Source organism: Epargyreus clarus, unplaced genomic scaffold, assembly GCF_041222505.1.
Source record: "Epargyreus clarus isolate Ecla_fem2 unplaced genomic scaffold, WU_Ecla_fem_2.2 ptg000019l, whole genome shotgun sequence".
NCBI classification, from domain to species: Eukaryota; Metazoa; Arthropoda; class Insecta; order Lepidoptera; family Hesperiidae; genus Epargyreus; species Epargyreus clarus.
Genome location: NW_027332227.1, coordinates 9,239,187 through 9,383,365, shown reverse-complemented (window position 1 = coordinate 9,383,365; position 144,179 = coordinate 9,239,187). Strand labels below are relative to the sequence as shown.

At 34.2% G+C, this 144,179-nt stretch overlaps 4 protein-coding genes across 4 annotated transcripts; 2 read left to right on the top strand and 2 right to left on the bottom strand.

The window, feature by feature from the left end:
* Window positions 1-22,072: 22,072 nt before the first annotated feature.
* ndl (serine protease nudel) lies at window positions 22,073-36,003 on the bottom strand. Its single transcript, XM_073083990.1, has 25 exons — window positions 35,922-36,003; window positions 34,939-35,058; window positions 34,187-34,762; window positions 33,912-33,972; window positions 33,710-33,832; window positions 33,261-33,505; window positions 32,791-32,948; window positions 31,996-32,123; window positions 31,505-31,682; window positions 30,907-31,199; window positions 30,339-30,637; window positions 30,144-30,259; window positions 29,499-29,658; window positions 28,306-29,419; window positions 28,055-28,224; window positions 27,869-27,982; window positions 27,602-27,779; window positions 27,000-27,428; window positions 26,730-26,918; window positions 26,401-26,554; window positions 26,154-26,316; window positions 25,709-25,900; window positions 25,072-25,303; window positions 24,330-24,458; window positions 22,073-22,436 (listed from the first exon to the last, which is right to left on the bottom strand). The coding sequence occupies exons 1-25, from the start codon at window positions 35,947-35,949 to the stop codon at window positions 22,121-22,123; spliced, it is 5,865 nt and encodes a 1,954-aa protein (XP_072940091.1). The 5' UTR covers window positions 35,950-36,003; the 3' UTR covers window positions 22,073-22,120.
* An 11,070-nt stretch (window positions 36,004-47,073) lies between these two features.
* On the top strand, window positions 47,074-56,328 carry Osi23 (DUF1676 domain-containing protein Osi23). Its single transcript, XM_073083988.1, has 5 exons — window positions 47,074-47,281; window positions 51,542-51,735; window positions 53,297-53,421; window positions 54,712-54,887; window positions 55,730-56,328. Exons 1-5 carry the CDS (start codon window positions 47,087-47,089, stop codon window positions 56,174-56,176), a joined length of 1,137 nt encoding a protein of 378 aa, XP_072940089.1. The 5' UTR covers window positions 47,074-47,086; the 3' UTR covers window positions 56,177-56,328.
* Window positions 56,329-64,938: 8,610 nt separating this feature from the next.
* LOC140750173 (corticotropin-releasing factor-binding protein) lies at window positions 64,939-102,823 on the top strand. The gene is made up of 7 exons (XM_073083566.1): window positions 64,939-65,089; window positions 90,450-90,552; window positions 91,002-91,162; window positions 92,240-92,435; window positions 93,899-94,077; window positions 98,545-98,653; window positions 102,247-102,823. The coding sequence occupies exons 1-7, from the start codon at window positions 65,021-65,023 to the stop codon at window positions 102,396-102,398; spliced, it is 969 nt and encodes a 322-aa protein (XP_072939667.1). The 5' UTR covers window positions 64,939-65,020; the 3' UTR covers window positions 102,399-102,823.
* Window positions 102,824-110,414: 7,591 nt separating this feature from the next.
* ace2 (acetylcholinesterase type 2) lies at window positions 110,415-140,336 on the bottom strand. Its single transcript, XM_073084024.1, has 6 exons — window positions 139,059-140,336; window positions 134,970-135,112; window positions 133,802-133,954; window positions 116,113-116,276; window positions 114,341-114,498; window positions 110,415-113,519 (listed from the first exon to the last, which is right to left on the bottom strand). The coding sequence occupies exons 1-6, from the start codon at window positions 140,242-140,244 to the stop codon at window positions 113,407-113,409; spliced, it is 1,917 nt and encodes a 638-aa protein (XP_072940125.1). The 5' UTR covers window positions 140,245-140,336; the 3' UTR covers window positions 110,415-113,406.
* Window positions 140,337-144,179: the final 3,843 nt, after the last annotated feature.

Genomic DNA, 144,179 nt, shown 5'->3' with positions numbered 1-144,179 from the left:
AATGCTTTGTATTTGATACAACAGTGTCATTTACGTCAGTACCACGTTCCACATATGAAGACGTGTGGACATTAACGAGCTCACTAGTAGACGGCACTCAAATATTTCGTGTGTCAATATTTTCACAAATTTCCATATTAGTACTGTAACATCCTACTTAACGTTAACTTAGGATTTGCACAACAAACTAACATTCAAGTTGTACGCAGGGCGCTGTGTTCTTAATTATTTACTTTAACGATTCATCATCATCAATTTGATTGACGCCATAGTTGGAAATAATTATTTTAATACAAGTCATAGATAAGTATAGATATCTCACCGCCTTGTAATTGAAGGAAGCCATTTTAAATGGCTTAAACGGCTGACAAATGTGTCAGCCGTTTAATGGCTGTCATGGTGTAATTTACACGGAACAATGCCGACATGTGGTGCAAAAACACGAAATCGAAGAAAAAGTGCGGAGGAATATCGTTTTAGTCGTAAATGATCGAAAAACTATATTTTTAAATAATTTTCAAACACGAAAATAGATGAGAGTGACAATTTCAATCATCAAAACTAACCAGTTTAAACTAACATTTTCTTGTTAGGAGTGAGTAATCTTTACTAAGTATACATAAACTCTTATTTGGCCTCTCAATCAAGGGGAGCGAGGTTCCAATCCTAGACCTCTAATTTTTAAATTATGTGCGTATTACAAATTAATTATCACAAATTTAATCAACGATGGAAAATATTGTGAAGAAACCATTACGTCTTAGAGGTCTTTAAAAAATCACAAGGGAGTGTGAAGTCAATGAATCCGTGTTAGGCTAGCGCTTGGTCAATGGCCTAGAACCTCCCTCAGTTTGAGACTTGTACCTAGCAGTGAGATAATAGCGGGTTCCCCACGAAGTTTCTTCTTTTTGTTTGCAGTGTACCAATTAGAGGGAATGATATACCTGTTTTCAAAAATTGACTACCGTGAATGTACCTGATCATCTGTTGTATTCGTTACCAAAACAATCGAAAGTATGATGACACAATTACTGATTTATAGATCTAGATTTTATTTAGATTGCGACTAGTAACAAATCGCTGTCGTTTAACCACCGTTAGAGACTATCAAATGTTGCAATAAATTTTGAGATTTGCTTAATTTAGATTCATTCACCGTACACTGAGGCCAAAACCTGATCTTTTATATATCGAAATTTCGAAACCTATTTTTTAAACGTCGTTAAAATGTCCTTTAAATTGAAACACAGATTAAACTCATTGTGCCACGAACCGTTAGTTCGCTGTTTCATTACTTTAATGTAATAAAAACGCGAGTTATCATAGAAAGGAAGTAATCAAGGCAAAATGAAGAAAACATACTCAACATAAAATTAAGAGATGATGTTGAGCTTAAAACGATACAAGTGATAACTAAGACTATATACATATTATACCGATTCAAAAAAGGACACGATTTTATATAACCAAAATAGAAAAGGACGGAATATTCAAAAATAAGTAAAGCAAAAAAATTGACCAAAGAAGTAACGAAGTGCTGCTAGATATCTATATATGTAGCAGCACTTCGTTACTGTACTTGTGAATAGCAATTTTCTTCTCCTTAGCAGTTAGCACCTAGGTACGAAGAAGGTGCCGAAGATGACAAAGGAGACATAAAAAAATTAGTCGTAGGAACATCTTGGACGAGGAAAGCAAAAGACAAACAGATTTCTGTGGATAACGTAATATAATAAAGAAGCTTTCCAGCAAGATAATAAATGAAGCAATGTCTAAAATGAAAAGATTAGATGATTGTTGTGAAGAGTGTGATTGATAAGACATCAGACATATTGTCCTTTATGTAGGCATTCAAATTTAATACATAGGATTTCTTTCTGTCTTACTTGGACTCGCTGACAGAGGCTCATAAACTACTGTGACCACTAATAGTATTCATCAAATAACAATAAATTAAATTATGACTGTCACGTGTATCAAAAGGTGTTTGATTAAACTTGTTCATAGCGGGGCCCCAACGACTCTCACTGATATTATAAAAAAATTAAACAAACTGGAAATATCGGATATTTTTTCACTATATGAAATGAAAAAAATATATTAATATTTGCAAATGTTACGTTCGCTTTGGTCGAATTTAAAGCAGGTCTCATTTCACGAGTGTCGTTACCCAAATTATGAGTATATAATAAACAGTCTGTTGACCTCAGAGCGTTGCTAATTAATATTTCTCGATTAATCGTGAACGCGGCGTGAAATAAATCTCAGTAGTGATATTTTATACCATGCTCTCGGGTCATAACGATCAGGTGTCTCGTCTCGTCTTTTTATTCGCCATTGAATTTACGATTCAAGTTTAATATGTATTCGGTCACGTTGTCTTCATGAATGTTATGTAAATTTACTGTAGAGGCTGCAGACAGTGTGGCAGCGGCATTATAACGAACTTATGTTTCTTTATTTGAATGTTGATACGACGTTATATAGGCACAGATGAATTACTGAGCAGTGTTACTTAATTTGCGACTTATTGCAAAAATAATAGTCATATTCTAATATTACAAAAGGAGCAATGAGCATGCAGTCTAGCTGATACTAAGTGGTTACTACCATGCTCTTGGACATCTATAATAAATTCCAGATAGGGTTAGAGTACTACTTGAGGTTGGAAACAATTGCGTGGCTACCCCATGATACCTTTGAAAATTAAGTTTGCACACCTTGTATTAAGTACTTCTCTCATAGCATACCCTTTAAACCAGAAAACATTAGTGCTTAGCACTGTTGTTATAAACCAGAAATTGGTGTCATGGTGGTGGAAGGTACTATAACTTTTTAAAGATCAGATTTATGATTAGAACCATTGTAGTATAGAGATAAGTATGTTTGTACTTATGTGTAAATCCTATTAGTATTTAAGCAATACTGTGCATTATATTGGTTCATAATATATTGGGACGTGAATCAAATAACATCTTTCATTTTCGCCTCGATCTCCCATCCTTACATGGCGACCCTGCCAGTAAGCGATCGGGTTCGCGCTGCATTCCGATCGCCAAATAAGTAGCGTAATGTGAGCTTTGAGTGACGATGAATCTATACCTAATGATGTTCACATTAATTGAGTTGCCTGTTGCTAAGTGCAGTGGACGATTGACCTGTGATTCTTCTCGCGCGTGTAAAGACTATAATCCAAAATGGGAAAATCTCAATCGAAAGAAGAAATTGTGATTGCCCAAACAGCTAGTGGCGGCAATAACTCTTCGTCCTTAGAAGAGCTAAAGTACCATACGAGCTTCAGTACACATATTTTGGGCGGCATATGTCTTATTTTGCTGCTGGCTGCCCTGTACTTCACCTACCGGCGGTACAATAAATGTCATCGGAGATGGATACAGAGAGAGATCCAGGAAGACAATTTTCGACGATCCAGTAGCTGGTTTCGGCGCCGGGAGATACGTGACGGACGAGGAGCTATCGATGGGAATCAAGAAGACCAAGCAGGCGTGAGAATAGTGTGAAAAGAAAGTGTTTCTGAGTGCAATGTGCGCGGTGGAAGTGTTATGTAACGTATTTATTTAGAGGACTTTAGTTAGTACTATTTTACGATAGAACCAATTGTTACCGTAGAAAAAAATATGTCGCATACTTTATATACTCGTACGTAATTTCATGGCAACATCTTTAGAAAAATATTATGATGCTTTGTTAAATATAAGAACTTATCTAGTTAAAATAGGAACTAAAAACGTGGCAGCTGATGCATTATCTAGAGTAGAGATTACATCAACTGAACTAAAAGAAATGAGTGAACATATATTGAATGTGATGACTAGAAAACAGAGGGAAAAGATGAAGAATGCGGGGGAAATTCAAACGAAAGTGTCGGGTACTAACAATTCCACTAACAGCTGGTCTGATCAACCGAGAGTTGTGGAAATGCTTAGGAAACCGATAAATTCGGTTGAATTCTTGGTTATTTCTAGAAAGAAAATGCGTAGCATGAAAGATAGCAATTGTTTGGACATGTTTATACTAAATGAAAAAGAAAATATATTATATACGTGCCCAGAGTTACGATCATATACAGCGCGAGACGCCTATGTGAGTGAGCTGGAGCATTATTGTAATAAAATAAATATTAAAGAATTATATATTGTAAAACTTGCAAGTAATAAAGAATTTATCGATATGTTGTCGAAAGAGATAAGTAAAAGAGAATCGTGGTCCGGACCTCGAATAAATATTTTAAAAGGGAAAAGTAGAGTTATTAGTGACGATGACAAAAAAGTAGTTATGAATGACTACCATATTTTACCAACTAGTGGACATGCCGGCATTAGACGGATGTTAAATAACATTAAAAAGTCTTATTTCTGGCCTGGCATGGAACGGGATGTGACGAATTTTGTAAATAAATGTAAGAAATGCCAAATGCAAAAACATTTTTTACCTGTTAAAGAGCCTATGGTTGTAACTTCAACTGCTATGGGTGCATTTGACAAAGTATACTTAGATATAATGGGGCCCCTAGATAAGGATTACTATGGTAAGGTTTATATTTTAACAATTCAATGCGAACTTACTAAGTTCGTTGAAGCTTATTCACTAGAACGTAAGGACGCAGTTTCCGTGGCAAAATCGTTCGTTGAAAACTTTATACTGCGGTATGGAGTGCCACATGAAATCGCGACAGATAAAGGATCCGAATTCATAGCATCAACAATGAGGGAAGTCTGTAAATTACTGCATGTAACTCAATTATTTTCTACAGCATATCATCACGAATCGATAGGTGCTTTAGAAAATACACATAAAAATTTAAATTCTTATCTTCGAATACAAACTAATAATAATTCAAAAGAATGGAGTACTTGGATTCCATACTGGTGTTTTGCATACAATACTACTGTCCATACTTCTACAAAATTTACACCGTATGAACTGGTTTTTGGTAAAAACTGTACATTACCGAGTAACTTAACTCAATTAGTAGAACCCTTATATAACAGTGACGATTATCCTTTGACATTAAAGTATAGATTGCAGAAATCTCAGGAACAAGCTAGAAATAATTTATTATTGTCAAAGATTAATAGAAAATGTAGTTACGATAAATATATTAACCCTATTAAATACAAATGTAATGATATGATACTAATAAAAAATGAAAATTGTAATAAATTCCAGAATGTTTATAATGGTCCATTTAGAGTTATTGAAGATATTTCACCAAATGTGCGCATATTAAAAGATAATAAAATTGAAACCGTTCACAAAAATAGAACGAAGCTATATATAGAATAGTACTATATGTATTGTTTTGTAACCAATATGTTTTATTTAGACTATACTTTACTATGTAATATTATGCAGTTATTTTTAAGGTATCATTGCAAAAATAAAGCAACTTTGTAGCTTTATTTTTTTTCAGAAGGAAAGGAGGTGTAGTATAGAGATAAGTATGTTTGTACTTATGTGTAAATCCTATTAGTATTTAAGCAATACTGTGCATTATATTGGTTCATAATATATTGGGACGTGAATCAAATAACATCTTTCATTTTCGCCTCGATCTCCCATCCTTACACCATAAATACTGAGCCGATAAACCTAAATGTTTCCTTGGTTTACCCTTCAAAGTTATTTTACCTAAATCTGGAAACCTATAAATAAAAACTTTTGGTCGTTTTTAAATCTATAAACCTATAAACATACATTTTTGGTCGTTTTCATTTTAATTTAAATTACTAATGTGTATCAAAAATTAATTATGACGAATATAAAATATGTTTCCTTTTAAAAGTAACCCCAGCAGAGATTTCTTACCTCATAACTGTCAACCCGTCCGCTAGACTATATTATCAATGGACATCATTATTAAAATTGTGGCATATAGATGGCTCTAAAACTTGCTAATATTACAAAATAGTTTTGTTCTCGCAAAATCAAATTGGTCTTTAATTGACCATGCTAAAGTTGTCGTAAAAAACTTTTATTTGGTAAAAAAGGTTTGATGTGATCGTAAGTGCGCGTTCGAACTAGCGCGTAGTCAGCCGCTGACTGTCAGCGGGTAGACGGTCAGCTTCGATATGAATGTAAAATCATATGTTTAAGGAAAGTACGCGTAGTGGACTATCAGCGGGTAGACGGTCAGCTTCGATATGAATGTAAAATCATATGTTTAAGAAAAGTACGCGTAGTGGACTATCAGCGGGTAGACGGTCAGCTTCGATATGAATGTAAAATCATATGTTTAAGAAAAGTACGCGTAGTGGACTATCAGCGGGTAGACGGTCAGCTTCGATGTGAATGTAAAATCATATGTTTAAGAAAAGTACGCGTAGTGGACTATCAGCGGGTAGACGGTCAGCTTCGATATGAATGCTCTGTTAGTGTTCACCATAAGCTTTAATAGTAAGGGGTTGTTAATTCGGCGTGAACGAATATGAAACCCATAAAAAGTACTCGTGTGAAACCGCGTAATGCGCACTGACCAGTCAGCGGTTGACTGTCAGCTTTGGTGTGAACGCAGCATTCTATTTATGGTTGCCTTTTAGCCTTATTTTATGAAGGTATTTAATATATCCAAATCGACATCATAATACAATGTCATTGAAATATTAACTAACAGTGGAATTTTTAAATCTTTATTGATCGTGTTTAAAGATAATAAACATATTTTCTGATATATAAATAAGTTGAATGAAAAGAGACGCTTGAAGCGCTAAGTATATTTTTAATATTTTCAATGTTTTCATGTGTCTGAATTAAAGTATCTATAAAATATGAAACGCAGAAGATTAATATCATCTTATCGATATAAATCAGTACATATAAAATCGAGCTTGTATTAAAGTAGAGGTATTAGAACAGACTACTTACAAGCGTTTCAGCGGAAAATTGTAATTAATTTTAATTATAACTTTACTAACAACATAATTATACTGCTTAGTTATGTCTACGTTTTATTTATTACAGGCAACCCGCCCGCGCTTCGCACGGGAGGAACAGAATAAATGTCTATTTTTTTTCGTAGTGAACTATCCACTTTTTGAAGGTGGTAGAACCTTTTGTGGTTAGACTCCGCCGGCACCACCGCCACATCTATTCCTGCATAATTACAGCAGTGTTAAGCGCTGCTGTGTTATGGTTTGAAGGCGTTCGAAATAAATAAGGGTTAGCGGCGCTGTGGCCATCTGTGGCCACCTCAGGTAGGAATCTAATCCTATCTGGGGTTGATTAAAAATATCCTATATTATAAAAAAAAGTAAAATTATTTATAACTAGACCAATTTTGTTCATTGATCGTCAATTTTAATGGACGTTCGCGTTAACGTTAACTTTAGCATCTTGTTAACCTTCATGGTTGTGTCGTCCACGCGGTACCTACCGCAGTGGAGTGACGTCGGCTCTTAACTCTTGACAATTACCAATACAGCCCGTTTTAATTTTAAAGCCAATTATTACAATGTTTTCGACAACCAATTACTGTTCCTTTGCTAGGCACGGGTCTTCTCGGCCAATTGGTGGATTATGTGAAATCCACCAATCCTTTGAAAAAAAAATTAAATACTCTTAGGCGTTTAGGCTTTTCACGACCTTTCATCGTTATAACAAGTGCTATTTAATTTCTCATTTGCAAATAGGATATTAGACATTAAGTGTCTATTCTTGTTAAATCCTAGTGTTCCTGAAATTTGAACCTTGGCCCCCTCCCTACTAGGCGATCACTGCATTATATTATTACTATATGATGTACATAGTAGTAGGAGACGATAATGCTGTTCATCTAATGGTTAGTTACCATTGTCGTCCATGGATATCTATCCATCATCAACCTCAGATACAGATATCCCACTTTAAATAGACCACAGATGCTTTGCTATCCTTGCTATCTCTTACTTACCATCCCTTCAAACTTGAAACAAACAGAAATTGTCGCTAATTAACAATATTTTTAACATGATTATTTAAAACACTGGTAATTTTTATATTTAGAGGTACAAGTAACTCTAAAAAAATTCAGAATCTTGAGCAACCTCTAAAATTTTTTTGAGCTTATGTTTAAGGGGCTACTAAAACATGATAACGTAACAATTACATTTTAACAGATGACTAAAATGTCATTTCTTTTGGACCACCTCAGAATATGTACATTTTCGGATTATTATCAGTATATCGTATATATTTATAGATGTTTAACGTTTCAGAGTTATTTAAAAAGGGCTGGCCACGATGATTCAGAGTATAAAAAATTAACGGTTTTCAAAAACATATATTAAAGCTATGAGTCATGTACTATTTCCAGTCTTTTATCGCCGCCTAGTGCAGGTCAAGAGTTCAAGCGCAGTTATAATAATTCTTTTACTTTTTAACAGTTTCTGCTCGTATGCGTATATTTTAATAATTTAGTGAAACAGTAAATGATGTCACGGTCGATCTGACTCACATCCTATTTAAATAAATTATTAACCAGATTTTACAATAAAATCGCTTATCTATACGTTAAAATAGTCGTATGGATTCAAATGATATGACACTGTTTAGTTTATTATACAGACATAATACATATATAATAAAATGCGGGTGTGGCTTTGTTGTTAGTTAGTGAAGCGAATTTGACTCTTTTTGCCGTAAATCAAGAGTCTTAGGCTGGCCGTCAATTGGCTATTATCGTGTAGGCAATTGCGTAGGCTTCCATCTTGTCGCCTAATCTATTGAGAAATAGCTTAGGCTACTGCGGGCGTCCAAATTGTTTGAGCAATATCGGTGAGCGGAAAACGGGTACATACATATTTCATTTTATTACAAAAAATTATCTAGTCAATTGACTAGAAGTCAATATAGGTGGATTTTTTTTATAAAATAGGAGTAGCAGACGAGCATGCAGTCCACCTAAGTAAGTGGCTACTGCCGCCCATGGACATCTGTAATCAACCCCAGATGGGATTAGATATTCTAACCTGAGGTCGGCCCTAGATACGCCGCTACCCCTGAGGACTAAGCTGGAACGCCTCGGAAAAATATGTCTCCCTTACCACACCCTTCAAAACGGAACACAGCAGCGCTTACGACAAGATAAGTGGTTTGATAGTCGCTTTATCCGCTTTTTAATCGCAAGTCTAACGCCAATGGGCAGTCAGCCTTAGCTAGGGTTTCTGTCATAGTAATTCTTCTAATGACTCGTCCTTTCTATATATAGCTTTCATCAATGGTGGTGAAGTAATTTATAGGAAGGTAGAGACGCAGTTAAATAACCATTTTGGTAATTTATGGAAATTCGTACGATCTGTTTATTCAAGACATAGTTTTTTTTTAACATATTTTAATATATTATTGTTTGATACTTTTGCAGAATTATTCTCGTTCGCATCTTTGTTTTGTGTTTTGATTTTATAAGAAGCTTATATTGTCTAGTGTAATGCTGTCTTAGATATTTAAATCACTAAAAAGTAATATTTACGCCTACACACGTACCTGCCCCGTCGTGTCTGTATTTAATAATAAGACATAATATAATGGATTTGAGCTAAATCGTCTAGATAAATTACAATTTACTAACATTACAGTATTACTTGTTTTTAAATTTCCATTTGTAGTATAATACAGGTTCTACAAAAATTATCAAAATAATGCTTTTTTTTGACATATCCATGTTTAAAGAAAAATAATATTACTTAATAATCAATAAGTTATTTTTTCTAGTCACTTCATTACTGTTGCGTTGATTTCCAATTCTGTCATTTGCTTAAAATATGTATCTATTAAGTATAATGTGAGACAATGCAAATATTTTGGATTTTATGTCTATATTAATAGTCCGATGAAACTCGCAAACTGTTCATTTTGTATAATAACTTGAATATGTGATATATGGTGCTTAACCACTATCTATCAGGACCACCCACTGATAAAAGATAGTTCATAATATTTATTGGAATAGTATACTGTTTGGTATTGTATGTAGCCATAAAAACAGAGTATTTAGTAAACATTGAGAGATTTAAGGAAACGCAATATGAATAGATAACGAGATATTTATAAAAACAACATAAGTATTGATTGGCTGAGTAAGATAAATAGATGCCAGCTTTTTGCCAAATGCAAAAAATTCAATTTTTTGGCATAGTATTAACGAGTTGCTATTTGTATAGATGTCGGAAGTGTTCACGTAGGTTTATAAAAGATTGATGTAGTAAACGAAAATACAGTCCACCTGGTGGTAAGTGGTCACTGCCACGACATCTGTACCTTTAGTTAGTTAGTCGAATCAGTTCTGATACAGTATACTGGGGGCGCTGATTGGAAATGTATGGACAAATACGTAAACAAATACAAAAACAGTCATTTTTGTAAAACGTAAAACCTCATACTAAGGGTACTGTAATCAAATCCAAGTTTTTTTTATAGTTTAACCTAACGATTAAGCAGACGTGCTACCTGATGGAAAGTAGTCATCGCCGCCTATGTACATTTTCAATATCAGAGTACTCGCCAATGGCTGGCTTTGGATGAGAGCTGTTTTTGGACCTTTTTTGAAGAGCTCCATGTCATAGCTCTATGTAGAATAAGGCCGCTGATGCTAGTCGCGTTGCCACTACTGTGGACAAAGATAGGCCTCATGTGTAAGTCGGACGCATCCACACATATCACCAAAATGGAAGAATTGAATGTTAAAAAGTGGTAGAACCCTTTGTGGTTCGACTCCGGCGGCACCACCGCCACACCTATTTCTGCCTAATAACAGCAGTGTTAAACACTGCTGTGTTCCGTTTTGAAGGGTGTGGTAAAGGAGACAAACTTTTCCGAGGCATTCCAGCTTAGTCCTCAAGGGTAGCAGCGCATCTGTGAACGACCTCAGGTAGGAATATCTAATCCTATCTGGGGTTGATTACAGATGTTCATGGACGGCAGTAGCCACTTACCATCAGGTGGACTGCATGCTCGTCTGCTACTCCTTTTACATAAAAAAAAAATTGCTTCACGCTAGAAATAGAAGTCACGATAGTATCTCTGATCGCATACCCATTCTACCTCGCAATTTGTAAGTTCGAACAATTATATTATTAATTAGAAGCCTTATTGGCTCGTTACGGATAAAGATCTCCGATATATGTCGAGTGACAGATTTATTGCTCGCACAAGGTGATGTTCTGTCGAGTCTTCCTGCTAAAGGTAATATGCACTTCGTGATGAATCAAACAAACTTTATTCATTTTGTTATACTGTAAATCTAGACATGTGTCTTGTAAGCTCACGGAAAATTACTTTACACGTTCAGTTTTTATCATAACAAAGGGCATACGTCTAAGGTATGCTAAAGCTATTTATATAAGTTATAATTTGTATTTGCTAGGTAAATATTTATTCGTAACGAGTACTGAGAAGAAATATTTTGTTTCTATTTATTATAGTAAATAACACGATTAACAATCACGTTTAATCGAGCTTTTGAACGCTGATGTTTCCTGGTGTATGATACGTAATAGGTAAGGTATATAAATGATTTTTATAATGTTTGTATGAAGAGAACATGCGGTTCACGTGATGGTAAGTGGCAACTGCTGCATATTTGAGACCTACTTGAGATCGGCGACAGATGAGTTACTCTGAGGACTAAGTTAGTACGTCTTGTATAGATATGTATTCTCTCTTACCACACTCTTACACCAGAATACAGCACTTAGCCCTAATATTATAAATTTAACCGGAATAGTTGGGGTACTGCGTTGGTGTCTCCGAAGTCGAAGGGTTATACCACGTTCAAAGTACAAATAGTACAATATAAATAGACAAGCTAGCTGAAAATTATATAAATATCAATATTATAGAACTTTTGGTATCTAAATACGGTTAAAACGGGAAATAAAGGCAACAACTCACCACGCATAAGTCCGTCAAAAGTAAAAGTTATTTACGATTGCATTTAAAAGAAAATAAATAACTGTACAGTTAAAGTGCAGTACAAAGTCCCGGATTCAAAGGCGGCCGCCTCACAATTGATCTTGTATTTCGTTTTATAATCGATGTGTCGCATAATTCATGTTCGGGAGAATTGAAGATACACGACTCTACCAGATTTCACATTTTTAAATATTTCTATAGATAGTGCTTGTAATATATATTTGCAATGTATTTTCCGTACACAAATGAATGTCAAAAAGATGTAGAAAATTAGAAATTATTAAATATCCTGACAAGATGATTTTTGGAAAAAGTCCTTTTTTAGATTAAATGCAAAGTTTACTTTTGTTTTTATATCCTTGTGATAAACAAACATAAAATATGATGAATTATCATTACTATGTCATTTTTATACCTTTTTTTTTTTTTTTTTTTTTTTTTTTTTTTTTTTTTTTTTTTTTTTGTTGACGAGGGGGAAACCTTCAAAAGGTACCCGACGCCATGGGAGTGACGCCGGGTTATGTGGGATTTTTACCACACTAAAACCCCCCCGGTGGCCGTCCTCAGCGTTTGGTGGAGAACTCCGGGATCTCCAACGGAACACAACCGGAGTCCTCCTAACGCGATGCCCTTTTATCGGGCTCTGCCCTGGGGGGAGCAATTTACGCTCCTCTCACATCCCCTGGTGATTACAGCGATATGCGACCACACAAACCGCTGTCCTTCCCGGGGTCGCTTGCTGGACGGGTTGAGCTCCCACTCTTGCCGCCCGCAACCCCGGAAGCCCCTTTTAGTCGCCTCTTACGACAGGCAAGGGTTACCGTAGCCCTATTCTGGTCCCGGTACTACAGGGACAATGTCATTTTTATACCTAGTATGAGCTAAAATATATACTAATACTTGATTTGTTTCTAACAAATCTGTACAATTATTACTCTACACAAGAAGGTGAGGTAGCCTCTCTTTGTAAGTGTCTGTGAAAGGTCAGGGCAGCCCAAACTATACAGTAATTAAAGGTTATTTTTGTCGATAACCATCAGTAAAACAGTTACCTACGTGCGCGAAATAAAAAGCCGATGGTCCCACTTCGCCGGACCTTGGTATGAAGGACCCTTGTGAGCAAAAGTCACATACGTAAGATATTTTAGCACACAAACCTCAAAGAAAATTACTTACCTGAAATTGTTTTCTTTATGGAATAATAATAAGATTATACTCATTACAATATTCGAAACAATAAAACTACTTATTAAACTAGAAAAAATAATCAAATTATACACTTATACTCGTAGAAACTTATTTACAAAAAGTACATACGAGTATATACAAAAAAGAAATATAAAAACATAAAAACTACCATAAATAATTTCACCATCGGTCTCCTTGGTCAAGGTCTCTTGGACCCCATGCACCTAAAGCTTCAACACCAAACGTCAGAAATATGTATTATACAAACTAAAATATTATTGACGCATGGTGTTCTCAGCAGCAGTAACCGCCGCCCCCGCGCCAGATGTCGCCTGGAAGTGAGAAGGAGCCAGTGTGTCGACACAAGTGGCGTCCCACACTAGCATCCTACCCCCATCCAGGGTATTAACGTAATAACCTTAAGTTTTAATGAAAACTTACTGAAGGTGGTAGAACCTTTTATGGTTCGACTCCGGCGGCACCACCGCCACACCTATTTCTACCTAATAACAGCAGTGTTAGGCGCTGCTGTGTTCCGGTTTGAAGGGTGTGGTAAGGGAGACATACTTTTCCGAGGCGTTCCAGCTTAGTCCTCAGGGGTAGCGGCGCATCTGTGGCCGACCTCAGGTAGGAATATCTAATCCTATCTGGGGTTGATTACAGATGTCCATGGGCGGCAGTAGCCACTTACCATCAGGTGGACTGCATGCTCGTCTGCTACCCTTATATTTAAAAAAAAAAAAACATAGGCACTTATGCAAATATTTTAAGTTGTATACTTTTTAACATTAGTCATTTTATGTATGACATCTTTTCTATGATGACTCAGTCTTAATTTATAAAACGCAAAATATTTTTGCATTATTAAGCTATAAATAAAATAAAATCAGCTAAGTGCGTGGTAAACCACGCATAGTGAAGGGTCTCGTAGGTGGGATTAATATTCGTTTTAGTGACTCAAACTCAAATAAGCATGGAGTCGAAAATACATATTTAAAAAACAAACCAATTCTTGTTTTAAAGTTCATATAGCTCAGTTCAAATTTCCAAAAAAAAATTGTAAGCAAAACCCTTATAATATATGCAAATGCATACGACTTTTATCTTTTTTCAATATTTTTTCACACCATTGCCTAGTGACTTCCAAAACGCATGTGCTTTTTGATATTGTCTATATAATACATAGGCTTTATTTAGTAACACTGTGACATACGGACAGACCAATTGACGGACAGACGAACAGATGGTTACGACAAATTGTAGGTTACGTTTTTACCATTCGGTTTTGGTTTGGTGTAATGGCTGCAAAAACGCTAATAAATTACTAGTGAGTCATAACACTTACTTACAAATATGTTGGGCATATGGTAAGGTATTAATCGGTTTTGATCATGATTACTATCAAATAAAATAATAAGGAATGTAAAATAACTATCACAATAAAATAAACTTTTAGAGGAAGATGATATATATATTCATAAATATTTTATAACAATGACGATTATGACAATTAGCTTCTCGCCAAAACTTAATTTCTCCCGCCACGCCGCACCGCGCCTCACCGCACCACAGATTAAAAATCACTCTGCCACAATACTTTATTCGATTATATCCATATTTTTCTATTGACAATCAAAAACTCGGTTGCCTGGAGACTTTATATCCAACAATTACAAATGAAAGATGTACGATGTTTGAACTCTAACTTCCATACTACGTTATTCTAAAACCTATAATGTTTTTATACAAACTCTAGTTTGTGGCTTCGTTTGTAAGAGCATACTGCGTAGTCTTCAGCTATAATGCGGTGTTTCTAAATAATTTAGAGATATTCAGTCTCTATATTATGCATATTTCATCAAAATAGATTGAATTGTTTAAAAGAGTAGCTACCAATAGTGACACAAAAGTATTATTGTATACTTTGGTGCAGAGGGGTTACTACCATCTCTTAAAACAATATTATTTTAATCATACATTGAAAATAATGTTTTAAGGAGATCGTGATAAGAAACAAAATAATGTTAATACAATATGAAAATAAAGCTTTCCTGAACTATGATTTAATTAGGTTTTTAAAAGACGGTGGTAGGCCCCCAGCTTTTGTCCCTGTAGTACCGGGACCAGAATAGGGCTACGGTATCGCTTGCCTGTCGTAAGAAGCGACTAAAAGGGGCTTCCGGGGTTGCGGGCGGCAAGAGTGGGAGCTCAAACCGTCAGCAAGCGACCCCGGGATGGACAGCGGTTTGTGTGGTCCCATATCGCTGTAATCACCAGGGGATGTGTGAGGAGCGTAAATTGCTCCCCCCAGGGCAGAGCCCGATAAAAGGGCATCGCGTTAGGAGGACTCCGGTTGTGTTCCGTTGGAGATCCCGGAGTTCTCCACCAAGCGCTGAAGACGGCCACCGGGGGGGTTTTAGTGCGGTAAAAATCCCACATAACCCGGCGTCACTCCCATGGCGTCGGGTACCTTTTGAAGGTTTCCCACTCGACACGAAAAAAAAAAAAAAAAAAAAAGAAGGCCCCCAGATTTATTTGCACACCTCTACTTAGTTTAGTAGAAAAATACAATTATTATTACTCCAATTAATTGATCGGTTATTGATTGAATGGAGTCGGAAGAACGCTGAGATGCATCGATCAATAAATTGTTTATCCAAAAGCCGACTTCTCGAGTCAAGGCAAGTGCGACTTGAACGAGTAACGAGAACGGCTGATCGATTCCGAAATAAATTCTCCAATGTAAACGACACCACAAACCACAACAAACGATTAATTTACGCGGTTTTTACTGAATCATCGCCCTTTCTTCCTGATTCCAGTTTAAACAGAAATCGATTTTGTATGAAAAAAACATCGATATACAGTTTTTGTATCGACTCGCAATAAACAGTAATTAACTAATTATGTCTTTCTTAATTCTTATTGTGACTTTCTTAAATTAAGAGCTGAATTTTATTGTTATCAAAATTTCTAGGTAATCCATTATTACTTGGGGATAAGTATAATTAACATTTCATAATTAATTAATGATTAATTATAATCACTTGATATGTGCGCTATTTATAAATAACTAGTGTAAAATGGTAGAACCAATACGATTCAACTGTACCCTTACCATGAGTATTCAAAACATCCCACAATTTTACGTTACGTTTACTCTTGTCAATTTAGACATTTAATGTTACGTTACTGACTAGGTTCGCTGATTGGAATTTGTATCGGCAAATACGTAAATAAATACCAAAACAGTCATATTTGTCAAAACGTAAAAAGAGAGGTAAACGTAAATAACTAAATACCATGAGGGTAAGGGTATAGAAGACGTGACATGTCACAGGAATTTTCAACGTAAACGGTTTTTGTGTTTCGATGGATGTCGTAGCTTCGGGGATGTTGCTGCGAAGTGACATAATATTGAGGGGATCACCATAGTCTTCAGCAATGACAATACATCTGTCATCGGCTTCAGGTAGAACCCCTGTACTAGTTTCGTTAGCGATGTTCACGACTTCTGTGACCACTCACCATTGGGTGGACTGCATTTGAGTAGCAGACGAGCATTCAGTCCACCTGATGGTAAGTGGCTACTGCCGCCCATGAACATCTGTAATCAACCCCAGATAGGATTAGATATTCCTACCTGAGGTCGGCCACAGATGCGCCGCTACCCCTGAGGACTAAACTGGAACGCCTCGGAAAAGTCTGTCTTCCTTACCACACCCGTCAAAACGAAACACAGCAGCGCCTAACACTGCTGTTATTAGGTAGAAATAGGTGTGGCGGTGGTGCCGCCGGATTCAAACCACAAAAGGTTCTACTACCTTCGAATGCATTCTTATTTGCTATTTTCTTGTCTACATCTAAACTGATTTTATTGGGATCATATATTTCGTTAAAGTGATATAGGGAAGTGAAATTTAATTTGTCGTTGTTAAATATAAAAGAGGCTACATTATTTTTTATTTCCCTTCCTTCCTTATTATCCACCATAAAACAAATACCCGTACATTAGTCACGTTAATTCGCGAAAATTATTAATACACATATATTTTACACCCTAATGAGATGTAATCAGTTATTGAAGATATGGATAAGGAAACAGGGGTCACAAACGAAATTATTTTCACATTATTAAAGTCAAATATAATAAAATTAACTAGACCCCTGTTTGGCTCCGTGTATTCATATAGACATTGAACTTGTCAGACAAAATATAAATTCTATACAATATTTTTTTACGTTATGGTAGATAACAATAATAAATTTGTACATTGACGGTAATTTTTTTTTTCTTTCACGGTACATTTGATAAAATATCAATTTTATGTGAGTTTTTAATCAAACCCGGTCAGTATGAGGAGTTCCGAAGATGTTATTCCACATTAATATCTATTGGTAGCTACTGTATTCTTTCAGCCAAACCCCAACCTCACAAGAATTGGTAGCGCTGATGCTGTAGAGGTCGAGCCAATGTAATTCAGTAGACATTATCAATACATATTTATAATTCGTAAATAATCTAGTTTGTTGAGGTAAAGACGTTGTAATTTTAAAACCGTATAGCCTCTATAAAATGGTTTAACAAAAGAGAACACATTTCATTCATTGCAAAACACGACAACTATAAGAAATGTCCCGTATACCTATAAATAGTTTGGTCGGCGCAAATTAAAGAACTGAATTAAATTCTGATTTATTGCCGATATTATAATACAATGGACTCTTCACGATTTATAACTCTTTATTCAATAATCCTGTAATGCGTATAACTTTACTTGTATCATAACGTCATGTTGCTTACAGCAGCAGTGTTCGAGTTTTGTAAAATACTTATGGATACAATCAAAAGCTACGCAAACTTCTGTTACTTCTGATGACTAAGTTAGGGGGGCTTTTAACTATTATAATGATGAATACTACCTATTTTAGGTCTCATTTTGTCACATCTGATGACTAAATTGGAACGTTCGCAACTTTGGAACTCTTCAAACTCACCTACGTTTGACTTTTAAAGTATTTCTCTAATGTTTTAAAAAGTGCTAGATTATCTGATGCTACATTGACTCGTGAAATTACCGTAAATTCCCTAAATGAAAGGAGTTTCAATATCGAATTACGGGAGACTTGAAGGCCGCTCTCCTGATTCAAATGCTTATTCTCAAGTAAATTGTATTCATACTTCATTGTAATTCTACAGGTGCAATATCTTTAGCGGCTTCAGTTATTCAGAATTTTAGATAAAAGCTGCATGCCCGTTTATTTCTCTAACTCATATTCTATTAATAATATCATTCATTTGTATTCCATGTCTACTCCATATTTATAGACGCAGATTGCCTTAAGGATATACATCTCGAATCCACTTAATTAAAAATAGATATGCTTTTTTTACATTTACATAATACATTTTCATTAAAATTCAAATCTAAATGTCTCAGGTTGAATGTGGAATCATTATCGCGACCAGACTCCGTGGCGTCGAATTGTAATTTTAGTTTTAATATTAGTATAATGTTATTTATGGTGTCATTTAGGATATGGATCCTTACTATTTGTATCGCGTTTCTTAGAAATGATCCTTTTAATGTCGCATGTGTAGGTAAATACCGAAGAATCCGACTCCGATTCGTAAAGCTACTTGGACTGACGACAATAATACGGTTTTAACAAAAATCTTTACTTTGTAATATTTTGAATTTTGGTCAAAATTGATTCTTTTCAGGTTTGTAAAACGTTAACTATATATCTGAAAATTTTCAGTTATAGAATTTAATAAAATATGAATGTATGGTGAATTTTTAAACATTACACAACATATAGCTCAATTGGACACAACTGTTGGAATAAAATACTCTGGTTTGGCTTATTGTGGAATTAATAAATATTTTCATATGATTAAACATGTGAAAATTATCAATTACCTTTTAAACTATATGTACCTACGTCTATTGAAGGAAAAAATGTGACCAAAACACACTTGATTCAATGAAGTATTAGAGATTCAAACTTTCTTGGAATTATTTTAATGTTCATCATTAATATCAAGGTTGTAGTGGGTTTTTACTACTTAATTATATTGCTCTGTTTTTCGCGCCTAATCGGTATCTATGACATCTCTTTTTTCCTCTATCTGACATTTGTCTTACGCAGGCTGGTGTTTATCTGTCTCATTATTAAAATCATTAACAAAAATATTGTTATTATAATTAAATGCATAAGACAAAATGTTACTAAACTTTTATAGCTAAAAAAACTAAAATTTATAGCTTTGCTTAGTAACTTTTTGTTTTGTTTTGCGTATCAAAATGAAATTTAAATCGCTTTAAAAGTGTATCAGTATCAGGTGTCTGTTTTACGACGGTTTTTGGGGTATTATCTATTTTCACTTTTTTGTTTTAATTTAACTCGGCAACGGTCACGCCGGAGACAATGACAACAGGCTGCTCATCTGCATTGAATTGACTACATTAAAAGTAATTTGATACTTGAGATAACATTTAGGCTTTTTTGTTTACTTTTATGCCAGGTTTAGATACTCGACGAATACAGACGAAAACGCATGAATACGAGTAAATAACCTACGCGATTCTCTCCAAAAGCGAAGGATATCGCTCTTGTAATCGTGCGCATACATACTTGTCATTGTTCGGCAAGTTACTCGGCGGATTGCTTGCGAGTATCTAAATGTGGCACTATTTTTTAATTTCTAGACATTTGTGTCAATTTATGAGGTTTCAAATTATTGTGTTCATAATAAGTATAATTAAAATTCATGTTTGTCGCGGTGTCCTACATAATTTATCTTATTTTGCTTAAATATACAATGCATGTATTATGAGCAATAAATTTTTATGTTTCAATGACAAAATTTATTTATCGCAACACGTGTTATTTTAATGTGAATTATTTTGGTCCTTTTTAGACTTCCTTTTGTAGTTATTTTTATTAAAATATAATTAATTGTTATTCATTTTTAAATGTAATTAATTGTTATTATTTTAACAATTCCATCCATTACTATAAATACTGTCGTTAGTATAATATTCTCTTTTTTATAATTTATACAAGGTTTTTAAATGACTTCGCTTTATTAAAAATCAAAATACATTTAATACTAAACGGTTAGTTAGTATACCTGACCAGAATACCAAAAGGAATAAAACGGAATAAATTCTGATTTTCGTATTTGACGTTTCTGTCATTACTTGCAAAAATTCATACAGTCACATCAAAGATTACGGTACAGACGGTCATATCCTAATTTATATATTACTTTGATGGTAGGTCATCGAATATCATCAGTCACTCATAATAAGCACGAGAACAGCCAAAGTACTAAACAAAATATACGCTCCTTTGTAGAGCATACTTATACTGGCAAATTAATTTTGTTGTCATATACATATTTGGACCTAATATAAAGAAAGAAACATTTATTCCGGTAAACATCCTGTAACATTAAGGGTACATATGTATTAATACATATAGTACTTAATACATAAAACAAACAGACAAATATAAGATGACAAAACATGTGAGCAACATAATTAAATGAGAGGATGGACATACATGCAAATAAAGTTTTATAACATTTTATGGTACTCGTAATATTATTTCATTAGATATTCGCACCGAATCAAGTTTTGGATAAAATGTTTTATCTAATATACGTTTTATTTTATAAATAAAATTCCTCATTCCATTTAAGATGTATCATTCTTTTCTAATGCTAAGTAAATGTGTGAATCACAATAGATTAAATGTTCAGTTAGTAAATTAATCGATACATTAGGTGCGTCTCGATAGAGTTATCTTGTTTGATTAATTACGTGTATGATATTTTTTATAATATAATATTTTTTTACTTGTTGCGAAAACATGCGAAATACATGCTTAATTTTATTCATACTTTTTTATAACACGGCGGTAGCAAATGACCATTTGTCTTTCCGATGGTAAGTGGCCACTGCCGTTCACGGACATCTGTAACCAAGTCAAATAAGATTGAAGGTGGTAGAACCCTTTGTGGTTCGACTCCAGCGGCACCAACGTCACACCTATTTCTACCTAATAGCAGCAGTGTTAGGCGCTGCTTCGTTCCGTTTTGAAGGGCCACACCCTTCAAGGGAGACAGACTTTTCCGAGGCGTTCCAGCTTAGTCCTCAGGGGTAGCGGCACATCTGTGGCCGACCTCAGGTAGGAATATCTAATCCTATCTGGGGTTGATTACAGATGTCCATGGGCGGCAGTAGCCACTTACCATCAGGTGGCCTGCATGCTCGTCTGCTACTCCTATATTATAAAAAAATCCTAAAGGACTAAATTGGGACGCCTTGGATAAGTAGGTCTCCCTACCACACAGTTCAAAGCGGAATACAACAGCACTTAACACTGATGTAACCGCAGAAATAAGTGTAGCGGTGGGGCTTCCGGAATTTATTACAAAGATTTTACCACCTTTATCATTTTCAGTTACACAGAATGTTAACGTGAATAACAATTATTACTGACTATAATAAACGACAGTATTTTTGTTTACTTATGACATAAAACTTAATATATTTGTAGAGCGCCATCTATGAAAAAAATAAGAATTAATTTAATAAGAAGCTACACCAAACTCCTCTCAATAAATTTCCTGGCTCAACGCTTGGTCTTATGTCGTGTAAGTTGGCGAATCTGTTCACAAGATGGCAGTAGTGGCTTTGCTGTTAACAATAATATAATATTATGTTATGCCGTTATTATTTAATTACTATTAATTCTTTTTCCGTTTTTTTGATAATACTAAAGAAATTTGACTGATACCTATACAAAACTGAAAAGGTATAAAACTATACAATCTTTGACTATTTGTTACTATATATATTATTTGACTATTTATACATAGATAAATTGGATATTAATTTCTTACATAATTCTATACTTTTGATGTTTAAAATTTATTAACAAAACATAAAATAAAAGCCGTACAAGCTTAAATAATAACTTTATTACTTCGAATAAAACAAAGAATAGAATGCTAAAGGCATTCTATATAAACTGGGTAACAATTCTCCAAATTCTCGAGAACAATTGCTTTCGCTATAGGAACGTGTGTGTTCCTAAGCTTGATAAGCGTGTTATTGTTCAGAAGCACGTCACTGAATGTGTCTACGAGGATGCTATTGTGAGGATGCGTTATCGATTTCGAAGCAGGAAGCTGCTTCGCATGGCCGCTTATGAAGCCAAGTTCTCTGCAGATCGCCTCGAGCTCGAATTTAGTGTGGTTCTGCGTCGCATAGCACTTTGTAGACCACACGCCGTGGGACCGAATTAGCACTTTGCCCGTTCCATACCTGAAAATGATTTATTGTTGTTTGGTTGACAATTAGCGAATTAGTCTCGCTATCCAACGAGGGAATTTGCCAGCATTCTGGGAACTCATCCCAGGGGCAGCAATTTAGATGTAGCTTTTTATATTTAATTTAAAATATAGTTATATTATTTGATTCTCTTTTTTATATTATTTTAGTTTAATGTTTTTGATGTCATTATTATTGTAAAAAGTCTGGAAAAAAGTGTGGTTGACAATTGCATATATTAATTGTTGCATAAATTGATCATTAAAATATTTTTATGTAAGTAAATGAAGCCGTATATTAAATAGAATGTTTCATTAATTATTTTCACTTCATTAAAATTATAGATTATATAAGATTACTAAAACAAAAAAATGTATTTCACGTAAAACTTCAGATATTATCAGTTTAGGATTTGTGGTATTTAAAAACTCATCGATATTACATTAAAACATCTTATAGAATATCTATAATCAATGTTAATAGATGTCATTATGTTTGCAGTTCTCTTAAAGTAAAATTCCCATTAATATTTCAAGTGCGATTCATGAATTCACTTTTAATAAAATAGCTATTAAAATATTAATCAAGGCTAAAGATTTGTTGTTGTTTTTCAACCCTCTTGCTTTATACATATTTCTATTTACTTAAGCCTTACTTTCCTTAAGTCCTTTTAAACTACACTGTAGAAAGTAAGAATTCATAATGATAGTGTCAAAGTTACCCTTTTCACTACGGGTTCAGAATTATTCATGCACGTAGGTTTAGGGATGTTACGGAGCTCCGTAACCGTAACCAAAACTATAGGATATCCGAAAAAATATTTCCTAAGCCATGAGCGAACCCGATATAAAATTTTCTATTATTCATGAACGTAACAAAAACTATAGGATATCCGAAAAAATATTTCCTAAGCCATGACCGAATCCGATATTAAAGTTTCTAATATTCAAGAACGTAGGTCTAGGGATGTAATGGAGCACCGTAACCGTAACCGAAGCTACGAGATATCCGAAAAAATATTTCATAAGCCATGACCGAATCCGATATTAAAGCTTCTAATAATTTTGGATAAGAGCGTTTACATGAGAGCAAGTTGACATTGTACAGTTAATTCACAAATAAATCAAATCATCATTCTATGTATGTAATTTACACCTTCCGCCATTTTCTCCATCAACCCAGGATTGACTGGCAGATAATGCCATCAGGCATTAAGTTTGCCTTTTTGTATCTTTCTTTTTGAGGTGCAATAAATAAATAAACTTGTTTGTACTTTATTTCCTATCACAATTCCTTCAAAATCTATCTATCGCAGCCGAAACTATCCCTGACTATCGACTTATCTGAAGTAATTCCATTTCCGTAACCATTTTTTTTACCAAATCCGTATCCACATCCAGATCCGTAATTTCAAATCCGTAACATTCCTAGCAGGTACTAGGTACGCAAAGGTGGCAAGAAAAGCGGAATTACGAGGACGGAAATGGAATTTACGGTGAGTTCCTTAACATCTTTCCAAGCATTAATGTTGTGGTGCTTTTGAGAATATTTCATAAAACAGGTAAGTAAAATACAAAATTAATTTGAGAATTAAGTGAAATTGTGAATGAGTCGGTAAAATGCTTACCAAGAAAGTTTTATTGTGATTATTTCTGCGCATAAATGCCATTTCTTGTTTGGGAAGTCTTATATCCGCAAAATTATAATTGAAATAAAATCAAAAGCAGCTTTGGTACATAGTACATACAAACAAGTAGACAAAAAAATGGATACGAACTAAGGTAAGTCGACAATATATATACATATATATATGCTTTGTTTAAATACAGCTATTAATATGTATAGACATTAGTAAGGAAATCATTCAATTTTGAAAAGTAGACTTACGGGGTCCCTTGAGGTGCACTTAATCCAATACAAGTCTGCTCATCTTCTCCATGAGGACAATCACGAACACCGTCACATACCATATCGTTGGCCACACAGTAATCGTTGATAGATGAACTCTTCCTGCATCTATATAAATTATTATTAATATATTAAATAATAATAATAATAATAATATTCTTTATTGTACCCAAAAAAAGAACACAAAACAAAAACATAACATATACAAAAGGCGGCCTTATCGCTAAAACAGCGATCTCTTCCAGACAACCTTAGGATGTTATTTAGCATAACATTAGAAAATTAACTCTTGCTATTTTAATTAACATTGTAAGAGCCATATTTGATATGTTATTATTCGTAAAATAACTTCCTCTCCATGAGGCAATTATAAATATACTTTGTTAAATTCTGTTTTGACAATTTATCATCGTCATTGTATTTTAGAACGAAAAATATTTTATATATTACTAGCTGACCCGGCAAACGTTGTGTTGCCATATAAATAAAAAAAATGGGTGAACAACCCTTATCACTTAAGGGTATGAAAAATAGATAGTAGCCGATTCTCAGACCTACTGAAAATGCATATAAAATTTAGTGAAAATCGGTAAAGCCGTTTCAGAGGAGTACGGTAACTAACATTGTGACACAAGAATTTTATATATAAGATAAATCTTAAAGGTTGAGATGTTAACTTTGACATTAAATTTGAAATACTGCTTATATTTATTACACTTACTTATAAGCTCTCTTGGCAAAACACTTGCAAAAGGACGGGTCTTCGTCACTTCTGTCATGACAGTGTAGAATACCGTCACAGATTCTGGAAGGCATTACCCTGCTAAGATATTCCGCGCAAACGATCTGACCAGGTTCATCAGTGCCATCCTCGCAGTCATCTCGGCCATCTTTAAATAGCTCTTTAGATATGCAGCGGCCATTGCGACACTTTAACTTGCCCACGGGACATTCTGAAGGATGCAAAGAAAATAATCTCACAAAAATAATCATTCTGTTCTAACTCTTTCTTTGAGGGTGGTAGAGCACTTTGTGGTTCTACTCCGGCGGCACCACCGCCTCATGACAACAGCGTTAAGCGCTGTTGTGTTTTGGTTTAAAGTGTGTGGTGAGGGAGACGTACTTTTTCACATTCCAGCTTCGTTCTAAAGTAGCGGCGCAGTTGTGGCTAACTTCAGGTAGGAATATCTAATCATATCTGGGGTTGATTACAGATGTCCACGAGCGGCAGTAGCCACTAACCATGAGGTGGACTGCATGGTCGTCTACTAATCCTATAAAATTTGCCTGTAAATTAAAAACACAGTAAAAATAATTAAAATACTTTAGTTTACCTAATATGTGTAAAAATATCTTACCACATCCATGATCATATGGATCTTCAGAGCAGACTAGATTCTTTTTATCACATGCTACTGTAGATTCGTCTACTCCATCTTCACAGTCTGTGATACCGTCACACAGTTGAGTCATCTTTACACATCTACCTCGACTACACCTAATACCTTCGCAATTATAAAATAAATAGTTTTCTGTATCGTTGGCTTGGCCTGCAAATAAAATTGAGATTATTTTCTATCATGATTTAGAAGAATTTGAAGATTATGGTCGTATGCTAATACTTATCATGCCTCACTTGAAGATTTGTGAAGATCTGCCTTCAATTTCCGTCTCTAATGGAGCCGAATAAGAGTTATAAATTTTATCTATACTTACACATTATATTCAGGATTTATAGAAAACTAGTATGTTCTTTAATAAGTAATAATCATCGAAAAAAGCGCACAATAATAATAATTCTACCTGTGTATTTCATTTCAGACTTGATATTTCCTATACCAGTACCATTTATGCGGTCACCAATACCGCATTCACCTCTGTCATCCATGAAAGAGGCAGCAGGATACCATCCATTAACTGAATGACAACTTATTATTCCAAACCATTCGCGTTTGACCGTTTCTCTCTAAAACAAAAATAATAAACATAACTCTCCTTAATAAGATGTTTCTTTCCTATAATATTATGACTCAAATGCACCTCATCTTACTTGACAAACACTTGAATTTGATTGACGAACGAAACATCGATGTCGTGAATCGCAATTTTCATTCGTTTCTTTTAAAAATACTCCTATTGATTGATTATTGTCGTTTTGTCCGATTGCAATGCATGTTGCATTTTCGTGATTTTGTTGATCGGTACTGTAAAATAAATAATATTTTAAAAAGCTGAATTCGTGTAATTCTAATTGAACTCCAAATGAATCAATATTTAATGGTGGCAGAGTCTTTACTTGACGTAGCTTGACTCCGGTAACACAACTGTCAATTCTATTTACCGACACAATAATAATAGTGTTGTTCTGTAGATACTTACATTGAAGTTAAAACCATTGGCTTTACCATTTTTGAATATTTAACGTTCCCTCTTAAATGCAGAAGAATGACGTGATTGTGATATAAATATTTTTTATAATCTACTTTAAAGATTTGTTCATAAGGACCTCTCGTAGAAATTAATGTTTTGTGAGATCCAAGTAATACAATGATGTGGTTTTGAGAAAATCTAAAACAAAAAGGAAATGTGATTTAAAAATGTTAAAGTTTTATAGATACTTAAAATGTTTGACTAATAAAACTTACTAACTTGACATCTCTGAGGCAGGAATTACTTATCAGAACCCAAGATACGTCTAATAAAACTCCAGTACATTTATAATCACCGTCAACAAATATCTTAGCGATCCAGGGCCACATTTTCATAGAATCAACAGCAGTTTTTGAACTGCGAATATTTTGTTGTTCAATATCGAAATCAGTAAAAAGTGCAGATTCACAGAACACGTATAAAGACATGCAAATTTTTGTTATATTAGGAACACACTGCTCTTTAAGGATTTCGGGTTCCTTGATTTCTACATTTCTTGGTGTTTCATTGTTACTAACACTTTTGTAAGCAAATTTTACTTGTGCTCTATTTTCAATACTTCTTTTTCTTTTGACGTTTTCTGATGGTCCTTCCAATAAATTGTTCTCTTTAATATTAACGTATTTTACAATGTACCGGTTGGCTGAACTGTAACAAGTTTTATGTAAGTGATGACAATATAACGAAATTTAATTCTATTAAATGCTTACACTACAAATATAAAAAAGCGTGTTAAAAATGTATTCACAGTTTAAAAAAAATCTAAGTTTTAAGACATGGGTGATAATGTAGCAAATTAAAAAATAGCCCGTTAAAATTACCTGAAACCTAAGTATCTGCATATGTGTGTAGCAGCTTCCTTTTGCTGACGAACAGTCAGATTATCTTCACAAATAATATGCCAGTTATCATCATTTTTCTTTGTAAGAAAACCTTCCAAATTAATTTTAGGTCTACCGTCAAAGTCATACTCTATCTCCATGCCATTCGTGAGAGCATCTAAAACATAAAGAATTGGCTATATTTCTCTATGCGAACAATATCGAATGTTCGTATTGTTAAATCATTATGAACGAATTTCTACTTACAGCAATCGAATTCATCTTCTCCTCTAGGACATTGTTGTATACCGTCACATACATGCTTGGAAGGTAAGCACACTTGACTTTGCTTGCATAGGAAATAATCTTCATCACACCCAACTGTAAATACATGTCAGTTAAAGTAATTCAAGGAAATTATACTCACCTCCATATTTATTTACATATACTTACAACAATCGTTTTCGTCTTCACCCTCAGAGCAATCAAAGTTTCCGTCACATATGAGTGTATTGTCAAATGTTGTCAAGTAATCAATGCATGTGCAATCAAATTCATCAGTACCATCCTCACAATCAGCCTTGCGATCACATCGATTTACATAAGGCACAGTTTGAAGAATACTGAAATGATATATTAGAAATATAACAGGACATTTAATTCCGTCATTAAATCCAATAGCAGGTTTAAAACATTTTTTTTACCGTTGACATTGAAATTCATCGGGGGTTTTATGTTTTTTCCTAATATTTGCTGACTGTAAATCAGACTTGACAATTTCTTTAATTAATTCACGGTTAGCATCAAAGTTTACTTCTTTTGTCACTTCTAATGTATTTTCTGTACTAGGAATTTGGGTCGTGCTTTCGATAATATTGTTACTTGGATTGTTATTTGTATCATCAATAGGTAGGAATGTAATAATTCGTTGATTCGATTCAGTATTCGGTTCCATGTCGATGTTAATATTTTGGTTTTCATCGACTTCTTTTTCAATTATTAAACTGTTTGCCGATTTAAGGTCGTTATGTCTATTTACGGTAGTTATTGTGCTTTCGAATAAATTTACTTCAGTAGTACCTTGGATACTTGATGAGTCAAGGGTTGGTGTGGTATCAGTAAATTCAAATTGTTTTTCCTGATCATTTTCTACATGTGTCGTTGTATCAGATATAAATGACATTGAACCTGGACCTTTTATTGATTTAACCGAATAAGACTCTTGTGTGTCTAACTCTTCACTTGTACTTATTTTTATCGGATTTGACGTTATAGTTTCCGAAGACTCTGTAACTCCTTCATCCGACTCATTTAAAATCGAAATTTCGATTGTAGATGCATGTTTAAAATCATCTTCGATCTTAGAATCTGTGACTTGCCAAGCCTTTGATGTTGTGAAATCTGTATTATACTTTTCATCTTCTAAAAGACCATGCTCTTTTGTATTTTCTTTGTTTTTATTTTCCGCAACTAACATTTTTTCGGTATCTAACTCAGTTTTTTCAGCATGCATAGCTACTGTAGGATTTGAGGTCGTAGTTACTTCATCTTTGTTTTTGTGTATCTCAGTAATCGTAGGATTGTCTACCTCTCTTAACAAGTCATTTATTGGTGGCAATAAAATTGTAGATGTTGGTCGTAAGTTTTCTGTTGTAACATGTGGACTTTGAAAATCACAGTTCAACTCATCTTCCCCGTCCAAGCAATCTATAACTTTATCACACATTCTTTTCTTGGGTAGACATCTAAATATTCCAGATTTACATCTAAATCCTGGACATTCTTGTTTGGGTTGAATAACTGGCAAGGATCTTGAATCTGCAATAATTATTTGAGATCAAATATTAGAATAGCTTTATTAAAAATATTTTTGTGCAAAACTTTTTAAAATACCTACTGATATGATACAGTATCCATTTTACGAAGATGCTGACTCGAGTATATACACCAGGCTCGTTTTTACGAGCGCAGCCATCGCCGTGACTTACTATCCCTGCTATATACCATTGTTGTGAGTTTTTAGGGTTTCTGCATAAGAGAGGCCCTCCGCTATCACCCTAAAATATTATTATTTGCTGTAGATTAAGTGCGACAGAAACTATAATCGTCGTAATTTTAATTTACATCTTTTAGTTAGTCCTAGTGCTGCTCTGTTCTGGTTAAGATATTTGGTGATTAGGAATAATAAGGAATATTTAAACTTTTCTATCACGGGGGCTACGTAGAAAAACGTGAAGTGGTACACAACAATAGAAGTAGGTATTTATCCGAATATTTATCCCAACATAATTGTGTGGATCTACAGAGCTAACCTTTGGTTCGATGAGATAAAAGATATAGAATATCAATACTCATGTTTGTATGTATTTACTTCATAATCATTAATGTTTGGCCAAGCAAGTGTTCAAGCAATATGAACAATTTTATAAATTTACAACAGGTCTTTTATGAAAGATAAATGTTCCTTAAAGGAATACTATGGAGATATAAATATTGTTCAAACAAATAAAACGGGAATAGAATTTATATTATGAGATGTTACCTGGCACGCATCCCGACCGCCTTCAACAAAGCCTGCACATATTTCTTTTCCAGCTAAATCTTCGCGATGTTTACAATGCTCCCAAATAGGCACATTCACTTCGCGCATATGATCAGCTGTAATAATAATAAAAACATAATGGCTTCTGTGTAACTGTGAAATGTTATTTTATAAATATTGCATTATATATCTTACGATCTGGGCCATGTTCAACAGTTGCTCCCCATCCCACAGCAGTGCACATGGTATCAGGGGCTGGTCCCCACATCCAATCAGGACCAGCAGTTGTGGATCCCGGTAAGCAGATTGGTCTAACCCATCTACTAAATTGTAAAGCTGGAAATACTTTTAACAGTGATAGATCGTTTTTCATGTCTTGACGATTATAGTTTTTGTTGACGATAATGTGGGTAACTCGATGGTTTTGTTCTTGTGGAGAAAACGAAAATCTTCGAAGCATTCCAACTTGCACTTCGTAGTAATGCTCCCAGAATCTGGACATACAGTATATTTATTTACGACAATATTATTCATAGACTTCGTTCATAACATCTACAGTGTTAATAATGATATTGTCCTTAATAAATAAAAGAGGAATTGGATCGTCAATCATGAATTTATTTATGTTAGAAAGCCAAAAATAATTTGATACAGTCTTGGTAACGGATGATTTAAAATATTTCCAAATGCCTTGTTACTGTGTTACCAAGTTTTAACAAAAACAATATATTGATAAGTTACAGTTGAATAATACCAAACTTACTTATGAACACAATGCGCCGCTGACATTATCCAATTATGTGAAATAACAACACCACCACAATGGAAGGATCCATCTCGATACAAAGCTATCATCCACGGCCAAGCTGCTGGTTGACTTGGTTTTCCACCAACCACTCTGCTTTCTGTTCTCTTCTTTCTGACGTCATTGACGTGAATATAGTTTTTCGTATTAGATCTTTTGGAACGATTTCTGAAGTAAAAGTTGTATGGATATGGTCTTTGTACGAAGAATCGTTTGTTTCGACCAAATAGTTGGCTTTCGATTTCAGCATTCTGTTGATAAAAAAGCGTGTGTGTATTTATGTAAAGTTATGACTTTTTAGTGTTTTTTTAAAAAGGTAATACTTATTTCAAAAAGAAACTAATACAAAACAAGGAAAATACGATAAAATAATGATTGGCTACGTATCATAAACATTTTGTATTGTATCTGGTTATGTTCATACATTACTAGCCAAATTTATGGTGTCGATTTTAGTTGCCGGTTTTATAAAAAAAATACTAAGTGTGATTATTTTTATCTAAATTTAAATGACTTTAACGAAAATTTAAATGATGTGTTCTTCTTTCTTATTTACCTCGTGTATGAGCTGGGCTTTTGTGAGGACTCTGGTTCCACAGGGAACGTCTGAGCAAATGACGTAGGCAGCCGAATTATTGCATGAATTTGTCATACGTATCAAACCTCCCGGTGATGTATTTAGGTAGTTGACTTTGACTAATGGATCTATTGGCACATACTGTATACGAGGTGGCCTGTAAATATTATTATATTGTTATGCCGTATCCGCACGTTTGCCAAACCGTTACAAATTCAAATGTGTGGATAGTGTTTTTGTTGGTTTGTGTAGGTTCGCTAGCATGAACTACGAGAATTAAGCCAACTGTTTGCAGAGATTTGAATTTTGCGGCAAACGCTAGGCGTGCGGGAGTGGCATTACATTTTAACATGACATGAGTGAATCCAGTAGAGTAAATTATAGTCATTAATTACCACTTTATATTAAAACTATTATAAATAATTTGGTTATGATATGATTAAGCTTAAGTATTTTTACAGATAACTTACCCTATTACGAGGCCTACTTCACGTCGACAAGCATCGTGTGCCCATAAGTAAGGGTTCTCACATACTGCGTACCAGGTCCCTTTAAAATTTCTGTGCAAATACCCTTCGGTGTTGGAAACAGCAAACAACTGCGATTGAACGAGACATAAATTGTATCTGTTATGATTGGATATGGCGCAAATAACTTTTTTCAATATAGATGACGGCTGACTTAAATAGTAAGTTGCACTGACCTCAGGATTGCCAACGCATTTATGATCTGCTTCAGTTAAAACCCCCTGTTTTATATAGAGTTTGTTACAAATGTCGAAGAATGGCGAATTCATTATATTTTCATATTTATTGAACTCCAAATGTAGTACATTTATACAGTTAAAATACAACAAAACGTATAAGGGGCTAGCTTAACCCACTATAATTTTATTAAAGGTGTAGAGTACATACAAGTTAAATGAAAAAGAAACAAAAGAAAAAAATAAATTGAATTGAAGAAGATAATATCTACAATATAATTATAATTATTGTATTAAAATAATATTCAGTATTCATCGTGTCGCGCCAAAAGATTTCTTTTAATGTCTTAAAACTTTCTCGTGAAAAAACTTTATTTTTACTGTTTGAGAAATACACGACTTGGCTTTTTACTCAACTTACTTCTTATTCTTACAAGTGGAACATTCACAATTTATTCAATTAGAATTTTCTAGAATGTTCAAGATTTTTTAATATTCCAAGAGTACCGTGATCTGAGCAATTGATAAAATATATGTCTCAGAATTTGATTTATGGACTTACAGGCTTTTTATGAAGACTTGGTGCTAGCATACTGCATTCGAGCTCATCTCTCTGGTTGGGGCAATCTACAACGTTATTGCATCTCTGGTCTTTACTGAAGCAAGTTCCACGTGAGTTCAGGTCTAGATCTCCACAGCTGAACATGTTTTTACCGCAACCTGTATAGGAAACATAATTTTTGGGTGCAATTAAAATTTAGGGGTAGAGACACATATACCTACAATCTGTTTAAGTTTTACTCCTATCCTATACATAATTACTTGCATAATATTATATCAGGTGACCACCTAACATAATGTTAATAAGCCGATTCGGTTTTGAGTAATAAATAATTATATTACAACTGTTTTGTCAGGTAGCATTTTAAGAAACACTATTTTTAAATTCTTCATCTTAAATCCTGAACTTATTATAAAGACAGCAATATATTTTTCTTTGTTGAGCAAAGTAATTAATGTTGCTAATATTACCATGACACTCCATTTCGTCTTCTCCAAAAGGGCAATCGTAGTACGAATCACAAATCCGTGCCTTGTCCACTCTAGACTTACAGCCACATGTCGCTTCGTCGCTTACGTCATCACAGTCCACGTTTCCGTCACACCATTGATTTTCTTTGATACAAGCGTCGCCATTGTCACAGGATATACTCCCTAATGGGCATTCTACTTCCCTTATTGTTACGTTTGAACTTTTGTTCTCAGAAACATTGGATCTGTAAGAAAAGTGATATGTTAACTGGGGTTGTTGTATTGAGGTTATTTACATTCACCTTTTTAAGTAGTTGACGAATTATATATATCTATTTTACGTTGCGTATTTATTTCACGTATGATCTATGTTCCAGTATATTCATTAAGTGATTTTGTAGTATTTTTTATTCTATGAGTAAAATATTAAATACTAAATTTAATTATACTTTTCCTGAAGAAGGCTCATAGCAATTTCTATATCTTGTGGATGTAGCTTTTGTTTGTTCGTTGCATCTGATACATCGTAAGGATTTTGAAGATAATCGGTATATGGATCAGGTACAAGTTGTCTGTAAATAAACAAAAAATAAAATTGTAAACCTTATTTGTACGATATCAAATTATTTCGACACCTCATCTTGTACTTACCGTGGGTATTGGTAGTGAGGTAAAGGATGATTGTATTCTATATTTGGAACTTCATAAACACCTAAAACAATTTCAATAAGTTATCACGATTTAATATGACAGAACAAAAAGTAAACGAGAAGAAAATTCAATTTATTGACATTCAAAAAGTGCTCTGTAAAGAACCAAATTTGAATTAAAAAAAATGATTTGAATTAGATAAAAAGTAAGCAATAATATTGAAACTAAAGTGATATTCAAGAAACATTGTTGTAAGTTTCTAAAATATAGTTTACCATGAGGACAACCGTCGTGAGTTTGAATTGAAGGCATCTCCTGGGAATATGAAACGGGATGCGAGGGCTTAAACTTCTTATTGCCAAAGAGAAATCTATATTGGCTTGGCTCTTGAAAACTATTCCTCTCATTTTGTTGCGAATATGTTTCTCTCTTATATAACCCAGAAGGAACGACATCGTCATGATTGTAGTCAAAAATATTATATTTCGTATCCTTATCCGATGGAATTTCTTCTTGTTGTTTAGAAGATGAGCTCTCTGTTAGAGATTTAAGTTTCATGATGAGATTTTTACAACCTTCATTATGACTGTTACATAATAGGTCATGCTCCAGTATTATTCTTTTAGTCTTTTCTATATCATTACTTTTTAATTTAACCATATTAACTTCATGTTTGTTCTCATTTACCGTTTCTGAAACTGAATTTCTTTTCGATCGTTTAACTTCGGATAAATTATGTACAGTTTGATTACTTAATCGAAAAAATATTTTTATCTTATCTTCTACAACACTTATATTTTCTGGTTCATTCGATCCTGTCACTAAAATAATTTCTGTATTTTTAATACCGTCTGAAATTTAAATTAATTATGAAATAAAATTAGTTATAAAATAAATGGTTGATTAGCTAAACCAGTGTAGTGTGATAAAGCGAATAAATTTCAAAATATTCGGAATATTAATATAAATTATTTCAAATTTTTCAAAATAAACATTATTTATTAAAATTAAATTAGTTTATACATACCATCACATTGTAACCAATTTAATATAAATATGTAAATCCCAAGTAAAGACATGAGTAATAAAAGCATTACCATTGTTTTATGTATCATGGGATTGAGACATTTAAAATTAATAGTACGATCTGAAACAAGAATAAGTTTTAGTTTGATTACACTATAAATGAACGAATGGCATTCTTATCCGAGGTATTCTAACTTATTCCTTAGGGGTAGCATCGCATCTTATCTTAATTTTTTTATTCACTTACCATCAGTTGGACTATATGTTTGATTGCAACTTCAATATTATAAAGAATCGACTTTACCACAATGATATACAACAACTTCACGTACAGTTAAGTCATAAAGTGATAAATCATTTATAATGTTTTTCATTTATAATTTAAGCACCAGAGCTATTCACATAATAGCTTCAAAAACATAACCTAAATTTAATATTTATCGACATTTTATTAGGCGTCTAGTGGCAATAAAAGTCGTATCCATAAATTATAAACTCTATAAAAGTATGATAAAGAGGGTAGCCAAACAGCCATTAGCTTTAAGAGTATTTAGATAAATACATGTTTATTTAAAAAGTACTTTGAACTAAATATTAGGTTCTGGAGAAATTGGAAAAGTTTAAAAATTATGAACATCACAACTTTTTGCCGGAACATGTAATGTAACTCTACAAGATTGTTCTACTAACTTACAAGTTATGATTTTGCTACTAAATTATATATTACTGGGGGAGCAACACATCCTTCCCCATATTACTTATGATTTTAATTTGTTATTTATTTTGAATACATTTTGTGTGTCATAGACATCACTTATTATCAAATAGTCAAATTACTCGGTTCAAATTCAATTTGTTAGAAATACGCCATTAGTTACTTTTATTATGATAAATGGAATCATGAATTTCTAATTTATCGGTTATATTAGGATAAAAGGATTATATTCTGAAGCAGATATATAATATTTAAATGTAATATATTACCATTCCTGTTTGTCTCTGCCAATTCCATTGGAGGAAGGCCGAGTTGACTGAGTTCAGTATTTTTCTGTGTTGGGTTGTCCGCCATTATCTGAAAGTATTTTACAAATGTTACTCGTAATAACGAAACGATTTTGGAAATATTAATTTCAGCGTGTAGCAAACGAGGTGGACTGCCACCTGTACCCTTACCAGGAGTTTTTACGTTTCGACAAATATGACTGTTTTAGTATTTGTTTACGTATTTGCCCATTCAAATTTCAATCAGCGTCCCTAGCGGATTGTGTCCGAACTAGAAAATCCTATGGGCCAATACGTAAACAAATACCAAAACTGTCATATTTGTCGAAACGTAAAAACTCTTGGTAAGGGTACTGATGGTAAGTGCCGTTCATGCACGCCGTTACCCCTGGTGTACTGGGCCATGAGCTCCTCTTAGATCGAATGATTAGGTCATGCATAGTTCACCCCACTGACTAAGCACGTCTTGGTAGACTTTACACACTTTATTATTTTTTAAAGATCTCCACGCATACTAATGAAAATCTTCATATAGAACAGGTTCTTAATGAAGCTGCCCACATGCGTTTCAATTCCCGATGGTCAAGTATGTCAGGTTACTATCATCTCTTAAAACAATATTGTTTTAATCATACTTTTCCTTTTTTTCAGGAAATTTAACTTTTTAACCAAAATATGATAATTTCAGTTGGTTTATACAATGGATAAGCAAAAAAATAAAAAGGGTTTAAGTTTGTTCAACTGTGTATGACTGAAGATTTTACTGTTTTAAGGAGGAAATAAAACTTTCCTGAACTATGATGGTTTTTAAAAGATGGTGGTAGGCCTCCAGGTCACATTAACCGAAATTAAAGTACTGCATCACGCTACTGCAAGTGGCGGTGGTACCTTTCTGGTCGAAGCGTACTGGCTCTTTCAGCTGTCTATGGTCCTTGCATAGACACATACGTTTCTAAAACCTTTTTTATGTATTTATAACGTATATTATAGAAAAATATGTAATACGCAAACATATTCCTAAGAAGCTATAACAAAGTGCTTATCCAACTGGACATCAATATTTAATAAAAAAACAATGTGACTGTTATTGCTAAGACGATAGAACAATAACGCTTATTACGTTCGTAATAATCAGACCATGCGACGTTCTCAGTAGGTAGCGTTGTTCAGGGTTGAATCTCTTTAACACGCTTTTATTAGCTTCACGTAACGAATAATGCAAATAAATCTTTTGATGGGGTTAAGATGATTTTACTCCGAAGGAACACTTTCACACCTATTTCTGTTAACAGCAGCGCTGCCTTCAACGGTATGGTAAAGGAGACATACTTACCCTGGCATTCCCACTTTGTCCTCCGGGATAGCAACGTATCTGTGGTCGACTTCAGGTTGAACTCTAGTTTTACTTGGGGTTGATTTTAGATGTGTATGGGCGGCAGTAGCACTATCAGATGGTCTGCATGTTCGCTTGCTACTGCTATCTTATAAAAAAATAATTTTGAAAGTCAATTTTAAGCTACTTCGTGACGTATACAAATAAATCTTTGTACTTATATACAGTTTGGATGACATTAATAATTTGGTACCTTGGAATCAATCTGATGGTGGAACCAGAGGTTTACAGTAGAACTTTACAGTAACTGCTTATAAACTTCTTAGGTTTTTACTTGGTGATTCTTTTTTAATTATTTTTACCTAAATATTTTATTTTATTATCGATATTATAACAGGTACCTACGTTTTTACATGAATCAAAATGAAAATTTCATTAAAAATAATTTCCTTTAAAATAATAATAAAAAACACAGAAACCGATTTGTAGTGGTAAAACTGTGGTCAATGAACAGTCAACACCATGTTTTAGTGTTAGTTACAGATTACGTAGTTTTGTTACATACCTGAAATCATATATCATTACTAGGCTGACCCGGCAAACGTTGTGTTGCCATATAAATAAAAAAAATGTTAAGTGAACAACCCTTATCACTTAGGTGTATGAAAAATAGATAGTACCCGATTCTCAGACCTACTGAATATGCATATAAAATTTGGTGAAAATCGGTAAAGCCGTTTCGGAGGAGTACGGTAACTAACATTGTGCACGAGAATTTTATATATAAGATATACAAAGTGGAAATGATTTTATGTTTTTATTTTCACCTGGCTGAGTCACTAAGAAAAATATTAATAGCATGTATAACACTGGATTCATCCAAATTAAAAAAATCTAAGCAGTGTCTTCAATCACTTAAAATATTGGAATCATTGAATGAAGTAGATGACAACCCTATATAACAGCTTACTCGTGTTTCATACTTTACTATCCCATTATCTCTGTTATCCACGTCCAATATGTTTTGGTATAGCATCACCTTTTTATACTAGAATTTACCATATTATTATTGTAAATATCCAAATGTAACATTAGCTTTGTAAATAATAGTATTTTTATTAAGGTTAGTTACTTCAGAGGTTTCTTTGAGATGTTTATGTGATGAGCAATAAAATATTTATAACAGCAATTACTTATGCGTCGTACCTACGTAGCAAATTGTCGAAGTACCCAAAATGTCTATTGAGCAATAAGTTAACTAGCAAATTGCCTTTGTAGCTAAACGTGTAACTATCGAAAGGTCTATGTAAAAATGTCTAATGAGCATCGTCTCTTTCTTATAATGCCTGTAAACTTAGGCATGAAAATAAAATGATGCCTTTTGAAGAAAGTGCGGCGTAATTTCTACACGTAGACCAAGATGGTTAATTTTCATCGGCCATTACTTAGAATTAATCCAATTATAATTTATGAATTAGATACGTAGTTTAATAACCCTTCTGAGTACTTAAACGCGGATTTCAAATAAAATATTTAGTTTTCATTTTCGTCTATAAACTTAGTGTATAAGTCGCTATCGCATAAATTACTTTCATTGTATACATATAAAACGATTTAAAATTGCACTAACAACTCAACGTACTAAAAATGAACTGAAAATGTTACTCACGTATGTTTGTATTGAAATACAGTCACGGAAATCAACGCAATTCACAATTTACATAAATAAAACCACATTATAACGATTTTAATTAATAAAATCGTTTAACAAACACACCGGTCACCGCACATGACAATGAGGTTACTGTTCATTTTGCTGACAAAAGTTCGGTACAAATTTTGTTTAGCAAGTGCAAAAATGCATAATACTGCACTTCGAAGCAGTTTGGTTAGAAGTAATGTACCTAACTACTTGGTTGTTAAAATGAAAAATAAATGTAATATTTATTTCTTACTATTGGTATACATTTTATTTTTTTATGGTAGAGATTTAGCGAGCCTGCAGCCACCTGATGGTAAGTGACTACTGCCATCTACGAACAAATGTAGTCAACCCCCGATAAGATTAGATTCTTATCTGAGTTAAAAAACCTAGGAAAATTATCTCCATTATCACATCATTGAAGGTGGTAGAACCCTTTGTGGTTCTACTCCGGCGGCACCACCACCACACCTATTTCTGTCTAATAACAGCAGTGTTAAGCGCTGCTGTGTTCCGTTTTGAAGGGTGTGGTAAGGGAGATATCCTTTTCCGAGGCGTTCCAGCTTAGTCCTCTGGGGTAGTGGCGAATCTGTGGCCGACCTCAGGTAGGAATATCTAATCTTATCTGGGGTTAATTACAGATGTCCATGGGTGGCAGAAGTCACTTACCATCAGGTGGACTGCATGCTAGTCTGCTACTCCTATATTATAAAAAAAATCCTTCAAATCAGAATACAGAAGCGCTTTACACTGCTATTATTACCCAGAAATAGATGCGGCGGTGTTGCTGCCGGATCACAGAGGGTTCGACATCTGTAACTACTTTCATACAGAACAGGAGTTCTTCCGGAAGCCTACCACATACACGTTGCAACTCTTAAGGACTAAAATGGTTGCCTTATATATCAGACAGCCGACATCCACACCCTTCCATCAAAACGCAGAATTGCTTCACATTAGGAGTTCTTCACATCACATTTAGGAGAAACAGGCGAGGGGGTGGCAAGGTGACTATACTGCTTTAACTTTCAATAATAATTTATAAACATTTTCCAGTAAAATATTGAAAAATCGCACAATTTTATTTTTAAAAGGTAGTGGCTGCTGAACAAATTAATTAGCGACATATGGTTCATTCGAATAGAGTGTCCATTAGTTAATTAATTACTTTTCAGTTTGAATAAGGCTCTTGGTGTACAAAACATCTGTTCCCTTTCCCACAACAACAATTTCCAATCCCACTGCTGAGCGCGGGTCTCAGAATAAGAGTTTAAGACATAATCCACCGTGGCCAATTATGGATTGCATACTTTACTCTCCCTTGAATTCTTTTAAAGAACTCTTAGACGTATAGAGTCAGAATTCTTTCCTTCACCCTTTAAACGTGAGAAGTAATTTTTTATACTCATTAAGCTGGACAATCAGAGGTGATCTGTGAATCAAACCTCGAACCCTCTTTTTCAGTGACCGAGTTTCACACCACTACGCTATCAATGCCTACATAATACAAATTTCATTTGTGACTTTCTCATTTATTTCTTACTCGATGTGTCTCCCTTGATAGAACATTTTTAATTTATACGCTCGAATTGGTACAAATTTTCTTGGTACATTTATTGCGTAAATTGATTCTGTGATTTAATTGCCTTTCCCATTTCACCCTGAAACAATGACAAAGACGAAGGTAACGCTAAGAATTCTTTTTTATTTTCAGTATCCAAAATTAAATGAAGTAAGTAACTTGTATTGCGCACTTTATTTTTATTAGAAAAGTGCAGGATCCTATAATATATTTTGAAATGAAAATTATTGTGTGTTACAGATTGAACTCTCTTACTTGATTTTTGATTCACTTATATGTGCGGTATATGGTAAATGTTCCCTCCGGAAATGCTTCGGAATGCACGTAGTTTAAATAAGCAAGGAAGGTAAGGTAAAGTAATATGGGTAGCCTATTTTTGAGAATTAACATAGGATATATCTTTGCACTTGGCCAGCGCGGTGGACTATGGCCTAATCCTTCTCATTATGAGAGGAGACCCGTGCCCAGCAGTGGGACAGTAATGGGTTGTTGATGATGATGATGATGGTATTGTACGAGGTCAAATACGTATATACAATATACACATAACATATTAGAATGTTCCAGTAACGTGTTCGCTACGGGCGCTAAACAATAAAGTTAATACTTCGAAATTTTGTATATGTTTTCTATAGAGAAAAAAATATATTGATAGGAAAGTAGATATCGTCAAATACTAAGTTTAGCAGAAGTATGATATCAAATAGTGTAGGTACGTATGTACTCACATAAATTATATCCGTTTTGATAAAAGGATCTAATGAAGGATATCCGCAATTGGAATTGAAATAAAAATAGACATCAATTTCAAATTTAAACATCTCTTTAAAACTTGAGTAATATTTTAAGATACTGGGTTCTAAAAAAACACATTTATATTGTTATAAAATTTTCGTATAATTACCACTTACTTTCGGAATAATATCTGTTATTAATACAGTTTCATACTTTTGATTTAATTGAATTTTCAAAATGTATACGTTGAGACGACAAAGTAATCGGTCGACGAGTACAGTAATACTAAACTTGAGGAAGGTATAGAAGTTTTAATGAGATTGCTACGGACCAACCCCAACAATGTACTCAATGTAATTAATTGTGAAATATTTTATACAATAAACCGGGCTATGTGTAATTTTAAAGTTTTAAAATTCATTAAAACACAAATGTTCAAAATTGTTACTACAAATAGAATTGTCGGGATACTAAATTGAACAAAAGTTCAAAATTCCGTCTATAATGAGATTGTGAATTGAATTTTCTATTTATGACTTCATAACAATTACGTGCGTTTGTATGCTGTCGTCTAATCGAAAAAAAGCTGATATAACTACATTTTTTCTATTAGTTCAAAATAGACTTTTCATCAAATTGCCGTGGAATAATCCTAATAGTCCTGGGATTAGGACTTTCGGTACAATTTATTTTATTTTCAAGTGAAAGGGTATTTGTACAAAAAGAGGAATTTAAAAAAGTATTAAATCGTTTCTTCATGCTTTGATTTGATAGGTAAAGCGTCCATGATAGTGCTGGCCAGCGCAACTTTTAGAGGAGACAGTCATCCACGACCGGATAAAAATATTTTTTATAAAAGACCTAGTCACCGTGGTTGTTGTGTGTTGACAAACTGTGTTGCTTATCTTGCCACGCATGTTAACGACACACATCATTAGCACGCTGAATGCTCCTCGCGACCTGTACGTGTGCGTATGAAGCGAGAGTATACAAAACAGCACGCGTGGGCTTGGTACACGCGTGGGGGAGCGACACGCGTGTCCCAACGTGGGATGCGCATGCTGATGGGACGCGTGTGTGGGTGTCAATACATACGCGTGACAAGAAAAATATTGTAATTGAATATCTTAATTTTGTAAGCCTGCTGTCAATCGAGTGGATTTAAAGTCTGTTTCGTCACAAAGGGAAGAAAGTTATAACTCTGAGCGGACACTGCATATTGAAGGTTATACGAATATGTAGTAAACATGCGTAAATATATCGCGCTCTGTTCTGAAAAGATCAAAGACTTCACTTTCACTCGTTTGAATCGGAATTATTAGAGGGACGGGATCAATTTGCATGAAAAAGGCCGCCTGCCCTTTGGCCACTGTATCACTGTTTTAAACTGTTATTAACTGAAGAAGATTTAAAAGTCAGCGACACTTTGGTCAAGGTCTATTTAAATGTAGAATAATATTTCATTAAAATGTTTTTGTGGAATTTTCATTGTTATTTTTAGGGTTCTGCTAGTACCCTTTGGGTACAGTACTGAGGTTATATTGCAAACAAATTCTATATCTATACAAGTATGTGTGTCTCTTGAACCGTAACAGACATGTGGGATTTTTACAGACCCCTATTACAACGGTTGCAATAACAACAAATAATAAAATCAAATTAGGCATATGTTATTAGAATTAGTCAACATAAGAAACAGGGATTCTGGTGTTTTAAGCTTTTTCGCTTAACGTTATAATAATAATGGTTCATAATTATATAAATACATAACCACGGTATAGACACATTTGTGTGTGCTTCCGACTCGCACTTGGCCGATTTTTAATATTTCACGTCAAATATTAGAAGTTAGAAACTCGTTTCATTTTAAACTAATCTTCGGTACCACTTTAACTTTGTGACTGTGGAGATTTTACAGGCTATCCTCAGAGACTGACTTATAATATTTCAAACTTTGTGTTTGTGTTCCCTGTAACTAAATGGCTTAGGAAAGTTAGGCGACTAGTGTGTTCGTTACTCTTTGTTCAGATTCAAGTCTAAGTTAAACTCAATCAGAAAATTTATTAACCATGAGTAGACCAATTTGAAGGTGGTAGAACCCTTTGTGGTTCGACTCCGTGCGGTACGACCGTCACATCTATTTTTACCTAATTACAGTTGTGTTAAACACTGTTGTGTTCTTGTTTGAAGGGTGTGGTTAGGGAGACATACTTCTCTGAGGTGTTCCAGCTTAATCCTCAGGGGTAGCGGCGCATCTGTGGCTGACCTATCTGGGGTTGATTACAGATGTCCATGGGCGATAGTAGCCTCTTACCATCAGCTGCATGCTCTTCTGCTATATTATATAAAAAATACCAGCTTAGTCTTCAGGAGAGGGCTTTTGTGATCGGCTTGAGGAAGTGTTCTATATGTTGGTTACAGATGGGCAGTGACCACTTACTATCATCTTACTTACTATCATATTAATGGAATGCATGTTCGTTTGCTACTCCCATCTCTTAAATAAAACCTTATAGACTTACTTTTGATAAGTATATATCTGTATAAATACTTGCATTAATATCAGTTTGAGGCGATTCAAGATGTAAGCAAAGAGATCGTGGTCTTTTGTAATAGAAGATAAAGGACTCCATCGCTGCATCTGACGTCAATACTTTGATTAAACATCCAACCCTTTTCTCTTTTTTCTTGGGATGGGTATAAAGTTTTTATCTTGGACTGGTCGATGGCTTTTTGATGCGGAAATGAACCGTTTTTTGTTGAGTGTTATATAAGAAGAAAGAAGTATAGGAAATTGTGTTTGTTAATGTCTCTACAGAAGAAATCACGCACGGCGTCGTGAAATCCGTGTAACCCTTAGCTTTATATATAAAAAATATTATGGAATGTATAACGTAGTTAAAATAGTTTTAAAATTTGTAATGTCTTATCACATATATTGCAATTAAGTATTAGGAAGCGCTACCCTGCTGTGAAAAGGTAAAAGTAGTAATAACGACGGAAACTTTGGACGGAAACGGCTGGAGTTTTAATAGATCTACCACCTTTATTCTTGTTAGAAATACTAATCTATGGTTAGAAACTTAAAAAATATTTTTATTATTTTTTAAAATAGGATTTGTTTTTAAACGGTTTTTTCTTTTATAAATGTGGGATTGCTAGTGTGTGCATTGGAACATAATAACTGAGTATATTACCGGTATGATGAACGAAAAAAAGATTGAGTTAAAGGAGGGAGACGAAGTGTACCCGTGTTCAGGTGTTCGCTGTATCTTGTATTGCAAAATAAAGTTTTGAAGATTAAGACGTTTAATTTAACCAACAATTCCACGAATTTTTGGGGCTCGTCCGCAATACCTCACAAATAAGAAACTATTTTCTTTACCAAAAGAAATTTCAATTACTTTTCTGTTTTCACAATATATAAAGATAATTTATACATGCATTAGTGACATGAACCGGATTTAAAACAGCAGTATACCTATAATTGGACCGTCATGGATCTGCACAAATAGTCATTCAACAGCCATGCATTAGCACGATTTGCTATGTGATCGCATGGAAAATCGTTCGACTTTATGGTTTACGGGATATATATTAGAAAGGGGTCAATTGGAAGGTTCATTTGTGTTCTCAACTTGACCATGCACAGTTGAATTTATTTAAACCCGTATAAGTGATTACTTTCTGATAAATATATCAAAGAAAACCAATAAGTTATCAAATTGGTCCTGGTAAGTATTTTTTCGTTTTTATTTAAGAAACGAGCTTTTGCCCGCGGCTTCGCTCGCGTTACGAAGTAATATTTTCATCCCCTATTTTATCCCCTTGGGAGTAGAATTGATCAAAATCCTTTCTTAGCGGATGCCTACGTCATAACATCTACCTGCATGCTAAATTTCAGCCCGATCCGTCCAGTGGTTTGGGCTGTGTGTTGATAGATCACTATGTCAATCAGTCACCTTTGAGTTATATATATTTAGATTGATATATTAGTTTGGTACATTAGTGCAGAGTTGGTGTAGAGTGCAATAGTGTAGATGTGTTTTAATGTGGTAGAACTCTTTGTACGTCGACTTCGGAGGCACCACTACACCTATTTCTACCGAATACTGGAGTGTTATAACTGTTTTAATGTATTTTAAGAACGACAGTTAAGATCACAGTCAGTTCTATCATTTTTACAAATGTATATATTTATTAATGTAATATTATAGAACTCTATTAAATTGACTCCACCCTTCCCGTAACTTAAAACCCTTATCGAGATTCAGATATTACTACAAACAAAAATAATAACAAAAATGGCCTGTTAAGAAATTTAACAATAACAAAATAATACGAGATAAGGAAAGATTAATTGCTTTTTCCATTTTATTTACAGTACGAGATTAAAATGAAATAATTCCTTGTGTTCAACAGTTTCCCTAATGAGACAGGCGGCCAAAATCAAATTCTTGTCGCTTTTCTTCGCTTTAGCAATTTAAAACTCCCACGATCTTTAGATTTTAATGATTTCAACTTGTTTCTTCAGGTTTTTGAGGTCAAGGTTCACTTATTTTAGAAAACGAATGAAAATGAAGTACATTTTGTTGAAATATAAAATTTATTTCGTTTCCGAATTTCTGCTTAAATTAGTTATGATAATTTGAAGTAAGTTTTGTTTTGGCTGGAATAGTTCAGACGGAGTCAGTCTGAGATCCAACACAGACATTTGCCCACAGGCAATACAAATTCAACAGCAACAACTACTAAGTTATGGTGCCTGAATTGTAGACGTATTTATTCAATTGTGGAAGTAATTGCTTAGCGATTAAAGTCGGCCTCTTGGGGGCGTAGGTTCAATTCCTTCCACTTATTTCTATTTTTTTAAGTGTGAGTATTAGTAATTATTATGCCTTGGTATAACAGTATAGGTAAACATTGTGAGCAAAACCAACGCCTGAGAGTTCTTATAAAATAGTCGTCACAGTTGTGTGAAGTTACCAATTTTAACATTTTAGAGCGGTGCTCTATGGTCTAACTGTGAAGTTATTTCTATCTTACAGCAACAATGTTCTCTTTAATCTTAACCGTGTGGGAAGGGAGATTTTAACGACATTCCAACTTAATCTTCAAAGTAACAACGACTATAGGTAGGACTTTAATTAAATCTGGGGTTAACAGTTCCTATTAGGTTATCTACATGCTGGTTTGCTATAGTATAATAATGGCCCAAATATAAGTCCAACTCGCTCTCGGACGGTTCCCTACCACAAAATTTTCGTTTGTTTTTTCTTATTTTTAGAATTTGAATAAATGCATTGTGAAAATTTGAACTATATATTACGGTTCAATAGATAAAGCAAAAGTTTTTGTAATTTTTCCTTTATCTGTGCTTTAAGACGTTACTTCGTAGCAAATTTCAAGATCCTTAGTTCACGGGACGTGCCCTGTAGGTGTTGATTCCCTTGTGAATTTCGAAAATTTCGGAAATTTGCGGCTTAAACGGATGTTTCTCTTGATTGCGTTGACTTAATAGAAGTTTTATTTTCTCACAGCTCCAAGGTACAGTAGACTTGAGTATTAGATATAAATTATTAAATATAAATGCGTTCCTTTTTCCTTTCCAGGTACGGAACCATAAAAAACATTTTTAAAAAGAAATGTCGTAAAATTAAAGAAAACATACCAAACGAAGTCTTATGAATACAAATCAAATACAAACATTTCAATATATTCCAATATCTGGTTTCACTTCCTTGTATTTCAAATTTCGTTTGTTTTCAGCAGAAAACGGCACAAGTGTGACTGAAATGAATTTCATGACAAAGCGATTTCGGATCGATATGAAAGTTCTACTTATATACGCCGTCTTTCTGGCACTGATGCCCAGTTGTCGTGGAGACGAGAAAGAGGATTTAGATGCTTACTTTAGCAAATTTATAGCTGACTTGTGGCTAGAGGGAGCAGATGTGGTCAAAATTATTTGGCGGGATTGTTCCAAGAAAGTATGTATCGGTAAATTAATTTTAGACAACATAATTAGTAATTTATTTATTTATTAAAATCACCAACGATTATTACATTTACATGCGCCACCATAACTTAAGAACTAGGAATACATTTAACAATAAATGCATAATCACTTATAGGTGAGTATCAAAGACTCCTTGTAAGCATACAAACAAAAAAAGTAAAACGTCATTATAACAATAAACAAAAGTACAGTTTGTCTAATACTTTTACTCTAATTCATTAATTAATCTATGAATTGACTAATATATATTTTTAATCTATGAAAGACTAATCTACAGTCTTAAGTATTTTTTTAAATTTAGCCAGAGACACATGGTTAATATCCATATTTGGAGACCCACTGCATTCATTGTATATACGGACCATTCTATATACAGTAATGAATAGTACTTTACAATTTAGAACGATTTAATAAAGAAGTTTCCTCCGCCACACATATCTCTAGAGTGAAGTAGTTCTTCCGTTTTGATGCAAGGTAATGTCGGCCTGATGAGACGATCATGTTAGTTCTCAGACGAAAAAATGATTTGGTGATTGGCTTCAGGTAGAAGTCGTAGAAATGTCCACTTACAAATCAAAAGACGGTAGTGACTACTTACTACTACTACCATGAAGAATACCTTTTATTTAATATTTTTACGAGGGGGAAACCCTCAAAAGGTACCCGGTGCCGTGGGAGCAATACAGGGTTCCCCCAAGCAACAAAACCTCCCCCGGTGGTCGTCCTCGGCGTTGCCAAGAGGACTCTGGGATCTCCTACGACAAGCAACCTCCTCCTAGGCTCCAAGGCTCCTCCTAGGTGAGCTTCAGGACTCACCACACCGTCTGGTGTTTACGACGGAATGCGACCACATATACCGCCGTCCTTCCCAGAGTTGCTTGCTGGACAGCTCGACCTCCCAATCTTGCCGCCCGCAACCCGGGAAGCCCCCTTTTAGTCGCCTCTTACGACAGGCTGGGGATACCGTAGCCCTATTCTAGTCCCGGGACTACAGGGACAACCATGAAGAATACCTACTCGTTTTCTAGTTTAATGTTATGTCAAAAAAATCATCAGTCGAACTATTTCATCCAATTGTAATACAAATAAGACTTGGAAGACCACAGATGCGACGCTGTGTAATACATTTTAACAACACGATATAAATGTGTTGTGCTTCGCACAGGTAACATGTTGTTATATTTCTCAACTTGTGTAAATACTACAGCATTATGACGTCAAATAAATCTGTTATTTAAACCTTGTGTACGAAGATGGAGAAAAATAGAAAAATTTATGAAAGGTAACCGATTGTGGAGAATTTTCTCATTTTCTTTACAAAATATTATTTATTCTTTGAAATACATTTGAAAGTTGCTTAACGTTAGAAGATTGCGAATTCTACGAAGCAAAGATAATTTATATTGTTTGATCTCAAATCGACTGTACCCTTACCATGAGTTTTAACGTTTTGGCAAATATGACTGTTTTGGTTATTGTTTATGTATTGGCCCATACGATTTCCTAGTTCTGACACAATCCGCTAGGGGCGCTGATTGGAAATTGTATGAGCAAATACGTAAACAAATACCAAAACAGTCATATTTGTCAAAACGTAAAAACTCATGGTAAACGTACTGTTCTCGAAATAACGCTATAAAAATAAATTTACCAGTTTTAAGGCACACTATGCTATTTTCAATTCGGTGTGCGTGATCTAAATAAACGAATGTAATGACTATATTTAAAAAAATATAATAAAATATAACATTTAATTTTATTCTTATTAAGGCTTTTTAAATTACACTTATATTTATGTTTCTCTTTATTAAATTTTTATATTTCTCATATCGGATATTGTAATTGTAATACCTACTTATAAGATTGTAGAGTCGTAACATCGCCGTTTTTGTGTGTAATATTGATTTATTTTGTATAACTTTGTTGACTATACCATTTAGTTTTAATCTCATAAAACATTTGATAAATATAAACGTAGTAAAGATATTAAATAGATAATATCTGATAAAAATAGCTCAATAAGGAAATAGTTTTGCGTTATTAGCAGAACTAATGACGCTGGCGTGCACTTAAGTCCAAGCGTCCACGATTATGAGAACATAGCGAGCAACATTCTATCCTTGGATTATACAAAGTCGATAGCTCCACGGGATCCGAGCGTAGGACACTGATATCTTGTGTAAGCCCGGTAATCCAGCTCAACATCGCAATAATCTGCTTGCCCAGCATCCACCGCTTCCACTAATGCAAAAGGAAATTACGTCGGCGCCTAATCTCTTTTCCAAAGCTTACTTATTCTAGTTGAGACTTCAAAAGCTTGTTCTATGACGACACGGATTACAAATTTATAGTAGTTTCAGACTAATTCACACATTTCTTTATAAACATATTGATGGTGATAAAACTGATATTCATTTATATATTATCTGTAATATGATGAATAAATATGTAAGTTATAGTGAATGTAAGTGTAAATTATACATAATTAATAAATACCATTTATTAAATAAAATAATATTATAATAATACATAATTTTACTCGATCTCAGATTTAATACTTATTCTAAGTGGGTAATTATGAAACGGGAACAGATAAAATAATTTTGATTATTCCAGTAACAGTTTCTTGGTGCTGGATATAATTGTTCTAAGAAACGATTAAATTACTTAATAGCAAATTTGTTTATAGCAAAACCGATAGATCTATTCATAACTCACACAAACATAATGACATAATTATCCAATGAAAATGTCTCCGCTCCGTAAATAAGTGATTTTTTTGTTATGTATGTCAGGATAACTTACAATCTTTATTGTAGTTATTTTTTAAATTAATTATTTATCTATCTTTAGAAAAATAATAGAGACCCCAGTAGAGTTTTAACATGCAATTCTGTCATAGAATTTTATTAAAAGTAATATAAAATATTTGTATGCGTAGTACCAATTTACAATAGCACGAAATCGGCTGATTTATGTACGCTCCCTAGGGCAATTAATCCTCTTGAAACGATGATACTTCCGATCATCCAGTGAATGATTAATTAATCCCTCCTATCTAACGAGTAACTAAAAAAAAATACCTCCCGATACAAACTAAGAATATATCTTTTATACACAAAAACGGGCTTTTAAACTTTTGCAAAAGATCTTTCTTTAACATTACCATGGTCATTTAATTACTACCCCATCAGTAGCTACGGATCTATTTTAAAAAATATGATAGGTTATGGTTCAACAGGTTGAACAATGTCTGTTTAGGGGAGTTCACATTTTTGGAACATTATGATCATATTCACAGTATCCACTATACAAGTGTGTAAGAGGCAGTATTGTTTGACGGGGGAGGTATTATACAACTATTCCTTGTGTAAAGCAGTTCCTGCATTTTGATGCAAGCGTGTGACTATGTATGCCAGTTGTTTTACATATTATTAGGTGGCCAACATTTCTTAGGAGTGGTAAAAGGCACTCTAAGGACTAGGTTGATCACAGACCTCTTCGTCTGTGAGTAGTTTCAGGCAGAACCACTTTACATCGAGTTGATCATATTAGTCCTTGGACAACAGAGACCACTTAATTCCAGGTGAATTCCTTGCTTCTTTACTACAAATTTAAACCTATATTAAAAGGGTACAAAGTATTTTAAGCTACTTTTATTCCAAGCAACTTTCTGTAAAGTTGCTCCAAATGTAAGCGAGGCTTTCGCGTAGGCTTGTCGCGCGCCAGGTATATTTTACACAGAATATCCCCGGCCCACGTCAACGTGCCGTTTTATTACTTAGTTAAAAAAACAATTTCGCTCCGTATCAACAACAACCTGACATAGCAATGTTGTATATTGCAAACCATGGAGGAGTAAAATGTAAAATGTAAGAGATTTTGTAATCTTGTAACGAAAGTAAAACATTTCTTTATTTATGTATGTTTGATATGTGAGTTTAAATTTATCTCTTAATCAGTCCGTAAAAACGCCCGTAAATATTTCAAAAACTCTTTTTTTTTATTTTTACAATTTTAAGTTTATCCACACAATGAAGTCTAAGGTGTTTTAATGAAACATCATTATCGATAATAAGACAATGTATCAAATAAATAGTTATAGATTTTTGATTGCTAGTAAAGTCTCGCGTAACTCTAACAAAACTATCCTAGTTAAAAACATACAGGTGTACAGAAAACTTCACAGAACTGTCGACAGTAAACTCGCTATATCATACAAATGTTTCAGTTAGTCGACGTAAAGGATGTGATCGATCACAAGGAATACTTCCCGAAGTTTCTGCGATGCATGAAGCGGAAAACGCTTCGAGCTCTCGATCGCTCGCTCACACCTGACGTGGTACCGATTGGGGATGGCGTCAGCTTGGTGAGATTCGAGCTCGTGGACCGTTCCGGTAATATTATGCCTGAAAATAATACAAGGTAAGTATCATCATCATTATCATGATCAAACTATCACTGTCCCGCTGCTGGGCACGCGTCTCCTCTCAAAATGGGAAGCATTAGGCCATAGTCCACCTCGCTGGCCAAAAAATTCAAGATTCCTTTGTCATGCAGGTTTCCTCACGTTGTTTTCCTTCACCGTTTTAGCAAGTAATAATTTATTTATAATACGCACATAACTTTAGAATTTAGAATTAAAATCAAAGGTGCGTGCCTAGGATTTGATCTTCGATCCCCTCGATCAAGAGGCTGAGTTTCTTAACCACTAGGCTATCACTACCTATCTTAGGTAACATAATGATTAGAAAATGTTGGAGATAAGGAAAAGTTCGCTTGCACCTGGCGTTAGGCGAGAGAAGTTTCAACTACTAGATCACTCTACGAAGGAATAGGAGAGGAATGTCAGTTGATAAAATGTTATTCTACAAGAAAATTGTTACAAACTTGGGACCCCCGATGCCCATACGTCATATACCTTATACATCGGGACTAAAATATACCTACCTGATGATATTATACTACACAACAATCCTACGTTTATCTTATAAGAAAATCCCTGAAATAAACCTAGGTAAAGTAAATTTATAATGTTAGGATTTAAACATGTTTTAGACAACTATTTAAACGATAACATCTGAATACAAACGCAAACATAGAGATTAGAGATTAAATTCTTAGTAAAGATAATAATAGCAAACACTCTTCTTAAAGAAGTCATATTATCTAATATCGCTGAATTAATAAGAAGTCGTACAAACAATGTTTTTGGAAATCATTTTCGATTTAATTCGAACGTTCGATCGGCGGGTGAACGACCGCGTGGCAATCTGTCAACGTCGCATCGGATTTCAGACGAAGTTGCAAAACGCTCCAATTTCGAAATTAATTATCATAAACAATTTATTGCTGTGGGCAAGTATTTCTGAATACTGGAATGCGCTTTGTAATAGGATATTCCGTTAATTGGTATATATTTTACAATTCCTTCTAATAGCAAAATCGTAGCATGGTAGATATTAATTAGTTCGTACTGAATATAAATTCAAACTATTCTTCCGTAGATTTGTATGATTGATTTTCCTCTTGGATTATTAGCAATTATGATTCTCAAATGTTTTCATTTCTGTTTATGCTATATATTATATATGCATCATTGAAATAATTCGATTTTGGTAAAGTATTGTACCAAATCCCTTATGACTTTCATTTGCATTATTGCATGTTAACTCACAAATGTTTAAAAAAGTTGATAGGATAGGGGTAGAAAACCTATGTTATTGTATTGCTGTAATAGCCATTAAAATTACAATTCCTCTTACTACCTTTCAGGCGTTCCGATTTGGTCATAAGAGATAGTTATCCAATTTGTACTCTGTTCTATTTGTAAAGTCCATGGGCGGTAATGATCACACAACATTAATTGCCAATTTCTTCTACAACTACATAAAACACTAATTGTGCTAAAAACGTGGGCAGGGCATTTACATACAAACTCCCGTATTGTTCAAGAATGCAGACTTATTAAATTTTTCATTTCCAGTACATGGTCAGATAAAGAGCTAGATGAGGGGGAGTGGCGAACACTCGCTCTCCAGCGTATGGCTAAAGTACTTCGAACGCATGTTATTAAATTTGATTTCGAAGATAATAAGGCTTTAGAAAAGGGTAAGTAGAAAACATATAACGCGACCTTTAAAAGAAAATCGAATTAAGTATGGGCCATTAGTATTTCTTTGTACTCTGAAAGCTGGTAAAACCCTTTGTGGTTAGTATTTAGAAGAACCACCGCTACAGAAATTTGCTTAATAATAATAGAAGCGCTTATACGAGAAATTCTCAGTCTGAAGAGGCAGTAAAATTATCCTATGTTAGTAGTAGGTTTTTTATCCAAAGAAGAGCTGTTTATGGACGTATGTGGGCGGCAGACGTATGTTGCCACTTATTATCTGGTGCACGGCATGCTCGTTTTCTATTTATCTATACTTATAATAAATCTGTAGAGAGGTCAATTCTGAACATGAAATATATTTCCAAAATAACTATCAGGGGGTGATTAGGGATCGATACTGATGCCAAAAATACAATCAGTAAAATTTTTGTCTGTCTGTCTGTCTGTCCGTCTGTCTGTCTGTCTGTCTGTGTGTCTGTATAACCATTATAGAAACAAAAACAACTCGACGGATTTTAACGAAACTTGGTACAATTATTTTTCATACTCCTGAGCTGGTTATAGTATACTTCAATCACGCTACAATCAGTAGGAGCAGAGCAGTGAAGGGATATGTTGGGAAAAGGAAGAAGTTACTCCATTTTTTAAGCTTCCGTCGCGTATGCAACCTTAATGGTTAAAGCTACACAGAAATCATGTATGACGGAAATGTTCTCCTTAAAATTATATAAAACTTATCCCACGACAGCATATGTCTATCTTTTATGGTTGACTCACAATAACACGTGTAACTCCTGATAGCTTAGCAGTTCAAAGCTTTTGATTTTATTTGTCTACTCCTTCGTTTATAACACTCTCAGTCATCCCTAATTAAAAAAGTTAACAGTATTAACTATTCCATAAAAAAGAATCTTAGAAATCATACACCTGAGTGATAAGGGTTGTTCACCCTTAACATTTTTTTATTTATATGGCAACACAACGTTTGCCGGGTCAGCTAGTATAATATAAAATTATTCTCAATATTATTGCGTATGTTATTTAATTCGACGTTAAGGTGGCTCACATACGAATGTAATAAATTTGGGAAAATGTGTCATTGAAATGTATGATGGTAGGAAAATGAGGAAAAAAGACACATCTCATCAGCTCATATAAGAAATTTTATTGCGTCCTCGAGTGGGTGTTCAATGTAATAACTGAAGAATATTCATTTTTAATACCCACAGAAAATAATTATTTTCTTTTTTATAGACATACACATGATAATTTCTTACCTTTTTCAGTGGAATATCGTGGGCGGCGTCGTCATCACATGCTGACAATGATGATGTTTGGTATCGTCTCTATCGGTATGGTTCTTGTACCAATGGGTTTCCAATTCCTGGCTGTTCTTGGAGGAAAGGCTCTGTTGCTAGCCAAAATGGCTCTTATACTAGCCTCTATACAAGGACTCAAGAAAGTAAGCTATGTTTAGTGTATTTTCTTTAATCGTAATATCGTCGTCAACTGTTGTGCATGGGGCTTCTGGTTTTAGAGAGAGGTTTAAGCTTTGTTAAGATATGTGCAAGTACAGTTAAGTATAGCTACATCGCTCTAATCAATTCCGAATTGATACACTTAACATATCTTTGAAAACTTTCTAAAAAAATCACTCGTATTTTCTGACAACATTTCCTTTACAATTATAACTTTAGAACTAAGTACATAAAAATATGTGCTTTAAACTTTACAAGCTTAAAAATCTCTTTTTGTAACATTGACATTTAACATTTGAAAATCACTGAAATCTGTAGTACTTAACATAATATAATAACGATATTTTCTTTTAGGTAGAAACTAATAATTATGAACCATACCATGAAAGAGGGAAGGTATGATTTTTATTAACAAATTATTATCTGCTTTTTTAATAATATAAATTCTAAACTCTAACTCACTAAACGTTAACTTATTAATTTATAAAATAACTGAACACTATTCATACTTAAACTAAAAAAAAAACATAACATAATACATAAAGCTTTTCATAAGATTGAAGTAACAAATAAGCATTCTGATGGGAAATGGTCATGTCTTATTAAAATCTATCTTATTAAAAAAAAATCCATATAGAATAAAAATTCTAGCTGAAGTCAAACACCTTTCTTCTTCTTTGAACTAAATTGGACGCCTCATATGCGAACACGCAGTAACAAGATTTAGATTATATCTAGGTTTCATGTTACATTAATCACATCGCCGCTGTACAGCACTTTACTAAAACCAAACCAAGATAACCCGTTAACAGGCATTCTGTTCCAGATTGCTACAAGTCCGGTGAGTTACGGTTTCTATCACTCTTACCCGCCTTATGACCATTACCAAAAACGGAGCCAAGATAACTGGCCATCTGAACTGATGCCTACCTCTGCACTATCAAAGCCACAAAGCCCATGGTCGATCGATACAGGAGACATTAAAATAGATCGAATACATATAGCTGACAGAAAAGATAAAGAATCTTTGAAAGTTGATATGAAAGACGTTAAGAAACCTGAAACTAAAACTATTAAGCAAGAAATGGAGCCCCGACTTTTTCCAGTTTATTTGAGTTCATCAGAACCACCTAACGAAATGTTTTCCTCAATCGATGCTCCTTCCTTAGTGGATTTGACGACAAGACCTGGTGAAGTCCAAGCTGACTATTCCCTGGACTTACCGTACAATGGATTTCATTTTCAAAGTCCCTCTACTGTCGTTTCAGCTTGATGTATTCATCCGACTCTTTCAAACATTGTATAATGTAGTCACTAGCATATTTTCATATGTTGCACAAGTTTTGTATCCGGAAAGACACGTATTTTATGATAATTATTGATGTAAGAGGCAAATATTAAAATTTATAGCACATTTCAGGATTCATTTACATCTACAGGCATCGAGCGTGTCAGACACGTGTCGTTACAAACATAAATTATTCTCATGGGTATGGGCTAATTTATATATATATAGTAACATAGAAGCTCAGATACAGTGTGCCTGTAAACATACTGAATATAATCTTGCCTGATACGGCACGCGACTGACACGTTTAATGTCTGTTTGATAAACGGGGTCATAACGGAGATATTTATGTACTGCTTATTTTATACTAATCATTGTCATGTAAGCGTAGGTTTGAGATTAAAGTACTAAAATGTTACATATACTTATATGAAATAAATGTTTGGACACTGGAGTTTAATTTGTTGAAATGACATTTACTTGGAGATGGAGAGGACTGAATTTCAATTCTATTTTACGACATTTGCGTGGGATTAAGATTAACGATGTACATCATAAAGGTTGTAAGCGTTTAGATATACAAAAATGGGGAAGGAAGGGTTCGTCTTTATAAAGACGACACGACATCGGCACGACACCGGCACCGACCGAGGAAGGAAAACCGGGTGGATCCGTGCATAAATATGATCCGTGCGTACATATGTTATTCCACATTATAAAGATTTATTAAGATACAACTCACCACAGTACTAAATTAAAGTAATGGTTAAAAAAAAAACACTACATACATACTTAACGATTTTTCGAAAAACAAAACTTTAAAAACTGTACATAAATGTATAAATTATCACTCCAAATAACTATTACCATTACACGAATATTCTCGACTCTAATTTCAATCTCCATAAATGTTTGTATACTAAATTATTTCACTCGATTTTACGCCTTCTGTCGATACCTGGAGGGTTACTACCATCTCTTAAAACAATATTATTTTAATCATACTTTTACTTTTTTGTAGGAAATTTAACTTTTTAAGCAAAATATGACAATTTCAGTAGGTTTTATACAATGGATTATTGAAAAATTAATAAGGTTTTAAGTTTGTACAACTGTGTATGAAGGAATATTTTACTGTTTTAAGGAGGAAATAAAACTTTCCTGAACTATGGTGGTTTTTAAAAGGTGGTGGTAGACCCCCCGTGTCGATATCGTGTCGTCCCAATAAAAGCACCCAAAGTACGTTAATACATTTGTAATCATTTTTGTTATACTATTTGTATTTTTAATATCTAGAATACAATTATTGTATAGAACATAGTATGATAATAGCGTGGGTGTTTAACGACCCCTTTTATGATTCTCGTAATAAAGTGTTTTCGCAGAATGATCGTTATATTCCTTGCTAATGGACAACTTATTTACACGTAAATCTATTAACATTAGGCCGATTTTATGACATTTTACGTAACTTAAATATATCTTTATGAGTTACAATATAATATGGCATTTAGAAAGAAGGTTAATATGAAAAAAAATATTTATATTATAATAATATCTTTATTAATATTTGCATAAAAATGAATATTTCAGTTTAGGAGTAGTTTTATCTCAATACGATATATTAGATGTATGACGTCGCCAAATCTAATAATTCAAGCCAACAACAACCAATCGGTTGGAGGTAACTAGTTTAGAAATCTGTTGCATAAATTGGATAAGGGAACTAACTGAAAAACTTCCGTTGTATTAGTGATTCCTTTTATTTCATAATTTACAAAACTTAGTTTGGAATATTATATTGTGGATCATTGTAAAAGAGGACTAACTTGAGATTACACTAAATTTAGTTTCAGCAGTGTGCAAGTGGATGGAGAATTGCTATTCTTGTTAGCACGTAGGGAACGGGTCACTGGTTTAAAAATCAATTTAAGAAATCAAAATCAAGTACATACTCGTTAATGAGATAAGTTACAGTAAAGGAATAATCAAATAAAATCGTACTATCCATGCTGTTGGAAGTTAAGAATAAGTTATCATATTGCAGTGGGCATAAAAGAAAACAAGCTAGTTCGAGCAGCTGAGACTTGTTCCACTATTGTACTAAGAAAAACGGAATAGTGTCAAAGAATATTGAGTTTACATGTAGTTGTGACGTAACTAAATATAAAAATAAAATCAGTCAAGTACGAATCAAACTCGCACACGAAGCGTTCTGTATCTCTATTAGACGCTTGTATGTTGATGTTGACATTATTAAGATCAACCAAAAACACCAAAAGTAATATATTTCATGAATGTAGACCTCTTTCATTATTTACTTCATTTTGCTTATATTATTGACTTCATTTGCTTGTTTAAAAATTAAATAATTAAGTAATTGTTGTTTTAAAATTAAAAAAGTATTTATTTATTATGGTTCTAAAGTTACAAGTCACCGGCGGGCGGATAGTAGAAATTTAATAACAGGGTTCTGTTAGTACTTTTTAGGTAGTGGTACCTTAACATCCAATTTTATTATTGCCGTTAAGTTTCACGGCAATTGGTGTACAATTAGTGGACTAAGTATTGGGTATTTTCTCATACCGGGTAATGTAAGATAAGTAGATCTGGAAACCTCATACGTATCCAAAGTAAAAAAAGTAGTTTATTAATTATCAGCCCAGCGAAATTATCAATGAGTATGTTTGTACCTGGAATTGATTATACTGAGTAGATCAGACCCTACCTAGAATAAGGATAAACATCCAATTGAAAGTCTCAAAGTTCATCCATAGGTTTAATCAACTAATGATACATAGAAGTTACAACCAACTGATTTCGATAAATTAGCTTACTTACCCTAACCGCTAGGAGGGTTTCTACAAATAGCAAAGGTTTTGATTATGTAGATATACACACACAAGCATACACACGCACATACACATAATTAGTTTTGTATCCAATGTACGATTTTGGAAGAGGGGCGTACCTAACACAAGCATTTCCTAATGCTTAACAACTTTTATATAATGTAAAACATTGTCAACAAACAAATATTTTTAATTTTAAGATGGTAGAACTCTTTGTGGTTTGACTCCGGCGGCACCACCGCCACACCTATTTCTGCCTAATAACAGCAGTATTAGGCGTTGCTGTGTTCCGTTTTGAAGGGTGTGGTAAGGGAGATATACTTTCCCGAGGCATTCCAGCTTAGTCCTCAGGGGTAGCGGGGCATCTGTGGCCGACCTCAGGTAGGAATATCTAATCCTATCTGGGGTTAATTACAGATGTTCATGGGCGGCAGTAGCCACTTACCATCAGGTGGACTGCATGCTCGTCTGCTACTCCTATATTATGAAAAAAACCGTTTGATTTTTAATTTTTTTGTTTTTAATTAAATATAACATAAATTACAGTTGATATTTTATTTGTTGATATAAACGGACCTCGGTTATGAGTAGTATGGCTCTTATTTTGTTGCAATGATATTTCCTGATTACAAAAGAATACGGATTTAAGTTTATTGAGAAAAATAAATATGCCGTTATTTATTTTTATTATAAAATTTTAGTTTTAATTGTATTACTTTAATTTTAACTTTTTTTTTAAATTTCTATTGTAATTATTATGCATAAAGATAAAAAATGCCGTTATCAAACACAGGTATACCTTATTTAGTACATCTATTTGAATGTATTTGAAGTGAAATTGATAATATCTTAATATTGACTTTATTATTTCAAACTTTCTTGTTTAAAAGTCAATTTTGACCAAGTTAGTAGAAGTATTGTTTTAGTAACAGTTGATTTTAAAGATAAACAGTTCTGAGTTCTACGAAAAATACTTATGCATTATTTAAGATTGTGATTTTTGAGTTTTTCAGATCCGTTATAAACCCATTATTATCCCACTGCTGGGCACGGGATTTCTCATAGGTAAGGATTTATGCCATAATCCAACAAGTTGGTTAAGTGCGTATTGGTTAAATTGACACACCTTTGAAAGCCGTTTTAGGAACTATCAGGCATAGTTTTTTAGTTTTTTAGGGTTTTCACGACGTTTTCTTGACTGTAAATGAACATAACAATAATTAATTTGTAATACATACAAAACTTGCAAAAATTAGAGATTCTTTTTAATTTGTCATTACAAAAGTAGTAAATAATAAATAGAATCTATTGAAAAGCCTTATTTTTTTTAAGTCGGTTAAAATAGAAATCGATAGGCTAATCGGCACTTTTTATATATAAACTTTTGTATCGTACATGTAAGTGCATTCGTAGGTGTACGAAGGTAATCGACCGTGTGCAGATGTCCTACAAATAATGTAGGCCAGTGGAAGAATTAGCAAGCCACGCTTACGTTGCGAACAAACAAACGTGCTACGTAATGTTTATTTACACAGTTCGATATAAAAGTCATTTATTCTCGTGAATGCGAAATTTTGCTAAGGAATCCTGAAGATTTTTGGGTTGCAGCTTATGATTGAATCCTTATATGAAGGGCCCGTTCAACTGATTGCAATGTTAGTTAATGAGATAAAAAAAAGTACGAAGCAATTATTTATATTCAATATAGCGGATATTACTAATATCTTTAATCTCCTGTAACTATTGAGCTGTAGTGATAAATTCCTATTTTTATTACCTTAAATCTTAGATGATTTTCTACAATTGACTTTTTCTTTAATTTTATGCATAACTTTTTTCAAGCCTGTATTACGCAGTATCCGCTGCGTTTAGTTAGTAAAAACTAATTGCAATATTGAATATAGAGTAAAACCAGCTTAAGTCGATTTACATTTTAATGAAGAAAATATAGTTTCAAGGATGATGCTCTGAAAGGTTGCTACAAGCGAACTATACACCACTTTGAAATCCAAACAAAGTGCATAGTATGCATGTTTATAAACTATATATTTAATATTTCAGAAACATACTTTATCCAGAATATCGAAATAGGTATAGTGTTTTCTTTTAATGCGATTTATTTGTATCATATAAAACATAGCGCTACACTACATAGTGTTGCGCTTCTGTGTGGTCTGAAGGATGTAGAAAGACGACATAAATACTTTATTTAATACGAGAATTTCGTACTCACTACCAGTGTATTATACATTATTACTCAGGAAGATCTCCTTAGCCTAGGTTAGTTGACCATGTCTGGAAAGCGGCCGTGTTTCGATAGTTTCAACTCGGAGCTTGTATATATGCAAAATGTACAGAAAACTTTGATAACGTGATTCAGAAACATGCGGCACCGTCTCTAAACCAGTTGTGGGAAGTCGCCACACTCATAATTGATTTTAAGAAAGACTTTTATTTTGTGATTCCAAACAATTACAGATATTTATGAGCGGCTGTGACCATTAAATATAACAAGTTACTACAAACACATAATTATCATACAAATGTTCATCTGGTCTAGTCCAGTGCCCAGGAAAGAACGATTAAGCACACCCTTGTAATAATTATGAAGTATTCACAAGTTTCTAATTTATCTTACAATGTTTTCATTTACGGTTATAGCACATAAAAATAAAGCGCACATCACTTAAAAAAATATTAAGTAACCTGTTTACACGTCTGTTTTAAAGGGAGGTGTAATTTCAGGGAAATTTAATTATATTTAATTAATTAAGACTACGAATAATAAACTATACTAAACGAATGTTCAGATTGGGTTTAAATAAATAAGTTATATACTGCGATTATCTGAGTAGACTAAATATAAATCAACCAGTACGATATAGATAATAAACTTTCTTAATTTCGAGCGGTTATCGATAAAATTAATTTCGCACACACGTAAAATTCTAACTATAAATACTCTAAAAGAATTCCATTTTGGACACGCTCAAAACAAATAGCCCAAAACCTATGAATTTATAGAAACTTTCTTAATATTTGTCATATGTAAATTATGTAGAAATTAAATCTAATATGTACGTTCAAATAAATAATGCTTTCTTTAAGTTTGTCATATTAATACTATTATTAAAAGGGTTTCAGTATGGACATTGTCAAGATTTTCATATCGTGTAGAGCTTCACACAGATTCGAGCATTGTTAGATGTATATTTTTTATTTAACATTCCCAATGGTTGTAAAGTACCACAGTTTTCCTCCGCATGTCTATTACTGTTTAATTAATTATAAAATTCTGACATCATTTTATAATTACCGAAGCAAAAATAGAAATATTTGTCATACCCAGAAACCAATTCAAAAGCTCTTGGGAATTTGATTTTGATCAATATATGTCATGTCATGTCTAAATTTGAATATAATATTATTCACCCTTTGATTCGTAGAGGCTGTCACATCCTCCATGAGAACAATAGTTTAAATTCCAAAACCAGTTATCTATTGTCCGAAACCTGAGGTGAGGTATTAATCATTAAATATTTCATTATGGAATAATAAGGATTAATTTCCAATTCATCTGTATAATGAAAACGGTTTTGTGGTTAATTAATGGAAACTATTTAACTCTTACCAACATATTTTTTTGTGGTTCGACTCCGGCGGCACCAACGCCACACCTATTTCCGCATAATAACAGTAGTGTTAAGCGTTGCTGTGTTCTGGCTTTAATGGTGTGATAAGGGAGACATACTTTTCCGAGACGTTTCAGCTTAGTCCTCAGGGTAGCGGTGCATGTGTGGCCGACATTAGCTGTGAATCTATTCTTATCTGGGGTTGATTACAGATGTCCTTGGGCGGCAGTAGCCACTCACCCTCAGGTGGACTACATGCTCGTGTGCTACTCCTATATTATAAAATAATAAAAATATAGTTATGAATCAGGTCTGTGGTAAGAACATACTTTAGCTGTTTATTAATCAACTAGCTGACCTGGCAAACGTTGTGTTGCCATATAAATAAAAAAAAGTTAAGGGTGAACAACCCTTATCACTTAGGGGTATGAAAAATAGATAATAGCCAATTCTCAGACCCACTGAATATGCATATAAAATTTGGTGAAAATCGGTAATGTCGTTTCGGAGGAGTTCGGTAACTAACATTGTGACACGTGAATTTTATATATAAGATTTAAGCAAGTATTTCGAATATTTGGTGCACTGATGGCATTTGTGAAATTTGACGTGCATTTTCTAAAAGCGCTTAAAACAATTAATTACGGGTAATTAATGAAACATTTTAACTCGCATTCTATTACATTTGTTCAAAAATAGTTTTCGCTATTGTTATAGAGATAAAAGTAGTCATTTGTGACCTTCCAAGTTAGTATGCTATGATAAACGAATATATAGTCTACCTGGGACTTTTCTGTTGCCGACATCAGGCAATCGTATGCAGGGTTGTAGGGTTCGTTAGAGATGTCATGTAATGGACATATGTAATCAGTGCTTGAAATTGGGCTTCTAAATCGAGGGTTCAGAGGTCCCAGGCATGCACATCTGATTTTTCAAAGTTATGTGCGTATTACAAATTAAATATCACGCAATTTAACGAAGGAAAACATTGTGAGGAAAACTCCCTGCGTAAAAGATTTAAATAAAAGTTTTCAAAGGTATGTGAAGTCCTCAATACTCACCTGGCCCGCACGGTGGACTAAGCCTCTCACTCTGAGAGGCCCGTACTCAGCTGTGGGACAGTAAAGGGTTGACGACGAGATTGCATGCTCATATGCTACTACTAAAAGTAAACAAAAATACAAAAGACTAGGTCTTCTCTTGCTGTATTTGCAAAGTTAACTTAGTTACGAATATGTATTTAACATTTGCCCTTTTCCAATATGTGATAAATGCTTGTACAACATTTTCAATCACCGCACGATATTTTGGTAACTCAATTTGATTGCGTGATTACCGTTTTGAATAGAATCTACAGGTAAATTTGTACGTAATTTGGTACGTTAAGTAGCTTATCCAAGAGATTCGATTTAAGATTTTCATTGAGGTATATGTAGACTTATATGAATTACAGAAATAATATTTGATATCTTTTTATTCTAATGTATATTAGTCCTTTTTATTTTTTTAAATAGTATCTTGTAGTTGACAGTGCAACAAAAAATAAGACTCTTAAACATATTAACGAACTAACGAACACAATAATTATATTTATAGTTGTCGAAAATTTTAAAACTTTCGCGTATTTTTTATACAGTATTACAGTATTAAAATTGATTGAATATGTAAATTCAATATTGTCAGTTATACATGTAGTATTGTGTTCATACTATATCATTACAAAAATCAGCCCGCGCTACAATTTACTAAAAATATTTTGACACGAAGAAATTTTAATATAGGAGTAACAGACCGAAATCAATATTTTCAACTTGGTAAATCTACTAATCACTTAAATCTTATCAATGTATCAGGAATACTGTGTTGCGTATTATTTTGTACCCGAGTTACCAAATTCCTAATGATCTCTTCTGTACAAACAAACTTACACTATTCATTAAAATTATCACTAGTGACGTTCATAATATTTACAGTACAAATAATAGATACTGATAAAATTTCGCTGGTTCTCCAAACACGTGATATATCATTATATCGTCGAAAATGTACGGAAATGGTTGGCTTATAGTAAACTTGCCAAAACGTGAAGAATAACGTTACGTATTAGAATGAATGAACGTATGTGTATGAATAGTGAAATATGAAATAGTTCAGAACAATTTGTACGTGGAAAAAGTGTGGGGATAGGCGCATCCGAGGGTGCGCAGTAACCAGTATAAAGGGAGGACGGCAAACCCGCCCCATTCACAAGTTTCTCGCCGGCTCCGACGCCCGGAGTACTCAACTTCCAGGAACTTTTAAATTGGTATTATCGGTGAAGTGATACAAACTTTTTAATTTACAATATGAGAGTGCTGCTATGCATTTTTGTCGCAACCTTCACGTTTAATGCTATCAACGGACTATTTTTTCCGGTAAGTTTTTTATATAAATAAACTAATAGAATATCGCTATTTAAATAAGACAATTTCAAATAGAAAATAGGTACTCAGTTAAGTTAAATATAGTATGTGATATATACAATATACGATTTAATTTTAATTATACTTAATACTTAAATAATTTCCTTTATGACTTTAACCGAAATTGTCAAAAGTGCTTACAAAATTATTTTTTGGAAATGAAATAAAACCCGGTCAAACTGTAACCCAAAAGTAACGATCAAACTAGCGTACCTAACTAAACAAAGTTCCAACAAACCGTTTTAACTACACTTGTAACAACACAATATTGAGTTTCAAACATTTTTTTTAATATTTGACAATGTAGCTTGTTGTATGAAATAGCTGAAAATTTTCAGGTGTACTTTGTAAATATACAACTGAAAATAATAAGCCGCTGAATGTTTTTTTCAGTTTCAGTTACGTTACGGGATTAACTTGTCTTTAAGTTTTAAAAGGAGTATAATTATAATAATCATATAAATAGGTGTAAATATCTCATAAAGATAGAAATAAATTAGAAATTAATTATCATTTGCTAAAAACGGTGAAGGAAAACATCGTGAGGAAACCTGCATACCTGGGAGATTTATATAAAAAAAAACTGAAAGGTATGTAAAGTCTACCAATAAGCATTGGCCAGCGCGGTTGACTATGGCCTAATCCTTCTCATTCTGAGAGGAGACCCGTGCCCAGCAGTGGGACAGTAATGGGTTGATGATGATGATCTCGTAAAGAAAGAACATTACTAGCACTTGTAATTATATTTATTACAATGTTATATATCTAACATTCGTTAATCGATTTGTCCTATGTGCTGATTATATCTGGCAGATAGTATTACAGTAACAAGTCATGCAGCCTAACCGATAGTAAGTGGTCGCTGTCGCGGGTACCCATAGAACTAACTCCATATACTCGTAGAATATAATTTCAGCCCGAAGATGGTCACGGATGCGTTGCTACTGAGGACTAAAACGGTCGTCTCATATGCAAGTTAACGACATTCACGCCCTTCCACCGATACCCTAAAAATAGACGTGGTCCTTGGTCAAACTGAATATATTACACCGGTCTACAGAATTTTTGAGCATGGGTTATACATACGTTATTTTTATTCCTTTTATACCTAGAAATAAGAAAAAGAACAAAAAACAGTTCTGAATTTACTTTTACGTGTACAAATTGGAAAATTCAAATTAATGAAAATATAGGATCTTCTCACAAGGACTTCCGAACTTTGAAAGTTGATAACGGTCATCTTACTGAAGCAACATCTGTCAAATTAGTTTTAATTTATTCAGTTTGTTTTGCCAAATTACCATGGATGATTATAGCATTCAACAACACGAACAAATAATAAAATTATTGTATCAAAAAGCTATTCTGTTCGGGCAACGCGTGCTACAATCGTCCGCTACCGCGTGGTCGCCATGATCGACCTACCGAGAGGACTATTCGCAATCTGGTGGATAAATTTAAGTCTACTGGGTCATTAAATGATTGACTAACATCCGTATATCAACGAAACGGAAGATTTGCCGAAAACATCGCCGCTGTCCGTGCGTGTGCACTAGAATCTGAGACAGTCGATTTCCCGTCGCCCATAAGAACCCTGCCTTTTGCAGACCATAACCATAAAAGTCGTACGGACATTTGAACGATGTTATATTCTACACATAATGGCAGCAATAGGTCCTTTAAACGATTAAAAATTTTCGATAATATATCACACACAATTTGTTTTATATAATTTTAAAGATAGGAAACGCTCAATGAAAGACCCTATACATGAAAAATGGACACAGTTAATTTATTAAAAGATACACAAACATTAATTAATGATACATTCTTATAGGTAATAGAAATTTCAAAATAGAATGCAAGTATTTATTAATGAACATTAAACAGTCGTTGGTAGATCCGGATAATATGTTTTCTTTGATTTTTTATCTTTGAGTGGATTCACAATACAAAAATAACAATCTATGCGATGATTACTGAGTACCTATCCTCCAAATTCTTGGCACTGCAAACTTCATTGCTCTTTTTTCACCTCGGTACCAACCTACAATAAAACGTACCGTATTATAACTATATAAAGTAATTATAAAATAGTTATAAAGATAAAAAAATGAATATAAACTCACCGTCCAGAATATTTCCGCAAGTGTTACCTGACACAATATGTGAGGCCCATTTTTTATCTTGATTTTTAACAGGTATACAGTATACAGATGGAAGTAAGTTGGTATGCCTTGGAAATCTTTAAATTTGTACATAAATCGTCCTATTTCTCTCTTACTTTCATAAATTCGCCGCAAATATAATAAAATGAGTCGGCGTCTCGTTTACAACTTCACGAAGTCATTTTGTACAGACTGATACAACGAAAAAAAAATTAACTACGTTATTCCACTGAAATAAGCAATCACTTACTTTCGTACACAAGGAGCGATGCAAGAAACATTACACTCCGCCCCCTTGCCACTCTTTTGTCAACGTTAGTGCGCCAAGACCGACTTTATTGGACTCAAAAATAAAAAAATGTTAAATTGCTCTAATTTCTATAAAAGCAAATATTATCGATTTGTAATTTCATTTTTTTATATATATTTGCTTATATAATCAGAATATATTAAGTAAAACTCATGCACAAAAAAAAATAAAAAAATTGTTGACCTATGTTATACATGCGCTGTTTTAGTTTATAGTTCAGTTACTCTCATGGGTAGCAACCCATCTGTGATGGAGTTTAGGACTCTATTTAAAGTTGGTTGCGGATTTTCCAAGGAAGAAATAATTACAAACCGTCAAATACACAACATTGTTCGCTTCGCCTCCTTTATAAAAAACATACAAAACATCCCTTACAACTTTATAAGGAAGATTTATATCCGCAGGCGGTAATCTTGTAGAACATTGACCTCATATGAGTCCAATATGAGCTTTACCGTCTTGTAATCTTGTAAGTAGCAGGCAATATGTTTTTGGGACAAAGAATTATAACTACGAGTGTATATACATCATTTTTTTTAGTATTATTGAAGTAGTAAAGTAGTAAGTATGTGGTAACTGTCACCCATGGACATTTGTAATCAGCTCCATGTAGAACAGGGGTTCTGCTTGAAGACAATCGTAGACGATGTCACTCTTGAGGGTAGTCGCTACACTATAATGGAAGAAATAGAAATAGGTGTGATAGTTTTTTTTTATAATATAAGAGTAGCAGACGAGCATGCAGTCCACCTGACGGTATGTGGCTACTGCTGCCCATGGACATCAGTAATCATCCCCGGAAAGGATTAGAATCCCTACCTGTAGACTAAGCTGGAACGCCTCGGTAAAGTATGTCTCACTAACCACATCTTTCAAAGCAGGACACAGCAGCGTTTAACACTGCCGTTTTGAGGCAGAAATAAGTGTGGCAGTGGTGCCACCGGAGTCGAACCACACGGGGTTCTACCACCTTCAGATGGTATGGAGTGATACCTTCCTGGTCAATAATATGTGATTCTGTCACCTTTTTAGCTATCGACCTTTTAAATTTATTTTGCACATATACATATTCATTATTCGCTGTACAATTAATCCCTAATTGATAAAACCTGCTCGACAATGTTTTCCTTTCATTATGCCATCGTCAGCCTTTTTCAGTAGTAGCACCATCATTCCTGAAATAAACATAGTGTCTTGTTTTTTATTACACGAGTATCTTTTTACTTATGTATATAATTACAGTATGTAATAGTAGTAGGTCTTACTATGCGGTAATCCATGATATAAAATTAGGATAAGATGTTCGGCTGCCAATGTATATTATATGATGCTGTACATTTTAGGCTGCGCAGTAGAAACTATTACTACCACCTATATAAGATAGGTGCCAACTGCCCATGTAAACTTGGTATGTGGTAAATATTCGACCCCCGTATATACGTATACTGCTGCTTGGTACGAGTCTCGTTTTATAGAGAGCGGGATTAGAAGAGTCCACTGCCAAGTAGGTGCTAATGGATGGACTTCACACACTATTACATGTAGCAACTGATCGTAAATTTGTAATACGCACAGACCCTCAATTGAGAAGCTAAGTTTTTATCACCGCTATGTTAATAAAACACCATCATACATTTATCTTTGTTGCGGACTGTACTGTTGTGTGTTGTACGAAGTAGTTTTTATCCACACTTTATAAATGACCTAAGACAATAAAGTAGCACACAAGCGTGTACTCAACTTGATTAATTGGTCACTGTCACCCATAAGATCTGTAACCGATCCTAAAATAGAATAGGATCACCTAACGTCGATCGCCTTAAATAAATGAGTCTACTTACTTTACCAGATCCTTAAATCCTGGAGATTTAAGGCGGAAATAGGGGCCGTCGCAGTCGAAAATAAATTATGTGATACAAAGTAAAACTATTGTTTGTTTTTTTATAATGTAGTACACATATTCATTTAGAAGTGAAAACTTCTTTAGCGGCGTTGTGCACTTTTTGTAATGGGTGAAAAATGTCAAACTCGCGTCAGGACTCGTGACCTGATCGATAAATCGTAAGATTGTCATGTTTGTGTACGATAGCGCAATAAATGATTTTTTTAGCACATAAATTATAGTACTTTTATATTTCATTTCATATATATATCAAGTTTTCACTTCTGCCAGCACTCTCGGAGTGCAACCCGTTTATTTTAAAATGATTTTTGAAATAAAATTATTATGTTTTATCAAATTATATATATTTATATCTATATCTATATTATTATGTTTTACTTCAACAGCTTAAGCCCATTGGACTTTTACTTTTGGGCACGGATCTCCTCTTAGATTAAAAGGGCTTAGAATGAAGACTTGAATGAAAACTAATTAATAAATAATTTGGTGCTCCTGCCGCGAAGATCAATTTTGCATATTATACTTTTGCATATTCATACCAAAATCTGTTCAGTTTGTATTTGTATATGTAAATAACAAGAAAATTCGCGCATGAAATCTTGTTTACGAAAAACGACACGCACCCTCTTTAACCTCACAAAAACGAAGCTTTATTGAATATCCACAGGAGAAAATATTATTAAACCCTTGTCCGCCTAAATGGACCTTTTTATTACACAAATGCCTTTAAGTGATTTTCTCGTGTAAGTTGAAAGCCATTTTTCAATGTTAGTCTTTCACTTGGATATGGAATTACTTATGTATGTAAATTGTGGAAACACTTTTACTTGCTATAAACTTATATGCGAGTTATTGTGTCACGTGTTCAATAATTTGCAAATGTTTTTATTGTAGGCGATTATATTTTCATATTGAAATTACGAGTATATTTGCCCCCGCGTTTAAAAGTAATATATTCTGAAGAATTAAGGGTTTTATTTTTTTGAGCTGGAACCCTATTTATTTCATATTTAAAAATATGAGAAGTTACTCTTTATAACAACAGCCAGTTAAGAACAAATAGACAAACAAACAGGCGGAGAAAATAATATAGCGTATAATAAAACGCTGTTATTTTGTATAGATTACCAACACGGAACAACAAATACTAACATGTTCTATGATTTACGACAAACAAATAATTATTGGCACTTATTCCAGTAATTACAACTAACAAAATAAAAATGTGACGGCGTTAATGAGTTCTTTAACACTAGACTTTTTAATTAAGTTCGCTTTCAATTTTGCTTTATAGCTTGCCAATAACATTTGATCAAAAGTAGTAAAAAAGATGGAAATTTCTATTTCACATGGGTGCCGCCAACTCCACTTTTAATTAATTGAATCAATAAAAGTTGCTACCGACGCAGTTCAATGTTGCTTTTTATTGTTTAATATTTATGTACTTTTTATTGGCTAAAATAGCGCGGTAAATACTAATTACTTAATGCACAATTTCTACCAGCTAGCTTTGAGGATGTGCAAAAAATACAGGCAGTACAAAAATGAAACAGGAAAAAGAAAAAAAAATATTGGCTAAGTGCACATCGAGTGCAGTCGATCTCGCACACAGTCTACCACTGAATTTTTATTTGCTTACATCATTAAATTTAAAACTGTCTATCTATGAAAGATAAACTAATACTAATAGGGTCCCGATTTTACGCTTTGTATATGGAATTCCAAAAAGAAAATACGCTTGGCTTAATATATTTCTGATGTCTGCAATCCCTTACTTATGAAAGATACATTAATATTTAAGATGGATTGTCCACGGTGGCCATAAAGTCATCTTAAGTCGAGTGGCCATAACACTGCCTTCAAATAGAACCGTATCCTGTAGACGGAAATGCGTTATCGCTCTAACTGCGGCTTTGTGTGGAATGCGTAATGTCGGAAATTAAACTCGCTCCTTATCCCTCAAGCCGGCTGGTGCGTTTGGAGATTAGAGGCAGAAATAGAACGTCGTTACGTAATATTTTTATATTCTGTTTCGACGACGTTGGGAGCTATTAACATTATTTTTATTTTTAAGGGAACTTACAAATGAGCATGCAGTACATTGATTGATAGGTGGCATTGCCTATGGACATTTAAATTAATTTCAGCTAGGATTAGAGTATCATCTAGGTCAACTACAAATGCATTGTATTGGTGTAAGTATGTCTTCCGTACTACACGATATAAGTCAGAACACAATACCATTTAGCGATGTTGTTATCTCACAGAAATAGGTATGGTGTTGATGCCTCCGGCGTCGAACTATGGGCGAGTCTACGACTCTCTTAAAATCTGATATTTACAAGAGATTTACATTTAAAAAAGATTGTTCATAGTAGTCATAAAGTCATCTTAATTCGAGTGGCCATAACACTGGCTTCGCATAGAACCGTATCCTGTAGACGGAAATGCGTTATAGCTCTAACTGCAGCTTTGTGTGGAATGCGTAATGTCGGAAATTAAACTCGCTGCTTATCCCTCAAACCGGCCGTTGTAGATTAGTGCCAGAAATAGAAGGTCGTTACTTAATATTCTTATTTTCTGTGTGACGACGTTGGAAGCACTTAAGTTTATTTTTATTACAATAGTATACTGTAGCCTAAAATGCGTTATCGCTGTAACTGCGGTTTTGTGTGGAATGCATAATGTCGGAAATTAACCTCACTGCTTATCCCTCAAGTCGGCCGGTGCGTTTGGAGATTAGGAGCAGAAATAGAACGTCGTTACGTTATATTCTTATATTCTGTTTCGACCACATTGGCAGATAGGAAGATTATTTTTATTAGAAGCGTATCCTGTAGATGGAAATGCGTTATCGCTCTAACTGCGGATTTGTGTGGAATGCGAAATGTCGGAAATTAAACTCACTGCTTATCCCTCAAACCGGCGTTGTAGATTAGTGGCAGAAATAGAACGTCGTTACTTAATATTCTTATTTTCTGTTTGACGACGTTGGAAGCTGTAAAGTTTATTTTTATTTGAATCGTATATTGTAACAGGAAATGCGTTATCGCTCTAACTGCGGATTTGTGTGGAATGCGAAATGTCGGAAATTAACCTCACTGCTTATCCCTCAAGTCGACCGGTGCGTTTGGAGATTAGGAGCAGAAATAAAACGTCGTTACGTTATATTCTTATATTCTGTTTCGACGACGTGGGAAGCTATTAAGATTATTTTTATTAGAATAGTATACTGTAGCCTGAAATGCGTTATCGCTGTAACTGCGGCTTTGTGTGGAATGCGTAATGTCGGAAATTAAACTCGCTGCTTATCCCTCCAGCCAAGCCAAGCAATAGAACGTCGGTACTCATATCGGTATTCATATTTTTATTTTGATAAATTACGGTGGGTAATGTTCAGAGAGAAAGATTAAAAAAATACTATAAATACAGTTATTACTTGATATTTTAACGAAAATTACAGAAATAATATTTCGTCTTCAGTTGGTTGCCAGCAGGGTGACCCCCTTGGGCCGTCCATTTTCAGTTTGGCTATTCATCCAATCATATCACAATTAAATTCTAAATTAAATGTCTGGTATTTGGATGATGACACTCTAGGTGGTGAAGTGAGTTCTGTTCTAGGTGATTTGGAATATTTAATACATAAATTTAAAGGAATTGGACTGGACATAAATTTTTCAAAATGTGAATTATACATAAATTCTGAAATATCTCAAGAAGAAAAGGAACAGATAATTAATAAGTTTAACTTTTTGGCCCCAAATATTAAAATTCTCGATAAGGACTCTCTTCACTTACTAGGTGCACCTGTTTTTGCAGATTCAATTCCTTCATTCGCCCAAAATCAAATTCAAAATTGACACAACGTTTCAGACAGATTATTTAAAATTAATTCTCATATGGCATTATTCCTTATTCGTAATTGTCTATTTGCCCCTAAATTTATATATTTTCTTAGATGTAGTCCCTTTTTCAAGTTTTCGAACATTTTAAATGACATTGATACCATCATCCTTAACACATTATCATCAGTATCTAATTGTCAAATTTCGGACCGCGCTTGGACCCAAGCCTCTTTACCTTTTAGATACGGAGGTTTGGGAGTACGCAAAATTTCTAGTGTTTCTCTCCCGGCATTTTTGTCTTCAACTCATAGTACACAAGACCTAGTTTCGAAAATTTTATTAAAATCTAATTACCTACGACGTTGCGTACATGAGTGAAGCCAAATCTGCTTGGGTATTGGCCTGCCCAAATCAAAATTATCCCAAATTATTACATGTCCAAAAATTATGGGACGGGCCCCTCTGTAAATTAACCCATGATTCACTTCTGAATTCGACAGATGGTATTACAGAGCGGGCTCGTCTTTTAGCAGTATCGGAGCGAGAGTCAGGTTTCTGGCTACAGGCTCTTCCATCGAGCAACATAGGGACTCTTTTGGATAATTCCACTTTGTCCCTATGTGTGTGTCTGCGTGTAAAAATAAATGAGCCACATTGTTGTGTCTGTGGAGAAGGCGTCGGTCAGTCTGGTCATCACGGTCTGTCGTGTCAACGCAGTGCCGGCCGTATGTCGCGCCACGCAGGCATCAACGATGTCATCCGTCGGGCCCTTGTCACCATCAACGTACCGGCCACTCTAGAGCCGAAAGGTATAGTGCGTGATGATGGCAAGCAGCCTGATGGATTGACACTCGTGCCCTGGAAACAGGGGGAGTCCTTGGTATGGGATGCCACATGTGTTGATACCATGGCTCCATCTCATATACAGGTGACCTCGATGCGTGCTGGAGCGGCGGCTGAATCTGCTGAGGCTGTGAAGCGGCGCAAATATGCTAACATCTCACAGAGTTACATGTTTGTGCCTTTCGCAGTCGAGACGATGGGACTGTGGGGTCCGGAAGCGAAGCATTTCTATAAAGAATTGTCTTCGCGCCTGATTGAGGCCTCCGGTGACCCAAGAGCTGGAGCTTACCTCGGCCAACAAATTAGTTTGTCAATTCAGCGAGGTAATGCTGCTAGTATCTTGGGTACACTTCCACGGGGCAGCGATTTGGCTCATTTATTTTATTTATAAATTTTAGTGTTAATTGTATTAGTTTTATTTTATTTTAAATAGTGTTAAATTGTTTATTGTTATTGTTTAAATTTATATTGTTGTTAAACTTAAATAAAATAAAGAGTCTTCTGTCAGAAATAATTGAATGTGAAATATATAGTCAGCACCATTACATTTACATTCAATGGGTGTAATAAAAGTTGTGCTGCATTATATCAGCTATTCTAGTTTTATGATTATGTCAAAGGAAATATATTATTGTAAGGCGTTACATCTTTGTTTTAGGGCCTATAACTGCTTACGTGTTAAACCTCGAGTCCGATAATACATTTTCTAATATAGATACCCTCTCTAGACAATACTCTCTTATAAAATAGCATGTTATTTTTTGCTTTTTTGATAATAAAAATATCACGTTAGATTATAAATGGAAATAAACAACACACTTCACAAGTTCACAGTCATATCTACAAAGATAGTCCATTTCCCTTATAAGCAGGAAACGAGTAAGGTACAACCCCTCGTCTATGAGAAAAGCGTATAAAAATACCACGTGCTGTTTGCGACTGGAAAGTTGTTAGGAAAATAAATAATATTTAAATTGTGTTTCTTTGTAAATGCTTCCGTTGATCTATAAAAGGTCTTTGAAAGCAGTATAACTCCTCGTTCCACTAACAACAGCAGTGTTAAGCGCTGCTGTGTTCTAGTTTGAAAGGTGTGGTAACGAAGACTATGATCTGGTCTTTGAAAGAGTTGGCCCAAGTGGGGATATATGCTACTCGTAATTTCAGGTAGCAAGTAGAGAGCTGTGATAGTCGAATCGTTTGAAATACAGTTTCAAAATCTGATGGTATGAAGTTCGAGTGCTCGGCACGTTTTAGTTTCTTTTCGAAGTAAATACATCGTTAAATTACCTTTTTCCGTTTTACCTTCTTGTCTGAGCAAACTTCATGACTTCAAATAAGTAGATTTAGGCAAATCAAACGTACCTCAAAAGGAAATTACTTTGGTAAGCCGCAGAATTTACTTTTCTTCAAACATACTTAGTAGGGAAGAAACAACAATTAAAGAAAAATCTATCAAAATTACCTTAGTCACTGTGTGTAGGTTATAAATAATTTCTATTTAATTGTATAAATATTTCATGACTTGTTTTTGCCTTTTCGGTTTTTTTAAGCAGTAGAGTTTTTTGTTTTAATAATAAATTATGTTAAATCTCACTTACCTATTTATTTTTATATAAATATGTATATACTTATTCGTTAATTTAAATCTTAAAACAAAAAGATTGCTCTTATCGGGATTTTAAAATGTTTAAAGGTCAACATGATGTAAGACAGGCATTTTTCTTCCTTGCTTTTAATACAGAGCTGATATAGAATATTTAATCTGGAGTTATCTGCTAACTTCAATTATCCAGTCAGTTATTACTTCTTTTTTTAATAAACCATGAGTCAGTTTACATTACATCGTATGTGCATGTTTAGTTTATTTAATAAATAAAAATATTGTTAATTTACTTAGGTGTTATAAAAACAATAAACACTTGAACCATGTCTTCGGTTTCATAGTATTCATTCGAATCAATTTAGTACATACAACATAGTATTCATTTGAATCAATTTAGTACCTAATATCAATAAATGAAACATGAAAAATATTCAAAATAATACCACAATACAACATGAAAGGCCATAAATTTATACTTAAATAAGTTTTACGTTTATTTTGTAGAAATATAAGCAATTTTAACATTTCAATACCTACGCAAATTGAAAAATAATTTAAAAAGCAATAAGCTCTGAAATATCCGACAGACATATCTTATTTGTATTGATGAAAATTTATTTCATTTCGGTAGTAGATTGAATATTGTGTCTGACAATACGTCCCCGTAGCCATCAGCCTTTTACGCCAGCATAATAAATTAATTTCATTTTAAGCACATCATTTTACACACAATATGTCATGTTCAGGTTAGACAGGGATTAACATATACACATATACAATTATACATGTGTGCCTTATACATATGTGAAAATATTGTCAGTTTTTTATCCGCCTACGGAGAGTAATTTTCAAGCGTATGTATGTATATTCGTATATACAGGGTGAATTTTTAAAACGGGCCTTCAGGGCCAAATCCGAAACTATAAGGATTAGCGAAAAATGCTGAAAGGAGTTACGAGGCCGATTTTGATAAAAACTAAAACTGCATCATTACTTTTTTAAAATAACTTTTTCCCTAGCCGGGAATCGAACGAGTTCATTTTGAAAAAAAATGCATGAAACTCCGCCCATAGCAAGTAAATCTATTATAATGGTCCTAAAAATAACCTTAGCTAAGTCGGACATAAAAATATAAATTATTCGGAAAATAACGTCCATTTCGAATGATTAGAAACATTGAGCTAAAAAAATGTTAATACACGAAATGTTTAAATTAATAAATGGCGGGAACTTAACTGCCAAATTAATATGAAAAAATATGTCTTTTCTTAAAATTGAGGCTTTTCCTTTAGTTTGTCATTTATCATTACTTCCCAGAATTTGATCCTTATAAGCAACACTATCAGATAGTGGAATAATATAGAGGTGTAATTTTTTTCAAAATGAACTCGTTCGATTCCCGGCTAAGGAAAAAAATATTTTAATAAACTAATGATGCAGTTTTAGTTTTTATCAAAATCGGCCTCGTAACTCCTTTCAGCATTTTTCGCTAATCCTTATAGTTTCGGATTTGGCCCTGAAGGCCCGTTTTAAAAATTCACCCTGTATATCTCATTCTTTAGCATGCTTTGTACCCTTAGTATGTATAATCTAAATATATATAACTCAAAGGTGACTGACTGACATAGTGATCTATCAACGCACAGCCCAAACTACTGGACGGATCGGGCTGAATTTGGCATGCAGGTAGATGTTATGACGTAGGCATCCCCTAAGAAAGGATTTTGATCAATTCTACCCCCAAGGGGATAAAATAGGGGATGAAAATATTACTTCGTAACGCGAGCGAAGCCGCGGGCAAAAGCTCGTATGTTATAAGCTGCGCTGCTGAGTTCTGGTTTGAAACTTAATTAAGGTAAGGAGATATGATTCCCATAGTGTTTTATTTATATAACATGATTATACTTAACATACCCGAGCGTTCCAATTTAGTCATCAGCTTAGTTCATGAGTGCCACTAGCTACTTAGCATCACGCATGCTTTACTTCGATATAATAAAAAAGGAAAAAATATCTACCGGTCTTTACGCCGAAATTGAACCACACCGAAGAAACCGTTTACCTTAAAAATAAACACTGGCTGAGCTTTTCTCAGATGTTATTAGTCGTAATTGTATTTGAAGGGCGGTGTAAGTGAAAATAAAGCGATAAAAGTATAAGACTTAGTGGATTAGAAGAATATTTTCTAAATTCGATTTCATATAATAGAGTACTTACGTACGACATAAAATAAAGTATTCGTCAATTTTCGTCCAAATTTCACTGACTAATTAAAAATAAATTCTAGCAATAATGTAAAGATCCTTAGAAATTTATTAAAGGTATGGAAAATATTAATGATTCTCTCATAAAAGTCAGATGTTAATCAAACTTAATTGGGCTGTTACCGTTGGAACGAATCTTTGGATGTTGAGTTAGAAAGTTTCAAATTTCTTCGAGAAGTTAGTTAACCGCATTAAAACTAACCTCAAAGTTACGCTGTTATTTGACCTAAAGAATTTGATCTAAGGCCAAAACGGTTTTATTTTTTTATAGCAATAATAATGTTATGTAAAAAAAATATTTATTAGTAAGAACCGTTTGGTCGTAACTTTCCGTATCATAAACTTCAATATTTGTATTAAATTGAACAAATTATATCATGTAAATGATATAATTAGCAATAAGAAGATACTAGTACAAATGACCTCATAATAATAACAAAAAATATTTATCAAAAATTTGTTAGGTATATCTATACTTTTGTCCCTGTAGTTCCGGGACCAAAATAGGGCTACGGTATCCCCTGCCTGTCGTAAGAGGCGTCTAAAAGGGGCTTCCGGGGTAGTGGGCGGCAAGATTGGGAGCTCGAACCGCCCGGCCAGCGACACTGGGAAGGACGGCGGTATGTGTGGCCGCATGCCGTTGTACACACCAGAGGATGTGGCGAGCTTATGCTCACCTGGGAGGAGCCCGATGGGGCAATCGCGCTTAGAGGACTCTGGTTGCGTTCCCTAAAAATCCCACATAACCCCGTGTCGCTCCCACGGCATAGGGTACCGTTTGAAGGTTTCCCCCTCGTAAACAAAAAAAGGTATATCTATAATTTGACTCCGGACGTATTTTCATACATAGATTACATCTATTATTTCATATTGTTACTTTTACTAATACATAGCACATAAATTACTGAATCTCAGGGACAGTTTAATGGGACATCAGGGCCAGGGAATTTTATGGGCTTACTAGCAAACCCAGCAAACGTTGTGTTGTCATATAAATAAAAAATGTTAAGGGTGAATATGCATATAAAATTTGGTGAAAATCGGTAAAGCCGTTTCGGAGGAGTACGGTAACTAACATTGTGACACGAGGATTTTATATATAAGATTATGTTTAAACAAACGATGTTACATAGATTTATACTTAAAACAAATTTAGAATTTTAAATTTCAGTCACACGTCACGTGCATAAAGCTTTTCACGAACAAGAAAGTTAGTTATGAAATTTTCCATAGGTTTTACTGTAAGCGGCTGAAACCTTGGAAACTAATTATACAAAAGCTGTTACCGGCAAAATGGAAGTTTAAAGTAAAACAACATGAATAAGTCTCGTACCTTCAATGTCCGTGCTTCATGAAAATTACACGAAGAAACATTTTAAAAATTCTATTAGGAAAACATTTTAAAGTTTCATTTCAGACATTCTTTCTGTAATCTGATTTTGTACATAATTATCATAACTTTGCATGGTTTAGTTTCTATGTGTTTATATGAATGCAGAATTATCCGACACAAAAATACTTTTATGTTGACATAGGCACATCTCATCCATTTTGGGCGTAGGTTTCAGACATTAGGTCAAATAACAGCGTAACTTTGAGATTAGTTTTAATGTGGTTAACTAATTTCTCGAAGAAATTTGAAACTCTGCAACTCAACATCCAAAGATTCGTTCCAACGGTAACAGCCCAATTAAGTTTGATTAACATCTAACTTTTATGAGAGAATCATTAATATTTTCTATACCTTTTAATAAATCTCAAAGGACCTTTACATTTTTGCTAGAATTTATTTTTAATTAATCAGAGAAAATGGGCTGAAAATTGCCGAATATTTTCAGTGATATGTTTTATGTTGTACGTAAGTACTTTATTGAATTACATCAACATTCAGAAAATATTCTTCTTATCCACTAAGTCTTATATTTATTTTATTATTATATTTTATCGCTTTATTTTCGCTTACACCGCCCTTCAAATACAATTACGATTAATAACATCTGAGAAAAGCTCAGCCAATGTTTATTTTTAAGGTAAACGGTTTCTTCGGCGTGGTTCAATTTCGGCCTAAAGACGGGTAGACGCATTTTTTCCTTTTTTATGATATAAAATAAAATATACATGATGCTCAGTTCACTCGTCAAATAAGGTGAGGACTAAGTTAGAATGCCTCAGGTATGTTAGGTATAATTATAATCTCATTTACCTTACCTCTTACATGAGAACACAGCAGTGTCTGATTCGGCAGAAATATCTCTGGTGGTAATCCCTCCGGACTGGAATGTAAAAGGCTTTTTTTTTAACCTTCAACATTACTACAGGTTGTACCATCTTACAACAGTAAGCACATTTGTATTCTAGTTGGAAGGGCAAGGTGTTGTAAGTACTCCAGGATATCAAATATCAATCCGTCCATAGATAGGACTTATATCTTTAAGATTAGTTGTTTCGTTGCAATGTTAGTTTTATAAAAAATAATATGATGAGTAGGTAAATAAAAAAATAATTTAGGTATCTGTACAAACAAGTTATTTAACAGTTAAAATTAACATAGGGTCGTCAACAACTCAATGGAAACTTCCGATGCACATACCTATTTAAAAATATTTGCAATGTAAAATTTCTACCTCGTCAATTAAAACTTATACCGCTTTCTCAAAGTCCCAAGATAAATTAAATTTAGAACGAAATTTGCGGTAAAGTAATAAAACTGCTTATAAATTTTAATGCACAGTAGTTTATTGTCAAACGGAGCAAGCCTGCTTCCGCATATATTAATTTACTAGTGAACTCGGGGACGTTGTTTTTAACAAAAATCGCCTTGCAATCAAACATCTTTTTTTTGTTGACAAAGGGGAATTCTCCGGTTTTGTGGGATTTTTGCCCACTAAACAAGGCCCTCAGCGCTACATGGGGGACTCCGGGATCTTTAACATAACACAATCAGAGTCCTCCAAGCGCTATGTCCTCATCGCGCTCTGATTCTCCCCGTTCGATTTCGATTCGTGCTTGACCAATTAATTATACGTGTTACTATTGTTAGTTATAGTAGTAGTAGCATGTAATAAGCCTGTAATAAATAAAGGTAAAATTATTGACCTAAGTGTGACGCGACTCCTTAAAGAAGTCTGTTAAAAATATAGGAGTTGTGTTCTATTCTAAAGTTTTAAGGCGAAGCCGCATGAAGAATTTCGTTTTAACACATAACAAAACTTTGTTGGAAATTGTTAATTTCGCGAGAAGTAATTAAGTACCTTAATGACGTCACCGTAATCAAATCTACCGCAAAGCGAACTGCGGACGTAAATACCGTTCCCTATCTGTTAAATGGCAAGATCTCTTTATAATCTATTATTTGCTGAATGGATACACTTATGTAGACACAAAAATTAAGGAAATTAGTTAGAAAAACAAGCAGAATTTTAAAATAAGTTAAGTTTGACTAGAAACTCTTTTGCATATTAACTGGTGTTGACACTACAGCCTTTTTTGTGTATTGCTTATTGAACCGGGTTCGGATATTCTTTAGTAAGCCATTTTAAATTGTTTTATGGCAAAGTTAGACATAATGTGAGTTTAGTTAGAATATTTTCGAAGTTGGAGCAGAACCGTTTGATGTAAAACGTCAACTAAATTGGCCATATTTTTTAATTGGCGGCAGTATACATAAATACACACCACCAAAAAGTATAGGCGCTATTAAAATAATAATTCATTTCAGAGTAAAAAGCGGTGGTGGCTGATTCCGTTACATATATACATACATACATACAACCCAAGCTAATAAAAGCGTGTTAAAAAAAATGACCAAAGGAGAATGCCCATTCTTGGTACTGATTTTTCTCATGCGTCAAAATGAAAGTAATATTAAAATTATTTTTTGATTTTTTTGCAGAATTAGTCGATCAGAATAGTTTCTTTGAGCAGGGGATTCCAATGAAGATAAAATAAGACGAAATGTTGATTGTTGTTCTTAAAAATTAAAATGGCGGTATTTTATACTTGGAATTCAATACGATCTATTAGTGTTTTGACTAATGATTTTTCTCATGTGTCAAAATGAAAGTAATATTAACACATTGCCTGCGTTAGTGCAAAAATGAAATTTACTTCCCATGCATTACGACTTCTATACTTGCCGTACCAGTAGAGCCAGCTGTGCGTTACGGCTTGTATTTTGCCGTACCAGCACTTGACTTCGAAGGTTCATAAAAACATGAAAACCCATAGATTCCAAAAAATTTCTATACGAATTGATAGATTATACACCTATATATACACAGCCGCCGCCGCCTACCTAATATTTCAGAAGTTATAAAAAAAAATCAAAATTGGTGGTTTTACGGCAAAATGCATGCCCTGCCGCATAGATCATTAATAACGCTAGTGATGGGAAATATTTGTAAAATAGAAAACAATTTGATTTTTAAAACAACATTTATTCTAGTCATGCAAAATCAACAACTTAAACATACGTAATAGTAGGAACATTGATTACAATTTGAGATCAAAAATAATTCAGCATGCGTAGTGATTATTTGGATCAGTTTTAATTAGTATTTACTTTATTATACCACTCCAAATAATAGGTTTCTTTCATTCTTGACAAACAGTGTGTACCTACTCTTTTCGCCTTCTTTTTTCGTTCTCGGCTGGTTAGTTCTTTTCTTATTTGTTTGTAGCAGTAATGACATTTCTTATTCTTCTGTCTTTGCCATTTTATTCATATCCAGCTTCTTACGAGACCGTTTAATTTTTATTTTCGAGCTTCGACAAAGCATTACCTACCCAGCCAACACGTACAATCACCGTGCAGCGTGCAACACTACGGCGCACTGAGCTGCGCGCGCGCCCCCCAACAGTGCGGTACGGCGTCAAGATTACGGCAACATACTCGCCGTACCGCACGAGTGATAAATATTTTTGGTTCTGTGCGTTACGGCAACATTATATGCCGTACTTTTTTTCTGCAAAATTAAAACCTACTTGAAGCAAGAATGTCGCAAATATGCCTATCTCTTTTGTGCGTGCACGGGAACCTATAAAATCCCCCTCCGCACCGCGCGCAAAACAAAGACAACTGATCGCCGCATAGTTCGATCACCAAATACGGCAAAATAGTGCTCGTAACGCGCGGAATGTGTTAAAATTATTTTTGATTTTTTTACATAGTTTGTTGACCAGAATAGTTTCTTTGAACAGGGGATTCCATTTAAGATAAAATAAGACGAAATGTTGATTGTTGTTCTTAAAAATTAAAATAGCGGTATTTTATACTCGGAATTCATTATTTTAGGTTTTTAGGATTATTTTAGGTTTTTTTACCTACTATCTTTAAAAGTAAATGGGATATGTTAATCGAACTACATTATAGGTACCTACTATCAGTTAAAACCGACCATCAATCTATCGTCGGATATTTTCGATTGTCAGGTTATGTAATATTTCGGTAAATAACTTCAGAACCCGGGTGCTGATCTAAAAAATAATTATTGGTAGTAGTATTTGGTTAATTATACATCGTCCACAACAAGTTTCAATTTGATGCAACTCTGGACGGCGGTCCATACTTTCGTGGGCATTGTCCTTTTCCATCCACTCAATATTGAGGTACATGTACAACCGACCGCCCGTGAGAGATCTTAACGTTTTTTCCTTACGTAACGATTTAGGTACCTTTACCATTCAGCGCCTATTGCAAGTTACGTGCAAAAATCTTTTCCTCGTGTTTACCATCAACTAAAACTTTTGACAATACAAGCGCAATAGAATTCAATTATGTAAGTCCCAGTTAACTTCAGTTTCACGTCACCCTAAAGTTAAGGAACATCCTATGGCAGACTATTAAAACTTTTCCTTCTACGGTAAGTTGCTAGCAAAATAGGATGTGTATGCTACCACAGAATACGAAATAGTTTAAAGCTATGTTTTTTTTTTATAATATAGGAGTAGCAGACGAGCATGCAGTCCACCTGATGGTAAGTGGCTACTGCCGCCCATGGACATCTGTAATGAACCCCAGACCTATCTGGGGAGATCCATCTGGGAGATCCCAGATCTATCTAATCCTAATTAGATATTCCTACCTGAGGTCGGCCACAGATGCGCCGCTACCCTTGAGGACTAAGCTGGAACGCCTCGGAATAGTCTGTTTCCCTTACCACACCCTTCAAACCAAAACACAGCAGCGCCTAACACTGCTGTTATTAGGTAGAAACAGGTGTGGTGGTGGTGCTGCCGAAGTCGAACCACATTTATGAAATATAAACTTTTAGTTTACTTATTTTAGAGAAAAAAAAGATGATTATATTTTTATTAACTAATGCAATAGTCACCAAAGCAAACGTGACTGGGTTACGGCTCTTTTCAGAAAAGAATCAAAAAATCAAATCTTCCATTTTCTATCTCTGTTTTTAGATCGAGTAAAAATATCTACAATCCTTTCATTGTAATTATTTTTTCTGCTAGTTTATATTTTGATCTATTTGATTCTTTGTCATAAAGACGTTATACATTAATAGTTAAAAAATGCAAAATAAATTAAGACTACTTTTATGCAATTACAATTTCGGTTGTTACATATTGTATTAAGTTTTAATCGGAAGTTACATTGCCATAGAAAATATCTTAATTCTGGATAACCCCAAAGCACTGTCTCGTTAACATTTCCAGTTCAGCACCTGCCAAAGTAAATTTAATATATTCAGGAATACTCATCAAAGTAAATCGCATGCATATTTTAACCATGTTTAAAGTTGTGCAAGAAAACAATAACAAGAAGCGTAATTAAACGTTGTGTAAACGAGACTCAAGCTCGAACACAGTACCTAATTCAAGGCCGTGCAAATAAACACGATCATTCAAATAACATGTTTAACGGCGTCAACTCTGTTATCTGGAGAGAAAGCATAATAACACAGTAGAAGTAGATTCTTATACTGCGATAATAATGCGTTGGTGGGCGAAAAGTCGACGGTAAAAGATGTAGTTATAGTTCAAAAAATCATAAAATGTGTATAATAACTATAGTCCGATTCATAATTAGGTGTCCAAAATGTAAACAAAGGTGTTGACCTATCAAGAAAATATGTGTCAAATGGCGGTTTCTTATTTTTGTCAATATTAAATTAATACATCAATAATAAAATAATAATCTAAATAAATTAAAATCAATTCACATTTTCCAATATTTATATTAACTCAATTTCATTTCATACAGTAATAATAATAAAAAACAAGATTTATGAGAGAAAATTAAATTGTGATAATGGTCACACAATCGGCATCCAAAACATTTTTTGTGCCGCCATTTTTAAGTTTGGTAATTGATATTATTCATTTTGTGATCGTGATCGAACTCGAATTTTTTCTAGTTTTCTAAGCGCGTTTTGTTTAATTGTGTGCAGTAATTACATTTTTATTTTATGTTGAATTTTGTGAATTTTTCGTTTCTTGTTAATTTGTTAAGGTTTGTAATACCTGTAATCGAATTTTGACAATGACATTTCTTTGTTTACATTTTGGACACCTAATTATGAATCAGACTATAAGTGTATTTTTATTTACTGTTTTTTTAATGTAGTTTACACACTAAAATTTTTACTTTCTGTTTTTTTTAGTGTAATTTACACACTAAAATACACTATGATTTTTATGATTTTGAGTTTGTAATTGCATACCATTTGTAAAACACAAATCTTTCAATCAGTGGTCCAAGGTTCAAATCTTAAGCACGCACCGCTGATTTTTCAAAATAACGTTACAACTTAATAATCACTTGTTGGAACAGTGAAGCAAAACATCGTGAAACTTATACCTACACGCAATGACAAGGTTAAACATCTATGCCTACACGTGAGAGTTTAAAAAAAGTTTTCAAAGGTAAAGTCCATTACTAAATGTTGAGAGTAGAACGGAGAGTTATCATGAAGGCATTAAAAAGCGTCATGTAGTTTGGTATCACGCCATACGAATCGATTATAAAACTAAGGCGCGGCAATAGATATTTCACATGAAAATATTTTCTTCTATTTTATATAACATTACACCATTGATTTTATTCACGTGAACATAAGAAAATATGTAAGACATAAAACTTTTATTCACCAGTTTACTAGGTAAATAGTTTAAACTTGTGGCTTTTAATTTTTACCCAGATTAAATATTTCCAAGGCTAATTACTAAGAACTTTTGCAAAGTTCTAGGTTTCAGTGTTTATAACTGTACGAACATGTTAAGTTCATTAAAATTGTGAAGTTAACTTTACAAGATAGGGTGGTACAAAGGGCTTAGCCTGGGGGTAAAAAGAGAGCGTTTATATTAAGACTGTAAGAGATAAATTTCAGTTTAATATATACCACAAATATATATAATATATCAATGCTTTCTTTACTTGTCTACACTATAATATATAATCTAGACTAATATTATAAAAAGGAAAACTTTGTTTGCTTGTTTGGTTGTAATGAATAGGCTCAAAAACTACTGGACCGATTTTAAAAACTCTTTAACCATTCGAAAGCTACATTATCTACGAGTAACATAGGCTATATTTTATATGAAATATATTTGATAAATAGATTTTGAGGCGGTATAAAGTTTGCCGGGTCATTCTAGTTTATAATGCCTAAATAGTCTAGAATGTTCCATAAGTTAATAAACGTCCTAATTTATCCCCATAACTATAAAAGTCCTACCCCTATATTATAATTTCCGTTCCTTGCTCGAGTATTAAAAACAATGGGACTGACTTTGATAATAATGATAATGTTTTTGTTTTAAAGGCTTATGATGAGACTTATAAATTTAACCATAGATCTTTTTATGATAACGGGAGCTGGATATGTGACAAAAAATAACTTTTTAATGTAATTGTGTATACGAATAATTTATGAGATATTTTGTTACTTTCAGACTCTATCTCTTAGTAATATAGGCTACTTAATATGCAGCTAAAAGTCATGTATGTGGCGAAATCGTAAACTTATTAGCGTTCATTTTTCATCTATAAACATAATGTCAGATGCGTATCGTGGCGGGCAAAGTACTCTCTCTCGAAAATATAATTCTTATATACAATGCATATTATCGTTTATATCTACCAGTCCATGTATTGTATGGAAAAATATGTCTGACACGTTCAATGTTTTTATCTGACACGTATCTGACATGCTCAATGTCTGTAGCGGGACCTTACTCTGTCAGTTTACAAAGTTTATCATTTAAACTTCACGGTACATGTCTTACTTTTACTGAATTTATAAGTAACCAGAAAATTAATTTGTAGTTAATTATGAAATCTACTTGAGAGATTTACCTGACACGATAAATTATACTTAATAGCGCTTAGTCTTTGACAAGACTTCATGAATTTAAATTAAGATGCATGAAAGTTTTAACGTAGATCTTAATTATTTACATATTAGAAGACAAACTATTTTTTTAATAAGAACGACAAATAAAACGTTAAGTAATTCACAATTGGAATTATGGATTTCTAATGAAAAAGAAATACCAGTAGTAGTTATAGAAACAAAAAGCCTGTACCCTTAGTGTGAGTTTTTACGTTTTTACAAATTGACTGATTTTGTATTTGTTTACGTATTTTGCCATACATTTCCAATCAGTGCCTCTAGCAGACTATATTAGAACTAATTGGAAATGTATGGGAATGCGTAAACAAATACAAAAAGTCAATGACACCTCATTTGTTAAAATCTGTGAAAAAGGCTGTAGGGCGTGCCACAGAATAAGACATACATCTATACACTCGAAAAACGTTACCTTCCGCAGTCATATAAAAACGGAAGACAAAAATAAAATGAAGAGACCAAGGATAAAAAAGACTAAATCCAAGTAACAAGAACCGTATTGAAAGATAATCAGGAAATCTCCTACCATCCACAATAATCGTGTTATTTTTCAATTTAACTCGTGAAGTTGATTACTTATCTTTTTATAGGAACCGATAAATATTTTTTACGGTCGTAATGCTTAGTGACATTAATGTTCCTCTAGGCACGCGTTACACTCGAACCTACTTAATGACAATTCACACGTACCACAAACGCTACACAGCGACAAAATGTCGGCAAGCTGCGCTTACGTTGAATGGATTCGCTGGTACGCCTCGCAGTAGCATTGTGGTTACCAGGGCCGAATTTAAGGGGGGGCAACCGAGGTGGCAGCCCCGGGGCTCCACAAAAGAGGGGCCTCCACATTAGAGACGTCGGTTTTTTTTTTAATTCTGACTAGTAAACACTAGTAAAAAAAGAAATATCTTTTCTTTTGATATTTTTTTTCGCTGTTTTACCTTTATGTACAGTACTTTGTACAAACATGAATACTAGAAGAATCTACCTGCGTTCACAATAAAATGTTTATTGAAAAACTTAACTGAAAAAAATCATTTTATTCGGAAAATAATTTGGGGCCAGGGGGCCTCCACTCCTTTGTTGTCCCAAGGCCTCTAGATTTCTAAATCCGGCCCTGGTGGTTACTATGTGTATTTGAGACAATGGCTGGCCTCTCGTATGCGGTGATGATAAACAATCATCACCGCATACGAGAGCATCATTTGAGCATGCTGAAGGTGATAGAATCCTCTGCAGTTCGACTCTTATTGTGGCGGTGTTACCTGTCTAATAACACTTTTGTTATATGTTGTGCTTTGTATAGTATATACCAGAAGCCGGTTATAGACGCGTTGCCACATCTGAGAAATAAGATAGATAAACATTCCATCTGAGATCTAAGATAGGTAAACAACCATTCACGATTTGGGATCTGGTCACTATTGTCCATACTATTCATTTATAACGCAAAATGTAGTCCATGTGATTAAAACTATGCATTTTCGTACTTTTCCCACGCAGGCTGATGTTGCGTTGTGCGGTGTGTGGACGTGTGAGCAGGCACTACACTTAAACTTACTTAGGATGTATTCGAATGACTTTCCAGGGATCTTCCAGTATCTAAATTGAATAAACATGACCTCTTTCTATTTCAATAGAACTGTTTTCATCTGGAACGTACATTTTGTTTTCAGAATAACTAGTTTTGCTTATGGCTCTGTCCGGGTATATCGATATTTGTGATATTATCCTTCCTTGGTTATGTTTTAATATTATCCTGTCGTCATCGCGTCACCAATCATTCAAAATATTGATCGCCTAGTGATGTTAACTTCGTATTGTCGCCCTGGGAGTCCAGGGTTCAAATCCGAGACATGCTCGTCTGATATTACGAAGTTATGTTAATATTAGAAATTAATTATCACACGATTTTATAGTCAAGGAAAAGAACGAGTGGAAATCTATGCGCCTGAAACTTATTTTAAAATATGTATGTAATTCTCATAGATGTATAAAATGTATCAATCCGCATTCGGCCAGTGTGGTGTGGTCTACATTATGAGGTATAGCTCACTCTGAGTAATCCGTTCCCAGTAGTAGGACAGTATAGGTAGTAGTTATAGGATAGGTAGAATGTAGAAGGGAATACCACGTGATGGAATATCAGATACACCGCTTTCATTGTGAGACGAAATTCGTGTCCAGATATTGAAATTTACCAAACTTCAGTCAGAGCCGTGATGAAATATAGCCATCATCTCAATCATACTTAGAAGAGATCCATGCCCAGCATTGGGACAATAATGGATAAATAACAGATAATTTAATTGTACCATCTATAAAACATAGATATAAATAATTGTTAATCGTAACTTAGGAATCTGTACAGTTTTCAAAGGTATGTTTATCTCTACGACATCAAACAGCCTTTCACGTAGATTAATTAGTTGAGCCGAGAAAGAGGAATAAATAAACAGATAAATGTAACGTTAGTAAGGATTAGTATAGAAGTAAGGGTAAGGATTTGTTGAATGTAAGTACTTGGTATTAAATATTTAAGGTTCTCACATAACGTAAGTGAAAAAGATGCAGGGAAATTTCAGTGTGTAATGTTTAATAGATATATGCTATAGATAAGGCCAAACAAATTAATTTGTTATACTTATAGGTACTTTTAAAAAATATTGGTTTTACGTATTTTTGTACTTGAGGACATTATAATAGATGCAATTTTACGCACAACCAGATATAATTGCAATTTAATTCTTTTCTGTTTTAACGCCACAACTAAATTCGGTTACTAATAAAATGTTAAATAATACGATACTTAAAGGAACATTGTAGACAACCCAGTCATTATATGGCACTTCACTAATGTTGCAAATATTTATATGTAGCGATAATTTCCCATAATTTGGTGGCCTACTTTGATTTTTAGGATAACATCTTAAAATAAGTTATACTGTTGTGCGACTACGGATACTTATAAGAGAAAGTTAGAAGGATTTTATATTTGTTCCCAGGAATTAGGCGGACGCCAGAAAAATACTGCATCAGCGTTATCATGGTTCCCCAGAGAGCGCCGATTGTCTCCTCCTGCTCATCGCATCATAGATCCTGTTGAAGGTTAGTTATGGTGGTAGAACTAATTTAGTTCGACCGGGGTACCATCGCAACAAATTTCTAGCGTGACGCAGATGCATTTCGGTTTGAAGATTTTGGATGCCAGCTGAATTAAATAAGAAGTCATCTTAGCCCTCAGAACTGGTGTAGTCCACCTTCTAAAAAAATGTAGAAACAAATTCTACATACACAAGATTTTGTATAAGTATCATGTCTCTAAACTTTTGCCAAACTTAACTGATATCTTTGTAATTATAAAAAACATATACTACTTATGTTTATGTCCATTAATTTGATTACAATTCAAAGTTTTACAGTGATATGTAGCTATACAATCTCTTTGTTATTAACTGATCCCTTTATACCAATTAAAATTGTACAACATTTTGTTTAAAAATATATTTTTAATTTTAAAAACCTATTTAACTTCTCAATCACCCGTTTCGTCGTAGATTGTTTTCTGGTCACGTCTGACGAGGGGGAGTTCTTCTTCAAGTCGCCCTCCGACGAGCCGGCTGTTTGCGGCATCTACATGATAGCGGAGCCCGATAAGCGAATCCAGGTCATCTTCAACTACCTAGACGTGCCCTGCGAGAACGGGGGCTTGGTCGCTGTAAGTTCAAGTTTTTACTAGTATTAGGCATTTTTATGGAAATTAATTATGGTAGCACTGTAACAAATGTACTAATATAGGATAGTTCATCCAACCATTCGTGTAGTGTGGAGCTAAGGCATTATAACATAAGATAGGTTAAGAGTAATATTAAGTTAGTTACAATAAAGATATCAACTCAAAATGTAGCAGCGGCAGTGTACTATATGGTCGTAGAACCGTTCGTAGATTTGAATCCTGTAGCAAATGAGTGCAACCGATCTATTGGTAGATATAAGTTTTTAGCGTTTGTTGGAAAGTCAGCCTCGAATCCCAGGGACGTACCTTTGATTTTTTGAACTTACTCGTATGTGCTTATTAAAAATTAATTATCTCGTGCTTTAATGCTGAACGAAAACATTGTGAGGAGACCTGGATACCTTACAAAAAGTAAAATCTTACAAAAAAATCTCCAATGTATATGAAACCGCACAGCCAGTGAGGATATATCCTAAACATCTCGTACATATACCATACACGTGTCCAGCATTAGGAGTAATGGTTTAACGATTTCTACTTAAATGCCCGATATCAAAGCAAAACGTATTAAAATCGCTTCAACTGTCGGAAAAGCTTACGTACGATCATACAAAGGCTCCCAGCTTTTAATGCCTGCACTTCTCGTTTTGCTAGGGGATTAAATATGCGTTCTATTCGCGAGCTCTTGGCAAGGACCTAATCGATATTTATTTTTATCATCGTATTGACGGAATAATTTTGACTGTATGTGGAGTGTATACAAAAAAGGTATTTTAGAGTGAGCCTCTTCGTTTCGGTTGTCAGTTATTATTACTTTCCAGGATACAATGAAGTGTGTAGGTATGTGTTTATTTTTCAAAATGAGCTTATTCTATTTACGGCTAGAAAAATAGTTTTTTTAAATGTAATCATACACTTTTAATTTTTATCAAAAACCAATCTCGTAAACTCTTTTGAGCATTTTCGTCATTCCTTATAGTTTCAGATTTGACCATCTATACATACTTGAAAAATAACCTTGTGTAGATAGAAGATAGTAATATATACGTTTTATTACAGTGGGTCGATGGATGGGAGCTCAGTGGCCAAGTATGGCCAGCAGACGCCTGGGATGACGACAGAGTGGTAGAGTCCTGTGATCAGAGGCCGCAACGTAAACTCGTGTCCAGACAGAACGCAGCCCTGATACAGTACAGAGTACCTGCCAGAGGGAAGGGCTTTTCAGTCACTGTTCGCCATTTGAGGAACGCAAGACGTAAGGACTGTTATTTCAAAAGGCAAAAGTGTTTTTTAATTATAAACGGTATTCAATAGACTGATGACCAGTTTTACAAATCCTCTCGGACCTCACACCTTAAAAGCCTTCCATAGTTGAAATATATGAACGACTTAAATATATCAGTAAATAAATCCAAAAATAAAATAAAATAAAAAAAATCCAAAAATTCAAAATATTCATTCGTTTTGCATTTCTGAAATAAAAACGAAAAAAGTGTATGTTGAAAAACAATTATAATACATATAATCGACAAAAACAAAATTTTAAAGTATAAAAATTAAATAATATACATAAATTCGATATTTTCATAAAGACAATAATACCATGCCTACAAGGTCAATTTTCTCAATAAATAAGTGATCTTCACATTGCCTATTTTACTAAAGGTCCTAGCATTGGTTTATTCTCGGACCTATTGTGTAGGTCCTAACGTTTATGAATGTATCTATAGTCATTTGATTATAATAATGAGATATAAATAGGACAAAGACCAATTTATAGATAAATTGTTTTTGAAATTTGTAAGGTGGTAAAATTATTTTTGATTCGACTTATTATAATAGAGCAGAAATTTATTGATGTAATTATTTTTGAACTGGTCTTAATTATATAAGTTGTTTTAGTTTCGTTTTTACGAGGATAAAACCATTTGTGATCGACTGCAAGTAACTACTGCTCTTTAAAAAGCGTTACAGATGTCCATTAACTGCAGTCACCACTTAACTCCACTCAAACTGCATGTCCGAGAGTTACTTGCTACGAGAATGTAGTTCACGTTATGATCAGTTGCTTCTAGTATCTATTGACATCTGCAACATCAAGTAAGATTGAAGTCTAAGGTTGTTTGTCCACTGCACCGTCACCGAGCCGATACCGAGAACGAATTTAAATTGGGGCCGATTTTAATATGTCGTGACGGCGATAGTTTGTCCACCGCGACCGATATCGGCTGTTTATTTTGTTCCTGCTGTCACGCGTGTGACGGCAGTGTAAGGACAAGTTCCAACGTGTTTTATATTGCCGGCACATCGGCCCGTCGAAATCTCGGTGCCGATTTAGCGGTAACGTCGATCTATTCGAAATATCGGCGGCCGGGGTGACGGTGCTCGGGTGACGGACGTGCGGTGGACAAGCGACTATAGTAAATGTATGTACTGTTACTTCGGCGCCGTCATTAATTATCGGTATCGGCTTGGTGACGGTGGCGGTGGACAAACAGCGTAACCTAAGGCTATAAATACCTTGCTACCTCTAAGGACTAAGTTGGAAGACCTCGTATGTTTTTTTACCACCTTGTAAACTCGAACACATGTGACAAATCTGTTTTAAAGTAAAAATAGATTTGGTGGTAGTGTCTCCCGAATTAAATCACGAAGTGTTTTCACCATCAAAGTAATACCGGTATGATTTATAGAAATAACCTAGATTTATATTTACAGCATGTAATCTACTGTTATTTGGCTCTGAAGGCGTGTACACGGTGCGTAACCACGGCGAGACCGGCAACTGCTCGGTAATGGCGGTGTCACCAGCGACGGTCCGCATCTTGGACCTCAACGTGGGACAATCCGTAAAAAGGGGCAACTTACTCGAAATTGAAACTGGGACTATATACCACGTAAGTACTAAAGTTTAATTTTGTGTCCGCGCCAAACTGCTAGTCCGTTTAGAAGTTGTTGCGAGCAGGTGTAGTCATAGAAATTGTTATGGCGACGCGATTCATTTCTATATTCGGAGCGGACTGCCAGTTTTACGCGGTCTATACTATGTAAGTAAATCTAAATAATGCATACAGCATGTGTATAAAAATTTATAATAGACTGCCTGATACTTTTAAAAATGTCCCGGAAAAATTGTTTAAGTTAAAACTTAAAAAAATCTTATTAGAACATAACTTTTATGACATTCGTGAATTTATGACATTTAATATAAATTAGTTAACGTTTAATATAGTAATTAATAATATATAATGTAATGTTAAATCTTTGTTGAATTAATTGTATTTAATTATATTGAAATTGAATTGTAATATTTGCATGCTATTAAATTAATATAGCTGAATATGATACAAATGTATATATTGTAAGACCTGTAATGACTAATATTCATGGCAAATAAATGATTAAATGATTAAGTACGTCAGACTTTTCAAACTGTATAACTGTAAGTGAATCAAATTTCCAGTTGTTGTTGCTAGTAATGGATTATCGCGCCGAAACGTGATCCTTTACTGTAGGTTTAGGCTCGAGCTCAGAGTCGCTCAGTGTGCGGAGAGAGTACTGTTCGGTGTTTCCCTATGAGACTTGATTCGCAACGTTGAAATCCGTAGATGATCTAAGCTTGATGTCCGTAAGCTTAGCTCTCAGAATTAGCAAGCTGAAGTGGAAATTGGTCAGCCACGTCGTTACGAGAACTAGTGAAAAAGAACGGTCCTCGAATAGCAAACGTTTCGGTTGACTAATTACCTGAAGAAGAGGATGGCAAACCGTTAAATTTAGAAGGCATAAGACTGAGTAGGATTCCGAAAATTATTAGAGGCCCTATATCAACAGTATACTACAAAAGGCCGATTGATGAAATTCATGGATGGAAATACCATATAACTATGGCAAATGAAAAAGCTAGGATAAAAAGAGTAAATCATACCAAATAATTTAGTAGAGATGTAAATATCTAAAGATCTTTACATATTTCCATCGCGTGTTAGGATCAGATAAGACCAAAGTCGACTGTATATAAAAATAGATAACAAACTGCTTGTTTCCACAATTTTAAGTAGGCACACGTTTTTTATTGAATTAGTACTTAGCTGTAAGACAACCGTAGATTTAGTTAATCTCAAACGTGTCAAAGATGTAACTAACTATTATAATAATTATAGTTATACATTATAATTCCGTTCCTATAAATTGAAAAAAAAATGTCTAGAAGTTGTGAAACATGATTCGAATGGGTATTATCGACTTCCTTATTACTCCTGTATTGACATTGATGGATGTTGTAAATAGATGTCAGCAAATAGTTTTAATGATTCCTTATTTTATTATAACAAATACTAAGTTTTACCCGTGGTTCAGCTCGCATTTTTATCTATTTCTCGCGAACGGTACTTTTTGGTATAAAAGGTACCGTATGGCCTTTTCTGAACCCCTGACAATTTGTGTACCTATATTTACGAAAGTGGCTTTCAAAGCTTCAACTTCATGTTAATAAAGTCATCGTAACTATTTTTAGGATTACGTACCCAGAGGCAATAACGAAACCCTATTACTAAGCCTCCGCTGTCTTTCCGTCTATCTGTTGTGCTTTGTGACTTGGACCGTAAAAGAAAGACACATTTTCTGCTTATACATATAGTTGCTATAACAACATAAGTTCAATAAAAAAACAAGTTCGACTCGCACTTAGCCGGTTTCAATAAGAATGTATTAAGTACCTACTATATTTTTAAGCTTGTCAATCTTCCTAATAAATTGTAATCAGGCTGTTAAGATAAAGACGATAACCTAGTACCCTACTTACATTCATACAATTATTGCAAAATCTGTAGTGCTAACAAGGAAATTGTTTGATTGAATATGTTTGATGAGGATCAAACACAACACAAGATGTGGTTGACATCACGTCGGTTAACCTCTGAAATTATTTCAAGCATAAATTACATACGAGTATAATTTAGATCTGAACCGTAAATATGTCAAGTTTCCGCAAGCAGTCAATTTGTGGGTGAATGATTGCTATTAATTATTATACCAAATTAAACGTACATTTTGAAGCTTCAAAGCAGTACAGTGCACCTGTACAACTCAATTTAAGTTATTGGGGTAGTTACAACTTATAAGGCGCAATAGTATTCCCACTAAAACACTTACGTAAAATAAGGACCGAATTCCTATTCAAAAATGTCGACCTCATTAATGTGTTGAAATTTAAAATTATATCAAACTAGTTTTGCCCGCGGCTTCGCCCGCGTTTAAAATAAAATAATATGACACACTAACATACATAAAACTGAAAATTCGTACCTTCATTGGAATGACAGTGGCGCCACCTGGCGAAAATTGGTCATACCAACTCTGAAACCTTCGTGGGCTCATGGACTTTGCTAAAGATCATCACTTAATCAAATGCATAGTTTACGATTCAATATCTTTACTAATATCGATTTTTTGGTACAAAAGAATCGGTTAAGTGGTTTAGGCGTGAAGAATAGACAGACAGACAGAGTTACTTTCGAATTTATAATATTAGTAAGGCTTCAGTATATAATTTTATTAGAAGTAATATCCAATAGGGTGTCTTATCTCCAGGATAAATAACCGAGTGCCTATTTATTATTTTCGTTGAATTAAAATTTCGATTAATTATTCACATTCTCTCTTTCCTTGACAATAACTTTGCTGTTCCACTACTTGTTCACTTGACAAATTGGTCACTGATCTATTTGAATCTGTCAATAATTTATTTAATAAAACCGAACATAATAAACCGACTATCTTTAATAAATATTCTAACTCGCCAATAAATAATAACATTGTGTGTACTGTATATTCGTGTGTCGAAAAAAGGTTTATTATCATTGTTGTTCTTTACAAATCAAATAAATAAATAAATCGTGTTTGTTCAGGTCAATGAAATACGCTGTTTACTTAGGACGTATTGACTGTTCTCGTACAATTATATCACATTGAAAGGAATATAAACAAACTCACGGTACGAAATAATTGGCCAAGTACTAGTTGAAGTTATGTGGACGGTTCCGTACCACTAATTGTTCATTATTTTTATAACATACTAACTGACCCGGCAAATATATAATATATATATATAAATATAAAAATATTTCATATAAAATATAGCCTATGTTACTCGTGGATAATCTAGCTTTCGAATGGTGAAACAATTTTTAAAATCGGTCCAGTAGTTTTTGAGCCTATTCATTACAATCAAACAAACAAACAAAGTTTTCCAATATTAGTATAGATAAAATTAATTTCGCATTGAGTTGTAATAATATATCTAATTAAAAATGGATTGATAAACTTATATTATTTTATTTTATTCTTTCTTACAATGTCAGTTGTATGAAATAGACACCGTGTCAATATAAAAGTAACAAGTAACGCCATCTATTGGAAGTTCTGTATACTACCGATACCGTGTGATACTGACAACTTATTATATGTGAATACAGATGGCGTTAGTGGCAACGTCTGGGCGTGGATTTCTTGTATTTGGACCCCCTTTTATATTCATTTTCAAGTATTTGATGTCATAGCGGCTAACGTTATATACATATACATGGTAAACATTTCAAGTCTATATTTTACGGTTCAATAGATAGAGACAGGCGGACAGACAGATAGACAGACGGACCCACGGTCAGACAACGGAGGCTTAGTTATAGGGTTCCGTTTTTACCCTTTGGGTACGGAACCCTAAAAAGTGATTTGGTAATTGTTTTACGAACGGTTCTGTTGATTGTTCTTGGAGGATAGGGTTAATTGAATGGTAATCCCATATTTGGTCCATTGTTTTAGTTTCGCAAGCTTTGTATCAAAACAATGACTGCATAAGCAAGTAACTTACTAACAAGAAACAAGGCCTTAAGGCCTTCGACTTCATATAATAATAATGATTATATATTGGCTGTTAGTTATAAGGGCTGATTTACACAAAAGCGTAGCGGCTGCAAATACAACGACGCCGATCGGTGCAACGCACGTCGTGCAATGTTCTGCGTATTTCGATATTTGTTTTAAAAAATGTCGCAGTAATGGCATGCGCTGCCGTAGCGCTCATCGGTGCATTTTTTGCGACATGCTTTTCTGTAGGCTCTTATTACACCCCATTTAATCAGAAGTCTAAATTTGATATAACCAAACGTAATGTTTATAATATAATAAATGGTGTGTACATGGTAAAATTCACAGCATGCCTCTATTACCATAGACAATGAAACAAACATGAAAAAGTTCGATTGTCTTTTAATATATAGATTCAATTATATCATTTTAAATTTGGAGTAGAAATATATTTTAGTACTTCAAAGATTTATTTATAAATCGTCTGTCTGTTTGTTCAGTGCACAAAGCGCGGGCTGGCCGATTACGTGGACATTGGGGGCGCTAACGGGCTCGATCACACCAAAATGGAGGTCCTGAACAACGTGTGTGGACTGGACTCTAATGAAGGTAATTACTCTTTACCCTTAGTAACGCTCGGCTAAGTTTGTGTTACTTAGCCTGTATCGGACAGGTATTGAAGCTTTGTAGCTTGGAGAAATAAATGGTAGAGGGAAATTAAGTACGGCTAAATTAAAAGGTGCAGTTAGGGTTGCAACCATTTTATTTTTTTGAGAAAAATATATTTATTTAAACTTGAAAAATATATTGCTTTCAGAAAATCCATGAAAAAATAGTACATTTATTTATGTTAAGGTTTTATTTTTCAGAGGATTCTTTTTTTCGCCTACGTCCAACTCATATTATATATTCTACCAAGACGACTTTTTTTTCTTTTTTTTGCAGACCTATTCTTGTAGAAAACAGTAACACTACGCCTTAGCTTGAAAGGGGGGTATATGAAGTCAGAATATGTTAATTAATTTAATAAGCCTATAATTTTCTATAATTGTCTATAATTTACTACGATTGACTAACATATTCTAGTACACTATACATTACTGTATTATACTATATATTAAAAAACAGGGATAGCCTAGTGATTAAGAAACTCGGCCTCTCGATCGAGAGGTCCGAGGTTCAAATCCCAGGCACGCACCTCTGATTTTTCAAAATTATGTGCGTATTACAAATTAATTATCACTTGCTTAAACGGTGAAGAAAGAAACCTGCATACCTGAGAAATTTATAAAAAAAAACTCAAATGTGAAGTCTACCAATACGCTCTTGGCTAGCGCGGTGGACTAGGCCTAACGCTTCTCATTCTGAGAGGAGACCCGTGTTCAGCAGTGGGACAGTAATGGGTTGATGAAGATACATTACTGAATAGAATAGCAACCTTAGGTGTAGTAAGGTAACATCGAAGAAATAACATCTCAAAAGTCGATTTATTATTAACACTACGTATATGAGACCAACGTGCAATTTAAAAAGTACATAAATCAGTGTTGCAGTATATGGGCGTTTTAGTGCATTTTCTTTTCCACACGATTAATTAAAATAAGTTTGAAGTGTTAATTGGTGATTGATCAGGGAGTATAGATGGGTATATGTGATGGAAAAGCTAGTATTTTGCTGAATGGTAGTATGTTTGTTATGTCTATATTTTTGTTGATAAAAATGTAAATTTCCCAATTATATGAAGTCTCAAGTATTGGTCACGAAAGATATTGTTTTAAAAATAAAATTGAGTGTTTTTATATTTGGTATTGAAAGATAAATAAATCTTTAATACCATCATGTAATTATATTAATTAAAAAATAATAAATGTTGCATATATCGATACCTTAATTCGCAAATCAGCCAACTCCCCTTTTTGTCCAAAACATTTTTTTTGACAAAAAGTGGAGTTGACTGATTTTCGAATTAAGGTATCGATATATACTATTTGTCGTTAGAAAAGTATAACATTTATGCTATATTTTAATGCATAATATACATTTATTCAATTGGTCCAAATACGTACGTAGTAGCTATGATATACGGGTTAACTTTATGTTTCACAAAGGGAAAGCATTAGCAGCGTAGATTTTATCTCGTCTTATCCAATGTATTAACCATCAGTTAGGGCTAGTTCACATTCGATCAGCCCGACAGATTTACCGTTCGATGACTTTAGTAAAACTTTTAAAAGTTTAGTAAAACTGTCGGGCCTACTGAATGTGAATAAACCCTTAGATAACATACTTGCAGTAATTTTCTTTATAACAAATGAACGTGATCAGCTAGCAATTCTATGGGACATATATTCGGGGTATAAATGAGGTAGTTTGTCATTCAGGCGTCCATCTAAAATATTATACGGACTATTATATTGGTTTCATTACTATTTTATATCAGTATACCTTTTGTCCAAATATTATACGGACATGTAATATTATATTCGTCTTTTCATTATTATTTCATGTCAATATAACTTGTATTTATAATTCGCTACCTACCTATGCTACCCTACGAAATATGCTATGTACCTACATAACATATTTCCGTTATAATTTACTAAACTTTTTTAATGGACAAATTATACATTAAATTAGTATACATTTAAAAAAATCTTTTACAACTAATTATATATTTCCATCCAAACGTGTATGCAAAATTTTAGCTTAATCGGGTAGGGTTCTGGTTTAAACTTTGCAACATTTTACCCTCACATACATACGAACTAGGCAAGTTAAATAAAAGGCTAGTGTGCAGTATTATTGACTAAGGAACAGCAAAATTCTTTACAAAAGAAAAGGTGCTACAATAAGTTAAAAATGAACACCAATAATTTATGACAAGTGGTGATATTTTTAGACTTCATTGACCTAAGTTATGATATTTTTAGACTTTATTGCGTCTATTACGACGTACACCCCTGTATAGGTCCCGACTCTTAAATACTTGAGTTACTTTGTAATTTGTATCAGCGTCTCGGCGATCGGACTGATATGCAAAGAGCCATTATCACGTAACAGTGGCGTAGTCAGTACCCTTACCATGAGTTTTTATGGTTTGACAAATATGACTGTTTTGGTATTTGTTTACGTATTTGCCCATATAATTTCCAATCAGCGCCCCTAGCGGATTGTATCAAAACTATAATGTCAGTAACGTGTGTTTTGTCTCTCTTTTTTGCGAACATGTGAGGTAGACAAAAAGACTTGAGCACTTACTTATTGTTACGTTTACTCAGTGTACTAAGCAAACGGAACAGAATAATGGATTGAGTAAATGTAACGTAAAATTGTGGGATGTTTTGAAAACTCATGATAAGGGATTGGAACCACCCGGGAGTCGGTATTGGTCCTCCTATTTTTCCACGCCTCTACCGAGGAGAAGAGGTCAGGTCAGGGTTCGGACATCATTAAGCCTTTACTGTCCCACAGTATAGGACTCCTCTAGGAAAGAGAAGGATCAGACCGTAGTCTACCGTGATGGCCAAGTGTGGATTAATAGTATTCACGTTCATTTTTGAGAACATTTTTAACGATCTGCCAGATATTATACATGTTCCCTCACGATGTACTTACTTCCCTTTAAAGCAAGTGATATGTAATTTTTAATACAATCATAATTTTCGAAAATCAGAGTTGTGTGCCTAAGTTTTGAGCAACGGTCCCTCGATTGAGAGGCCAAATTACAACTATCACTATCATTGTTAAGCCCAGTCCACGGTCTAAGCAGTGATCATAGATTAGTAAAGATACTTCGCCGCCTCGAATGAAGCCACAAACGACTTATTAGTAAGTTCTTTTTTTGAATTCTTGATAAATAAAAACATTTTTAGAGAAAATGTACGAATAAATAACTAATACTGCGTAATTTACACAATAAATAAATAATTATTTCAAATATTTTAGGGACATTTTAGCACGGAGACGTGGCAAAACTTTTTTACGCAACTATTTCAATTCTTAAAACTGGGTACATTTTCTTGTTAGGAGTGAGTAATCTTTACTAATCTATGGCAGTGATAGATAATTATATAATTACCATACTACACACGTAAGTTATTTATGTTGTTGTATATTACAACTACAACATCGGGACTTGTAAAAAGGTGGCAACAGGCAGAAGAAATATAATGCAACCCTGCTAATTATATTTTTGTTTCCAGGACGTCGTCCCATGTTCATCGGTTGCGAGAACACCGTAGTCCGACTGGTTTCCAGCGGTCGGTTCCAGAACTCCGTCACCGTGGCTTTCGCACCGCTCTCCGTAGACAATATAGAGCACGCTGATTTAATCTGTGGAATCAATGACGTATAATATATCTAATCTGTAACACATAGAACCGCGGCAAAAAATGTTGGAACTAAACTACTGTCTGTAACTCAATATTTTATCACAAACTTACTGTAATTTATTGTTTTATTTTTACATGTACCTTATAATATTGTAACAGGTTTTCAATAGTTATAAAGTTTTATTTAACGTTTATTAAGTAGGATATTAATTATGAAATAGTTAAGTCGAGAAATATAGTATTAGTAAAACATTATGTATGTCGAAATAGCAAATTTACTTAAGTGTGAACTCGTAAGTTTTTCAAGGTACCTTATCTTAGTGTTAAATGTATCAAAAATATTTCAATTAAATATAGGTACTTCCAAATATAATATTCAGGTGGTGAGTACCTTTAATGTCTAGTCAAACGATTGAATGTGGATATGTTTACCAATAAATTAGATATATCATTGGATTTATTTTATTTATTACTGCTTTATTACCATAGTTAATGAATCGGGACCTTTTGAACATTTCTTTTATTTTCTGTATATCTTTTTGGGTTATTATCCAAAAATCACTACATTAATGGACAGGATTTTTATTAAAATATAACCAAATTATATATAAGCAAACAAAGTTCGTGAATTTTTAATGAGCTCTATCTTTTAACGAAAATATTCACGACTTATACGTGAAAAATACTTAGTATCAATATGTTCCTGTTTTGTTTCCTTTTTTTTTATAAGAAACTGCTGCAAGATAAGTAATTAAGTATTGTGTCACTGCTAATTACGAAAAGATTTAATAAAATTGCGAATATGTTATGGGATCTCTATTTTTCTCATTTTCAATGAATATTAATTTCTTTGAAAATGAGAAAAATAGAGATCCCATACACAACACGCACACTGCAGCTATTTTAAAAGTAAACTCTGTTATTTTTACTGTATATATGAATACATTTTCTTTGCTGCGAGAAATGTGAAAAGAAATATAAACTTCCATACGTTGAACGTTTATTTTTGAACATATTCAATCAAACGACGAGATAACAAAAACCAGTCAGTTAAATAAATTGAGTTTGATCTTCTTATGTTTTTATTATCTTGACAGTGAATTGATGACTACTCAGACGTGTAATTGAAAGATCTTTGGAGCAGATCTTTTGTTTAATGGACTAAGGACTCCGATCAAACAAAAAAGGCCTCTCAAACAAAATATCAAAGCATACTATATGCTCATTATGTCAGATGAATAATAATGATAAAGCTTTATTGTTTTTTATTCTTTACTGTAGACCTACGGATTAGGAACGACGAACTAATGCCTATTAGAAATCTTGACCAGTCAAACCTTGGTCATTGCGAAAACACCCACATTTATTTAACTGGAAACTAACCTAAAGAACAAAAGTAGTCACAAGGAGGATTCCCTTCACATAAAATGAAGTACACAAACACTTAAATATTCATCATTTATTAATCTATTTGACAAATAATAGAACCTGAAACCTTCTACGGCAGTCTACTTAATGGTAAGTGTCACCTACCTCCAATGTACATTTATATTCAAAACCAGGTAGGAGTTGTGTCCTACCTGAAATTGACCATAAATGTTTCCTACCCTTGAAGGCTACATTAGAACGCCCTGTGGAAGAGTCACATTTTCCAACCAAACCTAAGTTTCATGTTGTTATTGGACAGAAATAAACGTGACGGTGCCTCTGGAATCAAACCACGAAGGTTTCTACTACCTTTAAGATGTTTTTACCATCATTTTTTTTATAATATAAGAGTAGCAAACGAGCATGCAGTCCATGTGATGGTAAGTGGCTACTGCCGCCCATGGACATGTGTAATCAACCCCAGATAGGATTAGATATTCCTACCTGAGGTCGGCCACAGACGCGCCGCTACCTCTGAAGACTAAGTTGGAACGCCTCGGAAAAGTCTGTCTCCCTTACCAACGTAATTGCGTAACTTACGTAATTTTATATTGTAACATTATAATTATGCCTAAAAGGGGAAGGAAAACCCGTGCCCAGCACTGAGACAGTTGATGATGATGACGACATTATAATAATATCATGGTTGCAAATAACTAAAAGTCATAATATATGAATACGTTCTATAAATGACATACATGTATGTTCAATCTACATAAAGTGTTGTTGAGAACGCAACAGCACGTTTCGTATATATTTGCATAAAAACGATGTATGCAATCACGCAGGCTTCATTAGGCTCATCATTCAGAGCGAATACTGAAAACTTACTATTTCTATAATTCAGGCCTTTGAGGTTTATTTCAGTACGAAGTATTTATATAATATATACATTTTTTTATAAAATTGAAATAGAAAACTGCAGCACGGTCAACCTGATGATACTGATGGTGGTCACTGCCGCTCGTGAACATCTATGGGTAATTAATGGCATGTAAGGCTTCACCTAATGCAGATCACAGAAATGTTGCCACTTCTGAGGCTTAAGATGGCCGCCCCACATGTAATCCAGGGTCCACATCAACCTGCTTTACGCTAGACATAGGTGTGGCGGCGGTACCTTTTTTTTCTTTTTTTGTTCACGAGGGGGAAACCTTCAAAAGGTACCCGATGCCGTGGAAGCGACACAGGGTTATGTGGCTCCCCCTCTTGCCACCCACGACCCCAGAAGCCCCCTTTTAGTCACTTCTTACGACAGGCAGGGGATACCGTAGCCCTATTCTTGTCCCGGAACTACAGGTATAGTGGCGGTGGTACCTATCCGGTAAAACTATACTGATTATGCCAGGTTTCAATGTATTGAGTGAAATATAAGTAACACTTACCCATAACATATTTGAACGTGGTAGTAAGCCCACCACCGCCAAGCCTATTTCTGCCTAGTAGCAGCAGTGTGAAGCACTGCTACGTTCTAGTTTGAAGAGTGTGGTCATGGAGACATACTTTTCCGAGCCGTTCCAGCTTGGTCCACAAGGTCAACAGCGCATCTGTGGCAGACCTCAGGTAGGAATATCTAAATATATCTGGGTTTGGTTACAGATATCCATGGGTGGCAGTAGCCACTTACCATCAGGTGAACTGGACACTCATCTGCTACACGTTTATTATAAAAAAATGTATAGAATCTCATAACGATGTAAATTCTTATTATAATGTCCATTAATCTCTTACATTCGAATGAGCTTTCATATGATATTTCATAGAAGCTGCAGATATGAGACGAGGCGCTATCTTTTGTTAATCGCTGTTGAACTCACGCTATCGGTCGATCACAAGAGATTTAACTTTGACATCGTTCCATTTAAGATGATCGTTATAAAAATGCTTGAAACGAGACATTGATAGTACATATACATTTTAGCTGTGGATATAAGAAACCATTATATACTTTGAATTAATATTCTGATTTTAACGTATTTTATTGAGGCGCACGGTTGTGCCCTCTCCAAATTCCGGGTTAGCTTCACTTGTAACTAACATACAATATAAACAAATCTTCATGGCCTGATTAACCCTTAGGCTATTTAGGCTGCAGTCTAGGGCGCGAGGTTCGGGGGGGGGGGGGGGGCGCGCCATAATTGTGTCTTCAGCACTATTAATTTCATGCTAGTAAACAGAGTCAAAACTAATATATTACTTTTGAGGTCTATCGTAACGGTGGGGGCGCGTCTTCATAATTAGCCTAGGGCGGTCAGAACTCTTGATCAGTCGCTGCAAATCTTGCACCCAATCCACTGTCGTATTGAAACATTGTATCCCTATGTAGTTTCTACGACAGAAGCTGATCTGATGATGGAGTCAGGAAGTGGATAGTGTGGGACTCTCCAGTGGCTATTATGAAACCTATCAATTTTCGGCACATCTTATGATTCATTATGACGAGACAAATATGTATATTTGGATTAGTGACGAGTATGGAGTCTTAATTTGGTTAGTTGAGGCACTTTTCAGCGTCTATTGGTAAAAATCTCTGGTGTTTTCGCTCTTAGGACTCGGTTTTTATATGTCCAATATAATTTACAACAATACACGACGGCAGATAGAGTTTGTGGTTTTCAGCTATCTGCTGGAATCAATAACATATCTGTTATAGGAACAGAATTGGAACTGACGTTTTCTAAAGTGATTGTTATGGGTGTGCAAATGGGATTTTCATAAAAAGCGTTAAAAGTTTAATCACATGTGTTATCAATACTAATGCCATCTGTGATGATGCCTTAACGTTAGATACAAGCTCTGTAGTTATAATGTTAATTTAAAAATTGACTAGTGCTGCAATATCGGATGGGTTGGCCTCCCATTCTAGTCGTTTTGCTTTAAATTGCGAGCATGTAACCCTTTATATATTTGAAGTAATAAACGATGCATTCCATATGATGGTAAGCGGTTCCTGCCGCCCTTTGAAATTTGTAACTAACTCTATATAAATGAATGAATAAATGAATAAATGAATGAATGAATAAATAAATAAATAGAACAGCGATTCTATCGGCATTCAATTACAGATGCATTGCCACTCATGAGAACTAAGACAGTCACCTTATATCGTTATACTCTTTAAATCGCTTTACTCTTGAAATGGGTGTGGCAAAGATATCTTTCCTAGTTGAACCATAGGTACTAGATCTTACTTGTAATTATTATATGTTACGACTAATAATACATACTCATACTTGTTTTCTAAAAATGAGATTAGGAAAGGAATATAAGACCGCATAAAAGCGAATAAAATACAATGTTTAATTAAAATTTATTGATTAATTTTCTGGATAGAGATAATACGTAATTGAATATTTGAAGCAAATTATTATAACTATTATAATATAACAGCTTTTAGACGGTAATATTTTACTATCGTGAAATAAATCTTCGTGCAACTGTACAAACGAATATAAATATTAACGAAATATTTTTAATTATCTATTCTCTTTGTTACAATAAATTTACTTAAAACTACAAAATTACTACTATAATGTGAAAATTAGAACAGCTATATTCTATTTCTAAGGGCATTTTTCTTGTCACGCAGGCTTGGATCCGCGCGCGTGTCTCACTTGCGAACGGAAATCAATCCCGCGCAGTCGTGTCACGTCACACACACATGTGGCATGACAGGAAAATAACATATGAAACGATACGCATGCGACAAACGTGCGTGATAGGAATGAGGCCCTAACTGAGACAGCTATACGCAGAGAATGGAAATTATCTAAGAAGCGTAATAACCCTTGGTTGGTTGTTATTCAAATTATATGAGATATTGTCAATGTCATTTGCATTTCAGTTTTAATAGGTATAAAAGGAATAAGTGCACACCGACATGTATACATTATTTAGCACCTAATTCGTAAGCAGTACCTACAACATTACATTTTTGCATAGATATGCATTCACACCGCAGTTGTGATAATTCAATGAACCAAACTTAGTGTTAAGGTAATATTTCATTGGGATGTCATAACAATATTGCCAGAAACATGGCATAAATATACGGTATAGTAACATTTATAAAATGTCGCGATCCAAGCGCATTGCTTTTACTTACATTTTTTGGTCGTCTTTTTTAACGGAAAATATTTACTTACTCAATAAATATTTCATATCATTAGAAGCTAGGGATATTTATCAGCTACACATACGTATCATTTGCTAGTTTTGTCCTTCGCTTTTGCCACTTACTCGTTTGTTAATATAAGAAAGTGTTTTCATTAAAAAAACAATAGCTTATTACATTACAACTACGGTGTGAAAGCACAATAACAGATATAAGCTTTATTACACAAGTAACATTGAACATTTATTTTCTAATAAATAATACAATATTCTATCTATAACTACACATTTAGGAGCAGTATTACATTACAGTTAAAATACGTGAAATATTTTAAACGACGGCGTTAAGTATGATACTACAGAATAGTTTATGATATCACTGTAACTGAAAAGCTGTACAAATAAGTTTAACTAACTTAAATCCTTAAAGTAAGTTGTGACGTAAGTTTACTTTTAATTAAATAATATACACAAAAGTAATAATGTTAAACTACAGGTAAAGTAACCAAATAGGCATATAATGCAAGATATCAAGAAACACAAAAAATGTAACATAATATAATACCACTTAATTATAAAATAAGTTTTACTGGTAAAGTAGCGATTGTTCTCAAACAACTTTCAGATGGAGATAATTATTTAGACATATAAATAATATAATTGTATAGTGCAATTGTCCGATGTATTACAACTGCAGACAGCGCCATTACAAAATGGGCAAATTAGTCAATCTTCTGCCGAAGCACATATATTTGGTGCCTATTCGGTTACTTTATCTACATAATTAAAAATAGTAACGATTATTCTTTCAATCCACATACCACACCTTAGCTTGGGAGGCACCAGTCATTTCAAATAATTAAAACAAAATTAACTTACTAAAATCGAAACATGTGTTTTATAGTGATTACCTACAATATGCTTACACGAGTATAGATTTATCCCTAAAATGACACTAAATTCTATAAACTAATACATTAATGCAGAGACAATTGCACCTAACTGCATCTATCTATTGACATTTTATTGTACTGTAGCGATAGAAGACAAGTATACGTACAGACACGTAAGTGTATACAAATTTAAATACACCAGAGACTCGAGTATTTAGACCACGATTATACGGATTCACGAATGTTCACCGTAATTTGTAATAGCTTTAGCACACTATCTACTTTAAGCATCGGTGATTGACAATTGTATTGCTGCATCACGTATTTTTGACGAAAATGGGCGTTTTATCTGCTTTATTAAGTTTACGTTGCGTTTTTTTGCGTTGATTTGCTTATCTTACAGGGCGTAGCGTTTGTTTACTGTATCTAACTTCTATACAACAACTTAGTCGTCAGTCGCCGATGCTAAAAGTGGTATGTTTGCTAGGACCCTAAAGATTTTTTTAATAGCTTTAGCTCATATATTCAATTATTCGCATGTCTTATGCCAATAAATATTTGGTCAAGGTAATCGAGTTCCTACTGTATTGTGTTTAAACAATGGTAGCAGAGTCAAAGGTAGTTGAATTCATCGTTACAAAAAAAAAGTTTTATTCAACGTTTCTAAAAGTACTTGCGTTAGTATATTTTTTTAATGTTATAATTAATTATGACACAAAATAAATATGGACACTTTGGGTTATTGAAATTTGACACAAATGCCAATTGTGTCTTGTTAAGAATATGAAGTCGTTAGAAAAGGCGCTGAGATAAATTATAAGTTTAAGCTTCTTTTTATTTTTCAATTTCAGACCTTCGTACTGTACATAGAAGCTCATTATAATATTTTACTTAAGAAAATCGAATTATATATTTCAATTATACTGTTATCTTTGATTTTAAACGAAACAACTAGAGAACATAATTACAAGATGCATTAATAACATCATCAAAAAATATAAAAAAAAATCTCAAAATCTTAAAAATAAATATGCAAGATAATGTGTAACGCAATATATGACGTATCGTATCGTATGAGGCGCATATTTTGTTATATCATTCAATGTTCAATAAATAACAATCAAGTCATAAAATTTAATACGTCTTCTCACCAGCGAGGCCCTCAAAATTCTAATGATAAAAGCAATTTTGAAGAGGAAATTCATATGATTAATGATTATTCCATTAATATCTAGACAATAAGATAGTGCAACTAAGTAGGCAACACAATCTGATTTTAGTGTATCCTTAGAAGTAACGGAATCTAGTTTTGAGTAGACGTTACATTAATACATTTATTCTCCGTTCACATCAATTTACTTTACACCTTACTTTAAACTAATTAAAGCTATCCCATACAACTTCTGAAATGTGCTCAATTCATGAAAAAGCGTGCGTATTCTTTCAGTTAGGGCCTTTTTCTTGTCACGCGGGTTTCGTTTCCGTATATGGACCGCATGCGTGTTACTTGCGTCCTAACATTTTGATACTTTTCCTGTCATGCTTTCCAATGTGTTAATAACTAATGAGTGAGTAATAGGACACGCGTTCGGGGTTAGTTTGATACGCGTGACGGGAAAAGGCCCTTAATGGCCTTTATCTAGTTTCATCCGTTCCTAAACTCGCTGCTTATGCGACTTCTGCGTGCCTGTAATACCTACATGACTAGAAAAATATTTATAAAATGATTGGGATGATGTAAGTGATACGCAGAAGGACCAGATCCGCACGCTAGTACAAGCCTGCGTGATAAGAAAAACACCCATATTAGCTTTCACGAAGGATTGTGCATTCTACATACATACATAGATATGTCATCAGATGGTTTTGAAAATTGTTCCTACGCAGTGCTGGGAAATAAGCCCATCCTCCCGACTTCATAAAATTTCCATTCAAACATACTCTTTGAGAACTCTCTTCGAGACTTTTGACACAAGAAAACATTGAAAAGATTAACATATACTTATAACCATTTACAGAAATTGTTTTTATTGTAATAATTATTACATCTTTTGTGTATACATGTGTACTTGTTTTTATTTAACTGATATTTGCCATACCCATGCAGATATTTTTGATGATATTATTCTAAAATCAGATATAGGTACAATACACTGAGCGACAACAATCTGATCACCCATTTTTAATGATTGCTATATGTACAAGTGAACATAAATTTGATACGGTAATATTCAATTGTAATAAATTGCATACAATCTGATAATTATGCAATTTTTGACTCAATTTTAGGTACATTTTTAATTATATGAAGTTTATACTCAGCGTTTCAAACGTGTTCTCAGAAATAGCAAAACATAATCGTATTTAATATTATTGTATATTTTATTTCTTGGTTAATAATGTCACACCTCATTTTGAGTCAATTCAAAAACCAATACGACATAATATGTAAATCCGTTTTGATATGTATCGTTACAATGTGATGATAATTTTGTATAAATATAAAAAGATATCCCTTAAATATGTTCCCGCAACTTCAAACTCGACCGAGGATAGTAATTGACAATCGCATTATAAACATTAAAATCCACTACGCTAATGTTTTCATATTACAAATATTGTGTTAAAGTTTACTACTTTCATAAGACGATTTTCATTTAAAGCATTGATATGCTACAGTACTTAGAGTTGTGAAAGTAATTATCTAATTCAAAGAAAAAAAGCGCTAAAATAGCATCCTTACACTTTAAATATATTGTACGTACATACCGCACCTTTAGAATTACAATTAGTTAAGTGCGAAAATTGTCAAAATGTTATTATGTTATGTACAAAAAATACACTTTAAGTGTGGGTTGCATCGAAAGCCCGGTTAAAGTTTGCGTTAAAGTTAAAAGTAACTTTGACGGTAGCGATGGAATGTAAGAATACTGTGTTGCACCAATTGATTTGTCATTAACGTCATTTCTGTCACTGTCACCGCAATTTTTATTAGAAATTGACAGATAGGGATGTTGACAAATACTGTAACTTTGACCGATCAAAATGGAGCGGTTAAAGTTAAGTATTAGTTATGACGCAATTTCAATCTCAACTAAAATGGTGCAACTAATTATTTTCTTAACCATGGATTTGACGGTTGGTTAGGCTTCTGTAATTGTTAAAGTTACTTGATGAAACCCACCCTTAGTAGTATCATTACTATCAACATAGACTCTCGTAATAACCATATTACGAGATATTCACTAGATGGAACAGAGTTAGAATTGGATAGAGCGGCATTTAAAAGCATAAACACCTGATTCAGAGATATTTTCCTCAATTTACGTCATGTAATTCTAAAGATGTGACATGCTGTTAAGATATTTAAGTGCTAAAACGTTAAATACTTTCTGGTGAAGTGAATATGATATTAGGATCGAAGAACTTCAATCCATTCACTTACTACAATTTCACTAATATTTATTGTGTCAGATTTCAGACTATAAATAGAGGAATATTTTATAAATCTTTCTATTTAATAATGTATCTTAATATCTGTTACATACGTACATAGAAAATTCTATTCAGTGAAATATCGCGATCTATCATAAGAAGGGCTTATTTACAAAATATATACTATTATCTGTTAGAAGTCATAAGATTTGGAGTTCATAAGATTCTCAAGTGGTACGAATTAATAGCATCCTAAATATTATAGTAATAAATATATTGATAAAAATCCGTCTCGTGACAAACGATCGACATTTAAATATTTCCTTTATCAATATAAAATTCTAAAATTTCGCTACATTAAGATATGTATTATATGCTATTTAAGCAGAGGCACACATTGATATGTATAGTGATAATTCTGTGTCGTGATAAGCTTCGCTTCAACAATCAAAGCTAACATATGAACGAGTCTAAGATATCTTATACACAAAATCTAATTATAAATACTCGCCAATTGAAACACTTTTATACGTAATACATCAACTAAATTAGAACATCCAACGAATCAACTATTAAGAGGAACATTGTGAAAACTAAATTACTTAAGCTTCTACTTTCCATAGATCTAACATACAGTACTAGAAAATATTTTTTGTATAATTTCAAGAGTATAGATAATAATATTCATCCTTCATGCAGACATTAGCGAGTTATACGCTCCTATTATAATCATGCCATTATAACAAATGAAGTCGTTTATTTATGAATATTTCGAATAAACTCGATTTTACTTATAAATCTTTATAAGTATATTTTAGGTTATTAAAAGCTCAAAACAGATTCGTATGAACTCGCTGATGGTCTACATAAAGTAGACTTTATCAACACAGAACAGAAATAGGTTTTATTAAACATTCAGTTCCGTCAACTTTTCGAAACATTTAACAGTGTTAAATAATTTCCAATTCGTATAATCCGTTTTGCGTTCGAAATTTCCTTCATTCTTACCAAAAATACATTCATGATGATGATCATTATATCATAGAAAATATAAGAACGGTCTCTACTAGTGATATATTAATGTATAGATATGTTTTCATAGTCTCTAAGTTGCTCACTTTTGGAAAGTGTGTGTTCAGGACACACGGCTGTCTGAGATAGCTTAAAGGGCGGCGGTGGTGGCGAGTGTGGTCAGGAGAACAATTGGCAGGCTTGTTCCAGCCACGCTGCTGTAAGGCCCGGTCACCGCTCCATCACATGGCACATGCTCCAGCTCTGAAAATTAATAAAAACACGTGAATTTTATTGACTTAAAATTCGCTGACCAAAATTTGTAATCTATTCAATAACTACTAAACAAATCAAATCCGCTCTCAATAGCTAGTAAATAAAAAAGGTAAATATATGTAAAGTGTATGGCTGAAAAAGAAACACTATGAAAGATACTAAGGCAACATATGTTCTACGGGGAAGAAGTTGATAAAGAACGGTGTGATTTTTTTTATAATATTCGAGTAGCAGACGAGCATGCAGCCCACCTGGTGGTAAGTGGTTGCTGCCGCCCATGGACACATATAATCAATCCCAGATAGGATTACATATTCCTACCTGAGGTCGGCCACAGATGCGCCGCTACCCCTGAGGACTAAGCTAGAAAAGTATGTCTCCCTTAATACACCCTTCAAACCAGACCACAGCAGCACTTAACACTGCTGTTATGAGGCAGAAATAGGAGTGACGGTGATGCCGCCGGACTCGGACTACATAAGGTTCTACCACCTTAAAAAATGGTGGTGGTGGACGCTGGCTTACATTATGAAACCACCATCTTCGTCCTTAGGAATTGCAACATACCCCTTATGGACTCTCGGTAGAATCCCTGTCCTAAATGAAGTTGTTTACAAATGTCGATAGGCGGCTGTCATCACCATGTGGTAATGGCTATTTCAATGTTATGAAAAAGAATTGTCACACATCTGGTAGAGGCAGTTGCACTAACTACAAAAATAATCGAACACACACAAGGACAACGACATCTAATAACACGACAACATCTATAGGGTAGGGTGAAAGGGTTATGCCTTGAGAGTTCAGACCGTTGAGCTTATTCAGGAAGTCATTCCAAAAGGCGCAAGCAGAGGCCCTGGGTCCACGAGGCCCCGCCGGTCCGCTGGTACCATCAGCAGTGAATGTGTAGTAGTGGGGAGACGTCCTGGAGTACAAAGGCCATTTCTCGTCAGGCTTGTGGGGCTTTCTGTAAAAAAATTGTGCCATCTAAGAAAATACACACTTTAAGGTATATGATTAGGAGCACCTACAGCGTAGAACGGAGTTCTAATGAAGTGTCAAAATTTTAAATTTTCGTTTTAAGAAATAATAATAGAATAATATTACACTGTTCCAACATAAGGTCACACACAGGCACAAGGGCCCTTTAAAATACACACAAAGGCACAAAGGGAAAATTATCCATCTATAAGAATAAATCTTTAAAAACTTTTGATGTAAGGTGACACATAAAACGCGTGTACTAATTTTATTATAAACACTACTTGTAATCTTCAAAATGTGAATATGTAATGTTTAATTCATTCGCTATTTTCTATAATAAAAGGCGAAACGGTTCAAAGTAGAATAAACTTTCTGTGATTCACTGCGACAGTTTAATTACCATACCTATTTCTATTTTACAACAGCACTGGGTATATCATAAAACAAACTTATTTATAGAAAAGAATTTAACAGTCATCAGAGGTAACACGTGTGAAGTCAACCTATATACTGTTGGACTCGTAGTAGTAAAAATAAAATATTCAACTAAAAATAAGTGCAAGACAAAAAAATACACATGAAATGGAAAATATGATTAGTAATTCAAAGTAAAACGCTCCATTAGCATAAGTACAAAAAGGGATTTAGAAGTCAGCTTTTAATAAATCTTGGATGGAGTCTACTTAATGCACGCGCACAAAAAGAATATATAAATTATAAACAGCATCTTAAACCAAGAATAAAAACGTTTTCTTTAAATCCGCGACAAAAAAGGAACATTTGGTTGTCAAGATTTTGAGCAATACTATAATTTTAAGCAATTTTTGTAGTAAAATTGCTCTTTGTATTAAATGCGTTACACTTTATTACACTTTATTATAATATAATAAAGTGTATATTATACACGTGTAACTACATAATAATAATATTGCGTAATATGCAATAATAGGGCTGCATGAATTACGCTTAAAGCTGATTACGTTCACAATTTTCAACGAGTTTACGTAAACTCTTTATGAAATAACCGCGGTAATTCCAATTACAGCACAAAGCCAAGGTAAAGAGCTCTGCCAATATTTGAATGAACGACAGCTTCCGTTAATCATAAAGCAGGAAAGACCTAATTTTCTGACTCGCACGGTTTTTTATTCACAACTTCGTTTTTTTTGTTCGTTCTTGTTTGACTGTGGTTTACGGTATAGCACTATCCTGTACATCGGGTTGCTTTGACAGAGGTGTGTCAGAGTGGACATCATACCGGTCTGATGCGCAGACGGTTTCGGGTTCGTTTCCCGGCCAGGCAGATATCTGAATGTATTTGGATATCTGTTCCGGGTCTAGATGTTAGTGTATTTGTCTTCATGTGTGTCCATGATACCCAAAACACAGGGAATCCTGGTGTTGGACTGTGAGCGTAGAAAGCGTCTTTTTCTGCATATTAAGACCGCAGTCGATACGGTATTACGCCTAAAATCTTCCTAACAAGACTATGTAATTTTGCTAACGATCCTATATATCAAGGAACATACAAGAATAAAGCCAAATTCTGATGTCCCTGCTTGAACTCGTTAACATGAAGAACACAAGCGTTACTCACCCAGTTAGCGCGAATCTGGTAAATGACTGCATAATGTGGGCGGCTAAGTCACGTTCCCTTGTGTGATACTGCAGCGACATGTTCAAGGGATGCCCGAATACATATTCCATTTCGTCGCCATGTATCACGCCCATCCACTCACCCCACAGGCTGGTACTCGTGCGCTGTAAATAAAATAAAATTGCAAATAAGTTGCTTGCGTAAGCTTCGACCTAGATCTTTACTAGGAATGGGTCACGGCCTTAATAGGTCGTAAAGGTCAGATCGCAGCTGATTCCCTGATAACCAAATGCTGTCGTATCCATTCGGCAGTTTAAAACAATGGTTACAGGCCATTAAGTCGTTAAGGACATTAATTTAAATGATCTCGTAGATGCTAGGCTGGATAGGATAGGGTCCTTTTATGTACAGAGCAGAAATGGGAAGTAATGTCTATAAGAATTAATATAAATATTCTTGATGTAAGTAGAATATGAGTAACATTTAAATTAGTTTATGTTGAAACTTCATGGATTAAACATTGCTACAAATTTTATATACATTTAAATAAGTACTTAATATATATTTTTACCCCATTGTTTCGTTTATTAGCATAGTTCATTGTAGGTATTATATAATTCTTACCAAATACTATTATTGAAATTCCATTTTTGTTTATTTGATCATTTTCATTATATTATTTTTCTTATTCAATAGATGGAAAATAAGTAATTAATTGTGCACAGCAACTAGTGAATGAAAATAGGCCATCTCTACCGCTACATGAGAACGGAAAATGATCAGTAATTGTCGTTGCTTCAACGCAAACACAGGAAGCCATGTTTGTCGGGGCAATGTCTTCGCATCAATTTATTCTAAAAGTAAGAAAGATGAAATTTTTTCGCGGTTGCTGAGGGTAATGGTTTTTAGATCGAATGCTATAATTCAGTGGGTAGGTGTTTCAATGTTTGGCACGCCAGCAGCCCAAACGGCTGACGAATTCCTCTAAATTGTTTGAGTGACATATAGGCTCTCTTTTTAGTTAATTATTTTTAAGCTTCATATCATCCACTGAGTTATGTCTGCTATTTATGTTAAACAATTACAAGTAATTTGATTGAATGAAGTTTATATCAAACAGGTATCCAAAGTAGGAAAATTTTAAGCATATTATTGTTAACCCAAAATTTCAACTTAACTTTGTGTATGAATGAATGGTCCGTAATAATAACTTTAACATTTCGCCTACGTCTTGACATTTGGAAGTAATCGCGTTTCAAAGAGTAAGTAAACATGAAACGGAAACAATTGTTTAAAACACATTTTATTATTGTTGCGCGAACTTTGACGGATTTTGTTTAAGACAATAGGCGTCCCAGAGGAAATAATATAAGTTAACATTGTTAGTGCTTAATTCGAGCCTGAGAAACGTTTCCCTGGAGTTTACTAAGTTTTAGAAGCGGACATTAAATTTAAAAGGTAACGTTTTCTGCGCACGGTCCTCTTTAATAATGCAAGCAGCCGGGCCAACGGCATGCGTTGTCATGCATGATATAGTACATTATAGTATCAACCTGCTAGTTGAAAGGTCACGCATACATAATGTGAAACGCCAACCTTCTTTGACGTCTCCATGAAGTTTCTTAGTTACAGCAATTCATTAATATGCTCATAACTTAAGTTTGTAGTTAATTTTAGTTTGAAATGTCGTAGAACATTGAGCTAGCGCTACGACGTGGTTCTTATAATTTACTTTGAGTGCAATAAACGGCAAAAGATATGGTAGATATCTTTATCTTATTTAAATACTAATTGAGTTTTAAATATTAGCACATCTCACCACGTTCTGTCCCACGGCGGGGCACGGGTCACCTCTTGGTTGTAAGAAACGGATTAGGCCATAGGGTTGACCTGACACACCTTTGAGAACATTTTTTAGGATAGATCAGGCGTGCAAGTTTTCCCACGATTTTATCCTTCACTGTTGAAGCGAATGATAATAATTTTATAATACATACATAACTGTGTGTGGCTATAATTCGAACCTCGTCCTTGACTGAGAGGTCGAATTTGAAACCACTAGAGTAATACAATTTTACATAAAGATATCACAGTTTGTTACAATTAAGGCTGTAGCATTCGAAATAAAGAGAGAACGTGAACGTTTTGCCTGAGATTGTGAGGCATGTTTCTTTAATTAACGTCAATCATAAGTCGCTAGAGGCCGTGTTTTCAACTCGCGAAAAAAGGGAACTCACTTCCCTCTTTTTCGGGAAAATGTGTGAAGGTCCTACAAAATATAATAAAGATTTCGTATAGAAACGAGATAATGGAACATAGAGTCATAATAAATGCAATGAATCAAGTACGGCTCTTTTCATTTTGTCATTATACTTTTGTTTTGTTTTATTTATTCATTCTGATTAGATTTTAAATTTGTATTTTTTTTATTTATTTTAATTTGTAATTTTATTATATTTCACTAAACTGTACGGTACTTGTTTCATTTATATCTTATATATAAAATTCCCGTGTCACAATGTTAGTTACCGTACTCTTTCGAAACGGCTTTACCGATTTCACCAAATTTCACCAAATATGCATATTCAGTAGGTCTGAGAATCGGCTACAATCTATTTTTCATACCCCTAAGTGATAAGGGTTGTTCACACTTAACATTTTTTTATTTATATGGTAACACAATGTTTGCCGTATCAGCTAGTTTTTATTTAAAATTATTTTCACACACTACCGCATCAGACAAGTCTATAAATATAAATTGTGACTTAATATAAAATTAATATTAACTCAATAAATATTTAATAAAATTTGTTATAGAAGATCGTAGCTCGCTACTAATCTCCATTAAAATGAATTTTTATTTCATTTTTAAGCCTCGTTTCCTCGCATTAATTACACGTTGATTTCCTTTTCCCCGTCGATTGAAAGCTTTTAAAAAGTTTGAATAGCTTGTTGACACTTTTATTCGCTCCCGTGATTTGGATTTCAGTAAAAAGTAAAGTTAATTGACTTCTTTTTCGTTTAACACTCTGTTAGGCATAAAATAAGTATCATTATGCGTTAAGTAGGTAGGTAGTATTAATTTTTCGTAAAACGGAACCCTATTACTAAGACTTCGCTGTCTGTCCGTCTATCACAGGACTATATCTACGGAACCGTAATGGCGTATGGCGTTGGGGCAAATAATACTTAGGTATTATTAAAAAATTACGTATCATTCATCATCACCCCAACGCCATCTATTGTGGTGTCATATAACTAAGTATTGTTGAAAATAATAAAATGAATAAAAATAATTAAAAATAATGAACATTTGGTGGTACGGAAGCCTCCATGTGCGAGTTCGACTCGTACTTGGCGAATTATTAGTATATGGTATATAAAAGGCTACAAGTTTAAGTTTGTGTGCCATAAGCGAAGTAGAGCGAAGTAGTTTCAGAGTATTCATTCGATATTTAATCGTAATCGTAAAAGCTGGCAAAATGGTTTTTCTTAGCGACAACTCACTTTTGCTGACATGATAGTGAGGAATCCTCAATATGGTTGGCATGCTGACGGCTAACGTCACTATTGAATAGTTCATTTTATTTTAATTTGTTTCTTATTGATCTAAGATATTTTATGAAACATAGATCAGCGCCAAGTATTTAAATGACACTCATGATTTTTTCAATTTTACACATAATTGCTCTTTAACTTAACTTAACTTTATTTCTGAAATACAAAAAACCTTTTTACAAAAAATAAAAATACAAGTACAAAAAGTAAAAGTAGTTTTTACGTTTTTACAAAAATGACTGTTTTGGTATTTGTTTACGTATTTGCCCATATACTTCCAATCAGCGCCCCTAGCGGATTGTATCAGAACTGATTGGAAATATATGGGACATACGTAAACAAAACCGAAAAAAACGAAAACAGTCATTTTTGTAAAAACGCAAAAACTCACGCTAAGGGTACAGGTAGATAATCTTCTGCAGAAAACAATTAAAATTACATTCCATAAAGTGTGAACACGAAATTAGAGGGCAGACGAGGACCCAATAGACACGATTATCCATGTACGAACGAGGTAGTAATTAAGACCATTAGCCGTATTAGGAACCATCCGACGAGCCAAATAAAAGCGAGACATCTGACCCAATTTATAGCGTAATAATTTAATTAAATACGTTACACAATGAACATTTTGTCACGGTCAAGTTTGACCAATTAATTTTACAATAGCCCTATTAGCCAAAGCACTTGTTTACTTTTTAGAATAGTGTATTCATTATGAAAAGATATAATGAAAGTTCTCTTTAAAGATAAAACGAGTTAAAGAGTTTTTATTCGTCTATTATTGTCTCTGTTGCCCATTGTCATTGGTAGCGGTAATAATTAGATTCTTCATTATAGTAATTATATATAATTTATCTGTGTGTTCCGTGTATAGAATACTAATGATATCTTTGGGTGACAATTATTTTTGGATACCAGAGTTTCTAAATGTGGTGTACGCATTTTCATAGGGGTATACCAGTTAATTATACGCTGTTACTTGTTAGTTGTAAGTATACGAAACAAAACTTACGTGACAATGACTGCTTAAATCTGAATTCGAATAAGATTCAAATTTAACAAAATCCTCCTAGAATCCAAGAATCCAATATTTGCAAAATAGTATTAAATAGTTTAAAAATTTTAGGAGTTTATTCGCTCTTATTACAATAATTGATAACACATCTACAACTATCACAACTTTTGTTTTTTTTTAAAGTACGTTTCAAAATGGTACGTTGTTTATTTGAAAATCGAGAGTTACATAACCGGAGACATAAGTTTGGGAAACCCTGATTTAAACCCTTGAGATAAGACGTATGTGGAAAATTGTAAGTTACCAGCTTAAAAACAGGTGCCAAAAAGCCAACTTTAACAAATTTAAATGTCAGATGTGGCTGCAAAAGACAATTAGTGAATTTTGGCTGCCGACCAATTCCACAGTTTTAAGTGAGACACCACAATTTGCAGATTGTTAGCCTCTTTTACGAATTGTCTGAAGGTATATTTTGTGATTGAAATATAAAAGGAAATATTACAATTAATACATTCGCTTCACATATTTTGAAACATCACGTCTTTTGTGTACCTATTCTTACTGTAGTAAATTTAGAACTATTCAAATATGTTTATCAAAATATATTAGGTATAATAGACAGTTCCTTAGTAAACCTTAGTTAATAGTAATGATAAATGGATAAAGCGCAAAGACTTATTAACATGTATAAGAAACTTGATAGTTGTGATGTAGAGTAGCACCTAACCTTAATGTTACAAACGTACAATATTATCCTACAAGTATTTTTACTCCGCTTAAAATGAGCATACAAATATCAAGTGTCTATTTAACACGGTTCCAGAGATAAAGCCCTGTTATAGACGGACAGACGGACAGTGGAATCATAGTAATAGAGTTCCATTTTTGGACGAAAAAAACGGAAGATCATATATGGCCCTAAAAACGTCACCGTTACACGTGTTTACACATGCCTCCTGAAATATCCTCTGACCTTTGCCCTTACCTTTTCTTCATTAAAGTTAGTACTAACAAACGAAGAGAAGTGACACAGTGAAACCTAATATATATACTAATAGTAGATGTTATACATGAACATAATCCAAATTTATAAATGTTGTTGTAAATATTTGAACGGTCGTAGAACCAGTATTATTCGATCCTAACCTATCCTAACCTAACCTTACCTTTTCTTCATTAAAATTAGTACTAACAAACCGAAGAGAAGTGACACAGTGAAACCTAATATATATACTAATAGTAGATGTTATACATGAACATAATCCAAATTTATAAATGTTGTTGTAAATATTTGAACGGTCGTAGAACCAGTATTATTCGATCCTAACCTATCCTAACCTAACCTTACCTTTTCTTCATTAAAGTTAGTACTAACAAACCGAAGAGAAGTGACACAGTGAAACCTAATAGATATACTAATAGTAGATGTTATACATGAACATAATCCAAATTTATAAATGTTGTAAATATTTGAACGGTCGTAGAACCAGTATTATTCGATCAGGGAGAATCCACCCATACACCTATTTCTTACGTGAAACTGTTCTTGCATTTCGGGAATGTTGCTGGTTTTTTTTTTTTTATATAATATAAGAGTAGCAGACGAGCATGCAGTCCACCTGATGGTAAGTGGCTACTGCCGCCCATGGACATCTGTAATCAACTCCAGATAGGATTAGATATTCCTACCTGAGGTCGGCCACAGATGCGCCGCTACCCCTGAGGACTAAGCTGGAACGCCTCGGAAAAGTCTGTCTCCCTTACCACACCCTTCAAACCGGAACACAGCAGCGCCTACCACTGCTGTTATTAGGTAGAAATAGGTGTGGCGGTGGTGCCGCCGGAGTCGAACCACAAAGGGTTCTACCACCTTCATGGTTGACATATGAGGTGATTATGTTAGTCATCAGGTCGTCCGTTCCGCCGAACGCCGGCGTCATTCGGCTGTTCCTGTGATCGGCTTTGGGACTACTGTTTTATATGCAGTCGATCGCAGATATCCATTGGAGGTAGTGAACATTTATCATAAGGTTAACTACATGATCGTTTGCTTATAAAAAATAATCTATTTGCCTTATAAAAAAGTAGACCCAGAAAATTGCATTAAATAGAGCAAGAGGTCACCTTCAAAAAATATCCAGGTATATTCAACCTGTATAAATACTTTAATCGTAAATCCACTGCAATTAAAGTTTTGCTTATTGTGTCCACCCACAATGGACAAACTGGTCGCCAGAAATAGGCCGTTATTTCTCTAACCTCAACTTTGCTGGGGACTGACCCGTGCCTAATTTATTAAAACTTCTTACACTTTCCCAACGCCACTTGTATAAGTAGCGCTGATGAAAATAATACCTGCTGTGGTATATTGTGTAAAAATATATTTAATAAAGGAAAACTTCTTAGGCAATTCCGTCATAACTTAATATTAAAATGCGGATGTGAGTTTGTTTGTTACGCTTTTACGACTTAACTATATAACCATTTATCATGAAATTTTGTACACACGTTGTCACGGGTTCATACAAGGACATTACCCTGAAAAAAGTACCACTCCCGAAGCATAGATAAAAACCCCCGACCGCAAGTAAAGCCGCAGGTAAAAGCTAGTTATCGATACGTGGACGACGAGAGTAAAATTTTAAGGATGCGTCACAGTAGGTGACGTCACGCATCACGAAAGTGGAGCAAAATATAGCTAAAAACCTACAGACCTACATATACTAATAAGTATACGCCACTCTTCTCCATTCAATCTTTTGATTCACTAAGATAAATCTTCGGTCGATGAGTGGTCGGTTTCGTGTTTGGAGTTGGACGGCGTTGGCGTATTTAAAAATATATTTATTTTTAAATAAAAATTTTGCTTATTTAAAAATAAGCAAAATTTTTATTTAAAAATAAATGTACTCTGTAAATGCTCAAAAATAACATATTTGTTATATACTACACATTGCTGAAAATATTAACGCTTTCCAAAAAGTGTTATTTCTATGACGCGTTTTATATACATATTTTATCGTTATGTTATTTCGTTAAGTACCTAAAGTAAGATAAGAAGAGTAAAATGACATAACATACAGTTTCCAAAATGGTTAAATAGACACTATACTAATGCTTTTCCGAAATAACTTAACACCTCTCGACCTTTGCTTTGACCGATAATCTAGCACAACTGTTTGTGAATTTGGATCGCAAAATTATTTTGTACGATGTCTACGAATACTTTCTGCAATTTTAGACATTTAATTTTCAAGCTAATTATATATCTACACTTCTGTACTAATATTATAAAGAGGAAGACTTTGATTGTATGTTTGTTTGTAATGAATAGGCTCAAAAACTACTGGACCGATTTTAAAAATTCTTTCACCATTCGAAAGCTACATTATCCACGAGTAACATAGGCTATAATTTATATGAAATATATTTGATAAATAGATTTTGAGGCGGTACAAACCTTGCCGACTCAGCTAGTTTTAGAAATACAGTATCTTTTTGGTTTAATTTGATAGATATCGGTAGATAAAAATTTGGTTATAATGGTGACTTTTTACACCAATTTGGACACAATAACTATTATTTTTATCATACTTTGTTGCCTGAAAATAATCTCCACAATCTGAATATCTACGTACCTGTTTGGAAAATGTCGCGTGAGAGTGGGCTGTCACTTATAAATGCCACTGAATGGTTAAAAATTCCAAAAATATCAAAAACTGTGAAATGAATTTAGTACAACTATCTTTAGGCCGATAGACCGCAACCCGAAATAGCACATTGGCAATCTGCGACCTTTGCGGCCTTTAAACCTAGCTAAATTTATGACTAGGCGGCCCAATATATTTTCCTAGCAGAAAATCTAAGTACCTACATTAAAAAATACACCTATGCATATTTTTGCGGCATCCGAAAAAAACACATATATACACGAAATTCTGTAATTATAGCTGTCAAACAAAAAGTTATTAACGCTTAACGCTTTCGCTTTCTACACTCACAGCCCCACACTAGGATTCCCTGTATCGTGGGTGCCATGGACACACGCAGAGACAAATACACAACACCCAAACCTAAATTCATCATTTAGATTTCTGTCTGGCCGGAGATCGAACCCGGGACCCTCTGCGCGTCAGACCGACATGGTGACCGCTCCGCCACGCGGTTCGTCTATTAGTATTCTACTTGTATTTATCATCATTCTATAGATATTGACCTAACCTGTATTACTTCAATTATTGTTTCATCTAACTCGGCTAAATGACATGACTTCACTTGCGCTACTCATGACTCACAAAAAGCCGCCGCCGTGTTCATCACTCAGATCGTTATTTCCACGACAAATCGTTGACTCCGCCGCCCTTACAACCTCTTGATTTATTGCCTGCCATTTATCTCATTTTTTCATATTTAGGTCAATGGTTGCCAATACTTCTTTGCCTAATAATTTGTCCGCAAGTTTACCGAGCACTTTTTGAGTTGTAAAGAAAAACAAGTTTTCTTAAAACATTTTTCGTGATTTTTTAAATGTCAGCCAATAATTTGACAAGCAAGAGCCCTGAATAGTTTCAAAGTGAATCTATTCTTGGTATTCGCGTTTGTTTTTTGCTCTATGCAATTTTTATTGTACAATAGTAAAGTTCTCGATAAAACAATATCGTCAACGAGGTATCGGCTTTATAAAAAGTGCCTATTGTATATAAGAGGCTTGAGAGATCGATCGCCGGCGAGTAGTCGTTGGAAATGCTAAGACTCTTCCCGAGTTGAAGAACTTTTCTATAATCAGATTAAATAATCAGTTTCTTGGATATCATTAGGACAGCCAAGTACTTTGTATAATAAAGCTATTATTTTTGACAAATATAAATTACACGACCGTTGACGATTACAGTATAACCTAACAATAATAATAGATAATCATGAAACTAATTCAAGACTCAAGTATGATATGAATAAATGAAAAGTGATATAACCCCTAGAGGCTCGACTACGTCGACAATTCATAATTCTAGCTAAGAACAGTAATCTTGAGCACTATTGTATGTTAGTTCAAATGGCGTATTAAGTCGGAGACATACAAGGCGTTATACCTTAGTCGTCAGGAGGAGCAAGCTACAGCCAATACGCCATACAGATCATTTACTTGGGGATACTTAAAAACAGGCAGTACCATCAGATATACTAACAGTCAGTCAAATACCGTTACTTTAGAGGTCATGAGTTGATGTTTGCTTATTACGCCGTCCAGTGTAATGGTTAACAGCTACCTACTAAGTGTCGACATTCGTTCTAAAATGACAACGATGACCCAACGATTTTCATGAGCCCAAAATATAATAATAAGTAGACAAAGTTTTCGTTTAAGTCTCAATTAAAGTTTCGTAGGCTGATCACTATATTATTTAAGTGACATTTTATAAAGTTAAATCTGCCAAGGTCGGTCCAAATGTAGGTCAAATTGGAAATTTTGGAAGATAAATTCAAACTTTATACGTCGGAATTGCCATAACGTGCCTTGTAGATTGTAGACGGTATACTAGAATTGGATGACAAAAGGAATAAAAATGTCCGTGGGAGTTCAGATATTCGCGCACAATGGCCAATAAAGTAATGCAATTTGATAACGTAAGCGTAGGAAGAAGCGGTGATAACTTATTGGTTGGAAATTCAGCCTCACAATCTGGAGTACTAGGTTCGAATCTCAGGCGTACATCAGATACCTTAATGATTTTTTTAAGAATGAAAGACAACATCGCCAGGACAAAGTTTAGTGTTATAGAAAAAGTTCTCAGTGGTCATCATCATCATCATCAACCCATTATTGTCCCACTGCTGGGCACGGGTCTCCTCTCAGAATGAGAAGGATTAGTCATAGTCCATAGTCCACCGCGCTGGCCAAGTGCGTATTGGTGGACTTCAAATACCTTTGATATTTTTTTTATAAATCTGTGGAATGCAGGTTATTTTCAGAGGTGTATGAAGTCTACTAATTCGTACTTGGTCATCGTCTGGATTATGGCCTAAATCCCTTTTGATCTTAAGAGAAGATCTGCGCCCAGAGACACTAATGGGTTGACGAAGAGCATAGTATAATTCAATGTGAATTTACCGAACACGTCTTGGCCGTAATGGTAAGGATTATATAATCGTTTTCTCGTATTCTAGACAATCATGCCTTAAGGATTGTACTACCTACAATGGACGGTGAACTAGACAATAAAACATTGTACGTGCACTTGCAAGATTGGAAAATTGGATTGAAATTTATTTTTGTTTTTTTTTTTTGCTAGTTTTCGAATAATAATTGATGATGGATTAGTTGAATTTAGTCATATCTAAATATACAGTACAGAAGTAGTATTATCACTGTTATTAACAAACTTATAAGTTACTAGCAGACCCGGTAAACTTTGTACCGCCTCAAAATGTATTTATTAAATATATTTCATATAAAATATAGCCCATGTTACTCGTAGATAATGCAGCTTTCGAATGGTGAAAGAATTTTTAAAATCGGTCCAGTAGTTTTTGCGTCTATTTATTACAACCAAACAAACAAACAAAGTTTTCCTCTTTATAATATTAGTATATATTTGCTGGATTTAAGTTTCCTTACAAAATAATTCAGACCAATTTCTACACTCAACACTGCATTTTATACACTACGCAATTATATAATCTTATTAAAGACTTCATAAGTGATAAGAAAAAACTACTTTTGTGGAATCTAGGTTAGCAATTTAATATTCTCAAAGATAAAACATGAAGAAAAATTAGCTCAAGCTTCCCTTTGAGGCGACTGAGAAATATATAAAATGGATGTGCCATTTATATATACAAAATTATTTTTCGACAACTAATACATAAATAGAGTAATTTAATAGTGTCGCATCTCCATCAAAGCTATCGATTATTTTAAGTGTCAATAACTGACTATCTTGAAATTACCATTGACTTTGCCGGCTTAATTAAACATTTTTAGCTCTAACTAGTTTGAACTTTCAATTACAATAGAGTTCGTTTTATTTTACAAGATTTCTAGATAGGAAACGTTTGACTCGTTAGCCGAATTCACGTGTTAGCTCACTGCTACCTTTTAGAGAATATTTTTAAAACCATACTGAAAATATTCGCTTTGCTTTATTTTTACTTTTACGGGATAGGTTATAGTTGAATAATAAAATTAGCCAAATGCGAGTCAAACTCGCGCCCGGATGGTTCCGTACAGCCCTATTTTCATTATTTTTTTATTTTCAGTATATGCTATTATAGCAGCAAAATACCATATAAAAATTTAAACTATCTACCTATTACGGTTCCAGAGATAGAGCCCTGTAGCAGACGGCGAAGTCTTAGTAATAGGGTTCCGTTTTATCATTTGTGTACTGAACCCTATAAATGATATAAAGTATTAATTATAGTGCTTAGATGAAGTCACAGGTACGTTACTAATACTAGCACTATGTCGTAAAGAGACATATTTTAATTAATATTATAAAACAAAAGAACCTGACATAAACAATATAACTTAAGCTCACAAATTAGAAGAATTAAACGACACCTCTTAAGTTAAAATGTGTCAATGCGTTTGAGCTGTAGCGCATACCAAAGTATGCGACATACATCCTCGAAAAACATTATATTCCGCAGTCGGGTATTTAGAGTTTTATATAAGTATGTTAATTAACCAAATTGTCTGCCGTATATTCAAGTAGTAGTGAGTACTCTGTTGACTGAATCACCACTCAAACAGTACAATGTCTTCTGAAATATGAACCATAAACAATTTTACTACGACCGTATTCGTATTTCACTAAATACTGAATTATGATGCGGCAACTTCCCGCTATTTTTCAAGAGATGGCGCCACATTTTTATTTTTTATTTTTTATAATATAGGAGTAGAAGACGAGCATGCAGTCCACCTGATGGTAAGTGGCTCGTGCCGCCCATGGACATCTGTAATCAACCTCAGATAGGATTAGATATTCCTACCTGAGGTCGGCCACAGATGCGCCGCTACCCCTGAGGACTAAGCTGGAACGCCTCAGAAAAGTCTGTCTCCTTTACCACACCCTTCAAACCGGAACACAGCCTAACACAGCTGTTATTAGGTAGAAATAGGTGTGGCGGTGGTGCCGCCGGAGTCGAACCACAAAGGGTTCTACCACCTTCAAATACCATGATAAAATTTTTAAGACCCTCTGTGGTTTGACTCCAGCGGCACCGATGCCATACGTATTTATGCCTGATAACAGCAGAATTAAGCAATACTATATTCTGACGGAAAGGTAGAAGCATCTGTAGCCGAGTCTTATCTTCTCGGGGGTTAGTTACCGCTGTCCTTGGGCCGTAGTATTGCAGTAGCCACTAAACATCAGGTAGATTGCATGCACATTTGCTACTTCAACGCAATAAAAAATACGTAGTGTAGTATAGTCCGCGCCTGTTAGTCCGCTCTGAAGTTGTTGCGAGCAGGTGTAGCCATACAATTTGCTATGGCGATGCGATTCATTTCTATATTCAGAGCGGACTAGTTTTACGCGAACTATACCTGAGGCAATTGCAAAAATGTTTTCAATCCCTCCGTTAGTGTCCCTGACGTTAAACGGACGCAGAGAGCTGCAACTGGCAGCTGTACGAGGGATTGAGGGCTCTTGTTACGCTCGTTAGCTAAACGAACTGCCACATACATTGAATATGGGCCATGATAATGTTACCAAATTGCTCTGTACTCTTTAAAGTAATGATATCCTAGTATAGGACATTTTGAAATTTGACTTAGCAATCTGGAGGTCTGACGCACAAATTTCAGGCACGCTTCTAAGTTAACCCTTAAGTACACGCGCGATTTCTAGAAACGTAACGTCACGCCTGGGGACCTGAAGTACCCCATAAATGTTTTGTATGTATTTCCAAAATCCCAGACCCCGTCATGGTAAGGGTTAAGTGCGTATTAGAAATTTACTATCACTTGATTTAACGGTGATGAATAATAAATAAAAAAAAACAATTATAATGGTGTGCGACGTCTATCAATGTTCATTAGGCCAGCTTGGTGGACTATTGCATAAGCCCCTCTCACTCTGGCAGGAGACCTTTTCAAAGCAAACGGTGATGAGTTGTTGAGAACGTACTGTTCAATAATAAATAAAAAACATTATAGTTCTTTACTAAGTATACTTTGAATGTATGGCTGATAATCTGGTAAAGAAAGCCAATTTTGAAAAATGAGTTCCGAGTTTGATAAATATATCATTTAGATATCAGTTTTGCCGGAGATCGGAAATTAGATCTCTGTTCTTCATCTGGGTGTTTATGTGTTCGTCTGTATGTGTCCATGATATCCACGACACAGAAAATACTTAGTATATGTGAGTGTATAAAGCTTTTATTATTTTCATCATCATCATCATCATAAAACCATTATCGTCCCACTGCTGGGCACGGGTCTCCTCTCATAACGAGAAGGATTAGGCCATAGTCCACCGCGCTGGCCAAGTGCGAATGGGTAGACTTCACATGCCATTGAGTTTTTTTTTTTATAAATCTCAGGTATGCAGGTTTCCTCCCGATTTTTTTCTTCACCGTTTAAGCAAGTGATGATAAATTTCTAATACGCACATCATTTTTGAAAAATCAGAGGTGCGATGCCTGGGATTTGAACCTCGGACCCCTCGATCGAGAGGCCGATTTATTAACCATTAGGCTATCACTGATTTTTTATAACTTTATCATTATATAATCTTGATAACTGTAAGCCAAATATGACATGTTAAAACGTTTAGCATACATACATTCAGATTCGTTAGGTAAGTTTAAAACTTTATTCCCGTTCGTTTATTTAGCTGGTTGCTGGTTTTTCTGAGAGCCCTCACATTCAACTCGTTAGCTAAATTAAAGTGGACTCAACTAGTTTACACCTTCGCGAGCAAATCTTGGCGATGCTTTTTAGATTTTCGCTCGGCTTTATAAGTAGGGTTGCCACTTTTAAAAATATTTCATATAAAAAATACTTTGATTACTTGAGGAAAATATAAAGTACATTCGCGTTTGGAAAATCTTGTTGTTTTTTACTGACTCCATTTAGAATAATATAGGTTAAGGCAATATTTCTGAAGACTTCTTTGTAGACTTACTAAATTTTGGAAACTCAGAAGGATTTTACTTTTCACTACTCAAATTTAAGAAGTTCAGAGAGTTCACTCGTGCCCAACCGCAGGATAATAATTCGTTGAAGATTGCTAATTACGATTTCAGGGGATTACTCCATAACATCTGAATTACCGATGAAAGTATAGTATTTTTTAAAACTAAAATATAGTAAAATACTAAAAATTATAGTGCTGGTGACAACCCTATTTATAAGGCCTGTCGTGCATTCATAAAATGAATATGTAATAATGTGAGGTCATGAGAAGATAAGGCCAAGGTGAACACTTCTTATTGAATACCTAAGTACACATACTCGTACATATTTTAAGTTCTACAATTTGATATTAAGGGTAGTTTTTTTCGTAGTACGATAACTTATTTCTTGAACTATCTATTTATCTTTACAAACAAATCTTCATTCAAAAGTGGTAATTAGAAACCAATAGTTTAGTAATAAAATGCAAATAAATACTGTTAAAGACTTAAGACACAAAAACATGTATATTAATAAGTTCTTATACGAAAACATTTATCATATTTATATGAGTGGACGCTACGGAAAACATCTAAATCCCTTATTTATTACTTTCTGTACAATAAAAATCCTCAGACGAGAAACGCTGTTCATTGCAAGTTACTGAAAGTAATTTATAATAGATACAGTAAATAATATCTAAGGAAAGCGAAACACATAAATATATACGATACAAGCTTTTTTTAAATATCGAGTTGATAAATGAATCTAGCTTCGCGAAAGGATAAGGTCAGTGTGAATGATGTTTTGATAAGTTTACGAGTATGACATTTGACTTGTCATTTTGTATATTACGAGTCATACAAGAATTAGAGCACAATTCTTATAATATTTTTCGATGGACTTGAAAACAAATACCTGTCAAGTCGTAACACTTATAGGTCGATTATAATGAATCACATAACCGAAGAGTTCTGATTTAAAATACTCATACTCGTACACATTATACTTGGGCCCCATTGAGTAGCAAAATCACAGGGAGCATGTTTGGTCCGTTAGCCATATTAACGTGTTTTCCGACCGGTTTAAATCCCGGCCCTGTTTTTTCTCGAGCTTTTTATCCGCATACTGCATGAGTTCAAACAAATGTACCTACTCGGTTAATATAACGCAACGGGGAAATATATTCATATTAAACAAAGTAATTGGAAAAGCTGGGGTTTCTAAAAGATATAGCACGTGTAACGTATAAAAGATAATTAAAAAGATATAACAGGTGTAATGTATAAAAGATATCTCTGGTTTGAAAGCCACTAATGTTATGTATGAATGCAATGTTTCTTACTTAAAATGTATATGTTTAAAAGATGAGCTATGATTGTGTCTCTTAATGACATCATTAAAGGAAGCAATTCCAATTAAATTTGACCCATTGTGTATATAAAGTACATGTGGACTAAAACACACTGTCACAAAAATATATCGACATGTTATTATCGACATGTTATTTTATACCCAATGATATTTAAAACTAATTATACTTACGTATGCTTTTTTATTTGGATTCACTTATATTTTTTCTATTCACTTGCTTTGCTATGGTGTACTTATCAACTTTTTTTAATTTCCTGGCGATCGGATGAATATTATAGTAATGCGTAAAGTACAAATAGACAGAAACGATTTCATATATTTTTATGTATAGTCCGTATGTTTAGTCCGTTAGCCATATTAACGTGTATGTATAAAATTTTATATATGTAATATATGAAATATTACAGAGGTACATTAGCTGGTATTTTATTTTCTGTAGTCGACTTCTAAAAATATTAATATTTTCGTCTTTAATTGAATCTATTACAAAAGTCATTTCATTATGTTCTTTCTGTATATCTTGTGACATTAAAACTTAAGTTTTGTTAAAAAGATTGTGAAACAGTTATAAGCTTGTTTTTGGTTCTATATAACACAAATTACACCCTAGCAATTAGGTTTATTATTTTACTGTAGTTATTTTATGAACGGATTAGTAGGTCAGACTTATAATACTACTACGAGTAGTTTCGTAGTTAAGCAATAAACAAATGGGGTGAAGGTTTAATGCTTTATTTTCTATTATTTACGTACGTATTTGATTTAGGGCAATGTAAGGAAATAAATTCCACACAAACTTATATACTTTCACATTCAATTTGTTAAAAGGTTTTGTGTTTGCATAGCTCAAAAACGATGATTATTCTTCAATTAAATAAAAAGAGTTTTATATCTTTCAGAACCTAATAAATATGACTATGCTTTGCACTTTCATGCTAAATTAAAGTCAGCCGCGACTGTCGGAATCACTTTGTCAACTTCCTTATCTGTCAACACCGACTAAAAATTGTGTGACAGTGACACAAGTGACGTTAATGACAAATATTTGGTTCAACATAGAATTGTTACATTCCATCGCTCTCGTCAAAGTTATAGTTATAGTTAATTTTAACGCAACCTTTAACCAGACCTACGGTGCAACCCACGCTAAAAAAACCCGTGGTGTACTAGACTATAGTGACAAATTATCGGTTCGCTGTAAACAAAAGTTGTATATGAAAGTAAAAGCAGACAGCTCACTCACGGTCAGTGGTTGACAATACGTTTGTGGTCTGAACGCACAGCCACGGACTTGAACATAGCGACAAGTGACGCGACAAGCGGCGCGATGAGGTACGCGATCAGCGGCGCGATAAGTGACGCGTTAAGTGACGTGACTAGTAACGCGACAAGCGACGTGGCAAACGGCACGTTTTTTGCCGACCTTCATATTCCGAATCGCGTCCCGCTGTCGCCTGTCGCTCATCCATGTGACTTTTTCAAATGTTTTGATGCATTTATTCTTTAAGATTGTCGCCTTGTTCTTAACTGTCGTTTGTCGCAACTTCGTGGCCAACCGATTAGACCAAAATATCAGAGCGTTTGTGAAATAAGATGATATTTGTACTTACATGTGTAAAGTAGTAGTAGTAGACGTCCACTCCGGAGTTGGCCAGCACTTCAGCGAAGTAGTTGGTGGGGCATACGAAGAAGTAGTCACCAACCACGTCAGCTATCATCTTCTGGTTCAGGTAGCCGTCGGTGATCTCTTCCCAGTCGGTGTACTAAAGGAATTTTCAAATCAATTAGTGGTAGTGTGGAGGAGTGATTGGAATTAATTTGGTTTGACATAAAGCCGTAGACAGAAATGTTGTGCAGAAAATCGGTACCTAATAGTGGGGAATTTCTTGCAAATCTTGAACCTATTCGTATGAACATTTATTTTTTTACTCTATTTAAAGTGGTAAGTGGTAAAGGTGATTTATAGGTTTTATTATAATACTTAGGTTGATTATAACCACTTTGTATATTATTTACCCTCTAAAATCGAAAGTAACTCTAATTGGAAGAAAATAAACCCACATTCACAAAAGTTGTCGTATGTTGACTAAAATCAAAAAACTTTTATAATTTGCGAAATTTTCAAGTACGGTACTTTATTTATTCTACTAAGAAGGAAATTTTCACGAAATTAAGGAAAGATTTATTTGAAAAGTAAAAGACGCTTAACCTACCTTTCAATTTGAAAGCCCATGTAGAGTATTCGGCACAAATGTTTGCTGGATCTTAAGGTATATAAATAAGTATATAAATGTACATAGTATGTACCTAGTTTATTTAATATTATTAACGTAACAAACTAACGTGCAAGACATATGATGATAGGTAGCAACTACCGGATCAATATCAGTATCTATAATCTGAAATCAACCCCAGATAGGATTACAGACATACGTGAGGTCGGTCATGGATGCATTGCTACCTCTTAGACTAAGTGGCAACGCCTTGTATAAATGTCTCATAAAACAAAAGACTGTATACGTTATAAGTCGAAACCTATCAGTACCCTTAGTATGAGTTTTTACGTTTTTACAAAAATGACTGTTTTTATATTTGTTTACGTATTTCCTATACATTTCCAATCAGTTCTGATACAGTCCGCTAGGGGCTCTGATTGGAAATGTATGGGCAAATACGTAAAAAAAACCAGTCATTTTTGTGAAAACGTAAAAACTCATACTAAGGGTACAGACTTTGTATTCAAATTTTGTGAAATAAATATTTGATTTTAATACATACCTGGAATACAATTGCCTCCCTCTTGATTTTGGAAAAGTCTTTGAAGATAGTATCCACAATCTCAATAAACTTTTCCCGCTGTAGGAAGCTTGGGCCATCCTTTTCGAAGTAATCGAGGAAGTCGTATAGCAAGAAATATGTACCTAAAACAATATTAATATGTACATAAGTAATACTTAAGAAATTTAATGCACTTTGAAAATATTAACACGCAATTATAATTCACAAAAGTCCTAAGAGTCGCGTATATTCTACAAGATTTCTTGCTAGATTTCTTCCATTGACTTATTAAGTAATCAGGTTTAAACATAATAAAACTAGGAGGAGGTTTTTTTTGATAAATGCTTCGTTTGTTCCACAAAAGTAATATCGACAAAGTGTTACATTTGAAGAGACAGAACACAATAAATTATCTGCTACCACTCGGAAGGGATCGCAAACATATACGTATTACACATTAATTATTCGTATTAAATGAAACCCCAAACACATTCCGAGGTTTTCTGGGTATGTGGGTATATACTGACACGATAAACAGGTAAATTGTAAAGACGAAATCATTTTAAAGCTTCGCCGTATCCATGCTTGATTGCGTTTAAGTTTGCTTAAGTAAATGACTCGTCGTATTGATAGCGATTTAAAAACAAAATTATAATTATATATTATTTAATAATTGGTGATTGTAGTGCTATATACTTTTAGGTTAAATAAATCTATCAAGTTTAATTCGTGATAGAGAAGACGGGAAAGGAAATTTCTACTATTTTTAGCGTTTTGAATTCACTGCTGTTTCACAGTTGACTTGATTCCAAGTCTGTAGTCTACACAAACGGTAGTCTTCCAATTTACACTTGGCTACAACGGGTACAGAGACAAACATTTGAGAACATTATATATAAACAGATTTTGAAGGATACGAAGATTTCGACAGTCGAAAACAACATACTTATTTATACGACGGATGATCCAGTGAAAGTTTAATAGCAGTAAGCATGAAGTCTGCTTACAGAGCGACTTATAACAAAACTTTGGTTATTATTTGCTGGGGAGAAAATCTTTTATCGCCCACACTTCTTGGTCGAGCATGACACTTCAATGAAAAAATATGTCATGAAATTTTAATTGAAATCAAACTCAATGTATGCTACACGTGCTAACGAGGCACGTAACGGTCATGATAAAATCGGGTTTGTATGTCGTATGTCGTGTAGTTACCACTCTTGTCAAGGGCAAGGTCGCTTATAAGCACATTCATTATGCAACACTCCGTTCGTGTTCATTATTCGTCTTTTTATTTCAGGCACAGTATACTGTATTCCACAATTATAAATATAACTTTTTGAAACCAGCATAATAATGAATATAGTAGATAATTAGGTATATTTTCTCTTTTTCCGAGGGTACAGGAAATCTATGACTATAGATCGATTATGTAAAATCCTTAAACAGTAAGCGGCTTTTGGCTGCTATCAAAACCTATTGGTAGGCTCCAGGGCACAAAAATATAAACCAAATAGAAACCTTATAGATGATGTTTTATGAATTTGAATAAATCTGTGAACTCGTCGCGTTATAGAGGGATATTCTACACGGAGATTATATCAGATAAATGCTGAATAAATACTTGTACAAATTAATGACCAACAATAGTCTTACGCGTGCAAGTATGTACTATCTTTTCGACTTATGTAGATCATAACGTAATACCAAGCAATGGTATGGTTTACAAAAAACAAAAAAGAACTGTTGTTTACAAAAAAGAACGGAATGCAAAGTAACCTCTTTGTCTATATTTGTCTTTGTCTCTTATTAAGGAGGATCTTCATTGTCCATGAGGGTGATCACCCATTAGCGATTATCGCTTGAGCGATAATTGTGTGGATTACCATCTCGTCGCTTAAGCTACTGATAAGTTGTTTAAGTCGCTACTGTTCGTTTAATTTGTTGTTAGGGCGACTGACGAGCTGCTCATCTTGGTCAAAAATCAGATGTTAACGCGTACAATATGGAAGTAGCATACGAGTACGAAAACAGTCCATCTAATGGAATGTAGCTAGGTATTAAGGCCCAGATAAGACTAGATTCGTCTAACTTTGGCACCAGATGTCTTACTGACTCAGAATACTAAGTTGGAACGCCCCTGACAAATATTCCTTAATAGACCCTTCAAAGTAGAACACAGCAGCGCTTAACCTTGCTACTATTCTCCAATATTTTTTCTGGACGACATTTTAAAGAAACAATCGATTAATCGAAGAAATGATCTTATCTAATAATCGGTTCCGGTCCAGCACGACGGAAACTATCTGTTAAAATGACAGATAGGTGCGAGCCCGGATACCGCGGACATCCGTTGCATGCGATCACACGATCGATAGCCATCACACGTGTACCGTACATGCACTATATTATCAGGGTTGCCAATCGTTAATAATCTGAACGATGTCTGCCGATATCAGTATTACTTGAAAATAAGTCATTTCCTTTAGTTGCTATGAAACGACTCATACGTTTCTAGAATTACTAATGATCTTTATAAATAATTGCCAGGTGGCGAATAATACAGGACGTGATATTATTTCAAATAAACTAGTCTAATCTGAATAGATTTTTTTAATCCTTAGCGCATTTTTCGCATTTCCTTTAAGTTTCGGACAAATCCGAAATCTACTTAAAAACACCTTGTATAGAGAGTGAAGTTAAATAACATAATTTGTGATTATTTGTGATTTACGGCGATCGTTATGTTCAGCTTCTACGAAGCTTTTATTTTTTATAAAAAAAAGGTAAAATTTGACACACATTAAGATTAATTAACGTACGTAAATTGTGCTTACGACATAAGAAGTTCAACTTATTTTTTTTTAAATTAAGCAACTTGTACAACGTACACGATATATACCAATAGACGATACATCCTTCTATAGAAACATACATAAACATTCGAAAACAAACAAACGCAATGTAGCTTAAAGAAAAATTAAACTAAAAGACATCATATTTACATTTTAGAGCAAATAAGACATTAAATTGAGTCTCGTTTGAACGCTCTTAACCACCCTGCATGCTGGGTTCGTCTGGGGGCCTGGGGTGGTGCGGCTGTGTGCGTAGCAACAGATACGGGGGGATGGGTAGGGGGACGCCTAGTTACGTGGGCGAGTCTGTAGTACCTGGTAGTACGACTAAAAATCCACGGCGTGGTATTGTTGTGTCTACATAGATTTGCGCAGGCGTGGCGCCCCCGTGCGGGTATGCAAGCTCCGCGCCGACCTCGAACTCTACTGATATCGATAGACTCGCTATTGAAAACAAGCTGCGGAGATCTCCTCGTAGTATGACTAATCGTAATCATAACAAATCGTAGCCTTAACTTGTTTACTATGGAACGTAATGTTTTGACGAAGCTTTATATTTCGTTTACATTTACAGATATTGAGTATGTCAGTTGGGTGAGTTGTCCCGTAACAGATAAAAAGGATTCTCCTATATCATGTGTATTAAGCATTTACGTATTTATGTGTACCGTGACAAGACGCGCAAACACGGGCCTTGCTTGTCAAAATATTGTATGAAAAATATGATTTTGTCTGCCACGATCCGTGTCTGACACTCTCAATGTCTGTGAATAAACGGGTCCTCCCTTTTTATTAATTTTCAAATAACGAACTGTACAATATTCGACGAAATTTCATTAAATAATACAATAACCATTGTTTAACGATAATACGATTATTGTTCGTTAACACCCCACAGATAATTATTTAATTAAGAGTAATTAAGGTATTTAAAATGCTGTAATGTTGCCCCTGTTGGGTTGCTTTAATTACTTCACGGTTTTACAGAAACAATTTTAAAGCTCAAAGGAAATCACCAGTTTTTGTATGTATGCTGTGTAATGCCTAAACTTTCAAAGGGAATTTTCAGAAGGAGTAGGATTCAACTATGGTATATATTTTTTTAAATATACTAATGATGGTTACCTTAAAAATCCTTTGATTAAATTTCAAAATATGATAATTTATGCTTAACTAATTCTGTTTTTTGTGTGAGTGCTAAAGGTATAAGTAGTAATAATATTATTATACGTACCCTCATCCTGGTTGCTTCCAAGAAGTACTTCGGTGTTATGGAAACTGCCTTCTTTCATCATCGTTTCAGGATCTTTAGGTAGAAATACTCCGTCAACAGTTGGAGCTGATGGGAACCCTAATATTCCAGTGTAAGAGTTCCATTGCTGCACAGATATGGTTTTAGCATCAACACCTCGCATACAATCCATTACCAGGCTGGGATCAACAGCAAGGAGACTGCTGTTGCAATTACAATCATCGATCAACACCTTTCCGATATCCTGAGCTCTTTCCCCTGTCATCCAGCTCCACGGCGCATTCAGCGTTCCAGATTGTAAAATGCCTCTCTTAAACAAGCCCTTCATTTCAGGAGACAGCATATGCAGGCTTACACTCCCACCGCCAGCTGATTCACCAAACAATGTAATAAGTTCGGGGTCTCCACCAAAAGCTCGAGCATTATCCTTGATCCAACGAATTGCGAGCTGTTGATCCCATAGACCCATATTCCCCGGCGCCTCCTCGCTTCCAGGCGAAAAATATTTATTTAAGTATAAAAATCCAAATGCACCAACCCTGTACTGCATCGAAGCCACTATTACATCACTCGAAGAAGCCATTATGTCCGCCTTATATACGTCGAGCGTCGAAGTTCCACTCATGTACCCACCTCCGTAAATCCAAATTAAGATTGGCACTTTAGGTCTTTCGGCTAGAGGCTTGTCCTGATGATGTCTCACGCGAAGATGTTGCGGGACCCAAACATTTAAATATAAGCAGTCTTCGGATATGTTAGTGTTCGGATTCCACATTTCTTCGCCCTCAAAGCCTGGGAAGTATTCATATCGCTCCTGGTAACAGCTGTTTGGCATAGAAGTGGCCTCGAGAACGCCATGCCAAGGATCAATTGGAACGGGCTTGCGGAATCTCAGAGGTCCAAGAGGAGGCTTAGCGAACGGAATACCGGTAAAAATGTGTACTTCACGTCCCATTACGGTCTTGGCGTAGCCCTTAACAAGCCCACTCTTTGTCTCGACGATAAGAGGATCATTGTGTATGTTCTTTGGTATAGGACTAGTCGTGGGCGTGGTCTGAGTCGTAGACGTTGTCGTGTCGTGATGATTAGCCCAGGACCGGCTCCAAGCACCAGATACAAAAATGCACAATAATAGTTTTTTGAACACGATTTTATCGTGAGCACTCATTTTGATTGTCGTATTCACTAGTCTTTTAACGAGATATGTCAGAGTATAATCGTAAGTAGTTGGCGAAATTAGTGAAATATTTATCACACATTTCTATGTTGACCCAAACTCTTCAGAGTTTACATCACTCCATGAAGTTTAAAAGTATACTTTTTTGCAATACCTGTAACAAAGAAATACAGAATATTAGCATCTAGTACTATGGAACATACGGTTAAAATATTCTAACATACCTATTGTGCTATGCTAATATGAAATTAATAGGTAATACATAAAAAGAATATAATCAACCAAACTTGTACTGTTCTCTACACACGTAAGAAATTATATTTCTTTGGTGACAATCATAATTGTTTTTTTAAAACATAGTAATAAAAAAGTAGTAAAATAAAAGATCAAATACAACGTATACAAACTTAGAATAAGTAACGTTTCAATAAAATAAAACAGGAAGATTATGTATATGTTACTTCCGAGACACTTGGACAACTTCAGGCTGTAAAGAATAATAATCAAGATAAAAAAATGTCATCGGGGACTAACTTCACCTTGTGTTATGTCTACGCGCGGAACTTTTGTTTCAATCGGTACACCCACTCTCGATCACACCCTTAGTATGAGTTTTTACGTTTTTACAAAAATAGCTGTTTTTTATTTGTTTACGTATTTCCGATATATTTCCAATTAGTTCTGATACAGTCCGCTAGGGGCGCTGTTTTGAAAAGTATGGGCAAATATGTAAGCAAACAGTCATTTCTGTAAAAATGTAAAAACTCATTGTAAGGGTACTGATTTTTAAAACACGCCAAAAGTCTTCCTTAAAAAGAATAAGTTCATAACACAGAAACGGTTTATTGCGCTTACATTTAAAACTCAATTTGAAGTTTATACGTGATGGATGATAGAATGGATGAGTCCATTAGTTGAATTTAAACTGAAAGAGTTAGTCGTGAAACCGGCGAATCAATCACAATCCGACAGACGGCGAGTGGGTTGTAAACTTTAATGGCCTTTTCCAATGTTTTGTGATAAATTGGTAGTCCAATGTAGGAGTAAAGTCTGTAATGTTTGAAAGAAACGCGAGCTGAATAAGTAAATAATGAACTAAATTATCGTAAGTTTTACAATTAAACTCCATTATCCGTAATAATTGAAGACGAAGAATCTTTTGGTAATAGAGACTTGTACATATAAATAAGATAGATAGATAGACGTCTTATAAAATTAGGTAAATGGCTGACTAGAAAAGACTAGTTTTTTTAACCAAAAACATTAAAATTAAAATTTTGATAAAAGTTGTAGAAGCTAAAAGGATTGAAAATATCAAGTAAATTTTCCAATATTTTGTAATAAACTCATATTTGAACTATAAAATAGACATCGCTTTCACCCTAACTGAACTGAATCCAATATAATGATATTAGGTCGTAACATGAACATGACAGCTTTTGTTGTCATTGACTTGTCAACTGACGTTTTCCATTCTTAATATATTTATTTGTTAATTTACGGAGAGGATTTCAATCGAATGATGCTTAAACATTGTAAGCCAAAGTGTGAGTCTAAGCAGTGATAGCCTAGTGGTTAAGAAACTCTGCCTCTTGATCGAGGTTCGAGGTTCAATTTTTCGGTTATGTGCGTATTAGAATTTAATTATCACTTGCTTAAACGGTGAAGGAAAATATCGTGAAGCAACCTGCATACCTGGGAAGTCTTAAAAAAAAACAAGCTTTCTAAGGTATGTGAAGTCTACCAATACGCACTCGGCCAGCGCGGTGGACTATGACCTAATCCTTCTCATTCTAAGAGGAGACCCGTGCCCAGCAGTGGGACAGTAATGAGTTGATGATGACGCTCAAACTTTTCTTCAACTATATTTCAAATATCTCCGGGGTTATTCTGTAAAATAACAACGGCTATTCTAATGTCGTCGGTTGTTTTAAGACAATTAAAATAAATCAAATTAGTGTATTCGTGTTTTGAAAGCAATGAATCTCGTTTTTCCTGGAAGGCTTTGGATGCCTAACTTACATAATGAGACCATCTTAATTCTCAGAAGTGACAACGCATCTGCGCTTCGGGCAAAACCTCTATTTTAAATGGAGTTGGTTTCACATAGTCCCATGTAGGCTGCAGTGACTATATAAAGTGGACTGCACAGTGAATTCACCTTCAAGATTAAAAAATAATAATATATAGACCTTAAACACGATTGTTTGGGGCGCAAATAAATTAATTTGCCCGCGTGTTCCATAACAGTTTAACTTATAATTTTGAGCTTGTTCTTGATAAATAAAATATCATTTATAATTATTTTATCATACCATGGACCAGGGACCTAGAAACACCAGACATATCGACCGAAATAATTAGAGGCTATCAACAAGGTCGATGAGATTTTGTCCCACTTGTATTACCCTGGTTTTGATTCGGACACTGAAAATACATTACTTGTAACACTGAACAAATACCTACTTCATATGGTTTAATTTGTATACTGGAAATTGTGTACGTGCTTGCAGTTCACCTGTGTTTTTCTAAAAATCTTCCGGGCTTGATCAAAAATCCCCACAATTTATAAAATGGGATCATAGTATAGTCCAATATGTAACAGGTAGCTGATCGCGAGATATGATTATAGGGGCGTATCAATACAAACACAATATATAACATTGGAGAGATACACGGTAGCAGAACGAGTGTGGTTCGACTCCTAATCGAAGAAGTTCCACTGCTAAACTGATTGCGGCCGTGAAGCTTATCTTATGCTTCCATGGAAAGGTATGGATGCCGACTTACTTATGAATCGGCTATACAAATTGCCATACGTAGCAGTAACAGATAACCATTAGACGAACTACATGCTCATTTGCTACATCATACCCATAAAAAAGAAGCTGTAGCTCCTCAAAAATCTTCTGAGCTTATACAAAAACCCTCATAATCCCTATATAGGATCATAGTCTATCAAACCCAACATTCAACAGATAGCTGATATCAATATGCGCGTCCCAATGGGGCTGAGCCTTCCCGAATCCCGGTCTGACCGAAGGTAATCATTATTTCATCGGACATTCGAATCGTTCACAGGGGATGCATAACATTGAATTGGGGTTTGCGGGAACGACACGTAAATAAATGCTGGAACGTTCACCAAACACAAACTCTTATTTAAAATTGAAAACGGTTAATTGCTTATGTCGGACATAGATGGTTCTTGTTACGATGACTTTTATAGGATTAAAGCAAATTAGAGTGTTGTCTGCTTGATGGTAAGTGATCATTGCCCATGGACACGAGTAAACAACTTTATATAGATGTAATATAACAGATGTTCTGATATTAATATTACTGAGGACCATAAAGGTCATGTGTATGTCAGCCAGCAATGCCAGCATCAATACATACCCGAAATACTGTGTTTTGAACTCAAAAGCCGTCAAGGATAATCAAATAATGTAAATCTCAAGATTTTTTAAATTGGAATCCTAACTCATATATTAAGTAAAAAAATTAGGAAATCTAAGTATATGTGAGCTTTTCATGAAGTAATCAAAGATATGAAGTCTACTTAGCACCTGGAAGTTAAGGTTATATACCTACACTTCTGTCATTCTTAGAGAAGACTTAAACCCAGTAGTTTTACATAAAGGGGTTGATGACTTTACAGGACCAGGTTGAAATCCAAAGCACGCATGTGGTTTTTGAAGTCATTAAAAGTAAATCAAAACTCGTTTTAATTGTAATTATAACGCTCGAATGCCCTCTGTATTTTTCAAGGTTTAAGAAGTTTGTCGACCTCACTTTTATTTTTGAAAAAAGCACCATGGCTACCACTAGTCTGAATGGTATAATCACAGAAGCCATTTTTTGGTTTATTTTTGACTAGCTGACCCGGCAAACGTTGTACCGCCTCAAAATCTATTTATCAAATA

Bases quoted from the DNA above. Each gene is read 5' to 3' on its own strand.
- ndl (XM_073083990.1), bottom strand. From the start codon at position 35,949: ATGGAATTGGCAGAGACAAACAGGAATG. The intron at 27,780-27,868 runs GTAAGTAGAAAT...TTTATGTTTTAG, and splicing joins AGAAGATGAATTCGATTGCT to ATGCTCTCACGAATGGCATG. The intron at 22,437-24,329 runs GTAAGTCTACTT...AATCATTTTCAG, and splicing joins AGTGCACCTCAAGGGACCCC to GTATGGAACGGGCAAAGTGC.
- Osi23 (XM_073083988.1), top strand. From the start codon at position 47,087: ATGAATTTCATGACAAAGCGATTTCGGATCGATATGAAAGTTCTACTT. The intron at 47,282-51,541 runs GTATGTATCGGT...CAAATGTTTCAG, and splicing joins GGCGGGATTGTTCCAAGAAA to TTAGTCGACGTAAAGGATGT. The intron at 53,422-54,711 runs GTAAGTAGAAAA...TACCTTTTTCAG, and splicing joins TAATAAGGCTTTAGAAAAGG to TGGAATATCGTGGGCGGCGT.
- LOC140750173 (XM_073083566.1), top strand. From the start codon at position 65,021: ATGAGAGTGCTGCTATGCATTTTTGTCGCAACCTTCACGTTTAATGCT. The intron at 65,090-90,449 runs GTAAGTTTTTTA...ATTTGTTCCCAG, and splicing joins TCAACGGACTATTTTTTCCG to GAATTAGGCGGACGCCAGAA. The intron at 91,163-92,239 runs GTAAGTTCAAGT...GTTTTATTACAG, and splicing joins AGAACGGGGGCTTGGTCGCT to TGGGTCGATGGATGGGAGCT.
- ace2 (XM_073084024.1), bottom strand. From the start codon at position 140,244: ATGAGTGCTCACGATAAAATCGTGTTCAAAAAACTATTATTGTGCATT. The intron at 133,955-134,969 runs GTATGTATTAAA...AAATTCCTTTAG, and splicing joins GGGAGGCAATTGTATTCCAG to TACACCGACTGGGAAGAGAT. The intron at 116,277-133,801 runs GTAAGTACAAAT...TTTTATTTACAG, and splicing joins ACTACTACTACTTTACACAT to CGCACGAGTACCAGCCTGTG.